We start from the raw sequence: 144,179 nt of genomic DNA on the forward strand, positions 1-144,179 counted from the left end.
TTATAGAAATTTGCCTTAGTATAATATAAGATTAAGTAACATGAGGTCATATGCCATGAATAGAAGCTATCAATCCTTTCAAGTTATAGCAACAGACATGTGGAAACTGTTGCAGTCACTGGTATATTTGGGAAGGGCAAAATCATTTGGCACATGGCATCTTTTCTTCTTATAAATTTATTCTTCTCTCATATGTTACATTCTGACCATAGTTTCCCTGCTCCCCTCTTCTCCCAGTCCCTCCCCCTACTTCCTCTATTTCCCAGATCCACTTGTCTTCCATTTCCCTTCAGAAAAGGGCAGATCTTCCAGGGATATCGACCAAACATGGAATATCAGGTTGCAATAAGACTAGGCACATCCCCTGATATTAAAGATGGATGAGGCAACTCAGTATGAGGAGTAGGGTACCAAAAGCAGGAAAAAAGTCAGAGACAGCCCCTGTTTCCACTGTTAGGAGTCCCACAAGAGGACCAAGCTACAGAACCATAACATATTTGTAGAGGGCCTAAGTTGGACCCACACTGACTCCCTGGTTGTTGGTTCAATCTCTGTGAGCCCCTAGGACCCCAGGTGAGTTTTCTTGTGGTGTCCTTGACCCCTCTGGTTCCTACAATCCTTTCTCTCTCTTTAGCATGATTCTCCAAGCTCCACCTAATGTTTGGCTGTGGGTCTCTGCATCTGTTTCCATTAGTACCTGTATGAAGCCTCTCTGATGAATATTGGGCTAGGCACCAATCTATTAGTATAGCAGAATGTCATTAGGAATCATTTCATTTTTTTATTTTTATTTTATTTTATTTTATTTATTTATTTTTTTGCCAGTGATGTTTGGTTCTATCCTAGGTCTCTGGGCTATCCAGCCCATGAGTTCTGTCCTCTCCAGGCAGTGTCAGGGGTGGGATTCTCTCAAGGCATGGGTCTCAGGATGGACCAGTCATTGGTTGGCCACTCCCACAATTTCTGGACTGCTTTTACTGCAGCCCATCTTGTAGGCAGGACAAATTGTATGTCGAAGGTTTTGTGCCTGGGTTGGTGTCTTACTCCCTCCACTGGAAGTCTTTTCTAGTTACAGGAGATGGCCATTTCAGGCTACTGCTAGGAGTCTTAGCTAGGGTCACCCTGTAGAGTCCTGGGAGTTTACATTGCACTAGGTTTCTGCTTCACCATGAAATGTTCCCCCTTTTCAGTTGCCTCTTCCAGTACTCTCCCTTTCCATTCCCTCCAGCTGATTACTCCTGTTCCCATCCCCGCTAATCACCAAGTCACCCAAAAATCTATTCCATTTCCCTTTCCCAGGGAGATCCAAGCATCTCTCCATTGAGCTCTCCTTGTTAGCTTCTCTGAGTCTGTGAACTGTAGCATGATTATTCTTTACTTTACAATTAATATCCACTTACAAGTGAGTACACACCATGTTTGTCTTTCTGGGTCTGGGTTACCTCACTCAACAGACAAGTGTATCAACGGAATCGAATCAAAGACTCAGACATAAATCCACATATCTATGGATACCTGATTTCTTTTGTTTATTTATTTTTTGTTTTTACATCCCAACCAAAATTTCCCCTTCCTCCCCTCCTCCCAATTCCTCATTACCACCTTCCCTCTACCCTCCCTTCTGTCCACTCCTCCTCCACAGTTTCTCTTCAGAAAGGGGTGGGCCCCCCATGGATATCAGTCAGCCAAGGTATATCAAGTTATAGTGAGACTAGGCTCCTCTTCTTCTATTAAGGCTGGATGAAGCAATACAGTGGAGGAATGGGTCCCAAAAGCAGTCATCAGAGTCAGAGACAGCCCCTGCTCTCACTGTTAGGAGTCTTACAAGAAGACCACATTACGCAACTGTAACATATACACAGAGGTCCTAGGTCAGTCCCATGCAGGCTCCTTGGTTGTCGGTTCAGTCTCTGAAGCCCGATTAGTTGGTTCTGTGGGTTTTCTTTTAGTGTCCTTGACCCCTCTGGCTGCTATTGCCCTTCTTTCCCCTTTTCAACAGGATTTCCCAAGCTCCACCTAATGTTTGGCTGTGGGTCTCTGTATCTGTTCCCATCAGTTTTGGGGTGAGGCCTCCCTTGAAGACAGTTGGGCTAGATACCAATTTATGAGAATCACAGAATATCATTAGGAATCATATCATTGACTTTTTAAATTTTTGTTTTATTATTTAAAAAAAATTTTATTTTATATTATTTTTTCCAGTCATGGCACACAGCATCTTAATACAAATTTATGAAAGATAGTAGACTGTATCATAACAAGCAAACACTACAGGTGTGGAGCACAACATAGAGCCTGTTACTTCTTAACTAGGCTCATGGAAAACTTTCATGAAATATGCATGAAACATACTGTTCTTTTAAAATTAGCATATATTAATTGTGCAAAATGATATTTTTGACATTCATATATGTGTATGATGTATTGTGTTGCATTTCCTGTGACCTGTAACATTCCCTCCTGGAGGGAGACTTGTTAAGACTCAGAAAGTAAATTAAATCTATGAGATTCACAAGTCCCAGTTCCAAAGCTATCTAAGCATTAACAACTGCTGGAGAAAGGAGCCCCTTCCACTGGTTAGGATGCTTGCAAGTTTTTTTTTTTAATTTTTTTATTTATTTTATTTTTTATTTTTTTTATTTTTATTTTGCAATACAATTCAGTTCTACATATCAGCCATGGATTCCCTTGTTCTCCCCCCTCCCGTCCCCCTCACCTTCTCCCCAGCCCCCCCCCCCCATTCCCATCTCCTCCAGGGCAAAGCCTTCCCCACAGACTGAGATCAACCTGGTAGACTCAGTCCAGGTAGGTCCAGTCCCCTCCTCCCAGGCCGAGCGAAGCAATCCTGCATAAGCCCCAGGTTTCAATCAGCCAACTCATGCAATGAGCACAGGACTCGGTCCCACTGCCTGGATGTCTCCCAAACAGATCAAGCCAATCAACTGTCTCACCCATTCAGAGGGCCTGATCCAGTGGGGACCCCTCAGCCATTGGTTCATAGTTCATGTGTTTCCATTCATTTGGCTATTTGTCCCTGTGCTTTATCCAACCTTGGTCTCAACAATTCTCACTCATATAAACCCTCCTCATTCTCGCTAATTGGACTCCCAGAGATCCACCCGGGGCCTAGTCATGGATCTCTGCATCCAGATCCCTCAGTAGTTGGATGAGGTTTCTAGCATGACAATTAGGGTGTTTGGCCATCCCATCACCAGAGTAGGTCAGTTCGGGCTGTCTCTCAACCATTGGCAGCAGTCTGTCGTGTGGGTATCTTTGTGGATTTCTGTGGGCCTCTCTAGCACTTTGCTTCTTCCTATTCTCATGTGGTCTTCATTTACCATGGTCTCCTATTCCTTGTTCTCCCTCTCTGTTGTTGATCCAGCTGGGATCTCCCGCTCCCCCAAGCTCTCTTTCCCTCGACCCTCGCCTTTCACTACCCCCACTCATGTCCAGGCTGTTCATGTAGATCTCATTCCATTTCTCTGTCATTGGGCGATCCCCATGTCTTTCTTGGGGTCCTGTTTTCCAGGTAGCCTCCCTGGTGATGTGAATGGATGCTTGCAAGTTTTACAGGCAGCTCCAGGGAAGCAGCTTTCATGAGTTCTAATCCATGCTAGCCTGGGCTCTTTGGTGATGCAGCTATCTGCCTTTGGGATGTCCACGTTCTGGTAAGTGATCTCCTACCTATACTCGTGTAACTTACCCTAATAAGTTTCCTGTTTTTTTGCATTAGACTTGGGCAGAATATTTTTTTGGTCTGTCGTCAGTGCCCTATCTTGGGTAAACAGAGATTTGTTCACATCTTTCTAGCAAAAGAAATTGTACAACATGTTTATTATAATGCATGTTCATGAAATCCTATCCAGTATGTCCCTTATAACCCAAGACTAAAATTATATATGTGATATTAACCTTGGAATGTACATTTTCAAGATACAGTTCAGTGGTTTTGTATGTAACAGTGATTTAAAATGAACTCATTTGAAATATATTAACTGTCTATGTGACACCCTCCTCCCATAGCTTGAGGTAACTTCATGCCATGATTTTGTATCATGACAGTCTAAAGATGATATACATGTATTATATAAAAATCACGAAGTGTTAGTTCACTTTATACTAGGTCTTTTATAGGCTTTAGCTCACTATTTTTTCCATACATAATTATACTTATACATCTTTATGTGTATATAATAGAAATAAATGATATCCACTTTCAGAGCATTTGTCTTCATAGTAAGAGAAGGCATGAGTGAAGAGATTTGCTTTTTGCACATTGGCTATATTAGTTTGCACATTTTATTATACCGTGAGAGAAGAAAGGCGTCATAATATGACAATATAATTTCTTTCATAAGTGATACAGCTATTTCAATATGTAACCAACCACACTATATGCTGCTTTTTGGAAACAACACCTGGATGAATGGCTATAGCAATTCTTAGGAAAGAGACAATTTCAATCGACTACATGTACCTATTGTAACTTAGTTCTACACACAAAAATCCTTTTGTTGAGACCTTGCCTTAGAGGAGGTGGGAATGGGGGGTGGATTGGGGGAAGGGAGTGGGGAGGATGGGGGAATCCGTGGCTGATATGTGAAATCAAGTTAATTATAAAATAAAAATATATATAAAAAAAGGTATCTAGGGTAGCTTGTAAGAGGAAATATTTAAGAGGCAGTGTCCCAAAGCTAAGTGTGCCTTTCTTGGTGTTAGGGATTGGGTTGAGGTTTGAACACACTCTTCTTCCTTTCCAAACTTTGAGGCATTGGAGAACATAAGTATCAAAAGGCAAAAGGCATCAGCATTATTAATGACAAGATGGAAGTCTGTTACCTTCCAAATGTAGAGTTCTCTGAAAGGGAGCAGGTACTTTTCGAGAGAGGTTCAGGATAGAGGCTCTTGCTTCTTTCTTCAAGAATTCATATTCTTGTATTTGCCTTTTGAATGAGAGGTTCCTAGAGGGCAGTCTTTTTATCCCTGCACTCACACTGCTTCTGAGCATACAGTCCTGCTTTACTCTCACAGTGGCTGGCTGAGAGGGAAGAAATGGGGGGTTGGGTTCCTCTCCTCTTAGAAGTCCTGTCCAGAAAGATCCATGTCTGGTTCCACCTTCACTATATACAGATATGGAGAGATCTCTTCTACAATGCTACTCGAACTTGTGGAGGGCAAAGACAACAGAATGTACTCACTAGATTCTGGTGTCTATACCAACACATGCCCATTGATTGAGAAAAGCATTCCCTAAATGCGTGGCATAGACTTTAACAAAACGAGCTTTCATTGCTTGTTGTTGGAAAGAGCCTCTGGAGACACAGGGAAATGGAAGGTGAAGATGAGTGGCTCCAGTTCATTCTTGTATGAAAACACCAGGAGGGTCTTGATGCTAGAGGGATGATGTAAGTATTCCTCTTCCACCTCAATTTAGATTTAGTAGCTCCAACAGGAAGGATGTCCATTGGATTTGTGGCCTTGGACATCTGCTTTTCATTACATATGACAGCAGAGGATATAAGTTAACATTCATCAGTGCCTGCTAGGGTCTAATAACTCTATATACTTATCTACTTTTACCTTTATAATTGAATGCTTACAGTGATTGCTTGCAGTTGCATCTCACACTGAGATCAAAATGTAAAGTTGGCTAGGAAGATGCTGTGGTCAAAGTTATTCCTGGAAATCCTGTAGGCAAAGTGCCACACTTGCAAAAGATTTACCTCCTCTTAGCAAGCCCAACACAGTTGTATTTTTCCCTAGCTTTGTAGCAAAATTCTGACTTTTGTAATTGAATGTGAGATAAAACAGTTGCATATTTAGGAGATATGTAACATATAAAATATCTGTCTTTAAAATTAGAGTTGTATTTAGCCTATTGAAATGATTACACTATGGGAAGCTGTGAAATTGGAGACCAAAGGAGAATAGAGGCACACCTTGATGTCTCTGGCCACACTCATTAGGGTTAATGCACTTACTGAGTAGAAAACAGAACAGGATAATACTTTCTTTCTGCATTGTTTTGCCAATAATATCAAAATCATAAAATGAATGCTATCAGTTGTGTGTTTGCTGTGACTACATTATAACGGTATGTTATTTACAGTAAGCAAGGATATGATGAAAAACAAATTAACTCTGAAGTCTCAGGGGCTTTACAACTTAATTGGCTTGTCTCAACAGAGGCCTATTTCTAATCCATATAAAATCTGAGAGAGAACAGAGCCTTCTCAAGTCTTTCATGTTGCAATTTAGCAGTTCAGACCATTTCACCTGTGCCTTTGTCATTTTAACATGTGGCCTCTGTCATCAATTCTCTAGAGGCTAAGAGAGCTGAAAGGACACACACTGAGTTTTAGATGCCATTCTCTAGAAGTAACATACATAACGTGTTCATGATTCATTGAACAGAATAGCTTCCAAGGGGCTGGAAAGGATGTGTCAAACATGTATAATCAAAGCAGTAAATGTCTCTGCCACACATTTTTACTTTATTTAATGAGGGGTGATAAGAGGGCATGCTACGTTTCAAGTATTTTATGTAAGTTATTATGCTTATCTATGATATGAGTAATGCTTTTTCTCTATTTTAAGGTGTAAAACTAAGGATTGAAACAGTTAGATAATTAGTCCAGAGTCAGCCAGTTGACAACTGCCACAGTGAGAATGTAAATCCACTTTTATTGACCTCCAGTGATATTAAGATATTTGCTACTGCGTCACATTTTAGCTCACTCATGAGATTTTATATGTGGTAGGCTCAGACTTTAGCACAAATAGTGACTATACTGATAGCCTATTAGACCATATCCATCCCTTGAACAAAATACTTGAGATAGGATACTTTATAAAGAAAAACACATTTTAAAAACTTTGATAATTTCATACATGTATATAATGCATTTTGTTCAAACCCACTCCCCCATTCTCTACTCCCCAATTTCTTTCCTATTTTCCACAATATTTTCCCCTCCCAAATTCATGTGTTCTTATTTTTAAAGCACAGAGTCCACTTAGTGTTTCCTGTATTTGGCTCTCTCACAAAGCTCTTGGTTCACAGAAGAAGGGGTAAAAGATTATAAGAAGCAGAGGTAATGGATATCTGTGTAAAACAGTATTTGCTGGACACGACAGTGCTGTTGCATACATGAATTTACAGTAGTTGTGATTTCATGCACAAGACCTGCAAGTCAAAATTCCAGCATACATGAGGGAGGGGCTCATGAGGCCGAGGAGATGAGTGCTAGTAACAAGGGGGAGGGGTTTGAATCATTTCTTCAGTTTACAGCAGGAGTGCCACCACTTGAGAAGGATTAGATGTGGCCTTTTTGGAGGAAGTGTGTCACTGGGGCTGGGATTCGGGGTTTAAAAAAGCTCAAGCCATGGCCGGGCGGTGGTGGCGCACGCCTTTAATCCCAGCACTCGGGAGGCAGAGCCAGGCGGATCTCTGTGAGTTCGAGGCCAGCCTGGTCTCCAAAGCGAGTACCAGGAAAGGCGCAAAGCTACACAGAGAAACCCTGTCTCGAAAAACCAAAAAAAAAAAAAAAAAAAAAAAAAAAAAGCTCAAGCCAGCCCCAGTGTCTAACTCCTGCTTCCTGCCTGTGGATCTGGATGTGGAACTCTCAGCTACTGCCCAGCACCATGTCTGCCTGTGTGCCATCATGCATCCCAGGGACTAAACCTCTGAAATAGTAAGGCAGCCCCAATTAAATGCTTTCTTTTATAAGAGTTTCCTTGGTCATGGTTTCTCTTCACAGCAATTGTCCTAGTTAGGGTTTCTATTGCTTTGAAGAAACATCATGGTCATAGCAGCTTTTATAAAGGAAAACATTTAATTGGAGCTGGCTTATAGTTTCAGAGGTTTAGTCCATTATCATCATGGTGGGACATGGTGGCATGTGGTACAGTTGTAGTCCTCTATTAAGAGTACTCACGGAGGCCCAATTACTTGGAACCTATAGGAATGTAAGCTTAGGATAATTATACATATTATAATTACACATAATATATACTATACTAATATTTTATACAAACAGTCTTGGCAGTGTTAGCTATAACATAAACAACTTCTCACATGTCAGTTACCATTATAAAGTGTCAGAGGGATGGCTTATTGACTAGAGTCTGCTCCACAGAATCAGTGAGGAAACCCAGATCTACCTTATCTACCATTTGCTAGGACCTGAGTCTGGAGTTCTATCTTCTGCATCTATTTGCATTTGTGCTGGAACACACACACACACACACACACACACACACACACACACACACACACAAAGAAAATGCACATATCACATCTACACAATCTATGGACCAGTACTAATGCATTTGGACACACCTGACAGTAAGGAAGCAGGGAAATGTAGCATAGCTACATGAAGAAGAAGAAATGGGTGTGTGAATATCTAGACCAATTTCTGCTACAACCAGTATAAAGAAAAGGATTGTGGCATCATAGAGAGCTCAGTGTGTATACTCCTAGTGGAGAAGAAAGAATAAAAACCAAATTGTGACTGAGAGGAAGAAGGAGACCTATATGCCTGCCTGGGGCAGTCTGCCCTGGATAGCAAGGAGAAAACACACACCGTCCCAGTGCCAAAAGGTGCCCGACAGTCAGGCACTATTATGGTGAGCAAATATATGATGGGGGATGGGGTATGGGAGAGAGAGAGAGAGATACAGGGTGGTTCATGTCCTGAGGAGAGTGGCAGATCTGAAGAGGTGAAGGAAATGAGGAGTGGGCTGAGGTGGGTGGCTTTCTTGCTACCCCGGGGCCATGGTGATGTCCGGGCCTGGGCTGCTGCCAAGGTCCTTGCCTGGTTCCGTGACCCTGCTGCAGGCACTTTCTGTGTTGATGCCCATGGCTTCTGTTACCACCAAAGGGCAAGAGGATAGGGCTAAAACAGAGTGGGCCCCACCTTCTCACTGGCTACAACACTAGGGAGAACTGGTCCTGCCGATAACAGCATTTCCGGAGAGTGGGTGGGTCCTACATCTCGCCTGGGCAGCACAATAGAACTGACCCTGTTTGTGGGGGCATGGGTGAGATGGCATGAGAATGGGAGAGCTGGTCCCATCCCCCTCATCTTCCATATGGTGGCATGGGTGAGGGAAAGCTGTCCCCCTTGCAGTAAGCAGGGGACTTGATCCAGTCCCTTCCCAGCTTGGAAGAATGGGCCCTGCACCTAGCCTGGGAAGCACAGTAGAGCTGACCATGTTGACAGGGATGAGGGTGAGCCAATCCCAAGATTGTGAGCTTGAGAAATCTGGTCTTGCCCCTCATCTGCCATATGGTGGTATGGGCGAGGGAGAGCTGTCCCCCGACCCCTGCCACCTGCGGCAAGTAGGAGAGCTGACCCTGAGGTCATGAGAGTGGAAGAGCCGATCTTGCCCCTCACTGGCACTCGAGAGAACAGGCTCCACACCTGGCCAGGGCAACAAAGTAGAGCTGACCCTGTTGGCAGGAGTGCAGGTGAGCAGCCCAGAGGGCATGAGCGTGGGAGAACTGGTCCCACTACTTGTCTGTCATGTGGTGGTGTGGGCGAAGGAGATGCCTCTTGCCTTGACCCTCGCCACCTGCGGCAGGTGGGAGAGCTGGCCACTGGGTCATGAAAGCAGAAGAGCTGGCCCTGCCCTCACCAGCTACAACAGTCGGAAAAGCAGGCCATGCCTGGCAGCACGGTAGAGATGGCCCTGGTAGAGCAGGTGTGGGTGAGCTGGCCATGAGGGAATGAGAGTAGAACTGGCCCTGTGCCTTGCTCCTTGCTGTATAGGGTGGACTAGCTGGGGCAATGCTGAAGAGCTCACCCGGGTGGTGAGGATGGGGGACAGCTGGCAACCTGACCAACCCTGCAACTGAACAGGCTCAGAACCAGGGTTATGAGTTGGCCCACCCTAACATACACCCCATCTGTGATCTGTTGTAACATGTCAAGGGGTTAGTCCTGCAGATCCAAAGCTGGAGGATTTCTACGACATAAGGCAACAACAGGAAGTCCAGAGAGAGTCCCGGGGGGCCCCAGTATTGATGGTGTGGCAGAGACCAGTGGCCTCAAACCAGACTGGTGAATCTTTGCAGTGAACACTTGTAAGTGGAGATATATGGACTAAAGAGTATACTGTGTGACCCACTGTGTCATACTACAGCTTTGAGAATGAGACTTTTCTTTCTTTTTTTTCTTTTTGCTTTTCTTTTAAATCTTATTTTGTTTTTTTCAGGGGGAGGTTGTAGGGGTGGAGGGTGGATGCAAGGGGATGGGGAGATAAATGGGATCAAGATACATGATGTGTAAGTCACAGAGAAGAAATAGAAAGTTAAATAAGAATAAAACCCACATGCACCAGGGGCAGAAGAGCCACAATTCTGCAGGCAGCCCTGTGCGGGTCATGGTTTTTAGAGCATGGAACACTGTACTCTTGACATACAGGGTCTGGATTCTGTACTCTAAACCAGAAGACTTGTGGGAAGAGGTGGCAAAAAAGGGGACGCTTAGGGTGTGTGGAGGTGGACAGGTGAGGGAATCTGGAGCTTTGAGCAGCTTCCTTGTGACTTCAACTGTGCTCACAGGGGAGAATTTTGAAGTTTCACCAGTACAACAAAGGATCTTCAGCTCTCAAAGATTCTCCAAGACGTTCAAAGAATCAGTTACATCTAGGATGATAATAATAGTTAACATTTATTAAGTACTTATAACACACCAAAACCTGTGCTAAATACTTGATTTGCTCCATTGTATGTTCACTTTTACAACAACCAGGAAACAATTGCCCACAGTTTTTTTTTTTTTTCTATTTCTTCATGTCCTATAGGCAGAGGCACAGAGTGGCTTTATTTCAGAATTTCAAGAGTACCTATATTGAAAATAATCCTTGAAACAGAAGTCAGCTTCTAGAACAGGGTAGATTTGTTACCTGGCCAGGATAATCAAGAGACTGCCTTCCTTTGCAACATAACATGGGAGAGTTTGTTTGCAGGCCCTTTAAAGATTGGAGTTTTTTGAGCATGAGGTTCCTTAACTGCGATACAATCTATTGCATAGACAAGGCTCACTGGAGCCCAGTTGTGCACTGCCCTCATGGGAATTGAAGAGACAAGTTTCATGCAAATAGGTAGCTCATGTTGCCTGCTATGCTGTGAGTAATAAAGTTCTCTGTCAGATCCAGGGGTCTTGTGTCTTCTTGCCACTGTGAAACTGGTATGTTAACGGGTTAGCTTGGTAGTAACTCCAAATCTTAGAACACACATGCTTGTTGCAACAAGCTCAAAATGTGAATGACTATTACCATCCCTATTTTACAGACAGAGAAACTGAGGCTCTTAAAGATGAAGGGCCTTGCCAAGATATATGTCATTATTAAATGCTAGAGACAATTTTGACTTTAGGGATGATGATTTATAGCCAGCACTTTTAGATCCGTAAATGAAATATTATTCAAGTTGAGAAAACACAGGTGACACAATTTTTGATGGATAATAATAACAATAATTTGGGGTCTATTTTCTTTGTTAATATAACTTGAATAAGTAGGTGAAATATTTTCCTTCATGTAGCCTCAGCAAAGAAGGGAATGTTTTGCAGCTGAACCTCTAGGAATGGATTTTTGTTTTGGTATCATTAAGCACATGTCCACTAAGACAAATAACCAAGACCAAATAAATAGTTGCTTAATTTGAAATCTGTTTACCTTGATGGGGTTGCAGGTTTACCCACAGAGAGGGAAAATTCAGAGTTTACAGTTCAGCATTCTGACTTTAAAAGCTAAGAGTATTCTGGTAGTTGGGACCAATGGAGTATTTTAGCAATGTAGCGGCCAGCATCATTTTTCTTAGTTGAAAATGGGATATAAAAGTCAACGCTCTGGGCAAAGACTTACCTCCCGGTGTGCTTCAAGGTTGTTGGGAGTTTTCTTTTGTGCTGTTCTCTCCCGTGTGGTTAGCATACCTTGCAATTTCTTTCTTCTGTGGATTTTCTAAAAGCTTTCATCTTTAGTCTCAAGGACACCGAGGATGGGGCAGGGAGGTCAAGTCTTCTCTGACTTTGTTCCATGCACCCTCCCCCCCACCGTCCTTTACTCATGAGAGACATGCTTAAGTCTATATGTGTATCATTCTGACTTTGAGAGAGAATTGGAACGTGGTGTTTCTAAATGCTTCAGTAATGTGTTCAATACCCTATTTCTTTAGATTATCTCCTTCCTTACTATTTCCACTCCCTTGAACTTAGATATAATGGCCGGAGCTTCTGTTGCTATCAAGAACCATGAGGCAATGTTTATAGAGGAAATCAGAACTGAAGTAGCCACTTTCATTAAGGCCACACTTAAATGAAAATGAGCCTATTGACATAAAGTTTGTCAGAATTAAAGTTTTACTGCACAAGATACACAAGACATCATCAGCAAATGTTATAAAGTTGGGCAGTGTTTATGAACACAGCTTCTTAACTCTGCTAAATTTTCATGATATAGGGCTTTCATTTGGTAGCAAAACCTTTTTGAGACAGGGTCTCATGTAGCCCAGGCCTTGAACTTGTCCTTGCTATGTAGCTAAGACTAATTGTGAGCTCTGAATCCTCTTACCTCAGCCTCCCAAATGCTGGGATTATAGACCTGTACCACCACATCCATCCATTTTAGTTTTAAACCCACATAATTCTGTATTGACTTTGGAATGCATTTATATTCATAATAATTTAAAATAAGAACACATAATAGATATATGTAGCATTCATGCCTCATCAAAGAAGCTTTTATTTATTTATTTATTTTTGTAGCAATGGGGGCCATTATAGAAAGCCACAACTTGTCAAAAAGGAGAGAACAAGTAACCATGGGGTACCCATCCCCAATTAATACATTTAGAACAACACAGTATCTATACCTAAGGTTCTGGTAACATTGTGGAAGAATGGATGGAAAGACTGTAGCAGCCAGAGGACCAGGATGCTTGTTGTAAAATAGTATCTTCTAAAGAAAAAAGAGGAAAGGAAGTTGAGAAGGGTAGGAAGGAGAAAGGGATGGATTTGGGAGGAATTGAGGGGGGAAGTGGGGAGTGAATATGAGCAAAATATATTGTATGTAATTCTCAAAGAATTAATAAAAATATATTATCAAAAATTTAGAATAAAAACAACATACACAGTCTCAGGTGATAACTGTTTTGAATAACCTGTGTAATTCTCAGCTCCAAAATGAATGAAATTGAAGGACCTTAGAGAGTTCACATACAGCCCAGAAAAATCCCTGCATTATAGAAAAATAATGTTGGGCAGTGAAACAAGCCCCTCAGAGAAGAGAAAGAAGAGTTAAGAAAAGAGACAATTAGCTAAATAAAAGTCTCCTTAATTCTAGCACAGCTAATCAAAAGAAAATGTGGTTTAAAGTGTAAGATTAAGGATTTAATTTAGACATAAAGGAGATATTTCGAATATTTCTGCTTGTTAGTAATTGGACTGGCTCATCCTAGGAAAGGTATAAAGTCTCATTTTCCAAGAGCTAGTATGGGAGAAAAAGGGTTTTTATTTGCACATTCCAGAAGTTGGATAGAATTTTTATCACTTCTGAATTTCTTGGACACGGTTATTCTAGGTGAAATATTCTGCCAAGGTATTCATTTTTGTTTTTTGATTATACCATTGCTAGAGAACTAAAGGTTGGGTAATAATAGATTGTACCATTGCTAGAGAAAAAAGGCTGTGTGTGTGTGTGTGTGTGTGTGTGTGTGTGTGTGTGTGTGTGTGTGTGTGCATGTGTTTAGAGGGAGTGAGAGAGGGCAGGTTAGCAGAGCATTATGCATTTGTAGACAGATAGGAGGGGCTGTAGCAGTATAAAACTGCTGTTTTACTAAGTAAGGTTAACAATATGCATTTTCAGCATTGATTGAATCTTGTTCTACAAATTAATGTTCACTTATTTTTTACATTACACGTTATTTATGTGTGTATGTGTGTTTGTGCATGTATTTGCACATGTGTTTGTGCAGTGTCAGAGGACAACTTGCAGGAATTGGTTCCCTGCCTCAGCCATGTGAGATCTGGATAGCTAACTCCAGTCTGCAGGTTTGGTGGCAGGCACCTTTAACAGCTGAGCCACCTCACCATTCCCTTTCATTTATTGTCACTACTATTTTGCCTCTTCTTTTCAGGTATCTAAGGGGAAGCACGTGACTTATTAAAATTATGCAAATTAACGTTTATCATCTCTTTATAATCTTGCCTGGAAGGATGGTCTAGTGTTTTTTTAACACAATAAATATATTACATTTTCTTGTAAATTAGGGAATAAAATGTAAATGAGGGAATGAAATCCATGCTTAATATCACAAAATCTTAGATAATGCTTACATTGAGGTTTTTTTTTTTTTTTGAGATTTCTCCATTTCTAGATTTAGTCTTCAACATTTCTAGCACAGGAGGGCAAATCTAAGACAGGGTAGATGAGCAAGCTGATCTTAACTATTCGTTGGCCTCTCCTCAGTCTATTTTCTTCTTCAAACAGCTGGGGAGACTCACTCTCTCCTGGGTGGGATAAAGTGGAGGGGGGATAGATTGAAAACATGAATTTCCAAGTTTTGAATGATATTTCAGTTCATATCCAGAAAGCTTACGTGTTAGATAAAGTTTAGGAGAAAAGTTTGCCCTTCAATAATTTTTATTTTATAAGCTTCTAGTTTTCATTTCTTACCTCTAGTCTGCTTAAAAGGTATATTCCTCAACAATTTATTGCCTTTTAAAGCTGCAAATTCAGAGGGCTGACAGTAAATCTGGACAAACTCTAATATGCCTTGTGCCAACTGTAATTTAGCTGGTTCTTTGAGAGCTCAACTTTTTTATTACCATAAATATTCTTCAGCTTCTAGGTGTCTCCCTGCTGACAACGTTGTCTAATTCTGAATCCCAACGTCTTCATTTCAAAAGCTGGAAAATGAAACTGCAAAGGTCAGCTTTCATTGTAATTGTGGGCTCTGGTGAAAAAGACTACATTTCTTAGCACTGAGCCACCATCCACACGGCTTGCTTCAGAGGGCACTCAGGCTTATGGAAAATGTCACCATGCAATTCAAGTGAATGATTGTACTTGGCACTTGGATCATCAGGAAACATTTCAGTGTCTGATTTTGTCACCACACAAAGAAGAAAAGACTTTAAAGAGGGCTCTTATTTAGCAAACACAATCACAACATGGTCCCTACTTCCAGAATATCCATTTCTCCTTTTTCCATGACAGATGGCTCTCAACTTCCAGATCTTATCTCAGGCAATGTGACTTTACCTGACTGAGTGTACAGTGGTTCTCAACCTTCCTAATGTTGTGACCCTTTAATACAGTTCCTCATGTTGTGTTGACCCTCAACTATAAAATTATTTTTGTTGCTACTTTGTAACTGTAACTTTTGCTAATGTTATGAATTTTAATGAATTTTTGCTGCTGTTAGGAATTATAATCTGTGTTTTCTGCTGGTCTTAGGTGACCCCTGCAAAAGGGTCATTTGATCCTTAAATGGGTCATGACCCACAGGTTGAGAACTGCTGACTTAGTACCATGTATTCACATGCAAAAGAGCTGTAGCAGTGATTTCTACCTCAATCATTGACAAGATGAACTGAGCTAATACAGGCTGCATACTAAAATAGAGTGCCTGGATCAAAGTAAATTCTTTACTATTGTTAGTTATTGTCACAACCTCCATCATCATAATGGCCAAGGCTCTGTAAGAGGCACTGGGCATGATTCACTTGTATTTTCTTCTTCTTCTTCTTCTTCTTCTTCTTCTTCTTCTTCTTCTTCTTCTTCTTCTTCTTCTTCTTCTTCTTCTTCTTTTAAAGATTAAAAGTTATTTTATGTGTATGAATGTTTTGCCTGCACATATGTCTTTACACCACATGCATGCCTGGTGCCCGTGGAGGTCATAGGAGGGCACCATATTCCCTTGAACTGGTGTTGTGGATGGATATGAAGCACCATGTTGGTGCTGAGAAACAAACCTGGGTCCTCTCTAAGAGCAACAAGTGCTTTGAACCTCTGAGCCATCTTTCCAGTCCCCACGTAATTTCTTATTGAATCCTCAGGGTAGTTTCACAAGGTTGACATCACTCCATTTTTATTTGGGAATGAAGGAAACTGGAGCTAGACTAGTAGTAATTTGCTCAAAATTACACAGTGAGTCAACATACATCCAAGCAAATAAGCTCCAGAGCTCATGTTTCTGAGCAAAGCCACAGGTAAACAAAGCTGTGTGGCAGATACTGTCATGGTTCTCTCCATATCCTGTCACGCTTACTAATTCAGGACACAGTAGCCAGATTTCTAACGTCCCAAACTTACACTTTGTTGCTTTAGAGTTCTCTCTGGCCTCGAAGTCCACTTTATTAATCCAGTGGAAGACAGAAAATTCCAGGGGATCAATGAGAGGCCTTCAACTAGTGATCGTTGTGAGGTAGTGGATGAACACCCAAGCCGCTCTACCCAGGTGGGATGACTGAGGCACATCCTACCTTGGCTTCTGGCTCCAGCTGTCCACCTCTGTGCTTACTTTTCATCCTTTATTATCTCTTCTTGCTCCTTGGTTAGCTTCTTCATTCTTTTATTTTCTCTCCTTCCCAGCTAACCACACTCAAACCTACTTTCAGAGTTGGTTTCTGGGAGACTCAAATAGATACAACTTCTTCCCATGCTAAGATTCCTTGATTTTAAAGATGTTAAAAGTGAAGAGGAACAGAGGTGTGGTTAGCCTCACAGAGAAAAGGGCACATCACCAGATTATTGGTCCTGTGACGACACAGTACATTTCCCCAATCTTGGCACTATTGAATTAGGAGCTAGATGACTTTTGTTTTTGTAAGTGCTGTCCTGTGCATTCTAAGAAGTTGGGGGAACATCTTTCACCTCTGTGCTGGCGAGATTTTTGTCAGCTTGATACAAATTGTAGTCATCTGAGAGGAGGAAATTTGATTGAGGAAAATGCCTCCCTAAGATCAGGCTGTGGGCCAGCCTATAGAGAATTTTAATTAGTGACTGGATGACCCAGTCCATTGTGAGTGCTGCCGTCCCTGGGCTGGTGGTCCTGGGTTCAATAAGAAAACAGACTGAGCAAGCCAGGAGGAGCAAGCCAATAAGTAGTACCTCTCCATGGCTTCTACATCAGCTTCTGACTCCAGATTCCTGCCCTGCTTGGCTTCCTGTCCTGACTTCCTTCAGTGACAGACTACAATGTGGAAGTGTAAGCCCAATAAACCCTTTCATCCCCAACTTGCTTTTGGTCATGGTGTTTCATCACAGCAATAGAAACCCTAGCTAAGACCACCTCTACATACCAGATGGTAGTGTTAACACCTCAACCTCTTGCAACAACTTAAAACATCTCCAAATGAGACATTTTAAAAATGCTATCTGGATGGGGGAGGGCATAGAATTGCTCCCAGTTGAAAAACACTGTTTGAATGAGATACCACTGAAGATTATAATAACACTGTTAGCGTTATTGGATTCCCATATGCCAGACATCATACCTGCTGCTGTACGTACTATGGCTTATTTGATTCTCATAGCATTTTATTACTTTTGTTTGACACACAAAGAAAATGAGGTTCATGGAGGTGCTATTTACTTGTGTTTACCATGTGGCCATGTTCTTAAAATGTTTCTCTTCTCTTCTGGAAGCTCATTCCCTCCTCTTGAATTCCCTAAGTCCCATCCATCCTCTAAGAATCAGTTCCAGTACTGCTTCTCTCAGAAGCTTTACTAAACACTGTTTTCTACCGATCTCTTTCTTTTTGTTGAAGACTGTCCCACTCTATATCCTTGCACTTCAATGTAGTGTTCATGTGTCTGCAAATTCCAACAAATCGGGAGATTCACACGGGTAAGAACTGTACCTTACTCGTCTCTGAAGAATCGTCGTTTTGCTCATATGAAATCGGAAACAGAAACAAAGACTGCCAATGGTGATGTTAGGAATCGTATTTAACAAGTGACTAAAGTGAGCCAGGAAGGAAGAGCCACGAGGGATGTGTAAAATGAGTACACTGCTGCTTCTGTCAATTGTCCCTACTGAGAATATTATTAAAATGTATGCACAAAGCACCTCATGATTGTTTCTATCAAAGAGACAGAAGGCTAGAACATTCACCTAGCAGCTTCCTTTCCTAATGTTCATTATATTGGGAAATTGTCACGTGCTTTAAGCTTGTTGAAGTCACACTCCGGGAGTCCAGAGGGCCCTCTGTCCCAAACTCCAGCATCTTTCTTTCAAGTGTTCTCTAAAATGCCCTCCAAGGCTCTTTGTCTGGGAATGGTCTGACCTCCCTCACGCTGTGACAGTGAAGGAAGAGAATAGCAAAACCACCTAAGAGTAAAAATGCTGTTTTCTTGAGGACAGTTAGAAGATAACCAATTTTCAACAGATGTTATTGTTGTTTGCTCCATGATATAAAGATGCCGGTAGTGGGAAGGGGAAGTCTAAAGTTCTGCTATGGGAAGCTCATCCCCAGAAAGAAAGTTCAATTGCAAGCTCCACCTAAGTGCTTCATCTGTTGGATGTTTGTAAGCCCCGAATCTGTTAATATTATCTTTCTGCTGCTACTTGCTTTTATTTGGAAGCCTCACCCAAGTGAACGCTCTGATCTGCCAAGGACTCTTGATCAGGAACTCTAGCTGGATGTCTCAACAGAGTTTCTCCAGTCAATTTCTGCTGGATGTTTGTAAGTCTCCAATCCGATGGTGCTACCTTTTGTTTGCATTCTTAACTGGGCTACTTAAGTCATCTTTGCTGGATGTCCTGAACTGGCAATTTGATAATATTTTGTTATCTGTCTGCTGCTTCTTTGTATCTGTACTCACAAGTCATTCTTCTACTTTCGATTCCTATGTACGTAATAAATTTATTCATTGGAAACCAAAAGCAGAGATATCGTAGATCATTCCCTTAATCACTCATAACAGTGTCTTATTCAGGGTGTGTGTTAATTACTTTTCCTGTTTCCATGTCTGAATACCTGATATAGAACAACATGAGAGAAAAGAGATTTATTTTCGTTTACAGGTTGAAGTTCACCATGGCAGGGAAGGCTGGATGTCAGAACCATGAAGCAACTGGTTACACTACATCTACAATCAGGAAGCAGAGAGTAAACTGGAAGTGGGATTGGCTTACACCCCTTAAGGTTTCTCCCAGCAACCCCTTCCTCCAGTGAAGCTAGCTCTACCTTCTGAAGATATCACAACGTTTCCAAAAGGCACTACCAGCGGGGGATGAAGTGTTCAAACACAGGATCCTATGAGGGACATTTCACATTGAAATCACAACATTCTACCCCTTTTCCTCATCAGCTCATAGCCATCTCATCATTCAAAATTCATTCAGTCTGGCCTCCAAAGTCTCCATAATCTTTAATGGTCTCAATATTATTCAAAAATCAAAAGTCTCTTTTGATACTCAGGGCAATTTCTTAACTGTGAGTACCTTTAAAAACAATAAAAACTACTGTATCTTTCTAATATATAAAGGCACAGCATAAACTTCCTATTCCAAGAGGAAGAAATAGGGACATAACACGGAAAGATGGGACCAAAGCAACATCAAAACCCAACAGGAAAAAGCGTGAAATCCTGTAGCTCTACATCTGGTATCTGGGGCTTGTAATAGGATCATCTGGGCTCCAACGTGCTTGGGAGGCCATACTCCTATGGCTTGGCAGCCTACAGCACACATGCAGCCTATCTCTTGGGCCAGCTCCACTCTGTGCTTACAGATTTCTTTGGTGGCAATTCCTCAGTCTTGCCATTGTTAATGTCCTAAGGTGCCCATTGCAACTTAGGCCTCATCTTTCCAGCTTCATGTCTTAGGATCTCCTTGCAAGGAATCTCACCATTCCTCACATTTACTGACCTCAGTGGCTTTCTGTAATGGCCCATTAAGTTCTGCTTACAGCATTCTAAGGGCTCTTTAGCCTATAGCTCCAAACTCTTCTACATTCCTCCAGCAAACAAATACTGAAAACCTATGAACAGCATGTCCAAGTTTATCATAGCAATGGTCCCAATCCTTTTTATCAATTTTCTGTGTTAGTTACTTTTATTATTGCTGTGTCCTGACAAGAAGTGATTTAAGGGAGAGAGGGTTAATTTTGGAGTACAGTTTGAGTTAATCTAGTCCATAATCGTGAGGATTGACTAGTGGTCTGGTGTGGTGGCAAGAATATGAAGTAACTGGTCACATTGCATTTGCCTTCAGGGAGCTGAGGATGAACTATAGGGCTGATCTATAAACCATCAAGGCCAGCCTCTAGCTCCATCTTCTGAAGTTTCTACAACCTTTCAAAACAGTGCAGGAACCTACAGGGGTGGGGGGGAGATATTTCACATTTAAACTGAGCAGAGATAAGACAATTTTGTTGTCTCTGGACAGAATTTTCAGGCAGAGAAATGGAAGCTGTAAGTGCTTCATGTGAGAGACGGCTGTGGAGAACTCAGAAGTGAGCCAAGCTTAGATGGTGTGTCAATAGCAGCTGTTTCAATACTCATGCTTGGCTTGGTGTCTGGCACAAAAGTTGTGGCTAAATATTTATTTATTCCTTCTAAATAAATTCAGGCAGGCTGAGCTAAGTTTGGGGGAGCTATTACAAAAACAAATTAAACTGCTTTTGTATATCATTTTGGTAGAAATTGTATTCTAAATTTCAGGAACTTTACATAAACCCTTAGAACACACATATCCAATCACTGGAAACTACCTGTACACATTTTAGAAAGTGCCCCTTTCTTGCTTAGTCCTTGGTCTTAAAAATAAAAACTTGGCCTTGTAAACAATTCACAGTTCTGATTTCAGTAAATGCAGTGATTTTTCTCTAGAGACTCATGAGAACATGAATTCTGATGTTTTCAGAACAACCTTCATTTCTGTTTTGACATCGACAATTAACAAGAAGACCTTAGCTGCTTATCAGATCATAGCTTCACTTAAATTTCTCGTGATTAGAAATTAGAAAGTTGTTTCCAAGGCAACTGACAACCAGCTATTGCCCTCCAGGGTATCTCAAGTTTGGAGTTTAAAATGTGATTGCTCCCCCCACCCCATCTCTCTTACTCCTCTCTCTCTCTCTCTCTCTCTCTCTCTCTCTCTCTCTCTCTCTCTCTCTCTCTTCTCTCCCTCTCAGTTGGTTATAATTTGTCTTTTTGCAAAATCTCAAAACTGCAACAAAAAATCTTGGCTACCTTAATGTTCTGATATTCCAATATGAGATATTAGATTAACAGTATAGATTATGAAGGCTAGGGTGCATGAGAGAGGAAGAGATCACATGACCAGATAGGAAACTATGAAGAGATTCAGGGTGCTTAAGCTTCCTCTTATAACAACTTGTTCTCAAGAGAACTCAACAAGGTCTCATGAGAAGTACTTTAATCCCTCCCAAGAGGAGCAATCTTAATGACCCTACTGACTGAAACATATCCAATTCACCTCCATTTTTATAAGGTTTTTCATCACTTCTCACACCATAACTCTGAAGATCAAGTCTCCAACTCATGAATATTTAAGGGACAGCTGACACTGAAACCACAGCAAGCACTGATCCGTTCACAAAAGCTCCAGTTCTATGGCCCAGACACCTCCTGCTGAATCCTGCTGGACTATGCTGCTACACTGAGAATGAACATTCCAACACATGAACTTTTGAAGGGCATACTCAAGCCATAGGAGATCCATACTTTCTATCAGTCTCCAGCAGTGAATGGCGAAAAAACATCAGTTGAAGAAATTTGAAAATATGAATACGAGGAAAAGACTAGAGATGGCCATGGTGGAGCGTATCTTGTGATGGGGAAGAATGCAGCACTCTGTAATGTTTTCTTTGTCTTGTGGGTGGAGAGAGCGAAAGGAAGAAAAGGTTGTCTTTACCTCTGTGGTCCATATAGAGCTTAGTAACAATGTTTGGGTTTATTTCCCTTGAGCCTTCTAGGTCCTGTAATGGAAAGCTGGAGAGAGAGAGAGAGAGAGAGAGAGAGAGAGAGAGAGAGAGAGAGAGAGAGAGAGAGGTGTAAGAAGGTAGAAATTAGACAAAGGATGAGGTCTGCAGTGTATATCTAGGGGTAGGGTTCTTATCTGGCACATTTAAGGCCTTGGATTTGATACCCAGCATTACAAAAAAGAAACAGGATAAAATATTTTGGGAGGGTACAATGACTCCCTGAGGTGGCCTTCAGTGCAGATCCCCAGACCTTGAACTGGATTCTCCTGGGTGGAGCAAATACAGAAAAATGAATATTTAAAATTTCTCAGATGAAAAAAATAAAATAAAATTCCTCAGATGGCTTAAGCGAATTTATTTTTTGAGAATTTAATATATGAATACTGTATTTATATCATTTCCCCTACCAATTCCTTCTGCATTCCCCTCACTCCCTCTGAAATTCATGACCTCTTATTCTTTATTGTCGTCACACACACACACACACACACACACACACACACACACACACACAGAGACAGAGAGAGACAAAGAGAGAGAGATACATGCACATATGTACAATGTGCTGAGTCCCTTTAGTGTTGCTTGTATGTATATGTGTTTAGGTATGACCACTCAGGTTTGTATAATACATCATGGGACCACACAAACAGGAGTGAATCCATGCTTGGTACCTACTATCCATGCTAGCCTACTACCTGTACTTGGTGAGTCCGTGAGTCCATAGACCCTGGAGGAGAACCTACAACTGCCAGTTTCCTAAACCAGTATAGTTTCTAAATACTTATCCTTAAACTCACAGAGTAGTGTAGCTCTCAACCCTCATCAAAGAAGCTTCTTCTTGCAGCAGAGGCTTTACAGAAAGTCACAGCTGGTCAAATGACTGTTGGAGTACTTAACCCCAGTTGATACATCTACAACACAACCCTAAAACCTAAAACCTAAAGCTCAGAGGACATGGAGGGAGGAGGAAGAGAAGAGATTGTAAGAGCTGGAGGACCAGGGCATCTGCTGTGAGATAGTGTCTCTCATATTTGACAGCGAAGTTGCACCATGAAATCTTAACAATGTGGTTACCTAAACAAGACCTGAAGAAGGACCACACCAATTGACATGTGGAGAAGTGAAATTTTGCAAGATCCCTAGGACGAAGAGCTACAGACAATTAATGGATGCTAAGAAAGGGAGAATCAATCTTCTCCACACACAGGCCCTCAAACGATTGATGGAGTTTTCCCTTACCCTATCGTGATAAACCCTGATCTGTTGTTTTCCAAACATTATGCTGGCTCAAAGAAAACAAATTAAATCTCTAGGTCATCACAAATCTAATTTTTCAGCTACTCATGGTTATGAAAGCCAGGCATCTCTCTTTTCTTATTAATCTTCCAACCAGGGTAATTTCCATGTACTACTTCCCTGGTGCCTTCTGGTTAAATGAGAACATCTCTTACCTACTTTCCTAATTGTTGGGAAGAGCTACTGTGCAGGGTTTTGCAACCTGGTCCCCAAACCCTGGGGTTGGGGGCACCACCTCAGTGGTGGACCCAGTAATTTCTCTTTTTTCTCTGCAGAGTAATGGAGTTTACAAAGTGCTTCCTAAGCTATTTGGACCTCATGTGTTGCATAAATTGATTATGTAAGAAGAATGGGAGCCACATTGAAGGCATCTGTATTATCTTTTCTGTCCCTCTGCCCCAACTCTGGGAAAAATTTGAGTGCATATCTGCTGGGAGAGCAGAAGTTATAAACAGGCACCACCTGCAGACTAGAGGGAAGAGTCGTGGGGTTAGATTTTATACATTATGCTTTGAATAGACAAATCTAGTCCATGAATGTATACTACTCCCACTCAGGGAACACCTGCTCTAGGCCAAGTGTTGAACCAGGCATCTGCTTATATATTGTTTCTTATTCCATTTTTATTACCACAGAGCAAGGATTTTGGTTTTAAATTCCCAGACTGTAGAATGTGAGAACTGAGGCTAGGGGAAAAAATGCAGCGTGTTTTCTTCTTGTCATACAATCAGAAAATAGACCTTTGTGAAATTCGAAACTAGGCTCTAGGCTGGTGTGGCACATGTCTATGATCCCAGCACTTGCAATCTGGGGACTGAGGGATCAGGAGCCTTCCACTGTAGCCTGGGGTACATGAGACACTAAGAAAAACAAAACCAACTAAACAAGCAAAAGTTTAAATAAACCATGCTCCAACCACTTTGCCACTGGACATCTCTGCATCTCTTGTCTAGGAGTGGAGATGAAGGGAAGGAGCAAGAGGAAGAGAGAGGAGATCTGAGACTGAAAGTAGGAGCAGCCCACATCGCATTCTGGCTTACTGGGAGCCAAGTTCGGGGATATTCTTGCTGTTCTCCAGGCACCACTTCTTAATGTTGGCTTGGGAGAAGTTTCTATCACTGCTTGTTTTGAAAATGTAGTTGAGGATAGTATTCTGAAAATCGTTAACTCACCATATTTGAAAGATCTCCCTCTAACTGTTGTCCTCTTTTTGCCTTCTTGTGAGTAATAAGGTTACAGCCAGGAAAAGAATGGGAAGAATTAAGACTTCGACACACAGAAGGAGGAAATAGGAGAGAAATGCTTTCACTTTCTGGGACAGGAAGTTTTTTGGGTTCCAGGAGATAGACATGAAGAAAGAGAAAGAGGTTCAGGATATTAATTACCAGTGTCCTTACTTCTTCCCATGACAGTGACTGAAGATACATTAGAAAAAGTTCCGTGGTGTTTAAGGTCTAAAATAAGTCTCATGTCCTATCACCTATTTGCTATCCCGTGAAGAAGCCTCCCAAACTGCTTTCACATATTTACAATGTTCATAGAATCTTTCAGAAGATTAATCCATCTTTTAATTAAATCAGTGTTTTTGAACTCTGCCATGGCATTTTGATGTAACTGCTTTAGTTAGCTTTTAATTTATCACTGTTATTACAGAGAATTCTTCTCATCAATTGCGTTTTGGAAACACATACATGGTTTCTTTTGTTTCTTTCTTCTTCTTTTTTGAAATACATATTCTTCTTCTCTCAGCATAACACCACGAATTAAATTTAATGAACGGTAAGAAAAATTTCTGCATCTCCTCTGGATGCAGAAACTTGTGACTCCTCATATGCCAAAGGGTAGAATTGGCTCCTCACTGCCTGCTCTCATTTCTGATGGTTCAGCATAGATAAGAGCCAATGCCATTATCGCTTCTTGTTCACCATAACTACACACAAATACAAGACGGACAGAGGTGGTAGTGCCTCCCACGGCTTTAGTGCTGTTTTGACTTGAAGTCATCTTACACTTAAGTGGGTGATCCCACTTTAAGGAAGCAGTGTGAAATATTATATTGTTGGGTGTAGTAAAGATAGACAATGCTCCAGGAATGCCTTAGGCTGCCTGTTTTACAGAGTGGTGATTATTTGAGTTTGGAGACTGATTGAAAGGATTGCTAATGATTCATGGTTCCTGGTATCCCTGCCTTTTAGCAGTACCCTTCCATATTAATTCTGGGCTTTACCCTGCTGTCGCATCCCATTTTGTGTTGCTATAACAAAAATCCTTTTATTTTCTATAACAAAATTCTTGATGCTGGATAATGGGTAAATAAATGTTTCTATAGATGTCTCTTTAGCTGACAGTTTTAGGGGTTTGAAGTTCAAAATTAGGTGGGCCCCATTTGTTGACCCTTGGTGAGGGCCTTCTGGATGCATCATAAGATGGATGGTGGTACCACATGATGGAACTGCAAGGCTATGCAAGAAGTCATGTGGTGAGTTAGAAAGCACAGAGAGTCCAGCCATACTTTTTTTTGGTAACAATCATCACTTGCAGTAATTGGCTACATTACTACTTCAAGAACTACAGTAGTTTTTTCTGAGGATGGTACCTTCATAGTCTAACCACCTCTTAAGGCTCCACACCACCTTAATACTACGGTGTTTAGAAGCTAGTTCATAGCACATGGAAACTTTGGAAAATATACTCGAATTGCATCCAAACCATAGTGACTTTCTTTGGCTATTGGGCAATAGCTTATTACACTGAATAGAGTTTTTCACATAATCAGAATTGTTTATAGTTGGGGTTTGACCTCATAGGGACGGGTGGATAAAACCATGTGAATGAAGGAGCAAGGCTCATAGGTAGAGAGGGTGATTACCAGTGCATTTTCTTTCTTAGGATTATTTTTACGAGAAGGAAAATTATACTGAAAAGGCAACTTACATAGTAAAAAAAATGAGCCTGGGGAAGGTGACATTTTGGTCTCAGTGCTATTTTGTTACATCCAGCATCCATCCAAGTCTGCTGAATAAAAAATTTTCAAGAGATTGTGTGTTTGTGTGTGTGTGTCTATGAGAGAGAGGGGGGGGAGGGAGAGGGAGAGGGAGAGGGAGAGGGAGAGGGAGAGGGAGAGGGGAGAGAGAGAGAGAGAGAGAGAGAGAGAGAGAGAGAGAGAGAGAGAGAGAGTGAGTCCTGGATCTGAAGTCACACATAAAGATTCTTTTTGTTTGAGTTCCCCTTTTGTAGAATTCTTGAGAACTTTATAAAATATGTCTTCTAAGGGTCAGACACAGCTTACTCTGCCTGCGCAGAGACCTTGTCACACCATAAAAATCAGTTTTAGGTTATGGTGCATCTCTGGCACTTTACATTTAAGTTTTTCACTCATGTATTTTAACATTTTTGTCTTTAAAAACGTTTTTTTAAGGAATGTATGGAGACTAGTCAAGGTGCTACTGCACAGTAGCTGCTGGCCATGCAGGTGGAGATAGATCATCCGCATTAATTAGATGCCAATGATAATTAATTATGAGTGAGACAAGGGTGTCAGATGGAGAAAAAGCAAATGGGCTGAAGATGGCTTATTGGACTGGATAAAGGCAGGGGGAGAGAAATCAAAATGGGTTTTAGTATGGAACAAATTTGTGGTACCATTTACCACAGGAGAAGGTGTCTTTGTGTTTGTTTCTTTTTCTGTGGAGAAAAAGAAGGGAAATTCAAAGCTATGGTTGTATTAGTATGACTTGACCACAGTCTGGCACCACTAAGCCCTTAGACATTGTCAGATTTCATTTTCATTGGACAATCACATAGCTAGTCTTTCTGGCTATGAAGTCTGTACTTGAAGCTAGTATATCTCATACTTTTTTCTGCTTAAAAGTCACCTGCGCATCTTGTTAAAGCGGCAAGTCTGACTCAGGCAGTGTAAAGCGAGGCTTTTGATTCTGTTTCTCATTGGGCCCATCTGAGCCTGAGCCCGTGAGTTCATGCTCATTCGTCCAGTAACAGGGAGCTAGAGCACTCAAACCAGCACGGGACTGTCACAAAGTCTTTAGTAACAGTAATCGTTTCACTTTGACATCAGAAATGGAAGAGGAAGAGGAGGAAGCTCCATCATAGACAGAGACTGGGACATATGAAACAGGTACTGAGCAGGCTCCTTTGACTTTCTGTATCTGGGGTCATCAATCTTAACCCTTTTGGTGAAATTCCAATCTTCCCTTTTTTTTTTTTTTGTTTTTTGAGACAGGGTTTCTCTGTGTAGTCTTGGCTGTCCTAGAACTCTCTCTGTAGACCAGGCTGGCCTTGAACTCACAGAGATCCACCTGTCTCTGCCTCCCGAGTGTTGGGATTAAAGGCATGTGCGACCACAGCCCAGCCAAAATTCCAATCTTTCTGTAAGCATTAGCTGCCACCTTGAAACGTTAGAATAGTTTTCTTTGGAACAAGACTGGAATTAGACTGCTTTGGGTGTTTGAGTCCCAAGGCAGCCTTGCATAGAATGCCCTTGAAGTGCAAGTATCGGTAGAGTGGTTGAAGTTTTGAATGCACAAAGACTCACCCCTCTTTATGAAGTTATCTCCAGTTTGACAGAATATAAAGAGCTGAAGAAGCTATCATAGGCTCTCCGAAAAAATATTCAACTACATGACTACAAGATCAATTCATTCGCTCAACAATTTAACTCAGGATGCTGTTGGCAGATTTTTTCTTTTTTTTTTCAAAGCAGCTCCATCAAATTGCATGCAACCTGACATCATTTTAAAGTCTTCAGCCCACGTTTTTGTCAAAGGCAAACATTTGAAGTTGATTTCTCTAGGGGATGTCAAGGTGTAAAATAGCTTTCATGGGCTGTCTGAAGAATCATGGAAAATTAACATCAGAAGTAATTTTGATCACCAAACTTTAGAACTGGAAAACACTGAGGAGCCACAAAAGTCACAGAATCTCTGAACTGATAGGAGTTGAACAAATCCTCTTAGAATGCAGTGGAGAAATATTTGATTCAAGAAGGAGAAGCATTACAGTAAGCCATACAACCAGTCAGTGACTATCCCTAATACAATGTTTGTTACTACTGATTGTGCAAAAATAATCACATTGTGAGAGTCTAAAGATTAGGGTTTTTTCAAGGACCACATCTCCCATGGAGAGGTTTATAAAAGCATTCAGAAATTGGGGGAAAAATGAATGCCCACAACCCACATAGAAGACTTTGACTATCTTCTGCCTTTGATAAAAATAAAAAAGAGAAGCATTTCACATTTGACAAATATAACACTTTTTACATTATCATCAGAGGCAGGAGTATTTAAACCAGATGGAGAAATTTCTTTTGCTTTGGAGGGTGATCTGAGTTGAACAAAAGATGCTTATGGGAAGGATGGGGTGATAAGGACGCCTACCTGGGAGTTTCTTAAGAATGACAAACAAGAGTTTTATATTTTAATTACATTGCAAAAGTTGCTTCTGCACCATTGATTTTTTCCAGTTTTAGTTCTGTTTTTTCTCCCTCTGTTGTATAGTAAAATTAATGTAGAAAAATATTGAGCCTTCTCTTAGATGACCTACGGGAAGAAGAATATTGATTCATATGTAGGCTCCAACAGCCAGGGCCTTCACTCGCAGGATTAAAGTGCAGCACCCAGCAAGGCACCCAAGGCAATTAATGATCTGGCTCCTGTCCTTCCAGTACTCACCCACTGTTCAGCCATGGGGAGCTACATTTCTTTTCAGAAAACATCTTCCTTTTCCTAACTCTGTCTTTGCACTAGCTTCAATCTGCCCGGAATACCCAAGATGCCCCTCCTTTTTAGCTAGTGAACATTTGCTCATCCAATTAGACCAGGCCAACGGCTCCTCTGCAAAGGCCTCTGTGAGCCCCTGGATAGAAGCAGAGGCTGCGTCTTTGCACTATTTATAGCCCTCTGTGCTTATGGTAACAACAGGGTCTTAAAATTACTCATTCACATGTATGTCTCTCTGCTGTGACTGCTCAATAGAATCACCAGTGGAGCTCCGGAAAGAGCCCCTGTCCTGATGTCACCTTAAGATTCTGATTCATATAGTCTAGGGTTGGATGATGACACTACTATTGAGGTTGAAGTACCCTCAAGCAGTTTTAGGGTGCAGACAGCACTGAGAAATATCATGATTAGAACACCACCAGTTCTTTGCAGAGAATGTTTGTTTCTTTGTTTGCTGTCCCTCTCAAAGTGCCTAGCACAGTGCCTTGCAATAAGATTTACATAGATCTAGGAAATGAAGTGGGTCGAAGCAGGCTCTCAGCATGTGCAACATTCACTTTGTTGAATGATCCGTTTTCTCAGGAATGGTCTGAGTCCAGTGGGGAAACGTAAGTACATAGCATCACAAAGAGGAAAATATGGGCAAGCTCATGTTTTTAATCACCTTGCTTGACACCGAGTATGATTATAAATAAAAAAAGCAACCTACAAGGAAGCTGCCTAGAGAATCATTTGTTTGGTACAAAGGAGGTCAGAAGTGGAAGGAAGTGGTATTTAGGACTTTTCATTAGCACACAAACAGTTCAGTTTCATATTGGTGTTTTTCAAACAGAGGTCACATTTGTCCACTGCCCCCACTTCCAGCAATCTCCTTGCCATTTTCACGCTACATTTGAACTTTTGACCTCTCCTCTCTTTACAACACCTAGCTCCCTTTCATGAACTCCTATTTAGCTGTTAAGCCTTTTACTTGGGGTGATGTCAGAATGGGTGACAAAAGGCTTTGGAAAGGGGAAGTTCAAAGCAGTATAAATGTCCCTTGAATCATACTGGCTGGGTCCATCTCTGCTACTTCCTAGCTCTGTGATCTTATTTGAGATGAGATTGGGTATGCTCAGGGTGGTCAGACTGTAGACTGTGATCTTTTTTTTTTTTATGTTTGCTGTATCATTTTATTTTCCCTCAAAATTGGTTCCTTTTCTTTTTTTATTGAAAATATTATTTTTTTCTCCAGCTAGTGGTGGCACACCCTTTAATCCCAGCACTTGGAAGGCAGAAGCAGGCAGATTTATGGGAGTTCAAGGTCAATCTGGTCTACAGAGTGACTTACAGGACAACCAGGGCTACAGAGAAACCCTGTCTCGAAAACAAGTAAACAAACAAAAAAACAAAAATATTATTTTTCATGCAGCATGTCCTAATCATGGTTTTTCGTCTCTCATCTCCTCCCAGATATTCCCTATTCCTCACCCTTCTAGCGCGATGCTTTTTCCTCTCTGTCTTTAGAAGACAAACAAACAAAAAACAGACTAAAACAAACCAAAAAAAGAGTTAGGAGAAACACACACACACACACACACACACACACACACACACACACACACACAATCAGAAACCATAATATATAAACAAAAGACTAATAAAGAAAGAAAAAAGCTCAAACAAAGCAATATAAGACCAAAAAAATCTTGTTTTGTGTTGGCCATCAACTGCTAGGCCTGGAGCCTGTCATTAAGTGTGGTTTCTATGCCCAGCAAGACTCCACTGGAGAAAACTAATGTTTCCTTTGCAAGCGGTTGTCTATTGGAGGCAGCTTCTCGGTTAGTGATTGGAGCGCATGTTTATTCCCCACCCCACCACCAGCACTGGGACCCCATCTGGCTTGGACCTGTGCAGGCCCTGTGCATGCTGCCACTAGACTCTGATGTGATTTTAGTTATGTCGCCTTTGTGTCTTCATTTTTTTTCTCAACTGCAGAGTTAGATGCTGATGTCAATACCAGTGACTGGTTTCCTAGGAGAATTACAATTAAATCAATAAGGTAATTTATACAGGGCACCCAGAGTAACTTCTAGTGCATTTGTGAACTTTCAATGCCTATAAGCTCATTTTGTCATTGCTATTATTTGGGGAGTTTTTTTTTTTTTTTTTTTTTTTTAGAAATGCAAGCAGATCACTGGTGGACTTAAACCCAAGCACCCAGAAATCTTCAGTCATCAATACTGGCTGTGCAGCAGCATCCCATAAGAACTAGATAAACACAGCTCTATTGTTGTCATCTGGTTCTGCCTCTTTGCCCAGTATCCTTGATCTAATGTGTTTGAAGGAACTACTGCCTTTAATCTTTGAAGTATAAGTGAAAAAGTGTCTGGGAGATGCCTTGGGGCCCCTTGTCCACTCAACTAAAGAATGACCCATCATGGCACTGAGCTTTTCAAAGGGAAGCCTCAAGTGCATCATTAAGCACAATTGGCTTGGGGCCTTTGGCTCAACCTATGGTTGCTTCCTTACGGTCCTACCAGGGGCAATTTCAGATTTAAAGATACACACACATATGCAGTTATACATGACTATCTAGGTACATCCACATATGTCCTGTCATATATTTTCTTAGGAAATCTGAAAGCACAACATGTAGCTTTGATAAAGTTGTTTCCTTCAAAAACAGTATTTGTTATCGATTTATAAAGTATATTCATGACAACTTTTCTGGAGTTTTTGCATGATTTTGTAGAGAAATGAATCCTGTTATCTGGTGTTTTTAATGAGGATGATACTAATCAACTACATACCAGACAGCAATTGTAGTCCTTCTGGGTTCTATTTCAATAGAAACAGAAATTACCAACTGCCACACCTGATTTTATTCACCAGGAAACAAAAGTATTTTAGGAGCCTAATATTTTGGCCTAGGAGTCAACAAACTCCAGGTTATGTTTTAACTTTCTGGGCCTTTTTAGTCCCAACCTATTTATAGTTCTTTTCCGTAGAAAGGAAAATTTTAAATGCAAGTAAAATTCTGGACTACTGCCTGGGGTTTTAGGTGGAAAAACCCTAAGATTCATGGACTGACATGGTCTTTCAACCGAGAGCCTAGTGGCGAGTCCCACCAATCCTGTTTTCTGGTCCCTCTTTGTTTTCTGTGCTGATTTAAGGTTCCAGATTCTCTCCAGCATTTTTTGAGATGCCTCTGATGGCTTCCTGGAAAGCTTTCCAGTGGTTCTCATCCCCTAGCCACCTTCTGTAGTACTTTCCACATTACTCACACACAGGTTCCAGCCTACAGCCTCCTAGTACGTCTTTACCCATGGCTAGGTCTCAGCGTGGAATTTGAAGTTCCTCTAGATTGAGCCTCAGTTCTCTTCAGTCTCACCTGTGGATGCTTCATAACACCCTCCCCCATATCCTAACCTCTGTTTTTATAAACACTGTCATCCTCATTCCTGATTATCTCATTTGGACACTTAGCTTTCGGATCCATTTCAAATAGTGATCAAGCATGAATTAGACTCCCCTTCCTTCCTTCTTTCTTTCCTTCCTTCCTTCCTTCCTTCCTTCCTTCCTTCCTTCCTTCCTTCCTTCCTTCCTTCCTTTCTTTCTTCCTCCCTCCCTCCCCCTCCTTTTCCCTCTCCCTCTCTCTTTCATTGTTGGTCTCTGTCTCTAATAATATTCTTTTGAGAGTATCCTAAGAGGGGTTTGTCTTTTTATCAGGTGTACAATGTTTTCTCCTCGAATCCCATGTATTTGCATAATTTAAATATGATGGTTAATCTGGCTTGGCAACTTGATTGGAGCTGGAATTAACTAAAATATACACTTCTGGGTAAATCTGTGAGGGTATTTCTTCAAAGGATCAGTTGAAGGTAGAATATTTTTCTTGTGACAGAGGCCCAGATGTGAAGAAGTCCAAGGAAAAAGCAGGAACACTTGCTTGTCTTGCTTACCTTTGCTTACTGTCCTCCTCTGACATCAAATTCCAACATGTTCAACTTTCCAACCTGGACTAAAGAGAAATGACTCTCCAGGAATCCTCCAGTTTTTCCATGCCAAAGGCTGATAAGGATCCTAGCCTCATAGACAGAGCAGTTACTGATTTCTCAGTCACTCCAGCATACATAGCATGCTCTATGTAGTCCAGTCCATAGTATGTAGTCCAGCATCCATTGTTGAAATACACAGCCCTATAATGTAAACCAATCTAATAAATTCCCTTTATAATATATATTTATCCTATTGTTTCTGTTCTTCTAGGGAACCCTGACAAATAAAGTGAGCATTCTAGAAATAAGAACAATAATAATTATTATCTAATTGAAAAATATATTCTTTCTGGCTCAAAATAGTTGCTTTTATTCTTAAACAATTTTCAATTGCCCAGTGGATTTCATTTGAAAATTTGAAGAAAGGAATAGCAAAGAAATCAGTACTATTTGAAGGCTAGATTAAAATAAGTATGAATATGCATGGCTCAATGCTAACAGATTAACCTGCTGCAATGTTTTGAGTGAAAATGGCCCCTAAAGGCCCACAGGGAGTGACACTATTAGGTGGTGTGTCCTTGTTGGAGGAAGATGTCACTGTGGGAAAAGGCTTTGAGGTCTTATATGTTCAAGCTATGCCCACTGTGGCACACAGTCTCCTTCTGCTCCCTAAGGATCAAGATGTAGATAGAACTCTCAGCTCCTTCTCTAGTACCATGTCTGTCTGCATACCATCATGCTTCCCACCATAATGACAATGGACTAAACTGCTGAACTGTAAACCAGCTCCAATCAAATGTTTTCCTTTATAAGAGTTGCTATGGTCATGTTGTCTCTTCACAGTAAGAGAAGCCCTAAGTAAGACACCTGGTGCGGAATATCAAATAGTGGGTTTCATTTTCTTCTGTTGGAAGGTGATGACAAAAGTCATTATGTACTCCTAGACCTAAGTGAGCATTATGTGGCTTCTGTAGAATTTGCTCTTACAGTCTTATATGGAAATTCTATAGAATTCGTTCTTACAAATTTATATGGAAGGTGTGGAGGTGCTCAATGGCTTCTCAATTTTGCCATCGTATCCTGAGATCTTTCAGAGGAGAATGGAAAAGCCTGTGAGTTCATGCCACTCAAGGCAGGTTTTGGATGTTTTACCAATCTTGAGAATCTCTGTTCTACCATCTACCTGCCACGGTGAGGAACATAGACTCAAATTGCTATTTCCTAAAAAAGAGGAAAAGCCAATCAAAAGTCTCTGACAATCAGGATGGGTGTGTGACTACCACATTCATGCAACAGACTACCTTGACAAAAATGAGAGAAGCATGCCTAGATATGTAGTTTGCTGGAGTTTCCTAGGTAATTACTTGGTTATGACTCCAGCAACCTCAACCCCAGCTTTACAGAAGCTCTCTTTTGTTTATTTGTTTTTTGTTTCTTTGTTTTTTGTTTTGTTTTGTTTTTTTTGAGACAGGGGTTTCTCTGTGTAACCACTGTGGCTGTTCTGGAATTTGCTCATGTAGACCAGGCTACCCTCAAACTCACAGAGATCTGTCTGCCTCTGTCTCCTGAGAGCTTGGATTAAAGGCATGTGGCACCACTGCCCTGTAAAAACTCTTTAAATATGGCCCTTAGTTTCAGCTTCTGTTACAGATTAATAACTCTCAGCTAGCCAGGAATGACTGAGGTATATTATGTACCCTCAATTTGAAGTTCAAGCAGACTAAATGGCATCAGCAACCATAACTAAGAAAGGGAGAAAAAAGCAACTTGCTTATATGTTCTATGAAAGAAAGTTAAGATGTGATATCACCCACTTTCCTTCTCCAATTATTAAAAATACTTCAAATTTACTTCATTTTTTTATAATCTCTCTGTGTGTGTTTGTGTGTGCACATGCATGATGCATACATGTCATGGTATATGTGTGTAGATACCAGAGGACAACTTTGTGGCGTTGGTTCTCACTTTTCACCCTTATGTGAGTGGCAGGGATTGAACTTAGGTTGTCAGGCTTGTGTAATAATAAGTACCTTTATCTGTTGAGCTATCTTTTTTACTCTAAATTTTTTACTGGCATATATTCAGTACTCACTGTACATTGTGCTGGGTTACGTAAGGACATTTTTTGTATAAGTATATAGTGTGCTTTGACCATACTTATCCTATACCCCCATCTATTAGTCTCCTTCAATTTCCTACACAATTTCACTTTCACTTTCATGTCATCTCTATATACATTACTTTATGTACATATATATTATATAATATCTAGGATTCACAAATGAGAGGAAATTTGATATTAGTCATTTTGAGACTGACTTAACTGCTTAATATGGTAATTCTAAGCTGCATCAATTTTCCTGAAAAATGACATAATTTAATTCTTCTTTATAGCTGAAAATATTTCATTGTGTACATATCACACATCAGCTCCAGCCCTCTGTTTTTCTGAATGTGACTGTATTGTGCATAACCCTTTTTAAAAAGGTGACTGATTTTTTTAGAGAGTCACTAGGATGTGTCTTGATCTGTTGTGACCGATTTTTTTATTTAATTTTAAAATGTCTTTATTTTACATCCCGACCACAGTTTCCCCTCCCTCCTCTCCTTTGTGACTGATGTTTGTAAAAAAGAGAGGCATGGAAACTAAGGAGATATGCAGACTACATAGAAGGCTGGATGACCAGGTGAAGAGGAACCAGGGTAACTGCCACCCACAATCAAGAAATGAGGCCTCAGAGCAAACTGTCTACTGGTACCTTTATCTAACCTCCAGAACTGTAAGAAAATAAATTGCCATCATTTAATCCACCCATTTCATGTATTTTGTTGTGGCAGCTATAGAGAACTAGTTAATTTCCCTCCTAGTTCTGATCTGCTTTTTCTCCTTTGGCATGGATGTGGCTGGCTGTGGTTATGATGGTGATAACTCTTTTATTAGTGCCCGGGTGGCCCAGCTTCAGGCATAGAAAGCATGCTTCACACAGACAGGGCCCAATCCCACAATTTAGATCCAGTAAACTCCCAGTCTATGGGAGCAGAGTTGTTATATAATGTAGTCCTTCTTCTAACACAGTGCCTTTACTCCATCCTTTTGAGTAGAGCAGGATCTCTGCCATGCTACTAAACCTGAACTGAGATCTGATATTTCATTGGTTCACTTTGTGTAAAATCCACTTGGGAGAGATCTAGGTCTGTAATTATTGCTGTTTAACTGCTTTATTTTGCCTAAGAAGACAAATTCAAGCAATGCTGGAAAGCAAATCATTTTCATGCCCACATTATGCTGACTAATGCAACATAATCACAAATTAATTTATGCAAAAGGGTACATTCCCAGCTTACGAATATTGAGCATGTTTGCAGTTTCCCCATGTGATAGTATGATACATATATTTTGGTTTCTGTTATTCAAGGCAGTCCATAAAAACAAAAATTTCTTCCCCAAAAGTGGGTCATAGAAACTTTAACTCTCCTCCACTTGTTGCTGTCCATTGGCCATGGCAGCTTATTCCTGTAATCCTAGCTCATAGGTTGAGACAGGAGGACTGCCATGAATTTGAAATCAGCCTGGGCTGCACAGTGAGTTCCAGGTCAGCTTGCAATACAGTGTGAGATTCTCTCAAACAAGCAAACAAACAAACAAACAAGCAAACAACCATCAAGATAAAAGCAAAAGAAATCCCCTGACTTCCCTTTGCCTAATGGAAGTCCCAGAAATGTTCTACCTCACACTGGGGTGAAAGGAATGCTCAATAATCTGAATGGATTCGCTTTGGTTGGGTCTCTCTCCACTCAACTGCTAGCAAACTTGTCTGTGTGTGATGGTCAATCTTGATTGTCAACTTGGTGGGATTTAGAGTTACCATGGAGACATGACTCTTAGTGCACCTACAAGGACATTTTCAGAAAAGTTTTATTAACCGAGTATGGAAGAGCTACCTTAAATGTGGGCAGAACTATTTCATGTGTTGTGCTCCTATACTGTATCAAAAAGAGAAAGTGAGCTGAGCACTGACATACATCTCTCTCTCTCTGCTTCTTGAGTACAATCACTTCATGCTGCTGCTGCCATGATTTCTCTACCATGACGGACTGTGTCCCTTCTTAAATTATAACTGAAATAAGCCCTTCTTTCTTGAAGTTGTTTCTTGTCAGATATTTGATCACAGTATTGAGAAGAGTAACGGATATAGAATACAATGAAGTCCCATGAAGACGCCAATGGATCAGGATCAGGAGTTTCTGGATAGTAGACCATGTACGACTTTTTGGAGGATAGAGTGCCTAAAGAGGGCAAGGAGCTCTATGTAAATTCTCCCAAGCCTTGACCTATGCATCTTTTCATCATTAACCTTTGCAATATCCTTTATCATAAAAGTGTTTGTTTGTGTTATGTGAATCGTTTGAGCAAATTTATCAAAGCCAAGGAGGATATTGTGGGAACCCTAATTTGCAGCCAGTTGGTTAACATCATTGGAAGGACAGCCTAGGGTTTGGGACTGGAATCAATATTGGCAGTCCAGTATTAGGACTGAGCCTCAACTGTGAGATCTGATGCTATCTAAATAGCATCAAAATCGAATTTAATTAGAGGGCATAGAGCTGATGCTTGTTGCTGGAATAACTGCTACTTTCTGGCAGGGAAAAATCCTCCTAATGTCTTTGGCTGTAGAAAACTTCTGTGTTGGTGTTGAAGTTAGAAAGAGGTAAAATAGACTTTATCCCTCTAATGTAGCTGGTGTTTTCTCCAGTCCTGCCAGGCCCACAGTCAGGATAAATCTCTCACCCGCTAGTCTTGCAGCTGCTTAGACCCAACCAAGTAAACACACAGAGACTTATATTGCTTACAAACTGTATGGCCGTGGCAGGCTTCTTGCTAACTATTCTTATATCTTAAATCAACCCATTTCTATTCATCTATAAGTTGCCACGTGGCTTGTGGCTTACCGGTATCTTAACATCTTCTCATGGTGGCGGCTGGCAGCATCTCTCTGCCTCAGCCTTCCAATTCTCAGAATTCTCCTCTCTCCTTGTCCCATGTATACTTCCTGCCTGGCTACTGGTCAATCAATGTTTTATTTATTAACCAATCAGAGCAACACATTTAACATACAGAACATCCCACAGCACTTCCCCTTTTCTTTTTTTCAAAAAGGAAGGTTTTAACTTTCACATAGTAAAATTACAGATAACAAAACAATTATCAAGCAAGAATTACAGTTACAATATCTAGTCTATTTATAATAACTAGTCTATTTGTATTTGGCAAAATTAAAGAAGATATCCTATCTATCTTATATTTGTGAGTCTAAGTTTTCATATCTAACTTATCTTTTATCATGACTAAAGAAAATTGTAACTATCTAGTCTTCAACTACATCAAAGACCTCAGAAGGATATAATATTACCTGAGAAATGGGAGAAGGACACAACAACTTTCGGGAGTCTTGCAAGAGTAGACAGAGACAGCTGGCAGCCTGGACAGTCACCTAATGTTCCTTTGTAAAGTTGGGGCATCTGTCTTCAGCCCACAGGCCTAGAGTCTCTCAGTCACTTCTCTCTGTGTCCTGCAGAATGTTTAACAGTTCTCGAGGCAGGAACCTGAAGGACCATTTTGCCAAGCAAAGTTCAGTGGTCACCTTCCTATGGGTCCTGCATGTCCAGTTGATCAAGCAGTCCAGGCAAGAACAGTTTCTTGTCCAAATGGCTATTTTTGCCAAGGTGAAGATAAACTCTATAAAGAGTGTCTTCGATGCCCATCCTCCTCTCTGAAGTAAATCTGGTGCTGCTAGGAACAGACATGCTTCACTGTCCAGAATGTCTAAATTTTAAAAAATATTTTAAATGCCACATTCTGTAGGTCTTTGAAGTGTTTGAAGATTAACTATCTATCTGAAATATATCTATGTATATCTAGAAAACTTAACCAACACAGCTACAAGTATGATTATCATAGAAGACTAATTATTAATCTGTGGAGAAACCTCAGGTGACTGTTCATGCAGTTGGCTGTTTCTGTCAACTCACATTTTTTTGGAAGCTGCTTGCGTGCACTTCCTGTTTTTATTTTTGTTAGATAATATTATTTCCTTCTTGGGTCTCTGAGGGAGTTGAAGATTAGATAGTTATAGTTAGCTAAAGTTTACATAGTTATAGTTTTCCTTGTTAAGAATCTCAGAAAAGAAACTCCCTAAAGAGGTGTAAGTGTATAAAATTTGAAAGAAGTTATAAGATAGTTCTGTTAGTAATATAAGTTAGGACAGAAAGTGAATCAGGTACATTTTGGACTTACCAAAATAGGATAGATAATGGAATTATTTTCTCTGAATTTGTCAAATGCAAATGGACTATACATTGTTTAGGTATTTATTGCTTGTATATATTGCAAATGGTTATTGTACTTTTTGTATGTAGTTTTTCTTATATTAGTTATAACGTTTTTCCTTTTTTCTTTTTATTAAAATAGAAAGGGGGAAATATGGTGATATTTTATTTGTGCTGAAATGTGATTTTATTTGTATGTTAATAAATAAAGTTGCCTGGGGGTCAGAACTAATAGCTAGCCATAGCAGAAGCCGGGCGGTGGTGGCGCACACCTTTAATCCTGAGCACATGACAGGCACATCTCTGTGTGTTCAAGGATACAGCCAGTTTGGAGACACACACCTTTAATCTCAATACCAACCATAGAGACCTAGAGGTCTGTATAGACAGGCAATGATGAGGAGGTCATGTGGTTGGGTTTACAACCAATAAGAAGGCAGAACAGAAAGTCAATAAAAAGACAGACACACAGGAAGTAGACCTCTATCTCAGGGGAAGGATGGCAGCGGCAGCAAAGGGTAAGAAAGGGTTTTTAGTATCAGCTCTTAGCTACTTCTCTGACCTCTTGGACTTTTAACTCTGCATTTGGCTCTGTGTTTCTTATTTAAGAAGACCGTTACATCTACACTCTAACTGTGATGGCTGGTGTGAATTGTCAGCTTCATAAAATCTAGAATCATTGAGAGACAGGCCTCTGGGCATGCCTGTGGTGGATTGTCTTGACAACATTAATTGTGGTGAGAAGACCCAACCATTGCAGATGGTACCATTCTTTAGGCAGGGAATCCTGGACTGCATAGATGCAGAGAAGTTGAGCAAAACATTAGTATGTATTTATGCTTACATATGTATTTATTGCTTTCTGTTCCATATTAGGAATGTGAGATGCCCAGCTTCCCCTAACTCCTACCACTGTGACTTTTAATGATAAACTATAACTTGGAAGAATCTAAAGAAACTCTTTCTTCCTTACATTGATTTTTTTTTCAGGATTTTTTTTTTGTCACAATGACAGAAAAGAAACCAAGGCACTAACAAATTCTATTTCTGATATGAGATAATCCAAATATCAACTATCACTTTCTATAGTCCCTGGAACTAAATATGTAACCTATTCTTGGGAGGATTCCCTATATATTAATTGACATCTATGCTGTTTTCACCAACACCTTGGAGAAATAATTGAAAAAAATTAATTAAATAACGTTTAGGGTATACACTATTAAACACTTCCATGGGTGGGGCATTGTGAGAAGCAATTCTGTATCATCTCATTAATTAATCTGAAATATTATTTTATGAACTAGTTGTTATTAATATCTCCATTTTCAGGTGACAAAGTGAAAATACAGAGTGATTATCAAAACTGTCTCATTATAGTACTTCATGGATTAAAAGATTAACATTATATGGCATTTCATCTCTTGTCCATGTTACCATCACTTTTGAATATAATTTGCATAAAATGCTTTTTAAAAATCTTCTCAAAGCTGTGGAATATTACAAAGCAAACAAACAGACAAAAAAGAGCCAAAGAAAAAGCACAAGAAACACATACAGATGCAGGTACATATATGTTTACACACATAGAAATCCTTTAAAAACACAAAACTGGAAGCCGTATTATAACTCCAAGTACCTGTAAGATGAAAAAAAAAAGCCCTGACTCAGCATCATGAGGCAAAGAACCTCCAAAGATGAATTTCTTTTCTGTTGGCCCTATACTACTGGGCATTAAGAGTAGTTTGTTTCTCCAGTGAGACTCCTTTGAAGAAAACTAATTTTTCATTTTAAGTAGCTATTAATTAGAGGTAGTTCTTGTTTTAGGGATGGGGGTATGTGTTTACTTCTTGAGAGTATGCTTTTTAAAATTGCTGTATATTCATTGTACAAAATAATGGGTTTCATTTTGATATTGCATTTCCATATCTGCATATAGCATACTTTGATCATGTTCACCCCACTCACTCCTTTCCTTGTCTCCTTTTCCCTCCCGTGATCCTCTTCATCTCTGCAAATACTTCCCTTTCTCCACTTTTGCCCACTTTCCTGCAAATGATACAATTTAGTTCCTTTTATGGCAGAATAAAGTCTCATATATAAACACGTCATATTTCCTTACCCATTTATCCATTGATGGGCATGTAGGCTAGTTATCTCTCATATACACACTAAAAATAATAAAAAATTAAAAAATAAAGTATAGCTCTGCTCCTGGCTGACTATATTACCTTCAAAAATTTACTGAACTTATCCAAGTACCAGTTGTTTCTGCCATAAATGGGATGTTGCCTTTTTCCCTGTAAGCAATCATGTAGATAACTTTTCACTTCTTTTGAATAAATACTTAGGAACAGAATTTCTGGGTCACATTGCAATGTTACATTTAACTTTTTAAGTTATTGATAACCTGTTTTCTAGAAGATCATTATCATCATTTTATACCTACATCACAATCTATAAGAGTTCTGTTTCTTTACACTTACATTTGTCTTTTGATAATAGCCATTCTATTGTGTATGAAGTTGTATGCCATTGTGGTTTCAATTTGTCTTTCCCAATGATTAATGATGTTAAGCATCTCATGGTACTTAATATGCATTTGTATATCTTTGGTGAAATGTCTATTGAAATATTTTGCACATATTTCAATTGAGTTGTTTTATGGCATTATAAGAATCTTCTGCTTATTCTGTTAGAGTTCTTTGACATGAACTGCGAATTCACCAATAACAAGTCAATTATATTACACAATATACTTAATGTTTGACAAGAATGTTCTGAATGATGCTATTCAATTCAATTCATTTCATTGACTTTTTATTGGTTACCAATTGTATGCTATACATATTATATGTGCTGGAGATTCAGTAAGACAAAAATCCTTGCTTTTAGAGAAATAAGTAGTTATTATCAATGATAATGGTTAGTGGGTAGAAATAACTGAGTTTTGGGCCAGGCCTTTTCTTTGAAGCCCAAGATCTCAGCTACTCCTCTACATGGCTCAGGCATGATTGCAGTCTAATGAATAGTCAATCTACTGCTCAACATGCCCCAAGATCTTTATGATCACTATATATAGTACTAGGGAAATATGAAATGTCAGAACTGGTTTATATTTAAGAGTGAAAACTTAGAGAATGATTTTTCATTTATTTGGATCAATAGTTTATTTTCATATATGCCAGATATATGTAACCTCTATATTGTCCCTCAAAGGCATAACCACTATGCAAACTTCCTAATTGGGTCATAGTTCAGCTTTCACTTTCTTTCTGACATTATTTTCTCCTTTGCACATTATTATTTTAAGCAACCTCTACCCCAAAGCCTTGAAGAATCTTATTAAATGGATAGGTAGAAAATTTTATTGTTTTGTTTTATTTTGTTTATTTTTGAGACAGGGTTTCTATGTAGCTCAGGCAGCTCTTGAATTCATTATATAATTGAGGATGACCTTGCACTCCTGATATTCCTGCTTCCACCTCCTGAGTGCTGGGATTATAGACAAGTGATACCACATCTGGCTGGAGTATTTTATTGTGTCTTTAGAAAGTGGGCTACTGAAAGATCAATGGAGTTAGTTCTTTGCCTTGGTGTTAGGATGTTTCCTCTTGAGATGACAGTGAGGCAGGGGCATTTGATTTCCTACTCCTCCCTAGCCTAATTACCCTTGATTAGCAGCAGCCTCAACAGTAGTCATCTTTGAATGAAGTGTGAGTCCACAAAACTCTATTTAATACTTTATTAAGAGGTGCAGTGGAAATACAGATTCACTGATACAGAAAAAGGAAGATGCCAGCGCTGATCCCGCTGGTCCAGCTGCCACTGTCCTGTCCAAGGAAGATGGGGACCAACTGCAAGCTGCTCCATGCTGCTTGATCTGGTCCTGGCCATCGAAGAGAGCGCACAACCCCTATTCCTCTGCTCTTAAGCAGTCACATATGCAGGCAAGGCCATGCCCTAGGGCTTTCTACTTTGAAGCCATTGGCTGAATGGGACAAATTCCCACAACACCTAAATATGGTGTTTTCCTGAATCTCTGGTAACAGCAGCATTCAGGAACATATCCTCTCGATGGTGGCAGCCTGGAACTGCTCTGTCAGCTGTCCCCTTGAGTTCTGGAAATTAAACCCTATCTGGAAACTAAACATCTACACAGAATGTTCCTGGCTGAGGTTGCTGGTCTGTCAAATGTGCTTTCAATAGAGGTCCTTTCAGGAAGGAGAGCTGGCGATACCATCCCAGGTTGTCACAGTTGGAGCTAGTCAGCTCTTCCCTTTGACTCCAGGTAACTTCTAATACTTTGCAGCACTAGATAACAGCAGGAGAGCATCCTCAAGCATTCAGTGTCAGGCAGACCTGTCATCCAAGGTGGGCCCTGCCTCTTTCTAATTGTATCGAGGACAAGTAACTTCATCTTTGTGGTCTTCAGATCCCTCATTTGTAAACTATAGTAATATGTTTTTCCACCTTCTTGAGTTACTTTGAGGATTAATAATCTATGAAAAATGTAGTGTCTGATAAACCAAAAACACTCAATATATTAGCTACTATAGAATTACTAGATACAGAAAAAAATGTTTAAACCATTAAACTATGAAAGAGACTTGTAAATGGTGCTGAATTCTTCCCACTGGACTTCACGGCATTCTGGAAATTGGCAAAAGAAATAGCTGCCTGTTCTTGCTACTAAAATACTATGATTTTGCTCCTGCCTTTCTCATGTGGGTGTTTTGAATGCTCTTATTACTTCACTAAGTGGACCACTCAGCTTTCAGTTTTAGCTGATATCACATAGAAATACACCATCAGCTTTCTTTATGTATATGACTCTAATATTGCTGTTCCTATATTGCATTGTAGCAATTGTTAGTTGGACTTCATTACCAGATTCATAATACTTAAAAGACAGATTTTTTGAATTATTCATCAAAGCATTTAATTTCAACATGTATTCAACGTAAATTATTATTTATGAGATGTTTGTATTCCTTTGTGTGTATTTAACATTTTAAAATACATTTCAATTTGTATTATGCATATCGAAATGTTTAGTAATTTTCATGTATAGCTAGTAGATGTGGGATTAGATGGTACAATGCTAAATGCCTCATTTATATTCTCACATCATTTTGATCTCAATTATAGAAATTTAAATAGAGTATATTACAAATGATTTATTCATATATCTGTTTCCTGCCTATGAGCATTTCTAGTGTGAAGAGTTATCTTTGCATCCTATTCCATAACGCAGTGCTTACCCTATAATAAATGGTCAATAAATCACAGTGTATTAGTAAATTTTCTGTTGCTGGGATAGAATACCCTGACAAAAAGAAACTCAAGGAAGAAAGGGTTTATTATGGCTCATGCTTTCAGAGGGATAGATTCCACCATGACAGGGAAGGTATGGAGGCTGCCAGGGAAAGCATGTTTATGGGAGCAGGAAGCTGGCTGGTAACATTTTCATTTATACACTGGAAGCAGAGGGAGAAAGAACAGGAAGCGGGATGAGGCTACAAACCCCAAAGCCTGCCATTTCTCCCTCTTCCTTTAGCAAGGCTGTACTTTCTAAAGATTCCATAACCTCCCCAAACAGTTCCACTAACTGGAGACCAAGTGCTTAATTACTTGAGCCTAAGGGAGACATTTGTCATTTGAACCACCACAAATAGTATGTCTATAGTTATTTAACAACTATTAAGTACCTGGGGATTTATACACATTTCATTTAATAATATTTATTCACTTGGGTAGTTTATAGATAAATAATACAATCAAGTCTCAGAAAGTAAGTAACTGGAGTGAAGTTATAAATTAAGAAACATGGCATTGAAGCCCTTGTCCATGATATTAGGACTTGAATCGAGTCAATGTATGAGCCCATCTTAGCTTTATTTAAAATTGGTGATATTTAGCATATCCTTGAACCCCTTGAGACTTAGTATCTGACATGTGAAATGAATGAACCCTGTTAGGTAATATCTAGAATGTCTTCCAACTTCAGATACTACTATTAATAATTTCTTATAATTCTAGAAATGTTTCTCTATTCATAAATTGTTTTCTAGAGTACAAAATATCTCCCAAATTAGGCCAACTTATGCCACTTGGTTAGTTTCAAAGAGTGACTCATTTCCACACAAATTATTACCAGGCATGTGAATAATGTTTGTGGTAGTGGGCATTGGCCCTAGGATGCCGTGCATTGTAGGTAGGTGCTCTACCAATGAGCTAAACCTCTAGCCCCCAAATTAAATGTTTATCAGTACTCTATTTCTTTTCTAATTTATAAGGAAAATTAGGGGTATCTTATTAATATACTTACTTGGTTCTGGTGCTTAATATTGGTGTTCTTATTTAATTAACTTGAAGATTGTTGGGAGGATACACCTAATTTCAATAGACAAAGCATTAATTTGTCCTGGAAATTTTCCCCCAATCTGCTAATGTAGCATGAATCTTAAAAGGTCTTATTAATAAAAACAAACCCAGTGCCAGTTATTGGGGTGAATGCTGGAAGATCAGAGAAGCAGAACACAAACCACAGCCACCTCACCTTGCCAATTCCTCAGCTGTTCCTGTTTCCTCAGACTGGAAGCCTCTGAGTCCTCATCCAGAATGGATCTCAGCTGAACTGCTGCTCAAAAGCCTAAAAGCTTAACCAGGCCTAAAAAGCTTCTAGTTTCTGGTCCTTAAGCCGTATATACCTTTCTGCTTCTTGCCATCACTTCCTGGGATTAAAGGTATGTGTCACCATGCTTGGTTGTTTCCAGTGTGGCTTTGAACTCACAGAGATGCAGACAGATCTCTGCCTTCGGAATGCTAAGATTAAAGGTGTGTGTGCCACAAATTTCTGGCCTCTATATCTAGTGGCTGTTCTGTTCTCTGACCCCAGATAAGTTTATTAGGATGCACAATATTTTGGGGAACACAATATCACCACATTCTCCCTTTTTTGTCTAAAATTTAAAAAAGCTTATAACTAATACAAGAAAAATTATATCCCCTAAGTATATACAATATATACAGTCAAGAATTACATTAACAATATCCAGTCCATTATCATTTGACAAATTCAGATAAAAATTTTCATGACTTATCCTATTTTAAACAAGTAGTTCTTTTTTAAAAGTAGATTCAATAATTGACCTTTTTATTTTTATCATATCCATACTAATATTTATAAACAAGACAGTAAAAGAAACTTTTTTTCTAAACAAAATAGAGACTGCCTTTTTAAATGAAAAATGAACTGTTTTCATACAACATATTCTGATCATAATTTCCCCTTCCTCATCTCCTCCTAGATCCTTCCCATCTCCCCATGCGTCAAACTCCATGCCTTCTTTCTCTCCATTTTTAGAAAACAAACAGGCAATGAAAGAGATATTTTGATAGAGGGAGCCATTATGAGGTTAGGGAGAAACCTGATGCTAGGGAAATTCCCAGGAATCTACAAGGACAACCCCAGATTAGACTAATAGCAATAGTGGTGAGGGTGCCTTAACTGGCCTGCCCTGGTAAGCAGATTGGTGAATACCTTAACTGTCATCATAGAACTTTCATCCAGTAATTGATGGAAGCAGATGCAGAGATCCACAGCCAAGCGTGAAGCCAAGCTCTGGGAGCCCAGTTGAAGAGAGGGAAGAGGGATTATATGAGCAAGGAGGGGTCAAGATTGTGATGGGGAAATCTACAGAGACAACTGAACCAAGTTTGTGGGAACTCACAAACTCTAAACCAACAGCCGTGCAACCTGCATGGGACCAGACTTGCCCTCTGAATGTGGGAGACAGTTGTGTAGCTTGGTCTGTTTGAGGGGTCCCTGGCAGTAGGATCAGGATCTATTACTGGTACATGAGCTGACTTTCTGGAGCCCATTCCCTATGGTGGGATGCCTTGCTCACCCTTGATACAAGGGGAAGGGGCTTGGTCCTGCCTCAACTTGATATGCCATGCTTTGTTGACTCCCATGGGAGGTCTGCTCCTTTGTGAGGAGTGGATGAGGGGGTAATAACGGAGGTGGGGGAGGAAATAGGAGGAGAGGAGGGAGGGGAAACTGTGGTTGGTTTGTAAAATAAATTTTTAAAAAATTAATTAAAAAAGTTTCCAGATGAGTACCAGCTTGATTTCTCCATGTTCTATGACTCCAGCATTGGGGTCTTACCATCAAGTTCTGAAAAATAACCAAGAACAATGGAAACATCCTGTCATGTTTATGAGGGGACCTATAAGACACTACTGACCGACAATTCCAAGAGAGACAATCCATACCTGGTACTGAACTTCTTATTTGATAGCTTACAGAACCTGGGAAAGGCATTTCACCCCTGCTGTAGGGTGATTCCATTTAAATTCCTTTCATATACGTACATGTATATTTTAGGAAGCGTCTATAATAGTAGGTTTCCTTGAGGCATTTTCCATTTTCAAAGGTCTTTAATGTTAGTTATCACTCCCCATAACACTCTTTCCTCTACCCTTTACTCATATCATTTAACTTCTTTTCTATTATTCCCTTTTCCTCCTCATACCACCTCCATTCTATCCCTAGAAATCCCCCCACATTACTCCTTACTAGTTTTCTGATTCCTATGGGTATGCCAATTAAACACACATATTTAAAGATGCAAAGCTAGCATCTGCATATGAGAGAACATGAAGCATTTGTCTTTCTGGGTATGGGTTATCTCACTCAAAATGATTACTTCCAGCTCCATCTATTTATCTGCAAATTTCAAATTTTCTTTATCTTTACAGCTAAATAATATTCCACTGTGTATATTTAGTACACTTTCATTAGCCATTCATCAGTTGATGGACATCTAGGCTGTTGCCATTCCTCACTATTATGAATAAAGCAACAACAAATATAGATGAACAAGTATCTCTGCAGCAGGACATAGAAACCTTGAGAATATGCCCAGGAATGGTGTAGCTGAATTATATGGTAGATAAAAACAGATGCATTGCTCAGTGGAAGAGAAATGAAAACTTAGATAAAGACCACCTGCATTTTGGCAGGGGCTAAAAAACACACACTGGAGAAGAGACAGCATCTTCAACAAATGGTGCTAATCAAACTGAGTAGCTATATATAAAACAATGAAACTAGATAATCATCTCTCATCTTGCACAAAACTCTACTCCAAATGGATCAATAACCTCAATGTAAGACTTAATACCCTGATTCTGATAGAGGGGAAAGTAGGGAATAGATTTTAGTTTATGGGAACAGGAAAAGTCTTTCTGAACTGGCCCCCAGTAGCACAGGCATTAAGGCCAATAACTAGCAAACAGAACTTCTTGAAATTAAAAGGCTTCTATACAGCAAAAGACACCATCATTTGATTGAAGAGTCAGCATACAGAATGGGAAAAGTCTTTACCAGCTATACAGCTAACAGAGGCTTAGTATCCAAAATACATAAAGAAATCAGAGGGTTGGTTTCTAGAATATACACAGAACTCAAATAGCTAAGCATCAAAAACCAAAAAAAGCCCCCAAATAAAGACACTAAACAACCCAATTCACTGTTGGTAGGAGTAGCAAACTGGTGCGGTTACAGTGGAAATCTGTATGGGTGTTCCTCAAAAGCTGATCAAGTTTGGGATTTTTTTTTAGCCAGCTGCATATGTCCTTATGAATGGCCAAATTAAATATTGAGTCATATTTTACTTAACTATTTGTCTTTTTATTATTTTCTAAGTTGTGAGAGTACTTTATAAATACTGTTACTACTTCTTTATTGATTTTGTAAATTGTTATTGATTTTGTAAATTGTCCTCCCAGTCTAAGACTTGACTACTTATTTTTCTAGCATTATCTTTTGAGAACCATCTTTTTGTAACTTGGATTGGGGGGTGGGGAAATGGCTCAGTGGGTAAAGTGTCTGCCATGCAAGCATGAGGACCTGAGTTCAGATCCTCAACATATACATGATAATCCAGGCATGGCATTGCTGTACCTGTAATCCCAGTACTAGGGGTCAGACGTGAAGATCCCCGAGGCTTGCTGGCCAGCCATCCTAGATGAAACATCAAGCTTGAGGTTCAATGAGAGACCCTGTCCCAAAAAGTAAGGTAGATAGTGACTGAGGAAGATACCCAACATTGACCCCTGCCCTCCACATGCACTTGCACATGCAAGCACACACACACACACACACACACACACACACACACACACACACACACACACACACACACACGCACACACACACATATATACACACACCGGTTTGACTTAGGGAAAATTGCATTATTTTACCGTGGTGGTTATTATGTGCTTTGTCCTGTCTGAAAAATCTTTGCCTATCCAGATATCAGAAAATTATTTGTCTATCATTTTCTAATACAAATTCTACTTTTATCTTTGGTCTATCTTGAGTTACCTTTGTGTGTGTGTGTGTGTGTGTGTGTGTGTGTGTGTGTGTGTGTGTGTATGTATAACATGATGCAAGATCTTCAAGCAAGATAAGCAGAAAATACACCAGCCAAATTTCATTCAAATTTTCCCTTTTCCATTATTTCTTTAGTTTATTTATTCATTTGTTTACAGACAAGGCCTCACTATGAAGTTCTGGATGGCCTGAAACTCAAATGTAGACCAGGAAATAAATCTTGTTTATTTTCATCTGGATAACCATTTTGATCTATGTTGAAAAGGTTCTCCAGACAAATAGCATTTTGTCAAGTCATTTAAACATGTAGATCTGTTTGTGAACTTACTCTATTTAAATGCATTGATTTATCTAATTTCGTGCCAATATCACACTTGCTTGATTAATTTCTCTAGCCTCATAGTAGTTCTTAAAATCAAGGATTATGAATCCTCCAAATTTGTCCATCTGTTTAAAGATTACTATTACTGTTCTAGATCCTCTTCATTAGTTTAGGAAGAGTCAAGTTTTCATTTGTAACTAACTCCTTTTAAAATATAAAAAAATTTATAGTATAGGTCGTTATTAGGAAATCTCTTAGCTTTTGTTTATTTCAAATGTTATTGTTTGCCTTTCTTTTCTGAAATGAAAAGATTTCTCACGCCAGGTATGGTGGACCATGCCTTTAATCCAAGCAAGCAGTAGGGAAGCAAAGGCAGGCACATCTCTGTGAGTTCAAGTTCAGCTTGGTCCACACAGTGAGTTACAGAACAGGCAAGGCTACATAGTAAGACCCTATTGTAACAAAGTAACAGGAACAACAAAAGCTCTCTATACTGAATTTTTGTTTGGGGGTTTTTACTTTTGTTTTTGTTTTGTTGTAAGGTGTTTTAGTTAGGGTTTCTGTTGCTGTAATGAAACACCATGATCAAAGCAACTTGGGAAGGACAGGATTTATTTGGCTTACACTTCCATATCATTGTTCATCATTGAAGGAAGTCAGGGCAGCAATTAAACAGGGCAGGAACCTGGAGGCAGGAGCTGATGCAGAGGCTATGGAGGAGTGCTGCTTACTGACTTGCGCTTCGTGGCTTGCTCAGCCTGCTTTCTTACAGAACCCAGGACCACAAGTCCAGGAATAGCACCACCCACAATGAACTAGGCCCTCCTCATCAATAACTAAAAAAATGCCCTACAGGCTTGCTTAGAGTCCAATCCTATGGAGGCATTTTTTAAATTGAGGTTCCCTTTTCTTAGATGACTTTAGCAAGTGTCAAGTTGACATGAAACTATCTAGCACAGGGGGTTTGGACACTTTATAACACCATCCCTTAGTATGTGGATGCCATTATTTCTGATAAAAATTACCAGTCATTGCTTTTATAATAGCTATTATGTATATAATACACTGGCTAATTTCTTTTATGTTATATATATATAACATAAAAGAAATTATATATATATATATATATATATATATATATATATATATATATATATATATATATATATATAGAAAGTCATGCCTATAATCCCAATGCTTGTGGCTGAGATAAGAGATACACAATTTGAAGCCAAGCTTTCCTGCATAGTAAATTCCAGGCAAGTGTGGGGTTACCTAATAAGATTCTGTATTGGGGGTGGGGGGGGGTGTGAGAGTAGGCAAGTGTGATGGTGTGGGTCTTCAATCCCAGTATATGCGATACAGGGCAAGTGGATCTCTGTGAGTTTGAGGCCAACTTGGTCTACATAGAAAGTTCCAGGATAGCCAGGGTTACATATTGAAACTTGTTCTACAAATAAATAATAAATAGAAAGGAAAGAAAAGAAATTTGAATGAAATTTGCCTGGTCTGTTTTTCTTTGTTTCTCTTACTTGAAGAGTTCTTTTAGGTTGTTTGATCTGTTCATCCTTTTCAATAATTTTGAAAATTGGGAGGAATTTTTCCTCCACACATTTGTTCATTCCTGATCATTATTTTTCTCATGAAAAATCTATAACTATTACTTGATATTATCCTTACCTGGCAACAAATAGTTTACTTTTGAGGGCATGGGATTTTTCCCCTGATGTTTCAGATTGGATAGTGCCTATTAACCTGTTTTAAAGTACAGTAAATACCTTTTCAGTATAGAGTCTTCTAATAAATCTTCCATTTAAGATATTCACTATATGCAAATAGTATGAAGGGAAAATGGCAAAAACAGGGGGTACTTTAATTGGGGAAGAGGAAGGGAGGTCAATACAGAAGGAGAAAGGAAAGGAGAGAAAAATAGCAGGAAGGAGCTTTGAAAAGGCCATAAGGAATCATGTTTTTTATTTATTCAAAATTATACATATATGTGTATGAAAATATATACATATCTTTAAAAAAGTTGTGCTACTTGAGCTGATGATGCCACCCCAAGTTATAGAATATTTAATAAAAATCCCAGTACCAGACATAAGAAATTCTCTTTCAAGATGTTGATCAGGATAGTTCAAGAGACTCTCAAAACAATGCAGGATATTATCATCACACTTGGTTGCTTCCCAAGGCTGAAGGTAAGTATCTATAGTTGAAGACATCATGAACTTTAGACATAAGATTCAGAAGATAAAAGCTGGATCTGGCCTGAAAGCCTCCTCCCTGAAGACTGATTTTCACAGTACCAGATTGTACTAGTCAAACTGCCAAGGGAGGGGAGCAACCGATATTCCTAACCAGCTATAAAGCCTATAATGACCAGCATATCAAAATATCTCTAACAGTACAGAGTGCTACTCATACCTTGGTGATAACCAACAGCTGCCTAATTACATGTAAGTTCTACTCATCAGGAAAGAAATCATGCCTGGTACTAGAAATCTAGCCAACTACCCAGGGATAGTGTGTCTTGGATCTTAGAAGTGAACTTACGGGAGTTGGGGATTTAGCTCAGTGGTAGAGTGCTCACCTAGCAAGAACAAGGCCCTGGGTTCGGTCCTCAGCTCCAAAAAAGTGAAGTTACTATGAGGATTTTACTGAATCAGTGTAATACCTATCCTACCCACAGATAAGTGTAGCTCTCAGTCCTCAACAAAGAAGTTTCTCTTTACAATGGACAGAGCATTACAGAAACCCACAACTGGTCAAAATGCAGAGAACAACTAATCATGGGGTGCCCAACTCAAGTATATGCATCTACAAAACAGCTTTTGTACCTAAGGCTCAGGGAACATCACGGAAAAGAGGACAGAAAGCCAGAGGACCAAAATTCTGTGTGAGATTGTGTCTCCTAGAAACGACAGGGAAGCTACATCAATAAAGTCTCATCAACACGGCTGCCTAAATAAGACATGACTAAGGACAACACTCATAAACATGCTACCGTGAAAGGGGGAAATCTCGTGGAGCCCCAACTGTAAACAAAGAACTATAAGGCAGCTAATGACTTCTCAGAGAGGGAGAATCAAACATTTCCAGGGAAGAGCCCCCTAATTGGTTATCCAAAGACCTAGGCATCATGGCATTGTCCTTTAATTCTAGCACTTGGGAGGCCAAAGCTGGTAGATCTCTGTCTGTGTGTTCAAGGCCATCCTGGTCTACATGGTGAGTTCTGGAACTACTAGAGCTACATAGTGAGACCCTGTCTCAAATAAATAAATTCATAATACAAATATAATAATAACAACAATAATAATAAAATAAAATAGCAAGTAAAGAAAAGGAGGCCAGGAATTTGAGATGAAGCATGGGAAAAGTTGGAGATAGAGGAAGGAAAAGGAATGGAGGAAAATGATGTGATTTTATTTTATTATATTTTAATTTTTAAAAATATGTTATATATTTTAATCCTAGAATTCTTCTTTAGTGGTTTTTGTAAACTTAGGTTTTCATGCATGTTAAGTGCTCTATAGCTGACCTACATGGCCAGCCTGTTTCTTTGTTCTAGTTCTAACATTTTCTGCTGCTATTTACTGTATGTTCTGTCAGTTCCCATTTATTCTAAGTATTTATAATAGTTGTTTTAGAACCCTATTGCAATGTCTGTGTGATCATTGGCTTTTCCTTCTGATCCTATTTGACATTTTTCTGCTTATTCTCACATTATAACATTTAAATGTACAGTTAACATCATGAGCAATGCTTCTCCAACTCTTGATCTGACTGTCTTCTTATAATGAACATTAGATTACAATGAACATTATTCTGACTAGCATTTCATTGCTGATGCGCCAGCTTGAACATGTTGAAACTTGATTTCAGACTTGTCTGGGGTCTACAGTAGACCTTCCTCTAGGACTACACTAACCCTTTTTCAAGGCATGGTCTTTTTAGTATCTCAGCTAAATCATCAGGGTATTGAACAACTCCTCATTTGAGTTGGCTAGGCTTCCTATCGATTTTATCTCCACATCACCATCAGACACTTTCTGTTAGAACTCACTGAGTTTTGTCCTGTTTGTGTTTAACTTAGCCACAACAAAGATTTAAGATGTCACATGTGCAGATTTTTTTAAAACCTCATTCTAGTAGATTCTAGCCAATTTTCCAACTCAAAAATCTGATCCAGTTCCTTAGCACAGAATTGATGTTCTTTGGATTGTTTCTTTGCACAATCGTTGAAAAGTCCACCCAAACCAAAAGCAGATACAGAACTTACCTCATGTGTTCCTATACCTCAAAGATTAAAACCCTGTATTGCTTATTGTCTTAAAGATTGTCCATTGTCTTAAAAATTGTCTGTTGCTTCATTTTAACACTGTATCTAGTTTAATAGTTACTTATAGTGTAAATGCAACTCTCATGGCAATAATTCTGCTACTATCAGACCAAAATAATTTTTATAACATTTCCCTTCTTATTAAAAATAGATTCTTTTCTCATACAATATATCTTGATTATAGTTTTCCCTTCATTTATTCCCCACAGTTCCTCCCAATTTCCTCTTCCATCCAGATCCACTCCCTTTCTGTCTCTCATTAGAAAAGGACAAGCTTCTAAGAGATAACAATCAAACATGACAAAATAAAATATAGTAAGATAAAACAAAAGCTATCACATCAAAGTTGGACAAGGCAACCCAACAGAAGGAAAAAATATGGTTTAATAATGCCAAAGCTTTGCTTCAAGATGAAACGAAAACTTTGCTAATCAACTTTGGTGCCTTTAAATGTGATTGCTATGCCCTTTGTGTTTTGGGTCATAGGCACCTTTGAGAATCCAATAGAAGATTAAGAATCTTTCTTTGTAATGATGTGTGTGGTTCAATTTTATAGGCAATCTGAAGTATTCCTTCAGTCCCCTGAAGCTCAGCTGTGAGTCATTGCCAAGAGAACTGAGAATTAAGAAACTGTTCAATATCCTTTCTACAGTTATAAATATGTGGTTGCTTTCTGTTTGTTTCCCAAAAATAAAACAAGCTAATAATAAACAACAGAGAACATTTTGATAGATTTTATAGAAGGTAAATGAGTTTGAGTACATCAGAGGACTGTATTTTAAGAAATACTTCAATAGGTTTATGATTCTACTTTATGAATTTAGGAAAAGGTTTAAAATCCTCAAATATTTTCTTAAATAAACCTTTACAAAATGTGGGTGCTTTTTCTTCATTTTTGATGTTATTTTCAGGTGATATTTATTTATTTATTAGCATACTCTTTTTTCTTTTTATTGAAAATAGATTCCTTTCTTATACAATATATCCTGATTACTGTTTCCCCCCTCTACTCATGTCATTTCCTCCTCACCTCCTCTCCCAATGAGATCCATCCCCTTTCTGTCTCTTATTAGAAAACAAACAGTTTTCTAGGGGATAATAATAAAATGAAATTAAATATAATAACATAAAACAAAATTTAACATATTGGAATAGGACAATACAAATACACAGAAGGAAAAGAGCCCAAGAAAAGGCACAAGAAACAAACAGCTGTAGAGACCCACTCTTTCACACATGCAGGAATCCCATTAAAACACTAAATTGAAATCCATAATACATACTCAAAGAACAAGTAGGGTAAAAAGAGAATATATACAATTATGATTAATATAATAGAATGAGAATAAAAATATAAAATAAAAATGAATACAATTAAAAAAATTTCAAGCCCTGACATGTCATTATGAAACCAGGAACCTCTAAAGATGCTATTCAGTTCATTTTTTTTAGGTGAATATGATATGATAATTTAATTCTTTTTTTTAATTTTGCAATACAATTCAGTTCTACATATCAGCCACAGATTCCCTTGTCCTCCCCCCTTCTGCCCCCCTCACCTTCCCCCCAGCTCACCCCCCATTCCCACCTCCTCCAGAGCAAAGAGGAGGGGACTGGTCCTGCCTGGACTGAGTCTACCAGGTTGATCTCAGTTCATTTTTTGTTGGCCATCTACTGATGGGCATGCAGTCTACCCTTAAGAGTAGTTTGTTTCCCAGTGAGACTCCCTTGGATAAAACTAAATATTTATTTTCAAGTGGTTATCAATTGGAGACTGCTTCTGGGTTAGGGATGGGGGCATTTACCCACTTCTCCTTCCAGCTCTAGGACACCATCTATTGCAGACCTGTGCAAGTTCTGTTCATGCTGCTCCAGTATCTCTGAGTTCATATGTGACTCCTTCTTGTTGGTTTAGAGGGCCTTGTTTTCTTGGTGTGCACTACCCCCTCTAGCTCTTATACTGCTTCCTCTTCCTCTTCTGTTCTGCAGAGTTTCCTAAGCCCTGAGGGGAGAGATTTAAAGGAGATATCTCTTTTTGGCTGAGTGTTCCAAAGTCTCTCACTCTCTTCGAGTTGTCTAGCTGTTAGTCTCTGTATTTGTTCCCATTTACTCCAGGAGGATGCTTCCCTGATGTTGGCTAAGCAAGGCATTGCTCTATGAGTATAGCACAATATCATTAAGAGTCATTTCATTGCTACATTCTTTTAGTAAAACAGTAGTATTTGGTGTTAACTTAGGTCCCTGGGCTAACTTAGCCTCAGATTCTTGGTCACCCAAGCAGTGTCAGGTATGGGTTCCATCTTGTGGAGTGGGTATTAAGTCAAATCAGAGATTGATTGGTTATTCCTACAAGGTTTGTGCCACCATTGCACTAGCATATCTTACAGGCAGAACAGTATTGAAGATCTAAGTGTTTGCAGCTGGGTTAATGGTTACATTTCTCCTTTGGTAGCATGTAGAGTACCTTCCTGTAGCAGAGATGCTAGAACATAGAGATGAAGGTTCTATGTAGGTACCAGCTCGATTTCTCCATGTTTAATGAGTTGTATAGGTGTTGTCATCAGCAATTGGGTCTTCATGTCAATTTGTAGAGAGCAACTTACAGTCTTGCAACAGCATGGCTTGTTTAAAGGTTCCCATGGGACCCTGCTGGCCAACAATTCGATTAATTGTAACACAATCCCAGTATTGGAAGCTTCATTTGGTGACAAAAAGTGTCCAGTTGGAGCTTTGTCTCCCCTATTATTTGAAATTTTCATTTAGATTGCTTTTATATATGTTTTTATTTTAGAAAGCTTCTACTGTATTGTTTCTATACCATCCCTTAAATGTCCCTTAATTTAGCTGTCTCTTCCAGTATTCTCTCCTCATACTCCTTTTCTCTCCCCTTCCCCACTTGATACTCCTGTTCCAGTCCCCTCCAATCCATAACTATTATTTTATTTCCCTTTCCTAGGGTGATCTATCTGACACCAGTCTCTTACTCTATACATAACCTCTGTGGTTCTATGAACTGTCACTTGGTTATCATTGCCGTATCAGCTAATATCCACATATAGTGAATACATACCATATTCATCTTTCTGGATCAGAGATACCTCACTCAGGATGATTTTTTTTTAGTTCCATCCATTTGCCTGCAAATTTCATGAGGTCATTGTTTTTTTAACCACTGAGTAATACTTTGTTGTATAAATGTACCACATTTTCTTTATCCACGTTTCAGTTGAGGGGCATCTAGGTTGTTTCCAGGTTTTGGCTATTACAAATAATGCTGCTATGAACATAGTTGAGCAAGTGTTCTTGTGGTATAATCCTTTGGGTATATGCCCAAGAGTGGTATCGCTGGGTCTTGAGGTAGATTGAGTCCCAATTTTCTGAGAAACTGCCATACTGACTTCCAAAGTGGTTACACAAATTTGCACTCCCACCAGCAGTGGAGGAGTGTTCCCCTTACTCCATATCCTCTCCAACATCGGCTGTCATTAGCGTTGTTTTTTATCTTAGCCATTCTGACAGTTGTAAGATGGTATCTCAGAGTTGTTTTGATTTGCATTTCCCTGATGACTAAGGATGTTGAGTAATTCTTTAAATGTCTTTTTGCCATTTGAGATTCTTCTGTTGAGAATTCTCTGTTTAGATCTGTAGCCCATTTTTTAATTGGATTATTTGGTATTTTGATGTCTAGTTTCTTGAGTTCTTTATGTATTTTGGAGATCAGCCCTCTGTCAGATATGGAGTTGGTGAAGATCTTTTCCCATTCTGCAGGCTGCCATTTTGTCTTATTTACCATGTCATTTTCCTTACAGAAGCTTTTCCATTTCAGGAGGTCCCATTTATTAATTGTTGCTCTCAGTGTCTGTGCTACTGATGTTATATTCAAGAAGTAGTCTCCTGTGCCAATACGTTCAAGGCTACTTCCCACTTTTTCTTCTATCAGGTTCAGTGTGACTGAATTTATGTTGAGGTTTTTGATCCATTTGGACTTAAATTTTGTGCAGAGAGACAGATACAGATCTATTTGCATTCTTTTACATGCTGACATCCAGCTAGACCAGCACCAGTTGTTGAAGATGCTTTCTTCTTATATTTTTGGCTTCTTTGTCAAAAATCAGTGTTCATAAGTGTGGGGATTTCTGTCAGGGTCTTCGATTCATGTCAACACCAAACTTTTTATTACTATAGATCTGTAATAGAGATTGAAGTCAGGAATGGTGATGCCTCCAGAAGTTCCTTTATTGTACAGGATTATTTTAGCTATCCTGGGTTTTTTGCTTTTCTATATGATGTTGAGTAGATGGTTCTGCACCCATGTGGATGCATGGCAGCACTAAGTTGACTCAGTGGGTTTAAAGAAAGACCACATGATGCTGGGAAGGAGAAGCATTTGGGAGAAGATAGTGGAGGAATTGGAGGGGAGAGAGTGAGGGTGGAGTTAAATAAAATACATAATATTGTGTGAATGAAATTTTCAGATAATGAAAATCTTGATCAACATCTTTAAGTTATTAGAAAAAGTACAAATCACATTCACATTGAGATACCATCACACACTCACTAAATTTTGAAAGCATATGTATATTGGAATTTGCATGCAGATTTGTGTAAAGTGATATGATTACTTTACAAATTGTTTGACAGTTTCTTTTAAAGTAAAATATGTACCTGTTCTATGATACAGCAATCTTATCTTAGGTTTATATGTTAAAAAATTAGCACATGTTCACAAAGTGACTTATTCAAGAATGATCGTTGCACCTTTATTCATTATAGTCTTAAACTTGGAAATAATCAAAACCTCATTCATGATAATGGAGAAGAATTCTGTTATATTTATGTAGTAGATTCACAATCAATTAAAAAAGAAATGGGCTACCAATACACATAACCATGTGGATTAATATTAAAAGCATGGCATCACAAGCCAGAAGCAAAAGAGAACATACACTTATATCACAAAGTTCTAGAATAGGCCTACAGTAGAAATTGCTTTTTGGAGCCTGTGTTGACTGACTGGAAGGCAAATAAGAGAACATCTGGGGTCTGTTAATATTCCATACCCTGGTGTTTGGGTTACACAGCTGCATGCATTTCTCAAAACTCATCAAATGATAGTCTTAAAATATGTGCATTTCACTGTATGTTAATTTTCTCTTAATTAAGAAAAGGGGAAATTAAAGCTAAGCAGATTTCTTATTTAATTGCATACTTGCCCTGCAGGCATTTTTTTTTAAAACAATGGAATGAATGGAGAACACCTTGTCTCTACTTGTGCTAAGATCAGTGTGCTAAATGCAGGTTGACTATGAAGATGAATGATGCACAGTCTTTGTCCACAAATTACTAGTATGCTTCTAACCTGGAAAGGGGAGAGTTGAGCAGAGATTACAGAAGTAAAGGCAAAACAATACAACAATATTTCCCTGACAGCTGTGAGCCCCGGCACTGGCCACAGAAAGTAGTAATTAGATTTTACTTTTCACCAGCTTAGCTCTGAAAGGGCCATGGTGATTAACGGGACTAATTAGGCCAGCCCCAAGGGCAATATCAGCATGTAAATATAATAGGATTATTCTTTATGCCTCTCTAGCATGTCACCTTATATTACTATTATGAAATGTTTGAGGCATTTAACCTAATCACTTGTCTAGACTTGTCTTCAGGATAGACAGGCTTTTCAGATTTTATTGTCGTTTTTACCAAAAGCAGAAGAATTTGATTCAGTCCAGGTAGAGGCAAAATTTCCCCACAATCTGGTCTCAAAACAACCCAAGAAAAAATGTCACTTGTCCCACTCTTCTGAATGCATAGCCTGTCATGAAAGTTCACAAAGTAATGCCTTTCAGTTCCCACTATTCTGAAACCTTCTGCCATTGTTTTCCAAATCTCTATTAAACCAAGCCCCTGTGTTTCCACAGTGAAAATGGTTTCTAATAAATTTTAGATTCCGTAAGTAAAAATGGCCAAAATTCGATGTACTATAATAATCTATAATCCTGCCCTAAGGTCTTGATTCCTTTATTGTGGTGAAGTTGGAAAACATTTTCTGCTCTATGTAGAAGTTCCTAGTGATACAGCTCTAGATATGGGGGTGAATAGAGGTAGGAAAGAAGGAGGAACATGTGCTAAAATTGATGCCAATGAGATATTTTATACTGTGAAATAAAGCCATATATGAAAAAGACACAAAACAAACAAGTATCTTAGTGCATGATAAAAAGCAAACACATCCTACTCCTTAGCCAGGTCAGGAAATATAACTTGACCAGTCATCTCTTGAATTACCTCTTCAGGTCCCTCCCTTTAAAACAAACCACTCTCCTAACATTTTATAATGATCAGTTCCTTGAATACCTCCATATTTACATTATTCAACTCAACCTGTCTAGCTTAGGATGATCCATTTGAAATCTTATTCTTATTCTTTCCATTTTTTGTATGTGTGCATGTATGTGTGTAGGGATGGGTGTGTATAGTGTGTATAGAGGCCGACCTCAAGTGTCCTTCTGTAGGTACTGTGTACTTTGTATTTGGAGATAGGGACTGTCATTGGCCTGAAACTCATCTGCTAGTAGGCTAGGCTGTTGATCTCCACTTTCTGATTGCTCACTATGTCTTGCTTTTCAAAAAATAGGTTCTGGGGAATGAATTTAACTCATTATGCTTGCAAAGACGTGTACTTTACAGAATGAACTATCTCTCCCATCCCAAAATTGGCTTCTTTTAAGTCTTTTTTTTATTATGCGGGCCTCATCTAGATTTTGTTTTCTACTGTTTACCTTTTTAAATGTATACAATTTCATTTATTCTGCATTTTGCTGATGGCACACACATATAGGGCAATGTATTTCTCCACTATATTTCCTACTGATGGGCAGTTGAACCCAGAGGTTTGATAGAATTCAGATCGAATCTCTTGGTTCAAACCAGAGGGAATGATGTACTCTGTTTTTCAGGGGGCACATTATTTTCTGCACTTTGTGATATAGAGCTGTTGTTTCAAAAGCCAGGTGGTGCATGGCCCATGTCCTTAATTCAGCACAAAGACAGGTGGATCTCTCTGAGTTCAGGGCCAGCCTGGTCTACAGGGAGAGTTCCAGGGCAACCAGGGCTACACAGAGAAATCCTGTCTTGAAAAAATCAAAGCAAACAAACAGAAAACAAAACAAAACAAAAAGAAATGAAAGAGCTGTTTCTCAGTGGCTAGACACAGCATCACTAATTCAGATGTAAATGGATGCTGCTCTGATTCATTTTGATTAATTAATTTGAATGACTTTAGAAAGGGATGCTTCTTATCACGTATTTTGGTTACTCAGACTTAGTTAAAACAGGAATGGTAGAAGAGGTGCTTACCACTCATCCTTCAGCAGAGAAGCTTCTTCTTGGTTGTAGATGGTAATTAGCTTGGAGACAGACAACTGTACAACTTGCAGGAAGTGAGAGACTTCAGAGTGCTCATCCCTGAATAGATTGTATTTATTGAACTCTACTCTCAAAACTTGGAGTTCTAACTGGAAAAGGGGGTGGAAAAATTTTAAGAGTCAGAGGTGGTGGAAGATTTTAAGGAAACAGAATTTTCTAGATGCAACGGGGTTGATGTACATAGGAACTCACAGTGACTGACAGCATGCACAAGACCTGTGCAAGCTCAAGCCAGACAAAATCTCAGCAAAATGGAGCGAAGTGGGCACAAAGTCCCATTCTTATCCAAGAATCTATTCACAAATGATAGCTGCTGGGAGGAGGAAGTCAGTTTTTTTTTTCAATGGAGTGATACTGAGTTTATCAATAACATTTCAGGGAAAGCCCTATGCTCTGGAGCAATTGGTCAACACAAATTGGACTCTATACTTTTTAGTAGCCCCTTCTTCCCTTCCCTTCTCTCCCCTCCCCTTCCCTCTCCCCTTCCCTTCCCTTTTCTCCTCCTCCCCTCTCCTTCCACCTCCCCTCCCCTTCTTCCTTCCCTTCACTTCCCCCTCCCCTCCCCTCCCCTCCCCTCCCCTCCTCTCCCCTTCCCTTCCCTTCCTTCCCCTCCCCTCCCCTCCTCTTCCCTTCTCTTCTCTTCTCTTCTTATTTTTTTCTTTTTAAGAGAGAGAAATAACATGAAGGTATATAGAGAGGGAGGGGAGAGGATATGGGACATATTTGGGGATGGGAAAGTAAAAAATACTAGATGAAACTCTTAAAGAAAACACATGCTTGCTTATTTCCATCCATTTAAATGATTTCAAGACAACGAATTAGCTCACCTTTTCTCTATCATTGAATAGTGACAGATCATAACTTACAAATGTATGATCACTGATAAGAAGATAGTTGATATAGGTCAATTAATTGCTATTGTCATCCATTAGAAACTCAGATTGGTCTTTTTGTCTGTTTTACTTTCCTCTGGAAGAGCAGTCAGTGCTCTCAACCACTGAGCCATCTCTTCAGCCTTATTCCTTTTAAAATTTTATCATATCATTTCCTCTCCCTCAAGTCCTCACAGATTGTCTACTTACTGAACTTCATTCTCTCTCTCTCTCTCTCTCTCTCTCTCTCTCTTACATGTACACACACACACACACACACACACACACACACACACACACACACACAAGAAACCAAAGAAAAACACCACCCAAAACCCAAATCCACCAAATCATAACAAAAGAAAGCACATACAGTATAATATGGGGGTCTGTTTTGTGTTGGTCAACTACTGGTGAGCATGAGGCCTGTGGTTGATAACCCAGTGTCATTCCATTGTCGAGTTGCAGATCTGGAGAGTGCTTTGACATCAGAGTTTGGAGTTTGCCCAGCTGGTTTTCAGTCTTGCTTTGTTCCAGTATTTCCATACTATGCTCTGTAGATGAATTTCTAAATGGTCTTAATAAATAAAAAACACAGAGCCAAATATAGGGGTGAAAGCCTTAGAGAGATCAGCGAAATAGGGAAAGCCAACAGCCAACCTTACCTCACCAACTCTGCAGCTCCCAAAGAGAGTGACTTCATGTCTACCCAGGCTTATATGCCTTGCTGTTCTGCCATCTGATTTGCTCTCTGTCTAGCTACATCACTTCCTCTTCCTGGCCAGCTCTGTTACTTCCTGTCTGTACAGGCCTCCAGAACTCTATGGCTGGTACTGGGATTAAAGGCGGGTGTCACCACGCTTGGCTCTGTTCCCTAGTGTGTCCTTGAACATACCGAGATCCTACCTGCTAAGTGATAGGATTAAGGGTGTGTGCTACTGCTACCTGACTTCTTTGTTTACTTAAAACGGCTTGCTATTTCCTCTGATCTCCAGGCAAACTTTATTTATGAAAGCACAAATAAAATATGACCACATTTCAGCACAAATAAAATATCACCACAATGTTCCTTTTCCTACATTTTAGAATGGTAATATATATCTTGTGTCACTATATGTTGGAAGTATGTGTTCTGTGTTTTGATTTTGATTTTATAGGGGATTACAGTTAAGAGATTGCATGAATCTCAGAAAAGACTTTGAACTTTGGACTTCAAAACATTGTTGAGACTGTGATAGACTATAGGAACTTTTGAAGTTGAACTAAATGCATTTTGCATTATGATACTGTTACAATTGTATGGGGGCCAGGGAGTGGAATGTGGTAGTTTGATTGTAATTGAGCCTCATAAATGTGGTATTGTATTCCCCCAAATATTGTGCATGCTAATAAACTTATCTGGGGTCAGAGACAGAGCAGCCACAATATTAAACATAAAGGATAGGCAGTGGTAGCACACGCCTTTAATCCTAGCATTCCAGAGGCAGAAATCCATGTGTTCAAGGATACAGACAGGCATGGTGACTCATCACGCCTTTAATTCCAGAAAGCAAGCCTTTAATCCTGGAGAGTGGTGGTAGAAAGCAGAAAGGCGTGAGGACCAGAAACTAGAAGCATTTGGCCTGGTTAAGCTTTCAGGCTTTGGAGCAACACAGTTCAGCTGAGATTCATTCTGGATGAGGACTCAGAGGCTTCCATTCTGAGGAAACAGGACCAGCTGAGGAATTGGCAAGGAATTAGCTGTGGCTTTTTCTGTCTCTCTGATCTACCAGAATTGACCCCAATAACTGGCCTCAGGTTTGATTTTATTAATAAGAACTTTTAAGACTCATGCTACACATAAACTCATAGGGAGTGGCACTAACATGGGCTGTGGCCTTGTTGGAGTAGGTGTAGTCTTGTTAGAGGAAGTGTGTCACTATGGGGGGTGGGCTTTGAAGTCTCCTATGTACAAGATACAATTACTTTGGTTCACTTCTTATTGTTTGTGGATCAAGATATAAGACTCTCAGCTCCTTCTCCATCACCATGTCTGCCTGCATGCTGCAATGTCTCGCCATGATGATAATGAACTAAACCTCTGAACCATAAGCCACCCCAATTAAATATTTTTCTTCATAAGAGTTGCCATGGTCATGGTGTCTCTTCACAGCAATAGAAGCCCTAAGTAAAATACTTTTCAAATAACGCCACTCCCTTGCGACCAAGCACTCAAATCTATGAGTCTATGGGGGACATTCTTATTCAAACCACTGTAGCTTCCTTTCTATTTTTATTCAGTCCAGAAACCCATCTCATGGAATGGTTCCATCAACAGTTGACATAGGTCTTCCCACCTCACTTAACCTATTCTAGATGATCCCTCACAGGCATGACCCTCTGGTTATTGTCTCCTAGGTTATTCTAGATTCTGTCAGGTAAATATTAACTACTATAGTCTCTGATAGCTGCCCCAAGAGTTTGATATAAGGAAAATATTCCTAGACAATGCATAACCCTCCTTTATATATCCACTGGCCCTGGGTTCTTCTGGTGGGAAGTGGCATTTTAGAACCACAACTGTGGGATGTCATTCATGGGTCATTGCTTTTAAGTTTCTTATAGGACAGAGCTAAAAAAATTCATGTGTTTATGCAGTTTGTTTTAAAAAATGTGATGCCTTACTAGGTTTTACTGACTTCCATTTTAGATTCAGAAAGATAAGTTTTTAAAATTTAATCCATTTCATATTATCTCTTGTCTCTTACACATAGAAATTGGGTCTTTGAAAACATGGGATGTTATAAAATAGAATGAATTATAATATTTTCTTTACTTTCGTTTCACATGCAAAGTCTTTTTTTTCCCCTTTGGGTTTTTGAGACAGGGTTTCTCTGTATAGTATTTTGCCTTTCCTGGAACTCACTCTGTAGCCCAGGCTGTCCTTGAACTCACAGAGATCTGCCTGGCTCTGCCTCCCAACTCACATGCAAAGTCTTAATAACAATACTGATACTCAAACACCAATATACTTTCAAAAAGACAAACATTTTTGCCTGTGTTGTTTCCTTTGACCCCACCCTCCCCATTTTTAGTAATTGAATTCAATGCCCATTATCTGAATGAACAAGTTTTACACAAAATATCCCTTCCCTACTAACCATCATTTAATCTTCATTCTAAAAGTACTTACAAAGTTAACTCTTACCAGCAATCCATGTACCAATGTCTTTCAATTTTTTGGGAGGGGGTGTTTCAAGTTTATTGTCTAGTGGATTTCTCAGTCAAGCTCATGGGATTACTATTTTTTATTCTTTCATGTTGATAACAGTGTCTGCCCTTTATGTATAAAAGTCAGATTTGCTCGACATAAAATTTTTGTCTTCTATGTCTGTCTTTCTCTTAAGAATCTTGAATACTTTGGACTATTTTATTTTGGCTTAAAACACCAATGCTGAAAATATGATAAGCTAATTTATTCATTGCAATTCACGAACTATTTTTATTATATACCCATCTTTTTCTTTGTTTTAAAGTCTAGTAATGGTTTTAAAAATATGTCCTGGTCTTGGTCATTCTGGGTCAGTATATTCAAGTAGGTTGTATACTCTTCCAGTGTGTGGTTTCAAATTATCAAAAAATTAACATTGAAATGAAGTCTCTTAAAATAATAGTTTGCTGTATTTGTTCTTTATTTATTTAGGTTTTTCTCCAGGAGTTCCTATTATTGATATGTTGATTTTTTTTCAATTTGACTCTTTTTTTTAATTTTTATTTTTATTTTGCAATACAATTCAGTTCTACATATCAGCCATGGATTCCCTTGTTCTCCCCACTCCCGTCCCCCTCACCTTCCCCCAGCCCAGCCCCCCATTCCCACCTCCTCCAGGGCAAAGCCTCCCCCGAGGACTGAGATCAACCTGGTAGACTCAGTCCAGGTAGGTCCAGTCCCCTCCTCCCAGGCTGAGCCAAGCGATCCTGCATAGGCCCCAGGTTTCAAACAGTCAACTCATGCAATGAGCACAGGACCTGGTCTCACTGCCTGGAAGCCTCCCAAACAGATCAAGCCAATCAACTGTCTCACCCATTCAGAGGGCCTGATCCAGTTGGTGACCCCTCAGCCATTGGTTCATAGTTCATGTGTTTCCATTCGTTTGGCTATTTGTCCCTGTGCTTTATCCAACCTTGGTCTCAACAATTCTCGCTCATATAAACCCTCCTCATTCTTGCTAACTGGACTCCCAGAGATCCACCCGGGGCCTAGTCATGGATCTCTGCATCCAGATACCTCAGTAGTTGGATGGGGTTTATAGCATGACAATTAGGGTGTTTGGCCATCCCATCACCAGAGTAGGTCAGTTTGGGCTATCTCTTGACCATTTCCAGCAGTCTATTGTGGGGGTATCTTTGTGGATTTCTGTGGGCCTCTCTAGCACTTTGCTTCTTCCTATTCTCATGTGGTCTTCATTTACCATGGTCTCCTATTCCTTGTTCTCCCTCTCTGTTGTTGATCCATCTGGGATCTCCCGCTCCCCCAAGCTCTCTTTCCCTCGACCCTCGCCCTTCATTACTCCCACTCATGTCCAGATTGTTCATGTAGATCTCATCCATTTCTCCATCATTGAGTGATCCCTGTGTCTTTCTTGGGTTCCTGTTTTCCAGGTAGCCTCCCTGGTGTTGTGAGTAGCAGTCCAGTCATCCTTGTTCCACATCTAGTATCCTCCTATGAGTGAGTACATACCATGTTTGTCTTTCTGAGGCTGGGTTACCTCACTCAGGATGATTTTTTCTAGATCCATCGATTTGTCTGCAAACCTCATGATGTCATTGTTTTTCTCGGCTGAGTAGTATTCCATTGTGTATATGTACCACATTTTGTTTATCCATTCTTCAGTTGAAGGGCATCTAGGTTGTTTCCATGTTCTGGCTATTACAAACAATGCTGATATGAACATAGCTGAACAAGTGCTCTTGTGGTATGGTTGAGCATTCCTTTGGTATATGCCCAAGAATGGTATAGCTGGATCTTGGGGGAGATGGATTCCCAATTTTCTAAGAAAGCGCCATATTGATTTCCAAAGTGGTTGTATAAGCTTGCATTCCCACCAGCAGTGGAGGAGAGTTCGCCTAGTTCTACATCCTCTCCAGTGTTTTTGATCTTAGCCATTCTGACAGGCGTAAGGTGGTATCTCAGAGTTGTTTTGATTTGCATTTCCCTGATGATTAGGGATGTTGAGCAATTCCTTAAATGTCTTTCAGCCATTTGAGATTCCTGTGTTGAGAATTCTCTTTTTACCTACCAACCACAGATTCCCCTGTCCTCCTTCCTCCCGCCCCCCAGCCTTCCCCCTAACTCGCCCCCTCCCCATTCCCACCTCCTCCAAGGCAACATCTCCTATGGGGAGTCAGCAGAGCCTGGTACATTCAGTTGAGGCAGGTCCAAGCCCCTCCTCCCTGCACCAAGGCTGCACAAAATATCTCACCATAGGCACTAGGCTCCAAAAAGTCAGCTCATGCACTAGGGACGGGTTCCAATCCCACTGGCTGGGGGCCCCCTAAACAGATCAAGCTAAACAACTGTCTTGCCTATCCAGAGGGCCTAGTCCAGTACCATGGGGGCTCCTCAGCTATTGGTCCACAGTTCATGCATTTCCACTAGTTTGGCTAGTTGTCTTTGTACATGGTCTTGATGTCCCTTGCTCATAGAATCCCTCCTCTCTCTCATTGATTGAACTCCTGGAGCTCGGCCTGGCACCTGGCCATGGATCTCTGCATCTGCTTCCATCAGTCACTGGATGAGGGATCTATGATGACAATTAGTGTATTCTGCCATCTGATTACCAGAGTAGGCCAGTTCAGGCACCCTCTCGACTATTGCCAGTGGTCTAAGGTGGGGGTCATCCTTGTGGATTCCTGGGAACTTCCCTAGTATTCTGTTTCTCCCTATTCCCATGATGTCTTCATTTATCATGGTATCTCTTTCCTTGCTCTCCCACTCTGTCCCTGTTTCAGCTCGAACCTCCTATTCCCCTCTGTTCTCATACCTCATCCCTTGTTCTCCATTACGCCCCTCATCCCCAGTTTGCTCATGTAGATCTCATCTATTTCTCCTTTTCTGGGTGATCCATGCATCCTTCCTAGGGTCCTCCATGCTAGATAGCCTCCCTGGAGCTGTGGGTTGCAGTCTGGTTATCCTTTGCTTTACATCTAGTATTCACTTATGAGTGAGTACATACCATGTTGTCCTTCTGAGTCTGGGTTACCTCACTCAGGATGATATTTTCTAGTTCCATCCTTTTGCCTGCAAATTTCATGATGTCTGTAGCACGAATCTTAAAAGTTCTTATTAATAAAAAACAAACCTGGAGCCAGGTATTGGGGTTAATGCTGGAAGATCAGAGAAGCAGAACAAGCCACAGCTTCCTCACCTCACCAATTCCTCAGGTGATTCTGTTTCCTCAGACTGGATGTTTCTCAGCTGAACTGTGCTGCTCAAAAGCCTAAAAGCTTGACCAGGCCAAATTCCTAGTCCTCACACCTTATATACCTTTCTGCTTCCTGCCATCACTTCCTGGGATTAAAGGTGTGAGTTATCATGCCTGGCTGTTTCCAGTGTGGCCTTTGGAATGCTAAGATTAAAGGTGTGTGTGCCACAAATTTCTGGCCTCTATATCTAGTGGCTGTTCTGTTCTCTGACCCCAGATAAGTTTATTAGGATGCACAATATATTGGGGAACACAATATCACCACATTTCCCCTTTTTTGTCTAAAATTTAAAAAAGCTTATAACTAATACAAGAAAAACTATATCCAATAAGTATATACAATATATACAGTCAAGAATTACATTAACAATGTCTAGTCCATTAACATTTGATAGATTCAGACAAAAACTCCATTATAAACATCAGCAATGTCCAGTCCAGTAACATTTGATAAACTCAGACAAAAAATGTTTCATTACTTATCCTATTTAAAACAAGTAGTTTCTTTTAAAAAGTAGATTCAATAATTGACCTTTTTATCTTATCATATCCATATTCTCTCTTTTTTCTTTTCATAATAGATTCAATAATCTACCTTTTGTCATTTTTATATCTTCCCCTTTTTCTTTTTTGAATAGATTCAATGATCAACCCATTTATCCTATTATTTCTTTTTCTTTTTTCTCAGAGTAGATTTAATGATCTACCTCAGATGTCATTTTTTTCTCTGCTGAGTAGTACTCCATTGTGTATATGTACCACATTTTCTTTATCCATTCTTCAGTTAAGGGGCATCTAGGTTGCTGCAAATCAAATGACTCTGAGATACCATCTTACACCTGTCAGAATGGCTAAGATCAAAAACACTGTCATCATGGCCCTAGATGGCATCATAGGTTACCCAGAGCAGCATGGCCCCAGTGGCAGCCTGACCCTTGAATACCAACATGTCTTGTCTGTAGATGGCAGCCCAGGCCCTGGGTTGTGGTAGTTCTGTGGACCCAGACATGACCCTTGGCCACAGTTTGGTTCCAGATATTACCATGGCCCTGGATGGCAGCACAGGCCACCTGGATCTGTATAGCCCTAGCAACAGCTTGACCCTCAAAGAACAACATGGTATCAGGTGTGGGTCCAGACTATGGGCCTATTCACAGTCCTCAGTGGCAACAGGAGCCACGGACAACAACTCAGAGCCCAGCTGTAGCAGGGCCATGGACCCAGACATGGTCCTCAGCAGCAGTCCAGGCCCAGATGTCACCATGATCCTGGTGCCTGTGAGTTCAGCATGGCCCCTGTGAGGGCACATCCCTCAGACACCAACATGGTCACAGGTGGTGGCTAAGACTACTGGCATCTTCAGGGTCCTCAGTGGCAACAGGAGCTTGTTACCACCAAAGTCAGTGAAGATAAGGCTGCACAAATTTGGCCCCACCCCTCACTGGCTGCAACACGAGGGAGAACAGGCCCTGCCCCTTACCAACTGCACCTCACCTGGGCAGCACAGTAGAGCTGACCCCAATGGCAGGGCATGCAGGTGTGCCAGCTCTTGAAGGGAGAGCTAGACTCACTATCTGTCTGTCACTTGGTGGCATGGGAGAGGGCAAGATTCCCCCCTTGCTCCTCACCCCTCACCACCTATTGTAGATGGGAAGGCTGGTCCCAGGGTCACAAGAGTGGGAGAGCCGACTCTGACTCTGACCCACTGGGTACTTGGGAGAGAAGGACTTGCATCTTGCCCAGGCAGCACAGTAGAGCTGACCCTGTTGATGGGGGCAGAGGTGGTCCGTCCCTGCGAACATGTGTGATAGATCTTGCCCCACCTCTCATCAGCCATAGAGTGAGCAAGGGAGAGATGCATTCTCTCTTCCCCCTCCACCTGTGGCAGATGGGAGAGCTGGCCCTGAGGTCATGAGAGTGGGAGAGCTGGTCCTGACCCTCAGCAGCTGTAGCAGGCCCTGCATCTATTGGTGGTAAATCAGCCCTGAAGGCATGAGAGCAGGAGAGCTGATCTCCCCTGCCCCATGTTGGTGAGGGTATGGGTGAGCTGGACCCAAGGGCTTGAGATTAGGAGAATTGGTCCTGTTCCTTGCTGCCTGCTGCACTGGGTGGGCAGCTAGCTTGAGCAGTGCTGGAGCACTTGCCGGGGTGGTGACCATGAGGGAAAGCTGGTTGCCTGACCAACCCAGTGACCACCCAGGCCCAGAACCAGGGCTATGAGTTAGTACACCCCAACACCCACCTCATCTAGCAACTGCTGGAGCATGTGAAGGGGCTGGACCTGTATATCCAAAGCTGCAGGATCTCCATAACACAAAGCAACAATAGGGTATTCAAGAGGAGTCCCAGTGAGGGCCCAGAATTGAAAATGTAGCAGAAGCCACAGGCCTCAAAACCAGACCAATGACTCATTGCAATGAGCACTTACAAGTAAAGATGTATGGACTAAAGGGTAAACTGTGTGACTCAACAGGCCACACTACAGCTTCTATGCTGAGATTTTTTTGCTTTTGTTTTTATTTTTTGTTTGTTTTTGTTTTTTTTTCTTTTAAATTTTCTTTTATTTTGGGTGGGAGGTTGCAAGGGCAGAGGCTGGATACAAAGTGGGGGAAATGAATGGGATCAAAATACATGATGTGAAATCCATGAAGAATCAATGCAAAGTTAAAAATATCTTACCATAGAATTCTGGTGCCCAATCAAGAGCACTAGCAAGAACTTGTGTTGTTTTAGAGGTCATTATGATTGTTAGAATTCTGCCGTTACTCCAGCTGTGTGACTGCACATGTGCAGTTCAGGAGTTAAGCAAAAGGTCTTGTGTCTTATGTCATTAGTGTGTACTGGTGACTACGTGCAAAGCTCCATGAGCCCACTTCACTGGGAGCCCTTAAAAAGCCGGACGCAGACCCCACCCTCTCTCTGCTTTCTCTGCTCTCTCTCTCCCCCCATCTTTCTGCCCTCCGCATGTGCTCCTTCCCAGGACTGGTTCTCTTGTACCCCACCCACCTCTTCCTCCTAATAAAGCTCTCTGTAACTAGGTAGTCCTGGTTGTGGCTCATGACTTTTTCACGCAGTAACCAGCACCACAAACAGTGCCATTTATCATCCTTTCATTGGTGCTGTGGACTCAGATAGGATATTCCACCTGCTCTGCGTCTGGGGCTGAGCGTTGTTGGAAACCTATACTGAGGACCTGCGACTGCCCAATTTGCCTTTTTTATTTTTATTTGTCCAGCAGCTGGACCTGCATACCACACCCACCAACCAGATTTGTGAGTTTTTACCCTTTCTGACCCCCACTATTTCCCACAACTGTAATCTGAGATATATTCCTCACACTGGATCCCCAAGGGGTCCTCAGGCTGCACTGGCACTGACTCATTCTCTCTCTTGATGAAGAGGTCAATGCTGTTGGACCTCCAGGGGGTTCTCGTGCTGTGTATGCTCCCAGCCCTTACTCCTCTCTTGATGAAGGGGATAGTAGTCTGCACTGATTCATAGATCCTTCTCCAACCTCAGGGACGCCTGGGACTGGAGTCTGATGATACCTGTTCCTTTATTTTAATTTTTTATTTTTCTCTCTCAACACTGCAGCCATGGGACATAGGGGCAGATACCAGTAAATTTGGCCTTTTAATCCCAATATTTCATGGGAATTATCTAACTTCTACCAGCAATAGGGCAAATGAAAAGAGTTACCTTATCCCCAAGCTTTCTACCGAAGTTCTGAACCCTTTTCCTTCTCTATTTCTGATTCTTTCTCTGCCATGTGCAACCACTTTTGCCTATCTGACTTCCGCTCTGCTCTTGACTCTCCAGTATCGGGCTCTCACCTTAACTCCTCCCACTCATTCTCAAGCTGCCCTGAGAAGCACAGAAGGTCTGAAAGCAGGCTAGGTTCCATGCAAATAAGCTTACGATCAGGGCCCACACGGGGATCACAGTAGTCAGGATGACTCTTTGGCTAGAGATCAGTTCACTCCCTGCCTCCTGGCAGGTCTTCCTAAAGCTGTCCTTAAGCCAGCAGGCATCAAAAAAAAATTCAAGACAGAGTAAAATCTGTGTCTTGTCCCCCAGACCTCCCCAACATAAGGGCTAAAATTTAAGCATCTGTAGAGCAAGGCTCCTGACCCCACAGGCAGAAGTTTCAGCTGTGGCATTTAAGGTGTACCAGGGAACAGATAAAAATGCCTGAGAACAAAATTGAAGGTCATGACTGGGGACTGAGGTGGAAGGGACAGCATTAGACTGAAAACAGGACAGTGTATATGAGAGAGAAACGTGATTGGGATGAAGGTGTTTCCCTTTAAAACCTGGAGAGGACCTTTAAGTGTGAGAGTAATTGACTTCCCTCTCTCCCCAAGTAAAACCTACCTTCTCATTTTTCTCTTCATATCACCTGTATACAGATGGAAGAGGGAGGAAAAACAAACTGAGGATGTTTGAAAAAGCCATAAGGAATCATATTATTTTATATTTACCTAAAATTGCATGTGATTTTTACATGATCAACTGGTTGAGGAGAAGGATCTCATCAACCTGCCTAAAGGAGGAAGGTTTGTGTGAGTGAAGTCCTGAGTGAATGTTTACTGTTGGCATAGGTATGGCCATGTTGAGGGCACTAATGCTTCAGCCCTATGGGAGTGACAAAACCTTATGAGTAAAGCTCAAGAGGGATGACAAAGCTTTCCTTTGGAGTCTCAGTGCTAATGAGTGATAAGATGTGTGTGTGTGTGTGTGTGTGTGTGTGTGTGTGTGTGTGTGTGTGTGTGTGTGTAAATGGAGTTAGGTCACTTAGTACCAGGCATAGAAACCTTTCAAGTGTAGACCAGGGTAGTCTAAGAGAACCCCCAAACAACATAGGTTGTTGTTATTTCCCTTAGTTGCCTCCTAGAGGTTGAAGATAAGTTCACATTGCTGAAGGCTCCAAGCACAGAAAAAACAACAACAATAAAACAAACAAAAAACAAACAAAAATCTCAGATTAGAGCTGGATCTGACCTGAAAGCTTCCTCCCTGGGGGTTAGCTTTCATTGTACCAGAAGATTCTAGGCAAGCTGTCAAGGGAAAGAATCAATCAGTAGTCCTATCTAGATTTATAGTGTTATTCAGTTGTGACACCTATGAGCCACAACAATGACCAGCATGGTGAGATATTACTAAAGGTACAATAGTGGCACTCACATCTTGGCAGTAACTCAGAGCTGTCTAATTGGACTTAAGCCCTGCTCAATGAGAGGGATATTGTGCCTGATACTGGAAACCTAGCTAACTACCTAGGGCTCAAGAAGTCATAAATCTTAGAGGAAAACCTACATCCACCACTTTATTGACAAGCATAATTCTTAACTACACTGAAACTCATCCTTATACCCACAGGCAAATGTAGATCTCCCCACTTGCCAAAGAAAGCTTCCCTTTGAACCAGACAGACCATTACAGAAACCCACAATTGATTAAAATGTAGAGAACAAGTGATCACAGTGTTCCCAGCACCAGTGGATATGTCTACAACACAGCTCCTGCATCAAAAGCTCTGGGGACATTGTAGAAGAAGGGGTAAAACATGGTAAGAGCCAGAGGACCAGTAATGTCTTTCATCAATATGTCTAAACAATACCTGAACAAATACAACACTAATAGACATGCTATCATGGAAGGGGGAAATCTCATGGAGCACCAACCATAGACAAAGGCAAATAATGACTTCTGAGAGAGGGAACACCAATCTTTTATAGGGAGGAGCCCTCTAATACCAAATGGTCAGACAGAAATCATATATATGCAAGCAACACCAAGAAGACTCAACAGGTTATATTTATATATTTATGTGTTTATATATATGTATGTGTGTGTATGTGTGTATACATATATAACAATAATAATCAAAGAAAAAGGGGCCATCAATTTGAGAGGAAGTGAGGGCCATGGGAAGGGGTGGAAAGAAGAATCATGGTAAGAATTGGAGAGAAGAAAAGGAGGAAGGGAAATGATGTATTCATATTTTAATTTTTTAAAAGAGTGTGAATGAGGAGAGAGAGTGAGCAAGAGAGACAAAGAGAGAGAAGGAGAGAGTGTGTGTGTGTGTGAGAGAGAGGGAGACAGGGACAGACAGAGAGACAGAGAGGGAGAGAACATGAGGCAGATGACAGGACAAAGCCAGAGGAGCGAGCCCCTTCAGAGAAAATCCCCAGAGATATCCCTCAAACAATGCCTAAAACAAAGGAACTATCAGACTTCTATAAGCTTTTAGGGTTAACAGGACACTTTGCATCATGTGATTTAGTTCAATATAATGTATGTGACAAAGAGAATGGTAGAGCTAGGAATCATAGATTAAGAATGGTTGATTCACAGTACAGACTGTATCTTATGGTCTAAAGAGAGTGCTTTAAGGGGGCATGGTTGATTTCTCCAGGCTGTGGGATCTAGCTCCATAACTGTGACCACTATTTTAAAGGGGCAGGCACATGTTCTAACAATTTTTAAAACTTTTCTTTTGAAGAATGTACATGTTTTGTGTCTGTTTTTAGAAAACCCTTTTAACATTATTTTGGTAATAAGATACAGTTTCTTTTAGGCTAATATATATGTCTACAGGTAATTAGCTATAAAGTAAAATTTCTATCATAATATTCATATTATTACCACCAATGAAGAAGTATACCAATCACTGGCATACTGCGTCTATAGTTATAGAAAGATGTGAGTGATACCTTTAAATGGAATCTTTAGAGTTATAATTAATGAGAAAGGATGATGATTGGAAGGGTTTTGGGGTATGGCATATGGCTTTAGGGCATATTCTCCTGCTGTTAATGCTTAAATGTTATATAGGAGTCTAAATGAAATTATATGTTGGACATGGTAGCTTATACTTGTAATCACAGCATTTGGGAAGTGGAGGCAGGAGTATCAGGAGTTTAAAGTCATTCTCAGGTACACAGGCATTTGGGCTACATTGCATCTTGTGTCAAACAAACAAACAAACAAACAAACAAAAACAAAACAAACACTTCCCCCACCCTCAAAACCAACTGTGGATGAAAATTCACCAAGGGCTTGAAAATGGGGTTTATACATCATTGGACCAGTTAAGAGGGTAGTTCTCAGAGTTGTAAAAGCCATTTCTTAGACAATATTCTCTCTCTAGGCGGGGAGAAATATCACTAGATTTACAGAAAAAACATCTCTTCAGATTCCCCTATGTGTGCTGTGAAGTTTACTATGCTGGTTTTGCCTGTGGGTCTGTGTTATTGCACTAATGTATTGTATTTCTCTCTGCTGCTTTTAAAATTTAAATGAGACATGATTTTATTCATTTATTTAGGACATCATGCAGGGAAGCATTAAAAGGTAACTCATTTCCTCTAGATTCCTAGTTGATTTTGAGGGCACATTAAAAAGACCTCAGTTACTTGAAGCTTGCCAAATGGTTGAATAAAATTATAAAATCCCAATGCAGAATGATTTTATACTATAAAACACTGAACATGCAGAATTTCATATTTTAACCTTGCATTAATGATTCCCATCAGAAGACAAAACCAAAAAGCTGACAATGACCTTAGTAAGTCATTTGATGTCTTTGGGCTCATTATCCATTGGCAGTTGATAAGACAGATTTAGATTTACTGTTCTTTTTTTTCCCCCATTTCTAACCAGCGATGATCTTAATGTCTAGTAAAAATAAGCTGGAATAATGCCATCACATTTCACACTGAAGAGTTTAGACCTGATACAATTTTAAAGTACTCAACAAGTACCCAAGATTTAGGTATATATGGAGTTGCAGAGATAAAAACTCAGACTCAAAATACTTGAACTAAATATAGATATTATTTCTATTTATATATTTCTTAGACTATCTTTTGAAAGACTTGGCTCAACTGTCATCTCCTCAAGTTTCTTCATGGTGTACTTTGTTAAACAAACAAATTTAATTTTAATTACTCAGATTAATATATTTTTTATGTTTGTCATTATTGGTTTAGAAGCTCTTCTCAACTATATCACAAATATATTCACTCATAATATTTTCTTTTTATTTGTCTTTTTTGAGATAGCATCTCACATAGCCTTAAGCTTGTCTTAGATTTGTGAAGTAGTTGAGGATGCATCTACCTTTGAGTGCTAGGATTACATGCACGCCTCCACCTCTGGCTTATGTGGTGCTAGGGATTGAACTCAGGGCTTCATTCAAGCTAGGCAAGTACCCTATGCTCTGAACTACATTCTTGGACCCTTTCTTCTATTATTTTTTTGCATTAAGTTTTATACTTGGCTTTATTAAGCTCAAGATTTCATTGGCAGATGATGTGTTATGGAATAAACTTTTTGTACACTGTGAAGACGTGTCTTTGTCAAGGTGCCTTCTGATTGGTTTAATAAAACAGTTGACTGGCCAGTAGCTGGGAAGGAGGTATAGGTGGTACAGCAGGACAGAGAGGAGGCTGGGAAGAAGAAGGGCGGTCTCTTGAGTTGTGAGCAGAAGCAGAGAGAAGCAAGATGAGCATGCTGTGTTGAAAGAAGGTACCAGAACATGGCAGATGGAAGATAAGAAATAGGGGTTAATTTAAAATGTAAGAGTTAGCTAGTAACAAGCCTGAGCTATAGGCCAAATATTTATAATTAATAATAAGTCTCTGTGGTTATGTGGGGAACAGCAGACTGGACAGAACTGATTGGCAGTTTAGACAGAAAACTCCACCTACAATGATGCACAATAAAAAATTCAGCACTTAATTTCTTTGTACAAGAAGCCACTCTTTCCTGTGGACCATAGAAAGAACACTTCTGCTTTCTCCATTACTGTGAGGTACTGCTTTACATGTTAACTTTCATACATTCATGGATATATCTGTAGGGTTTCTATTTGTTTCCAGTGGTCTGTCTGTTGCAATTTTTGGCCCTTGTCTCATTGTATTTATTGGATAATTGAATTTACAGATAGCTTAAACCGTCATCAGGCTCTCTTCTTCTTCTGCTCCTCAGTTTTGAATTTAGTAGCTCTCCTTTCATGGTTTTCCTTCCATATGTGTTTAGGATAATTTTATCAAGTTCCTTAAAATTCAGTTATGATTTTTGTAGAAATTACATTGAAGTTATTAATTATATTTATAAGAACTTCTTACTCCACAGTATTAAATGGATGTAGTTAAGAGCATAAAATTCTTCTATAAAATCAAAACGTTGTTTCTTTTCCTTGCTGTACAGCATTGATCATAATTCCTGGCATTCATGGTAAACTTTTCCATTTTTAAGAAAAGGTGTCACTGTGTACTTCAGGCTAGCCTGAATCACTGTGTAACTCAAAGTAGTCTTGAACTCAGTGCCTTAAAGTGCCTTGAAGCCACTCCTCAGCCTCCTTAGTGTTGGGACTATAGGCAATGAGGCACCAAGCTCATCTTCATAGTCGGTATTCTTATCTTGCTTCTGATCTTTAAGGTGGTTTGCCTGTTTCCAATGAAACATTCTATTTTTTTGTATATTAAAATAATGAACCAGTGATGGGAGAAATGGCTTAGTGGGTAAAATGCTTGTTGTGCGTCCTAGTTACTCTTCTTCTTCTTCTTCTTCTTCTTCTTCTTCTTCTTCTTCTTCTTCTTCTTCTTCTTCTTCTTCTTCTTCTTCTTCTTCTTGTTTTTTGAGACAGGGTTTCTCTGTATAGTTTTGGTGCCTGTTCTGGATCTTGCTGTGTAGATCACACTGGCCTCAAATTCACAGAGATGTGCCTGGCTCTGCCTCCTGAGTGCTGGGATTAAAGGCATGTGCTCGGCCCTAATTACTTTTCTATTGCTGTGAAGAGACACCCCAACAAAAGCAACTTCTAAAAGAAATAATTTAAATGGGATTTTGCTTACAGTTTCACAGGCTGAGTCCATTAAGGAGCAAGAGGGAGAGGCAGAGAGAGAGAGAGAGAGAGAGAGAGAGAGAGAGAGAGAGAGAGAGAGAGAGAGAGAGAGAGAGACTAGGGATGGTACAGGCTCTTATAACCTCAAGAGTTCACTCTGCACTGACAAGTCTCTTCCCACAAGGCCACACTTCCTAATCCTTCTCAAACAGTTAAACTCACTGGGGAACAACCATTCTAATATTATGAGCCTCTGTGTGTGTGTGTGTGTGTGTGTGTGTGTGTGTGTGTGTGTGTGTGTGTGTGTGTGTGCATTGTCATTAAAACCATCACACTGTGCAAACACATGTACCTGGGTCTCTATCCTTAGCACCCATATAAAATGCTGACAATGACAGTATACACCTGTTATCTCAGCACTGGGTGTGCTAAATCAGCTATTTCCAGGTTCAGGGAGAGACCCTCTCTCAAAAAATAAGATGGAAAATGATAGAGAGAGATGTCTGTTATTATCCATTGGCATCTACACATGATCACATGAGTGTGTGCACCTTCCAATGGACATAAACTCACACACACATACACACACACAAAACCAAAACATATAACTACCAGTTTGTTGTATTTAGAAAGTTAAAGAAATTTTATCTTATTTTAGCTTAATAAAGTTTAATAGTTCACAAATGGATGTTGAAAGTTTGCATTTTTCTTCCTGAAAAATATTTCTTGAGACTATTAATTTAGTAAATTTCATGAATAAAGCAAATTTCTTGATATTGAACATTTTTCATATATTGGATTATAAAGAACTACTTGATGTGATGTATTTTGTAACAATATTGGATTTTGTTAGCTAATCTTTGAAATGATTTTTGGATCATATTCACATGTATTAAAGTATATGACATATGCTTTATCAGATCTATATCCTATATATTTTAGTATTTAATTTATAAAATATATCATAGGCATATATGTAAATACATAAATGTGTAGACATTATCTACCACCAGTTTGGGAATCTAGATAGCATTAGCATAAGGAATTATTAGCTTTCACTTCTTATGAATGTACCAGAATAACTTGCAGAGGTAATGTATTATACATTAATGATGATTTTTAGAACTCACCTGCCAAGCAATCTTGATAGGTGATAGGTTTTTGTGTATCAAGGAAGATCTTTGTCTGTCATTTAAATTTATTTAACACCTGTTTGTCTATGAATGTTTACCTTTTTTTCTTTCAGAAACATTAAGTTTTCAAATTTCTCAATATGTAGTTATTTATGTTTTAATATTTTAAAAGCCACCATTTTATATTGTAGTTTTTTAAAAACATTTATTTTTAAAATACTTTGATTATATTTTGAGATAAGGTTTCTTTCACATACTTTAAGCTAGCCTTGAAGTCACTATGTAGCCAAGGGTAATGTTGAGCTGCCAATTCTCCTTCTTCACCTTCTAAGTGCTAGGATTATAGGTGTGCAGCACCACTCCTGCTTTATGTAGTGCTGGGGATCAAACCCAGGGCTTCAGGAGTGCTAGGCAAGCATTCTACAAACTGAACTATATGCTCAGCCTTCTGTGTTTTATTTCTAATTTCTTTATCCATCTTACCAAGAAACTGTTTATCTTAATATTTTCAAAGGCATGGGTTTTAGTTTTCTTCTTGTTCTCTAATTCAGCCCTTACTACTTGCTTTTTTCTTGTTTATTGTATTTGCTTCAGAGGTATCTTTTTGTGTTGAAGTTCGTTTGTCTTAAATATTTCTGATATCCTAACAATAACATCTAAAGTCAAATGTCCTAGATGTGGCGTTAGATGCATCCTACAAATGTTGATATTTGGGAGTGTTCATTCAATGCAAATTAATATTTCTCCCAGTATGTGTGCTATCTATGATTGATGAGGTTTTAACAGTAAGAACATGTATGTTAGTGCTGAATATGTCTTCCTACCTTATCTATAGTTTTCTTATTATTTTGTTTATGTGTAGATCATATTCAACTTTATTTCTTTGGTCATTTCCTATTTTAAATGTTTTGTTTTGTTCTTTTTGTTTTTGTTTTATTGTTGTTTTTATATAATAAGATTCTCATCTCAATTACTTTTTTTTTTGAAATTGAGTCTTACTATGAGCCATTAGCTGCCTTCAAACATGTGATAGTCCTCTTGCCTCATCCTCCCAAGTATTGGTGAGTGCTGATACATCTGGCTCCACTTCTTCTTTGCTTTATATTTACTTGTTGTATCATTTATTGTCTTAGTTTTACTTTTTCATCCTTTTTTGTTTTAATTGTGCCTCTTGGAATCATTGTGTTGGAATGATACTTGTATGTTCTATTGAGAGCCATTCTCATTTTAGTGTGTTTAATCTATACACATATAAACTGTATCAGTAGTCTTTAGAATTTTAATTCTTAACTGCATATATATTTCCTTCTTTTTCATTTCTTTTCCCAAGCTCTCATTATTTGATGGCTCTTCCTTTTTCATATCATTTGGGGCATCTGTCTAGAGATTTTTTTTTGTCAGTATGAAGGCTTGATCACAGAACCTTGTGCATGCTAAGCAAATGCTGCACTGCTGAGCATCACTTTCAAACCTTTATATTTCTTAATATCTAAAACTTTATATTCAAGTGCGTTTGTCTTCAACATGAAAAAGTATGTTATCTTCTTGCTCCTAGTGTGGTTATTGAGCAGTTTGAAGGAAATGTAATTAATGATCATTTGATACTGAACAATTAACTTTCTCTGGAAGACCTTGAATTTTTGTATTTGTTTTTAAGATCCAAATTTTTTATTTAAGATTCAAAATTTTATCTTTTCTTTCAAGGACTCTAATTCTGTTTACTTTTAGACCACTTAAAAATCAATCGTATTTTTAAAGTTACACTATATATATTAAAAATATAAGATTGAGCCGGGCGGTGGTGGCGCACGCCTTTAATCCCAGCACTCGGGAGGCAGAGCCAGGCGGATCTCTGTGAGTTCGAGGCCAGCCTGGACTACCAAGTGAGTTCCAGGAAAGGCGCAAAGCTACACAGAGAAACCCTGTCTCGAAAAACAAACAAAAAAATATATATATATAAGATTGAATATTAATCTATAGAAAAATACAGTGAACATGCAATATCATGTGAATATAAAATGCATAAAATTTTCAATTAGCAATTAAAACATTTAAAAATTAAGCCTGTCATTATTTTAGCCTCAGTAATTTCTTCAGATTCATCTTTCAGTAACTCATTTTTATCTTCTCTGTAACATGCTATTAGCCATCCATTTAATTTTAAAATTTGGTTATTTGTGTGTGCACATGTGTGTTCAAGTGTATGTGTGCACATGCAAGTGGTTATCAACCTTGAATCTTGCATATTGCTCCTTCAGCACTGTCCACCTTGTGGTTTTGGTTTTGGTTTTATTTTGGCTACAGGATCTCTCAGTGGCCTGCAGCTTAGAAAGTAGGCTAGGCTGGCTGGCCAGTGAGAGTACCAGGGATCTGCGATCTGCTTGTCTCCATCTCCATAATTAGGAATATATGTGTATGTATGTATGTATATATATATATATATATATATATGTAATTAGAATTAGAGTCTCCATATAATTAGGATTACAAACATGAGCCTCCATGCTCATCTTTTAACATGTGCTTTCTGGAATCAAACTCAGGTTCTCATACTTTTGAGGTAAGCACCTGAATGACTAAGCCATTGCCTTAGCCTTTGAATACTGTATATTTTGGTCCTAGAATTTAACTTAATGATTTTTCAAGTTCTTGCTGAAATTTCAATATTATCATTCAAGACATTGAAATATTAACTATGGCTATTTAGTGTTTGATAACTCCACAATCTATCTCTCTCTTGTGTGTATTCATAGTGTTTATTAACTCTTTGTTGTCATTCTTATAAACCCAGCTGTTTTAAATCAAAGATCAATTATTTCATATACAAATTGAAAAAAATGATTTATGGCTCTAGATAATGCTGTCTTCCTTCAGGGGGCCTTTAAATCTTCTCTGGCTGGCTTCTGGGGCTAGGGTTGACATGATTCACACTGGGCTTCTATGTTTATCATAGCTGATTTAGTTCTTGTTTACCTTTTCTCACAGAGTGTAGCAATCTCTTGTCACCTGAAAACGTGTACTGTTTATCAGAATCCCTACTTTTTTGGCAGGGCTTAAACTCCAATTTTTGTCTGCCTAATACCTGAGGGTATTTTAAAATTTTGACTTAGTTTTGCACTCTTTTAGGCACAATTTTTTTAAATTGGAGGTGAGCCTGACAAAATATCAGAATATATTCTATGAATTTTTTTTCAAAAAAGTGTGATTTGTGAAATTGTTTGAAACAATGACATACTAGATTGTCTAGAGCACATTCTCCCAACTTCTCCCAAGTCATTCTCACTTCCCCACCCCCTCAACTCCATGCCTTCTTTCCACACCCTCTCTCTTTAGAAAACAAACAACAATAAAAAATGAACACAAACCAGAACTTAAAAAAAACACAAGAAAAAATATAACATATATTCTACCCCACATAACCTCTCGCTCCACACACACACCATAAAAACACAAAATGGGTAACCATAATATATAAGCAAAAAATAAATAAGACAAAAATGCTCAAGCAAAGAAATATGAAACAAAAAAATATTTACAAAAGTATCGAGTTCATTTTGTGTTGGCCATCTACTGTTGGGTACAAGGCCTACGTTTAAGTGTGGTTAATGCACCCAGTGAGACTCCATTGGATAAAACTAATTTTTCCTTTGCAAGCAGATGCCAATTGGAGATAGCTTCTTGGTTAGGGATGGGAGCCAGTGTCCACTCCCCACTCTCAGCACTGGCACTCCACCCGCCTTGAACCTTGTGTGGGACCTGTGCTTGCTGCCACAGTCTCTGTGAGTTCATATGTACATCAGTCCTGTTGTGTCTGGAGGACACTATTTCCTTGGAGTCACCAATCCCTGGAACTAACACAGAAACCTCCAACTGGACAATGCATAGAGAGTGAAAGATTTTGGAATATTCTGTCCTAAATGGGATGTCTTCAGCAAATCCCTCCCCTCAGGGAGCTATGTGGTGGAAAGATTTAAGATACAAATTACTTTTGAGAAACCCTGTGTGTTCCTACTTCAATGTTTAGTACTTTTTCCTGAATATTGTTTTGTTTGGTTGGTTGCTTTTTGGTTTTTTTAAGACAGGGTTTCTCTGTGTAGCTTTGGAGTCTGTCCTGGAACTCGTTCTCTAGAGGGTGGCCTCGAACTCAGAGAGATCCGCCTGCCTCTGCCTCATTTCCCAAGTGCTGGCATTAAAGGCATGTGCCACCACTGCCCCTTCCTGGATATTGAACAGCGATCTCCTAAAAAGAAAGAAGACATACTCAGCTGTGATGCAGGAGGGAGGGGCTTGGTCCTGCCCCAACTTGGTATGCAAGCCTGTGTTGACTACCTAAGGGAGGCCTTACCCTCTATGAGGAGGGGATGGGGGTGGGATGGGAAGGAGGTGGGAGAAGGGGAGGGAGGGAGAACAGGGGTTGGTATGTAAATAAAAAAGGAAAGAAGACAGGAATGATGTCATTTCCTTCAATCTTGCAGGGTCTGTAGGGCATAATGGAGTGACTTTCATACATAGTAGAGTCACTTATACTTGCTCTACTTTTATAAAGAGTCTTGTTATTTGAAATAATGTTAGAATTACAGAGAATTATTAAAGATGGCACTAAAGGATTCCATCAGCCCTTCACCTTTGCACAACTTCCACTAGAGGCATCGCCTTATGTAACTATGGTGTATTTGTCAAATCTAAGAAGTTAAGGTTGCTGTAATACTATCTGTGAACCTATACCCTTCCAATATAGTGTCTATCCCCATTTTATCCACCAATGTGTTTTTCCTCCCTACTATTCATTACAGGATGTAGCACTACATTCATTTTTCATATTCCCATATTGTTGAGAGTTTCTGGAATTTCCTTATTTCTCACAACTTTGATACTTTTGAAGAGTGCTGGTCTGGTCTTTACCATAATGTTGTATATCTTGTATTTGGCCACCATTTTCACATAGTTCAAATGGGCTTTGATTTTTAGGGAAAGAATCCAAAGATACATTTTTTACTTTGCCACATAAGGGCTATAACTTCATGATTTAGTCCTGGGGATGCTAGCCTTGATTTCTGGCTAAGGAAGGTATATGTGCTGTAGAGTTATAGATTTCCTCTTTTGATACTGCCCTACTTCTCTTGGCTATTTACTACAGAAGGACATCTTTGTTTTCACCCACATAGATCAATAGTAGCTTTGATTTCTTCATTTGTGGGATGGGCAATGGCACTAGAGCTTCAAGGGAATGTGAGGCAGACTATGACTAGTTATCTCCTAGTCTTCTTTCCATTGCTGCAGCTGCTGCCGCCATCCCAGGAAGCTGCCTCTTCATTTCCCTACTAACTTTTCACAGACATGTCATCATCCCCTCAGGGTATGTTAAGGTTTTCATAATTTTATTTTCCAGCTCATGATTTCCTTTTACTTTTCAGGAGGTGGTTTATCAACTTGTCAAAACCCAGAAGCCACCCTTCTGTAATTCTCACAGCCGTGTGAGATTCCATAATATCAATGCTTCAAATTCATAGTCAAAGGAACTGAGTTTTAGACAGCCTAAGGAATCCACTCATGTCCCAGAACCACTTATTATGGAGTGGGAATTTCGTACCTAGAGCCTCATTGTGTTATATGCCACCTGACAGTCAGACACTAGCTTGAGCAGCACAAACTGAAAACTGCATTCTTCTTTCATGAACCCCTTCTTCCTGTGAGTGAAACTTGTTTACCGAGGGTGAATTTTTTTGTAGGCGACATTGTCCTCTTATACAAGGAACTTTGGGTAGGCACCTCATAGTCTTGCTGACACCTGTACCTTCTCTAATTTGCTGGACTTTCACTAAAGTGATCTAGAACTAAATCCCTTGAGACATTTGTTTGAACAGATATTTCATGATTCTCTTGAGCAGTGTGCCAAAAGCCTCTTCAAACAAGTAGTTCCAGACAGTCCAAGATAAAATTTATTCCATAAATACTCATTGAATGCTTATTGGTGAAGAACCATGTTAGGTGCTGCCTGGAGGGGAGAAACAATTATGACAGCTGCCAATGTCATGGAGTCTAAATGGCTGACATTATAGCAAAAAGCATATGTGTCTTCATCTCCCCTTCCTCATCTTTTCCTCTCCCCCGACAGATGATTGCCAGTTTCTCCATTACTTTTCAAATCAGAAAAATGTTTTGCATCTGGGCATAGGAACAAGGACAAAGAAGTACACACTGTGGCCAAAACACAAATCTTGCTAGCCTTAGAAAAATTTTCTAAGCTTCAGAAGCAGTAGAGTTTTATTTAAAAAAAATTTTGTTTCTACCTATATACTTGGTACAGATTTTGTTTCACTGTCTTTGTGTCTTTGATGATTACAATTTCAAATTGGAGACATGTTTAATGATTTTCTTCCTTTATCATACTGCATCCCAAGACACACCAACACAAGGTTATGTTGGTTCATTTGCATATCAGATGGGAGGTAATTATGGTCAGAGCATAAAGGAAGTTCCTTTAGGTCTCTTCAATGGGAAAATATAGTTTCCTCCAAAATTTCACTTAAATGGGCACATATCTCCTGTTAATTGTCTTTGCAGTGTATTTACCAGTTTCAGACATTTTAGGTTGTTTACCATCTACTGAAAAATAACCATTTTCTCCTTGTGCTTAGTTAGAACCAGTGCTAGGGGCAATTTAGAGATCAGCAATGACTTTGTGACTTTTACTGGCACTTTATGTCCACAATGACAGCTCTGCCACACTAGATTCTAATGAGAGGAAATACTGCTGGAGAAATGTTTTATCCTTTAATTTTCTTACCAAATCATTTGCCTCCTACTCCACCAGAATATTGCTATTTGTAAAAGTTGAAGTCCAAAATTTTATGGTTCGAAAAGTCCTCCAAAACTGGTGAACTGAAGTTCTATTTTTAATAGTTGCTGTGCTTTCATCCCAAGAAACTGGCAGGACTGGTAACGTGTTATATGGAACTTCCTGTGAAATCTTCAAAGACACATGGTTTTAAAAATACTTCTCAAGTTAGAAGGTAGGTGGATGTGTTGGGGGAGATTTGGGAGTATTTGGAGTGGTGACGGGAGTGGATATAATCATATTTCACTGTATACACGCATGAACTCTCAAAGTTTATAATGTTACTTCTTATGCTAATTAGGATTTTACAGAGACAAAAGTATATCATTGGGCAGGGCAAATGGTTGTTGAAAGCTGACAGACTGCTGTTGCTAGAATGCAGACTCTGTGGATGTTTATGTATCCATTGTGTGTGTGTAATGTATTTATATATTCATATATTATATTCATATATATTATACACATATTACACACAGAGAGAGACAGAGACAAAGAGAGACAGAGAGAGGCAGAGAGAGACAGAGAAAGAGAAAATTTAGTATCAAAAGTTAGGAATTTCAAAAAAGTAGATCTAAAAATATGTTCATCACACTTCTGCCAAACTATCTATAAAAGTGAAAATTGAACTCTAGAATTTATTCTATATAGTAAACTATGCTCTAGACTCAGAACTGCTATGATTCATTCCTGATACCCAAAGCATCTATATATTTTCATAATTACAGTAAACTTTTATATTAGACCGTGTTAATGTAATTGAGAGCAAATTATTATTTTAAAGCTAAAAGAGTGCTTTAGAATACATACATACTACTAATGGATGGACCCTTTTTCCTAGACAAACCAAAGCAATCTAACAACCTGTTAGTTGAATGGACTAGCTACATGGAGGCATCCATTTTTTAAATAATTTCATCTCTTTTTGGTGCATAAACATGCAAGATAATGATTGTATGATAAAGTGAAAACTATACATGATACAAAAAAACAAGAATCAAAAAAACCAGGAGATCTTGCTCCTAACCCTGAGGGTTTCCCCATCGAGAATGAAAGAAGGTCTATTTTCACTACCATAAAAATACTTTCCCATATATTGTAACATTAGCTATCAGAAGTTGACATCTTCATTATCACTTCCTCTCTACTGAAACTTAAGAAACTAAGTTAATTGCCCAAGGTAATTTAGTACCTACAGAATCCAAGTGTCTTGGATTTAAATTTTTCATTAAAAAAAAAACCTAGATGCTCTCTCTCTAAGGCTCTTCAGTTGGAAAGATCTTCAAAGAACTTATTTTTTTTTTCTGAATGGAAACATTATATTAAACCAAATGTGTGGGATACAGCCATAAAGCACATAGATCTTTTTCTTGTACTTCAAGTGCAGTATTTACTGTTTTTATGTATCAACTAAAAGCAAAAAGGGAGACAGGAAGTGTTCTACTTGTTACTAAATTATAACATATAGACAGTCCAGAAAAAAACCTTTTACCTGTATATGGCTAACTTAATTATCAAACTGAATGAATAAAATGTTCTATATTCTGTTGATCAAGAAAGTTATATCATAGCTTTGTTCGTGAATAAAACTGTTCTTTTAAAGTTTCTTTTGTTATCAAGTGAAGGGAAGGACAAAGGCAAGACATTTTATTAAATTTGATGTGATGACTGAGAGCCAAAAAATAATAGTATACACACACACACACACACACACACACACACACACACACACACACACACAAACACACAGTCTCATAAAAATTAACTATGCTTCCTTGTATTAAGTTTTGTGGAGTTATGAAGGAGCCCACAGGAAATAGAGTTTTCAAATTTCTACATAGAATTTATATTTGTTATTATGTTGCCTCTGTAGCTAAGTGAAGTTATATGTGGCCCCAAATGTTATAAAATGAAGTGTATCAAGGAAACTACCCACATTGACTGTACATGGTGATATTCACTGAACAATATTTGATGTTTGAACTATTTATCAACAGCTCAGTTTTCCAGGAATATGTGATTTTTCTAAGGCAAAATTGAAGTAACATATAATTTGGAGTGTGGGATGGACAACTTGTTTTTTTAAAAGACCATCATCTCTCTCCTTATTTATGGTTTCCTGCTACAGATTTTTTGTTTCCTCACTACTTATTGGCAGGTGAGAGGGAGAGAATATATAAAATGAAAACTACCAAATAAGGTACAATCAAACATTATCATTGTAGATATGATCAAAATCTGTAATATATCATGTCCATGTAGAACATTTAGTGCAACTCAGATAAGACTGGTTGAGGAAATCCTAAACAGGGAAGGATAAACTGAGGTGTATATTATACAAATATTTGCTATAATATGAAAGCAATTTGAAATGTAGTATGTTTGAGACTTTGGTCTCACAGGTGATAAAATAGCATGAAGTAGAAAACTTACAAGTCACATCCAACTTCTCTGCCCATCTAGGTCCTGCACACCTTGCTCCAGTGTCGAGATATGTGATTCTGCCTGATCCTCCTCTCAGGGTACCCCCCCCCACCACACACCACAAATCTAACCAGGGTCTCACATCCAGTTCTCTGGCCTAGTCTGACCACCCCTGCCTACACTGCCTTCAACCTCCAGGTTTTGGTCATGACCCCTACCACTCACCTATAACTTATAGCCCCCTCCTGTAACAGATCAAACCTCTCTGCATAGCCTGATCCTGAAATCTTGTGCCAGGGTCTAGCTCAGTGAGTCCACCTGACCATCCCATCCCCACACCCTCCCCAATCCTCAGTTCTACCTTCAAACTCTAGGCTTGAATGAGGATGCACATCCTATGTGCTAGATCAGCCATTTGAATCCACCTGAATTCATTCCACCTAAGCTGTATCCAACCTTCAAGCCCAATCCAACCCATATACCCCATGCTCTGCCCTTAACTGTTCTGTCCATATCAGATAGAGAACTACCAAAAGAAGTGCACATATATATGCCCATATCTCATTGCAAAAACACAAACAATGTGGAAGACAAGGCTAGTACCTCCTCAATAAAATCTATTAGTCCTGTAGAAATGTTTGCCAATGAGCATTACTTGGATGAACCCCAGGAAATAAAATTTGAAATAATGAGCATACACTTCACCAAAGAATTCCAGGACTTGAAAGAAGGCACAAAGAAACACAGCTCAGTAAAATTAAGGAGAAATAGCTTAAGGAGAATAAAACCCTGGGTGATACGTAAGAAAACACATACATAAGGTTAATGGAAATGACAAAGACAATCCAGGACTTGAGGACTAAATTCAATAAAGAGAAACACTGAGGAAATCTCAAGCTGAAATAATGGAATTGAAAAACAAACATACAAATAATAATCAGACTGGGAAACTTAAGGGAAAGCCTTACAAGTAGAATGAATCAAGTAAAATATAGAATACCATGATTTGAAGAGAAATTAGAGAAATTAAATCAAACAAAGAATATGAAAAACAAATTAAAAATGCAGGAAATGTGGGACACCTTGAAAAGACCAAACTTTTGAAACATAAGCATAGACAAGTGAGAAGAATCCCAAGCGAGTGGCATAGTCTAGATCTTCAACAGATCATAGAAGAAAACTTCCCTAAGCTAAGGCAAGACATACCTATACAGATACAAGAAGCACACAGAATACCAAATAGACAAGACAAGAAAGAATGACAAGAATAATAACAAAGAAAAAAAGGGCATAAATTTGAGCGAATATAAGGGGAGGGTACCTGGGATAGGTTGGAGGAAGGAAATGGAAGGGGAATATGATGTAATTATATTTTAATTTCAAAAATTAAAAATATGAAGTACAAGAGACTCGATATTTGTGAAGGTTTTATCCAGAGGTCCTCATATATCTCAAGTACATGATCGCCTTGCTCATGGAGTTTGTATTTGGTTATGTTCCAGATTTTGTACTACATTATTATGGTGGATATTGATGAAAAAGTAACTTTCTTGCATTCACAAACATAGAATTTAGTGGATAAGAAAATGTAACTACATTGCCCATTAAAGCAAGAGGCAATCAGTACATGACAGGTTAAAGGCAACAAAGATTTGGGTAAAACACATCCACATGTGGTTTTTGTTTTGTATTTTGTCTTTTTTTATTGAAGTATAACCTATATACAATAGCATATACACAATCAGTTGGCCAGCACTCAAGAACCTACCCCTCAAGAGAAGATATCAAATAAAATATTTCTAGTACCCCAGAAGCTTCACTCTTCTCCTTTTTGAATATTGTTCTTTCTCTCCCAAATAACTATTTTTATTTTATCAAAAATGTGAGCTGGGTGGTTGTGCACAAGCCGGGCAGTGGTGGTGCACGCCTTTAATCCCAGCACTCAGGAGGCAGAGCCAGGCAGATCTCTGTGAGTTCGAGGCCAGCCTGGACTACAGAGCAAAATCCAGGACAGGTACCAAAACTACACAGAGAAACCCTGTCTCAAAACAAAACAAAACAAAACAAACCCAAAAATGTGTGTGTGTGTGTGTGTGTGTGTGTGTGTGTGTGTGTGTGTGTGTGTGTGTGTGTGTGTGTACATCCCATGGAGTATAAGGGAAGATCAGTAGACAATTTTTCAAGAGTTGGTTCTCTCCTATCTCAGTTTTGAGGCTGTGTCTATCTCATTTCTGTATTGCCCTGTGTTCATGAGTTTTGGGTCAATTCTCCTGTCTCCACTTGCCATATCCCCACAGGAGTCCTGGGATTACAGACATAACATAGCACATCTGGCTCTTTCCTGTGTATATTGAACTCAGGTCATTAGAATTGCATGGCAAGTGCTTTTCCTGCTGTGCCATCTTGTCTGTCTATAACTGTTTTTAAAATTTATATGACTAGTTAGTTTTAGCTATCGTAGAAGTTGAAGTAAGTAATATCACACATACAGATGTATCATTGCTCTTTGTTATTTACTTGTGCTGTGGATGGATGCTTACTGTTTGTCAATTCTTTGTAGTATTTTATTTTTAGATGTTTTAATTTAATTTAGTTCTCTAGCATGAGAATTCTTGAACATATATTTTGGAAGACATAAGACTTATGTATACAGCCAAGATTAAAATTGCTGTGTCATAAGCATAGGTATATGCATAGCACGTACTGCTAGATTTCCAAAGACATTAAGCTACTTCATGTTCCTGCAGCTGTATGGGATAGTAGCAGTTGTCCAGCATCTTCTCTAATCCTTTGCAATATGTACAGTCATCTTATATGTTATAGACATTCTTATAAGGATAATGTGATAACCCATCGTGGTTGAAATTTCCCTGATGGCTGGTCATATTGAGTATGCTTATATATACGTATCGATCTTTTGATCATCTACTTTTTTTTAGTAAGGATGTCTTTATATATCTTGTCCAATAAAAAAAATAAGACTCTGTCTTTTTTTATTTATAATAGTTATTTCTGTATTTTGAACACAACTACTTTCTCAGATGTACGTGTTTTCTTCCAGGTTGTGATTTGTTTTTCCCTCTGTTGTTTTTCATGACCAGAAAGTCAGTCAAATTTATCAATCTTCTCTTTTTTATAGTTAATGCTTTTGGTGTTCAACTTAAGAAATCTTTGCCTTAAGGTTGTGCAGATATTGTATTATATTTTTTTCCAGAGAATTTGTTGGTTTCTTTTTTCCATTTAAATCCTTGGTATGTTTTAAAGTAAATGTGTATGATGTGAGGTTAAATGTAACTTCTTTTTATCTCTACCATATCTTTATCTTTCTCTTATTTGGGGAGTATTTCTAACTTGCCACAAAACTTATCTTTATCTACATTAGTTTTAAGACAGGCAGTATCAGTGCCAAACAGCAAGCACTTGAGACACATCTGTTCATTTCAGCAGCCAAATCCAGCTACAGGTATATTTAGGTAATTCACCTTTAAAAGTCCACATTGTTGTCTGCATTTTTTTTAGCCCACTCAGCACTCAGAGCAGGTAAGGTAAGTTAGTCTAAGACTATGAAGATGGATAAGTCCGCTACAGGAGTTTCAGTTCTAAGCTTGTGAATAGTTTCTGCTGCGCAGGGCTTTTTAGTATCCCCTGTGGTATGCAAGGGGCTATATAAATGCAAATTTCATTTCATTTAGAAAGGAAATGAGCCACACTAAATGGACATGTGTACAACTTTGGAATTAAAAGAAGGGTGGATTTCTCCCGTCAGCAGGGCCAAAACAATACTCCTTATTCAAATCCATCCTTTTAGACATTTAACAGTTAAGAGGAACATGAGAGTTTGGATGGGAACAGAAACAAGATGGACTCTGTTCCAGTTCATTGTTTTATTGCTCAGTGGTGGTAAGCTCACTGTATGGGCTTTCTCTAGTGATTTCTGATTCTGGATAGCCACTGGGCTCAAGAGAGAGCATTTTTTACATAATTCTAATAATTATTTCTAGTAACGAGCAACAAATTGATGTATCCAGGTTGGACTGAAGCTTTCTATTACTCTGTATACAATGAACAACTTAGGAGCAAGGTTTCCAGGATTAAAAAAAAAGAGAGAGATCAGGCAAGTTATGTACATTTGGCAGCATAGGGCATGTGTCAGACAGCTTTTCATTACTGTAACAAACATCTATGATAACATAACTTATAAAGAGAAAAGGTTTATTTTAGCTCAAATTTCTGGAGGTTTCAGTCTGTGCCAATCAATTGGTCCCCTTCCTTTTGGCCTGGGTTGGCACAGTATGACAGGAATACTTCATTTCCAATAAATCTTCCAAATGACTGAAGCTCGGCTGATAAGCAAGCACATGGGATCAAAGATTCTCATGCTGTGCTTTATCAACCTACTGACTCATGAGAGGTAATAAATGGTTGCTTTGGCTTTAGTGCATAGGTTTTTATTTTATTCTATTTTTACGTGTTTATTTGAGCCTTTAAAAAAGAAATGAGCTATTTTAGGGGTTTTATCCAAGTGTTTATTGTAATGTTGAGTGTATTCTCTTTATTCTCTCTTTTCTTGCTCCCCCTTCCAATTAGTGTCACCTCTACTTTCTTGTCATTATACATATACCATTTTACCTATCAGTATAAAATGGAGGAGCCACACATGAGAAGAAACATAAATTCACTTAATATGACTGTCGTCTCCAGTTGCATCCATTGTCCTAAAAATTCATTCATCCTTGTAGTAGCCTATAAGTTGTTACATAGCAACTAAAAAACCAAAACTTGGCCTGAGATATTAGTGGCCACGTAGTAGCAGAATTTAGGCTTTGCATTCACCTGGGACATTAAAGTGCTGCTCTTTGGGATGAGGAGACAGCCTGGCAGGTAAAAATAAAATAAAACTAGCAAACAAACAAAATCCTAGTTGGTCAAGACTGGTCACTTGAATTTGATCCCTGAGACCCACTGTAAAAAACCCGATGTGGTGGAGCAGATCCACAATGTCAGCATTCCTTCTGTGATATGGGAGGCAGAAATACCCAGGGCATGCAGCAGAAACAGTAGGCAAGATTCCTGTTTCAACAAGGTGGAAAATGTCCTCTGATCTCAACATGCAGATAGCACTTCATACACTTAAGTGTACATGCTCCACCAATAATAAAAAATGAAAACTAATATGTAAAAGAGGAACTTAATAATGCCCTGACCACAATTTCAGATATGTGCAAGGAATCTTTCCTTTTGTTTTCATTACAGAGCTAGATAACAGAAACATTCTTGTGTGAAGACTGATGCCTCAGGCCAACATTATACTTGGGTATAGGGTTTAAGTTTCCCTTTTCTGCAGGATTTCTCCAAGTTGTGAAATCAACACAAAAACTGATCAAAGGTAAATGAATCCTCTTGAGTGCTGTGCAGTAACAAGTTAAAACTATTTTACTATAATACTTTCACATGTTAAGTAAGTTATGACCCTTACCAGAGTGGGAGATTCCCACTGAAGATTCACTCAAACACTGAAAACCACGCTAAAGAATAACTCAAAGACACAAAACAGAAGAATTCGCTGCCCTTGAACTTAGAATATATCAAACTGAATAGTTCTGTGGGAAAAAGGAAGAAAAACAAAAATCAAATGAATAATCAAGATGTATATGTGTTTTAAAGGAATATACCTTAAAAAAGAATCAAATGGAATATTAAAAAATGAAAAATCTTTAAAGTAGATTATAAAGGTGTTATGGAATATTTAACTATGTAAAGATGTGTTACATTTGTTTATGCCACAGAATATTACTTTAACTGTGTAAAGGTGTGTTACATCTGTTTTTGCTGCCTTTTTTAATGATGTAAAGATGTATTACATTTGTTTAATTATGCAAAGATGTGTTGTATTTGTTTCAACTTCCCTGCCTAAGGCACCTGATTAGTCTAACAAAAAGCTGAATGGCCAATAGCTAGGCAGGAGAGGGATAGATAGAGCTGGCAGGCAGAGAGAATAAATAGTAGGAGAAATCTAAGAGGAGAAGAAGGAGAAGAGAATGAGGGACAAAGAGAGAGAAACATCTTGGGCCAGCTAGCCAGGCAGCTGCCAGCCAGTCAGACATGGGGAAAGCAGGAAAAGTAGGACATACACAAAGAAAGAAAGTTAAAAAATCCCCAAGGCAAAACGTAGATGAAGAGAAATAGGTTAAGTTATAAGAGCTAGCAACAAATGAGCCTAAGCTAAAGCTGAGCATCCATAACTAATAAATCTCAATGTCATGATTTGGGAGCTGATTGGTGGGCAAAAAGAGAAAGCCTGCTACACAAAGGTCATTGGGTTGTAGCTCAATGACGTAATGCTTGCTTACCATGTCCAAAGCCGTAAATGGATTCCTAGTGTTAAAAAAAAAATTGAAAGTTTTTGTGCTGATTAGTTTTATGTCAGCTTGACACAAACTAGAGTCATTTGGTACTCTCAGTTTAAGAAATGACTGCATAAGATTGACCTACAAGCAAGTCTCTTGGGAATTTTTTTTTGATTAATTATTGATGTTGGGGGGCCCAGCCCACTATGCGAGTGCCAACTTTGGGTCCTGAGCTGCATAATAAGGCACACTGAGCAAGTCATAAGGAGCAAGCCAGTAAGCCACATTCCTCCAGGGCCTCTGCATTAGTTCCTGTTTCAAGGTTCCTGCCTTTAGTTCCTTCCCTGAATTCCTTCAATGATGGACAGTGATGTGGAGTTGTAAGCCACACTACCCCTTTCTTCCCTTACTTGCTTTTTGTCATGATATTTCACCACAGTAAAGGGAATCTTAGCTAAGATGAGTTTAAAACAGCACATTTGACTTAGAATATGGTGAAGGAAACTGTGTTTGGGATGTATTTTATGAGAAAAGAATCTCTTTTCAATTAAAAAAAGATATATAGGATAAAAACTAGATAAAATTATCACAGAATGATAATATGTTAAAAATTTTAAAAGATTGGGTCCCCATGAGATTCCCTTTATCCATGTTAGCATGTCTATTGGTGTCATCCTTGTTCAGGTCTTGTTTAGGCAGCCATGTTGATGAGACTTCATGGTATCACTTCTCTGACATTTCTAGGAAAGTACTCTTATAGCAAAATTTCTATTCTTCTGTCTCTTATAATATTTCTTCCCCTTGTCCTTTGATCCCTGAGCCTTAGGTTCAGGAGTTATGGTGTAGATGTTTCAGTTGGTCCTAGGTATTACAGGATCCCTTGTTTTCTGCATCTTGAAAGGTTCTGGTCATGCAAAAAAGGAATGCTAAGAAGAAGAGATATAGTCTTCCCCAGGCAATCCTCCCATGTCAATAGGTTACCTAACACCAAGTGGTTAACCATGAAGTACACATAAGTGACCTTATATGGATCCAACAGGTTGTATCTATGTACATAGATATAACAACAATGAAGGAATAAGAGGCCATGAATTTGAGATAAAGTGTATATGAGAGGGGTTAGGGGGAGGAAAGGGAAGAGGAAAATGATGTAATTATATTTTAATGTCAAATAATAAAAACATATAAAATTTGAAAGAGATTATGACATGCAAAGGTTAACAGGCAGCATATGTCTAATAGAATATCAGAAAGTAATATAAAAGATAATTGCAGAGAAAGAATAATTGAAAGGATAATAGATTATCTTATTAAGGGTGTGTTAATAACATTTACATTTAAAATTCTCATTGCAAATTAATGATTCAGTGTTTTCTCATTTTTAGTTGAGAAAAATGACTTTGTATAGCTATATAACCTGGCATTTATTTCTTTCCTCGTCTGTAATGTCTGTGCAAATTCCTGTCTTCCAGGCGAATGCCACTGCTTTTCAGCCAATACCACCCCTGACTTCTGTGTTTCCCATTGTCCCCTTACCAGCACATTTAGCAGCAGAATGAACATTCCAGTTTCTCTAGCTTCTATCTCCATCTGTTTTTTTCTATTCTCCCTTCCCCTGTATCACTGGTTCTCAAAGTTTAATGGACACAAGAATCACTGGAGGAGCAAGCTAAATATACAGATTTCAAAATCTTTCAGTGACTTAAGCCATTTCAGTGGAGGTAGAAATGTGTTACTGCTAGTATTTCTCCTTTTTATTTGTTGTTCCATTTATGCGCATTGTTTCCAAATGCCTTCCAAGTAGACATGGGTGCTGTGTCTTAAGCTGGTCCTATGTTTTCTTTGAACAGTCCCTTTTGTATATATATATATGCCTTTGTGTAGCTGGAGTTTTCCTGCCTGGCCCACAGTCAGGATAAATCTCTCTCACCTGCCAGTCCCACAGCCGCTCAGACCCGACCAAGTAAACACAGAGACTTATATTGGTTACAAACTGTATGGCCGTGGCAGACTTCTTGCTAACTGTTCTTACAGCTTAAATTAATCCATTTCCATTAATCTATACCTTGCCACATGGCTCATGGCTTACCGGCATCTTCACATGCTGTTTCTCATCATGGCGGCTGGCAGTGTCTCTCTGACTCAGCCTTCCACTTTCCAGCCTTATTCTCCTCCTTGTCCCGCCTACTCTTCCTGCCTAGCCAATGGCCAATCAGTGTTTTATGTATTGACCAATCAGCAACACATTTGCCATACAGAACATTCCACAGCACTTCCCCCCCTTTTTTATAAACATATAATATAAATACACTTTTTCATGCATTGTTTTGAGCAGTCTTCCCTGTTGAGAAATATGACATTAAAAGTTCTGAATTTGTTGAAACATCTATTATTCAGAAAGTATGTCTCACCTTTACCTCTCACAGTAGATAATTCTGCCCTATTGACAAACATCTAAATCAGGACTGGGATCAGTTTAAAGTAATCTATTTTAACTCATCTGTTGAATTTATCAGTTCTCCATCTCTTTTTAGAGCTTGAATATCATAACTGGTTTATGCTTGAAATTACCTTCCTCCACCAATTATTTTCACTCGATTTCACCAACTAATTCTAAGGGGAAAGAAATTCTTTTCCATAAATATATTTACCTTCTTCCTTGTTAAAATGATAGCTGTGTCTTAAAGTCCAATCCAAACACAACCTTTTACATGAAAAATGACTGGAAGAAAACGCACCATTTTGAGCTGCTATAGTACTCCATAATATGTGGCAAACAAGAATTATAGTTTGGATGTTAAGTGTCCTGAGAACCCATATAAAGCTAAATGCTCTAGTGTGTGTCTGTATTTCCAGCATTCCCAGGGCAAGATAGGAAGTGGAAAAGATAATCCCTGAAAGCTCACAGGCCAGCTAGATTGGTAGACTCAGTGGTGAACTGAAAAGATATCCTTCCCTGAACAAGGTAGAATGTGAGGATCAACAGCTGAGTTTTTCCTCTAGCATCTTCATGCATGCTCTGGCATGTGCATAACTACACACACACATGAATACATATATACTATATACTATACACATCTATACATCTGTACAATAGCTACACAATACTTTCCAATGAATGTGGCTGTTTCTATAGAAGCTGATAAACAGGCATTGGACTGGATTTGGCTTTGGGATGCTATTTGCCAACCCCTGTGCTATGTTAGAGCTATGATAAACATGAATACTATAATCTTGTTAATAGTGCCACAAAGCAGAAAAAAGGTCACAGAAATTGAAATCTGTCTAGGCATACACAAGCATCATTTATTAACAGAACAGTTTCTCTTGCAGACTCACCCATCCTCTTTGCTAACTATTCTGCCTATATGCCGGGAAATGGATTTTGGATTCCCTTACTTTTCAGAATGGATAGAATGCTTTTAGCCAGCGTGTTTAAATCAAGATTTCATATTTTAAAGAAAGTGACATTTCCTACATGTGATTGGAAGCTGAGTATTATAAATATAATGAGCATTTAGGAATATCTTACTTCTGAATCATTTTTAATTTATCAAAACTGTCAGAGAAGACTCTAGTAAAGGTAAGCAAAATAAATGGCCGACTAGGTACAATTTGATTCCTTTCTATTTTCCAAGATAAGGACGAAAGCATGAGAAAGTGAGTTACAGAGAACAACTGAAGCATAAAAATGAGAGCCATTCAGCACTCATGAGAATGCCCTGATCCTCAATACTGACCTCAGCAACCCTCACAGCATACCTCCTGAGGGGGCTGGGGTCTACTGAAAGCTTACTATATTTTATAATAACTAAGAGTCTGGTCTTCAGGAGACTGATTTCTTATTGTTCTGGATGGGACAACTATCATTTGGAGATGATCAAGACTATTCCCTCCCAATTCTTTGGCTGCTGGGTCATATAGTCTTGCCTCCATACTGTACATGAAAGTGGCAGAACCTTCAGGGTATCTATTTCCCATATTTTATTTTGTTTTATTTCCACACATACTCTGGTTATTGCTAAGGGAATAAATCTCATAAACCTTATTCAAAGACAGGAAGGTCCTACCCCTGGTTTTATTTCATTAATTGTGTGTGTGTGTGTGTGTGTGTGTGTGTGTGTGGAGAGAGAGAGATAGCAAGAGAGTGAGAGTGAGAGAGAGAGAGAGAGAGAGAGAGAGAGAGAGAGAGAGAGCAAGAGAGAACAAGGAACAAGAGCACCTGTGAGAGAGCCTGCATGTCACAGTGCACATGTACATGTCAAGGTCAGAGGACAACTTTGGAGAGTTCTGTTCTCTCTTAACTGTGGTTGATATATTGTGCACTCTAATAAACTTATCTGGGGGTCAGAAAACAGAACAGCCACTAGACTAGACATAGAGGCCAGATAGTGGTGGCACACATGCCTTTAATCCTATCACTCGGGAGCAGAGATTCATCCAAACCTCTGTGAGTTCAAAGCCACGGTGGGAACAGAGCCAGGTGTGGTGGCACCCACCTTTAATCCCAGCACTTGAGATCTCATGTCTTTGCTTGGGAAGGACACACGCCTTTAATCCCAGGAAGCAGAAAGGTATACAAGGTACGAGGACCAGGAACTAGAGGCCTTTAGGCAGTTCAACTGAGACCCGCAGGGGTGAGGACTCAGAGGCTTTCAATCTGAGGAAACAAGATCAACTGAGGAGTCGGCGACATGAGGTTGACTGTGGCTTGTTCTGTTTCTCTGATCTTTCAGCGTTCACCCCAATACCTGGCTCTGGGTTTTCTATTAATAAGACCTTTTAAAATTTGTGCTACACTTAACTCCTTGTTTCTGCTGTTGTACTGTATGCACCAGGCTAGCTGGCCCATGAGCTTCTGGAGGACTTAGCTGTCTCCCGTCTCACTGTAGGAGTGCTGGGATATAGATGCGCACACTGCATCCAGCTTTTTACATGGGTTCTTGGGATTCTAGCTCAGGTCTTTGAAATGTACAGCAAGCTCTTTTGCCTGTTAGGCATTTCCCTGACCACATCCTGATTCTTTCTTTCTTTCTTTTTTTTTTGAGAAACTGTTTACTGTGCTGAATTTCTAGTTCTCTCCCTTTCCTGTAAGCTGTCTTGGCTCCACAATCTCTCTTTTGTTCTACCACTTTTTTCCTTCAGATTTCCTGTGTTTATTAGAGATACCACTGGCTTTTTACCAAAGTAGATGTTTGTTCTTCAGCTGTATGACTTTTCTAGATCTACTTTCTGTTTCATTTTGGTACTTTCCAAGGGTCTTTCCTCACTAACTGATTCAGTTCCTAACTTTGGAAAGAGTGACAAAGCCAGCGTTTTTATTGAAAATATTTTAAAATCATGAGCTGCCTGTTTCTGGTTGAGATCACTTGTTTACACAATGTTCTAGCCACTTTTCCTGGGAGACATAAATAAACATTTCTATTCACCCAAGACAGGGCACTGTGATGTTGTCAACTTGACTAAATTCAGAAGTAAGTCAAAACCAAGCAGCTGGGTGCACCAGTGAGGTATTTTTCTTTGTTGGATTATATGAGGTGGGAGACCTCATAAATTCAGATCATTTGAGGCCAGAAGACCCACCCTAAATCTGAGCCACACCTTCAGGTGGCAGCCCACATAAAAGGACATGGAAGAAGGAAGCTTGTGCTTTCTGTCAACTTATTCTCATTCTCACTGGCAAGTTCATCTATCCTGAGCCATTCCTTCACTGTTGTAAGAACGTACTTCTTCAGGATTCCAATGTGGTCTGAAAACTGACAGTTCTGTAGGTCCTCCGTGGGACTCCAGCACCAGATTGAGACTACTGAGACATCCAGTCCAATGGACTGAACAACTACTGAATCTTTGGCCTTTCCATTAGGAGGCAGCTATTGCTAGACTACTCAGATCACAGTCTATAAACCACCCTAATAAATTCCATATATATATATATATATATATATATATATATATATATATGTATATGTGTGTGTGTGTGTGTGTGTGTGTGTGTGTGTACATGAATATATCTTCATTCTATCAATTCTGTTCCTTAGAGAACCCTGACTAATACAGGCACCAATGTAATAATTCCACCCAAATCTAGCTTGGTGATTCAGTGAATTTTGTTGGGCTTGCTTACATAACACAAATGAGGGATTATTTACAGAAGTATGAGTGACCTCAACAGAGCAGCACCATCAAAAGTCTCAGCTAACTATGCACAATGACCTCCAGTTATGTAAATGGAGTTTCACTTTCTACCTCCTGCATACTCTAGCATCTCTAGATACTCTGGTACCTTCCAGAACCATGTGCACTATAGTTAGAATTACATACAGCTGGAAAAGGCTTGTTTCATTAAAACATGAAAGTTGAAGAGGCAACAGATGAGAGTCAAGGAAGCAGACAGAAGTCACAGTGTGTTATAACTTAATCATTAATATAACATCTCATCAACTTCACTGAATTTTATTTGTTAGAAGCAAGTCATCCTATCCAGGAGGCATTTGAGACGAGATTATACAAGTGTATGAATACCAGCAGGCAGGACCAATGAGACTTGAGTCAAATGGAACTTGAGCACAATCTGTTAAATCTATTACTATCTAATGTGTTCTGTGCATTGTTTAAGTGGAAACTGGTTGAAGTAGCATCAAGAGAAGCAACTATATTAGTGTTTTGGTGTCTCTTTCAGTGTGTGCTACCTCAAAGAGTCAAAGGCTAGTCAGTAAGAATAGAATCTAGCCCGGCGGTGGTGGCGCACGCCTTTAATCCCAGCACTCGGGAGGCAGAGCCAGGCGGATCTCTGTGAGTTCGAGGCCAGCCTGGTCTCCAAAGCGAGTTCCAGGAAAGGCGCAAAGCTACACAGAGAAACCCTGTCTCGAAAAAAACCAAAAAAAAAAAAAAAAAAAAAAAGGAATAGAATCTAAACAACCAATTGATGTGCTCTTCCCTGGGGAAGATTATTTCTCACACTCTCAGCATTCCTTAGTTGCTTTGTATAACATTGAGGCCTTGTGGGTTTTCCCCCATCCACTTTACCATGTCTACTGTTATTGTCCTTGTTTACTTCATGTTGAGGCAGTGATGCTGATGAGATTTTATGGGTGCAGCATCTGACAATTCCTAGGAGACACAACCTTACTCTCTGATCCTCTGGCTCTTAAAATTGTTCCACCCCTTGAGACTTAGGTGCAGGAGTTGTTTTGAAGATGTATCCATTGGGTATTGGCTCTCCAATTAGCGTTTTGATTGGTTATGGTTTTCTTTAATGGTCATCTGTTGCATAGAGAAGGTTCCTTGATGAGGGCTACACTCATTATGGGTATAAGGACAAATATTTACAGTGTAGTTATGGATTGTGCTGGTTTAGTAAACTGACTGTTATAGGCTCTCTTCCAAGATCCATGACTTCAGTAGTCCTGGGTAGTTGGCTAAGTTTCCAGTACTAGGCACATCTGACTGTTACCGTGCGAATTCAAAACTGAAGGCATTGTTTTCCTGTGTCCCTCTCTAGGTTCTACATGGACTCATTCATAGCCTCTAATTCGGAGTGGCACACTAAAATGTGTGTATCTCCCATCTCCCCTTAAAAACCAGCCAATAAATATGAGATGAGGTTTGAGATTGAATCCAGGTGTCATGATTTTGAACTGTTTGTTCTTTACCCTACACTAAACAGTTGATCAAGCATTGGAGAAGGGCTCCTGTGCAGTGACCTGAATACAGGCATTCAGAAGGAGGAGGATCAAAGGCTAGCAGCAGTGGGCCAGAAGAAGGAGAGAGAACTCTTGAAGTGGAACATGTGTCTGCTTTTTTTTCTATAGCACATCTAATGCTCAGAATTATATTTTTACATTTAATTTTTTCAACACCCAAATTGCAACATATTATGCTATTAATATTCCTATCTTATGGATAAGAAACTCAGACCCAGATTAAAAAGTCTTGGGCAGGATTCAAATCTGGTAAATGATACAGGTGGGATTTTAATTTGGGGTATCTCTTAATATTTTTATTACTTTTTAACCCCTTTGCATGTATGGTGTGTGTGTGTGTGTGTGTGTGTGTGTGTGTGTGTGTGTGTGTGTGTGTGTGTGAGTATACATGTGGGCATGCGTGTGTATGTGTGCGTGCCCATTCGTGTGTCAGTATTGAATCTGGTTTCACATAGAGATCTTTACATAGAATCTGGGGATTCTAACTCAGACAGATACTCACCATTTTGTGATAAGTTCATTACTTACTGAGCTATCTCCCCCATTCCTCAAAGTTAAATATCTTTGTCTTAAGAAAAAATATACATACATATACACATACATACTGCTTTTAATCTTGAATTACCTCTGGAACATCCTCTCTCATTAGAATCTAACTTACAAAATATACTTGGAAATCTAGGTCACCCACCTTACAAGTAAGTCTTGTCACTGACTTCTTTGAAGATAGTGAAATGAATGTTATGAGTATCCAGATGGTATTTGTATCTTAGACGATAAAATACCGAGCCAAAATCTTCTACCTTACAAGTTATATACTTGAGAAATGTTGAGGCAAATAATATCTGAAGAAGAAGGCTTAGCTAAAAGATTTATTAAACTAGATTTTTCATGGTCCAGTGGAAGCTTTGTTACTTGGCAACTGGTTTTTGAGATGGTGCAATCTGATCCAATTGACAATACCCAAACATAAATAAACACACACACACACACACACACACACACACACACACACACACACACACATATGTATATATGTTAAAATCAGCTTGTTTGTCACATAAAGTTTTGTTCTCTAAGAGCTGAACAAATATTCCTGAATATTTGTCTTCCTGCACTTCTATATCTAGAAACTAAAGTTACTTATCCCCTAGATAATAGTTATATCTATGGTTTGTAACAAAATATGTGGTTATTTTTTTCTTTCACAAAACTTGTAATCTTTTCCAAATACCTGGATAAGTGTTGTTTCTCATTGGAAAATATAAATTTTAACCTCTCTACCCCAAGAAGCACAGAAGGGAGTTTGTAGATGATGGATCGATACCCAGATTCTGCGTAACCTTCTACCTACCTCCAAGTTGAATTGGATACAGTTGAATATAGTTTCAATTGCTTTTCCTGGGAGCTGATACATTTAGAAACACTAAGGACAACCCTCCCCTAACTTTTTGAGTTAAGTTCTCACTCGCCTTGAACTCAGAGCAATCCCCCTGCCACTGCTTCTTGAATGTTGGTATTACAGGTGTCAGTCAACATGCCTACTTTCTCTTCCTTTCTTCTCATGCACCTGTTAGATACACTTTCCAAGTGCAGTGGGGGAAGTCTAGGCATTCTACTAAACAAGACAGTATATGAATGTGTTAATGAAGTTCAGGGGCAACAGATCTGGGATATAGCAAGTCGGGGGTGAGTGTTACCTCCTTCTAAGGATCCCTTTGTCTTTCGTATTTTCTACTACTGAAGATTTAAAAGCTTCTAAGTAGCAGAGCCAAGACCCGATCCAGTTTTATGAACTCAGAATCAAAATCTTTCCACATTACAGCAATAGATCCTCCTCTTACTCAGCTGACAATGGATCTATTGTTATTTTGATAACTAGCTATATACTCTGGAATCACCTTTGTTGTTCTGTGGGAAATCACTACACAATGTCCAAGTAACTTCTGCTTTGCAAAACTAAAGGAAGAAGACCATTCATTGATGACTTGTAGATCTGAATAATTTACAGATATGCTTTGTATAATTATGAAACTAAAAACATGATTATTTTTCTCATTATAAATCAGAAGCATTATCATGAATATGGATTTAATTCCATATACATTTAAATGATGCCTCATAAAAATCTAAAAAATATATTCACATGAGTGATCATTACTGAATCAATTTAGTAGTTAAATATCAGAGAAATCCAAATTCCCATCAATGGAAAACCAATTAAATAAATCACCACAAGTTCACACATTTAAGTACCTTGAAGATATGTAAAGGAAAGAGGATAAACTTTGTGTACTGAAATGAAAACTATTTCCAGGCTATATTTTTAAGCAAAGAGATCAAGAGATGAAAGAGTATTTTAGTATTCTAAGCTTTGTGTGATATTTATATTACCACCTTGGTACCTACAGAAAGGCAGGGTAAGAACTGAGGTAAAGGAAGAGTCTCAAGAATTTTCTTTGTTAATTATATATATTAAGGTTCATATAATTAAAAATTCAATTAAAACTACTCAAAAATAAACAAACGTATCCCTTAATCAAAATTACATCATAATCATTCAGGAAAACAACATTAAGTGGCTTTAAATTCTGATGGTCATGTTAAACAAAATAAACAACACTCAGAAAAACAAAAATCAAGTTTTCTCATATATAGATTCTAGAAAAAAATTACATGAAATTAGAAGAGAGATTATTAGAGAGAAAGGAGGGGGTACTTGTAAGAAATATTAGAGAGGAGAGTGGGAGATGAATATGAGGAAAACTTGTAATGTGTGTATATGAAAATATTACAATCAATTTTATTATTTTTATATAATGAATATGTGCTAAAATCAATATACAGACCACATATCTCTAGTGGGATACATTCTAAATGACAAAGATCTGCAAATAAATCTTAAAACTTACTTAGGTAGATAATTATGGATACTAAAATGAGCATTGATGTTTTGTAGTTATGTAGGTATTTTTGAAATAAAGCAAATTTTGTTTCTGTCATTAGAAATCAAGGTTTTCAGTATTGAAGCAACAAACATCAAATCAAAGAATTAAAAAAAGCTTATAATCTTAAGTGTGGACAGGAAAATACAACCTGAACATTTTTTTCCATAAAATGTGGTCAAATTTGCCCACTGACATCATCCTGAATCAAAGACAACTCTGAAGCACTGAGCCCTTCGAGAGCCAAACTGGATTACAAAATATTATACCTTGATACAAAGAACCTTGGAGGCTCCTTGGAGAAATGACAGATTCCATGTCTCAAGCACAAGCTGGACAAGAAACATGAAACTATTTTTTTTTTTTTGGTATTAGAAGGCAAGGAGTGCTAGGAAAACTACTCTTATCAAAGTAGTAATTGAAATACGTAAGTTCATAATGGTAATTAAAAATATTATTGTTTCTGGAGCTTCCATCAAAATTGTAGGCTGAATATTCATAGACAGAGTGGTGACTCAATTTTGTTTTTACTTTCCTGAATAAGTTGTATGTGTAGGTAGGTAGTAGTTCCTCAAGGAATATTTCATTTTGTACAAAAAACGTTAATGGAGGCATAATGGAATTAGAATATCTCTGTTTTGGAAGTGCTACAAAAATAATCAATGCAAATAACCACCATAAATAAACACTAACTAATTACGAGAAAGGTCAATAAGTTCACAATATAAAGATTGGGCTGCTAGCCTATGAACCAAAACGGTTATTCTCACATCTGGCATTGGTGAATCATCTTAGATAAAATTGAACTTAACTTGATCCAAGTCTCAAGCTCTATCAGGCAATTTGTAGAAAATATGTGACTTATAAGAAGATAGGACAAATTTAAATAAGGATATGGATTCTTAGTACCATCAGGAAAAGCTTAAACAATTTCTTTTAAAATTTAGGATGAGATGTAGTATCCACTCTCACCACTGATACTCAAAATAGTGTTTAGATTCTTTTTAAATATATTATTTTATATGTATGGGTATTATGATTCCATGTATGTCTATGTACCATGTGAATGTCTGGTGATTGCTGAGGCCAGAAGAGGGTGCCAGATTCCCTGGACTGGAGTTTGGAATGGTTGTGAGCCACCATGTGGGTGCTCAAACTGAGCCTGAGTTCTCTAGAAGAGCAGCAGGTGTTCTTAATCACAGAGTCCTTTCACCAGCCTCAGTATTTGGATTCTTATTTAGAGCAACAGGCAAGGTAAAATATGGGAAGATACAAACAGGAAAGGAAAATCCAAATAATTTTTATTTACAGATGATATGATTCTATACTTAAAAGACCATAACAATCCTAATGTATAAGATCTGGAAGATCCCACAACAAAGCGCATAGATTACTAAATATTTTAAGCAAAGTAACCAAGTACAAAATCAACACAGGAAAATCAGCAGCTTTTCTCCATACCAATAGCAATCTTGGAGAGAAAGAAATCCTGGAAAAATCCTCTTCACAAATTCAAAGGAGGAAAAATAGGAAGAAAACTACAAAGAGATGAAATATTTCTACACTGAAAACTTTTTGAGCAATATTTATTTAAGAATTTCATATGATGTTTTTTGATCACAATCACCCTCTCTCCCAAAAGATCCATCCTACATCCCTCCCTACCCGCCAAACTTCATGCTTTCTCTGTCTATCTCTGTCTCTCTGTCTCTATCTCTCTCCATTTAGTACATTTTGTGTTGGCAAACTCTTCTTAGGTATGGCACCAACTTTTAAAATATAAAAGAAAGAAATTGAATAAGACACTAGAAAGTGCAAAGACTTCCCATGCTCATGTACTGACAATATTATAAAAATAATTATATTACCAAAGTTAGTCCACAGATTCAATGGAATCCTCATCAAAATTCCAATGACATACTTCATAGAAACAGAACAAAAACAATAAAGCAATCCTAAAATTCATATGGAAGCATTAAAAGAGCAATGGTAGAAGCCTCCTGACACCTGATTTCAAATTATGTGACAGTAATTTAAGTCATAGAGGTACTAGTATGAAAACATGTGTAGACAGATGGGATTGAATAGAGGATACACAGATAAAACCACACCACTACAGTTACCTTATTTTCAACAAAATGTCAAAAAAAAAAAAGCCCCAAATATATGCTGGAGAAAAGACAGCCTCTTTAAAGTGTAGTGTCAGGGAAACTAAATATTCATATGTAAAGACTGAAACTAGATTTGTATGTTTAATTCTGTACAGAACTCAATTAAAATGAATAAAAAACTACAATAGAAGATATGGAACTTTGAAACAACCAGAAGAAAACAAAAGGCAGGGGATCGGGATCCATCCCTGGTGCATGGGCAGGCTTTTGGGAATCGGGTGCCTGTGGTGTGACGCTTTTCGCAGCCTTGGTGCAGTGGGAAGGGGCTTGGACCTGCCTAGGCTCAGTGTGCTGGGCTCTGCTAACTCCCCATGGGAGACCTTGATTTTGGGGATGTGGGGATGTGGGGTGCCTTCGGAGAGAGGGCTGGGGGGTGGGAGGAGGGAGGAGGTGGGATCTGTGGGTGGTATGTAGAGTGAGGAGAAAATTTCTTAATAAAGAAAAATGAAAAAAAAAGAAAGAAATCAAAAGGAAATATTTCAAGATATACACAGAAGCAAAGATTTTCTGTACAGGATTTTAACAGTTAAGGAAATAATAACAATAACTGACAAATGGGATTGCACCCAAATAGAAAGCTTCTGTGTAGCAAAGGAGAATCTACTACCACCACTGTGCTAGATCAGAATAATGTCTAATTACACTCTAAATCTGATCCTTATGCTCACACATAAGTGTATCTCTCACACCTCATTAAAGAAGCCTCTCTGTAGGGTAAATGGAAATCATTACAGAAAACCACAACTGGACACAATGCAAAGGTCAAAGGATTGTGGGGACACCAGTCCTAGAGGGTATATCTGCACCACGGCTCCTGCATCTATGGGTCAGGGGAGATCTTGGAAGAGAGATGGAAAGACCATAAAAGTTAGAATATTAGGAAGTCTTGTGTGAGACTATTTGGTCTACCCTAGAGATGGTAGCACAAACAAGATTTGAACAATAACAATATCAACCTGCTAATGCAAAAGGAGGAAAATCTCACGGACTCCCACTTTTATTCAAAGAACTAGAGGCAACTAATGACTGATCAGAGGGAGAGAATTAACCTCTCTGAGGGATAAGCCCCCTCCCCAATTGGTTACTCAATACAAAGTGATCAATCCTGAAACAATATATACACAAACAACAGAAATAGACTTGCTGGGTTGTATTTGTGTATATAAACATAACAATAATAATCAAAGAAAAAGAGGCTATCAGTTTGAGAGTGGGGGGAATGAAAGGGGTTTGGGAAGGAGGCATGGGAAGGGCTGGAGGGAGGAAAGGAAAAGGGGGAGTTATATAATCATATTTTAATTAAAATGTATTTAAATACTGATATCTAAAATAAAAATTGGCCCAAGCACATATGAATTATTTTCATCATTTTAGATGATAAAAATTTTATATTGGTAAAGGTATTGTGATTCCATAATGACATAAAAATTCATGTTTATATTTACATATAATATAGAGGCATTATCTCTGAAACATGAGCTAATTTGAAGTTGTCACTGTTTATTTTCTGTGATAAACGTCCTAAGCTTACTATTGCTTTGATTCTGTTACATAAAATGGCTGGATTGACAGCTTTTGATTCTATTTTCTCCAATTAAAAAGGAAAAATATAAACAAAGATACCCTTTTAATGCTCAACAGCATTTGACCTCCTTCCATTTCAATAAGCAGAATCTGAATGCCTGTCAGTTTGATGTTTTATTAAAGGTCAGATTGCAGTTTGTAATAAAAAAATCTTAGAAAGTTAGAAGTAATAAGGCTTGCATTTTAGAGCATGCACAGTTGTTAAAAGTAATAGCAGAGGAATTAATATGTTTCTTTGGTATTGGCATTAATTCATTATTTGTGTATTTTACTTTAAACATTTTGATTCAATTTTGTATATGCTATTCACTATGGGCTCTCTCTTTTTCCTGAGTAACTCTGTTCATATCTTGAGACTCAGTTGCAATATCACCTTCCATGGACAAATTATTTTTATTTTTTTCTCTTTCTGTCTCCCTCTCTGTCTGTCCCTCTCTGTCTGTCACAGTGTGCCTATGACAATCAAATGACAAGCTGTAGGATTCATTTCTCTCCTACCATGTGTGCTTTGGAGCTGTCTTGCCAGCCCTTCCACTGATTTCTTAACAATGATGCTGTTCACTTAGTACTCATTGACAAAGCCCCATGTGTTTTTTAATAGCTTTACACTGAAAAACACCAGTGTTAAGAAAGGTGTCATTTTGCACCTATTTGCAACCTGAAGACCAGAGAGATATCAAATCTGACAGGAAATGGAAGAAGGTGTGAAGTCAATTTATGAAAGGGGTATCTGTGACAGTGACCACTGCTCTACCCTTCCCAGGACTGATGACTCCCCCAAGAATCTTCACTCTTGGTTCTAAACCCAGGACAGTCACAGACAGATTGAGATATGGCCCCAAGTAGATGTTGCCCTGCAGCAAAGCCAGCATATTTTCACCACCAAATGGTATTTCTTTCCACCTGGACCTGGAAGAAATATGCAGAATGAAACCAGACATTGCCTTTAGCTGTCTGAGTTCCCAAGAACTGGGGAGACTGTTACCATATGGTGCTTGCTTTATGTACAGGCAGTCTGTCTGATAAATGGTGAATAAATTGCATGCTTGGAGAGTCAATCTTATTTTAAACATAAGTCGGGTCTTTTTAAAAAAGGGGGGGGGGAGGTCCTTGATTGCACACTTGCATAAATGTCAAGTTTGCTTCACTGTCCTCTGTTGACCTACCCACATTTCCCTCCATTACAAAAGGGCAGCAGCAAAGTAGTTCACAATAATAGGCTATTTTATTTTGTATTCTACATCTTTACAACAATTGCATAGCCTATTTCAGAATGTAATGATATGATAATTCAGCTTTTCAATAAACCGTACAATGTGGTAAAATCACTCCAGTAGCCAAAGGCCCCTTTATTTCTTTAAACTAAAGTGTAATTAAACTGTGCAAGAAATTTGTATCTGACATCATTTAACATATCCTTCTGAACGGATGTCATTAATTGCTTATATTATTTCCTTTGTCTCATTCCTACTTATTGTAGGATGTCCTCAGTGAACCTCAGAGATGGCTTTCCTGAAATATTATGAAAAATTTAAATTCTTCAGTGGTCAATGCTTGATGAACTGTTCTATGATTTGGCCATGTGGGGTGGCTCATGTCTGCATCTTGATCTCAGGAGACAGTTTGAATGTCAGAACATCCAGATAGTGCACTCAGTTGCATATGCCTGTGGGTTGCTGTTTTGAGGATGAAGCCAACTTTATGAAGGGTTGTTATTGTGATGATGAAGTTGAGACCACGTTGTCATATGATCTGATGTCAGAAAGTCATCTGTGCCTTGTCTATCATTTCTCATCCACTATTTCTAACATTAAAATACTTATTTTTATTAGACATCTACATTTATATGGACATGGTAAGCTTCTTGATATTCACAATTATTGCCATATTTTACCTTGAAGGGATGTAAATTTCATCAGAAATAATATATATCTCATTATAGTTCAAAAACTAGAAATAAGACAATCTAAAGATTGTATGTCATAACTTGCTTTAAAATATTCTTAATATAGTGAGTGCTTCTTTCTATGCTCTTAGTATTTCTCCATGGAGTATTAAAAATTGCTTATATAGAATTTTGTTATATTGATACAACAATGTAGTATTTTTGGAAATTATCATCCTTAACCTTTAAGTAGAACTAGATGAAATCATTCAGATAAATAATTGCACATATATCCATAATTTTATATTGAGAAATATTCTTAGAAGTACAATTTTCATATGTAAAGACATATATATGTTTAGTCCAAACAAGTCTGTTAGTCTGGATTGATTTTTGTTTCCAAGTAGTCTACAAATACTTAAATATTAGGTCTCATTGTTTTTTGAAAGTCTTAATCTATGTATCCCCAGACTTCAATTCCCCAAGATGAGTTCTATATTTGGCTTAGTGAGTCATAACAGGGATGGCTTAAATTTTCATGTTCTAAATGTGTTTTCAGTCTTTTTGCTTTGCATGCTGGTTTAAATAAATATTTTAATTGTATGTTTATGGGTATTTTACTTGCATGTATGTCTGTACAACTTGTGTGCCTGGTAAGCACAAAGGCAAAAAGAGGGCATCAGATCCCCTGGAAATGTAGTTAGAGATGGTCTTGACCTGCCATGTGGGTGCTGGGAACAGAACCCAGGTCCTCTGCAAGAGCAGAATTGCTCTTAACTTCTGAGCCATTTCTTTATCCCTTTACATACTTGTGTCATGAGAAAAATATCTATTTATTATGGTAGGATAGTCCCAGCTTATGCCTATTTTTAGCAAAGATAATCAGAGCACCCCTCTTCATTCCCTAATTTGTTCAATTTCATCTGATATGACTATCAGAGAAATATATTTGGATCTTTATAAATGAATATGAAAATTATTTAGCTCCTGATAGGTGGAAGGTGAGTAAGGAGCAACAGAATCATTGTTATCTTCAGAAGACATCACCAAACCAAGTTTCAAATGAAGAATTTGAAGTGGGTAAATCAACAATGTTGTGAACCACAGTGGTAATAGAAATTAGATTTACCAAGGACCAAGAACTCGTGGACTTGGAGACACTTAAGGTCTCTTGTGGATGGAATTTAATAGAATATTCCTAGCAGGAAGATGATATTGAGTAGCCCAGTCATAGTTTATCAAGGAAGGTAGTCTCACAGAAACTTTGTTCATCCTGGTGAGCTAGTTTGAGAATGAGGAATCCGAGAGAAGTAGTTCTTGAAAAATTTTTAAATGGACTTTTAGGTTAGCTCCTTATGTCTACTGCATATTGTAGGTTCCTGTGCACCGGGAGCCCTCTCCTATGCCACTTCCAACATGCTCTCTGCTTCCATAGCCTTCCCTGTGTGTCATGGGCCCTGTGTACCTGTGAACCCTACCCTGGGTTAAGCCATGCCTATTCCATATATCTGCAGTCTTCTTAGCGTGTTCTAAGCACTAAGCTCTTAATATTGTTTCTTTGCTTTGTATTTTGAACATCTGAACATCTTGGCATTCTAAATGTCTCTTGTATTTGATGGGTATTTTTTTCTCCAGATTTGTCAAAATCTCTGCTGTAATTTTCTTGAATCTATGTCATCAGTGTTTACTTAAGCTCCTTCTTCAATCCTGTGGATTTTTCCTTTTGTTTGCTTGGTAGTCTACAGAGTTTTTGGACATTGTGGTCATGCTTACTTTTCTTTTTTCCTTTCTTGATGTCTGAATGAAGCATCTTATTGGTGCTTTCTTCCATCTCTGATACTCTTTCAAAAGTGTACTTGTTTGAGTCCATTAGTGAGACCTTCTACTTGGTTTTTTTTTATTTGACTCATTGAGTTATTCATTTCCAACTTCTATATTTTTTTTCAAAATCTCAATTTACTTGCAGATTTTTTCTTACAATTTGCTGATTTTTTCCATTGGTATTGCTGGTTTTTCATTCACATCCTGACTTTCTCCTCTATGCTGTTGACTTTCCTTTCTAGGGCCTGGATTGAATTAGCCCACTTGTTCATATCCCCTTTCAGCTCTGATCATATTTACCAGTATACTTCTCAAATCTTCACTTTGTATTTTACCTATCATTGAGTTAGTTGAGGAGTTTTGATCCACAAAAGCAGTCCTGCTGGCTTGATTTTTCATGTTTCTTGCATTCTGTGTTGTTATTTGCACATCTATTGGTTCGAATATCTCTTCTGCATTTTTGGGAGGGTTTATGTGTGGAGTGATCTTTCTGTTGATCAGGATCAATCCCAGCACCACTTGATGAGGATGGAACAAGCTGCTTTAGGAAGAGACACCTGTGTCCTTTCTTCTGGACAGTGAACTGCATGGCTGGAACTGTGTTCTTACTTCTCTGGGTTGTAGTGTCCCCTCCTGCCCTCCCATATCCTTTCACCCCCTTTCCTCACAGATTTCCAGTTTTTCTTCCATTCCTCTTTCTGGAACCTAGTCCCTTTCTCTTATCCCGATTCTTTTCCTTCACTTGTCCTCAAAGGGTGAGCCTCTGGTTCACCACTCGTCCTGGAACTGTAAAGTTGTCTAATTGTAAAGTACTTCCTAACTTCATTTCTCTTCAGGTTCTACCCTCACAAGCCAGAGAGAGTTGACCTACAGCAGCAGAATGAGTGCCTGGTGAGACTAAGGATCAGGGCTTCTCTAACTTGTTGGTGGTCCTTGATCTCCTGTCTATTATCGATTTTACTAATGTCTAGCACTGTTATTTACTTAATATATGGAAGTTTGTTTCTTGAGTAAGACATATTCCCTTCTTTTGGATTTCCCAGTTTATGATTCTGACACCTGATAACTACTTATTAAATATTCAGTTCACAATAAAGGGGATAGAGAATACATAAGGCATAAAATTTGACATTCAAATTTTCAGTATAGGCTTAATTGACTCTTTTTCAAATCAAATTATTATCACATCTGTTTTTTCTCCTTTATGAAGTATTAAGCAGAGCTTGAAGGACTAGCTCCTGAACTGCAAACACTACTAGAAAGGCTCCATTGCTCCCATAGTGCTTTGCAGTTCCACATATGCCTTTTATTTGGAAGGGTATAATTTAATGAAGAAACAGACAATAAGTACAATTCCCCAGCCTTACTAATGAGAGACATTTCTAAATTGTTATGAGATACCAATTTCGTAAACTTAGATTTGATCATTTTGTAAACAAAGACTTCACTTTGGCAGTATTCGAATAGCAAGGTAACTCAATCATCAACGTAGCATTTTTGGTTAGCAATGCATTGAAATAATATTTGTAGTACAGTTCCATTAGTGAAGGGCCACTGATAGAAATGGATGAAAAGCCAATTTCAATATTTGCACTCCAAAATTTTCAGCTTTGAATTATACTTCCCCATATCTGCTTCTTTTGGAAATATGAACTTAAAATTTTCTTTTGTTTAAACATTTTTTAGGATAATAATGGGCTGTCACAATTTTAAGAAACACTTCCTGTACAAAACATTCATCCTTCTTTGCACATATATGGTTTGCATGTCCATGAGTGAGTCTATCCCACCTTCCCCAAATTGACATTCCAATGATATATCCTAGGTCTACTTTTAAAAGCTTTTATTGATTCTTTGTGGATTTCACATCATGCACTCCAATCCCACTTACCTCTCCATCTACTGTATTCACCCTCTGCCCTTGCAACCTCCACCTCCCAAATCAAAACCAAATTTAAAAGAGAAATAAAAAAACCCAAACCAAACAAAAACAAACCACTACCACCACTAACAACAAAAGTAGGAGAGTCTTGTAGTGGAAGCTATGGTGTGGCCTATTGAGTCACACAATTTACCCTTTAGTCCATTCATCTTTACTTATAAATGTTCATTGCCATGAGTCATTGGTCTGGCTTGAGGCCTCTGGTTTCTGCTACACCACTGATAATGGGCTCTCACTGGGGCTCCTCTTGGCTGTCCTGTTGTTGTCTTGTGTCATGGAGATCTTGCTGGTTTTGATCCGCAGGTTCACCCCCTTCACAAGTCCCAACAATTCATAGATTCAATGGATGTTGGGTTGGCCCAATTCATAGCTCTGGGCCTGGGTGGTAGCTGGGTTTGTCAGCCCATCAGCTTTCCCTTATGGTCATTGCCCAGGTGAGCTCTCTAGAACTGCCTCAGCTAGCTCACCCAATGTAGCCAGCAGCAAGGAGCAGGGCCAGTTTCCCTGCTCTCAGGTTCTCAGATCTGGGTCACCCACACTCACACCACCAGGGCCGGCTCTACTGTTCTGTCCAGGCAAGATACAGGGTCCTCTCTCCCAATTGCTGTAGGGGACATACTAGTGGGGGTGGGGTCAGCTCCCCAGCTCTCACTCCCTCAGAGCTGACTCACCTTCTCACCTGACAACAGAGTCAGCTCTAGTGTGCTTCCCGGGTGGGGTGCAGGGCCTACTCTCCTGTGTGCTGCAGCTGGTGAGGGGCAGGGCTAGTTTTCTTACTGGGACCAACTCTCTGGCCTGCCACAGGTAGCAAGGGGTGAAGAGGAGCGGGCATCTTTCCCTCATCCCTGCCTGCACATGGAAGAAAAGGGGGGGGAGGTAAGGTCTGCTCTGTTGCTCTCATGCCCTCAGGGCTGGCTGACTTGCATCCCTGATGTCAGGGTCAGTTCTAGTGGTCAGGCCCTCAGAGTCAGCACACCTTTGTCCTCAACTACAGAATTAGCTCTAGTGTGCTGCCCAGGTGAGGGGTGGAACCATCTTTCCCAAGTATCCGGACAAGTTCTCCCCTGAGGGGGCAGGGCCAGTTCTATACTGCATTATCCAGTGAGAGGTGGGGCCAGCTATCTCAGGGCCAGTGAAGGGCGTCGCTGGCTCAGTACAGCATTGCTCCAATGAGTTCTTATGCTAACACAGGCAATGGACATCATCACATACCCCAGCTACAGCAGGACCACGGACCCAGATATAGCCTTTGGCAGCTTCTGAGGCCTGGACATCACCACTGCTTGGTGGCAGCACAGGCCACCCAGATCTGTATAGCTCTGGTGGCAACATGGCTCTTTGGCACCAACCTGGTCTCAGGTGCCTGACTAGCCCCTGGGCATCTGTAGAACCCTCAGTGGTAAAAGGAGCCATGGACATCATCCCAGACCCTGGCTGCTGCAGGGTCACAGACTCAAACATGGCCCTAGGCAGTGACCTGTGCCCAGACATCTCCATGGCCCCAGGTGGCAGCACTGGCCATCTAGATTACCATGGCCCCAGCAGCAGCATGGTCCTTGGACACTGACATGGTCTCAGGTGGCTGACCAGACCCAGGTCATCTGCACTGCTTTCAGTGTTAACAGGAACATCAACTCAGACCCTGGATGCTACAGGGCCATGGAGTCAGCCTTTGAATGGACAACAACATGGCCCCGGGTGATAGTGCAGGCCTCTCAAATCAGCATGTCCCTGGTATCCACATTGCCCTCAGATACCCTTATGGCCACAGATTGCAACCCAGACCCCTGGCATCTATGTGGTCTTTAGTGGCAACATGGGCTGTGGACATCAATACAGACCCTAGCTGTAGTAGGACCACAGATCTAGACATGGTCCTATACAGAAGCCCAGACGTGGATGTCAGCATGGTCCCAGGGGGCAGTGCAGGCCACTTGGACCAGCATGGCCCCTGGGGCAGCATGGCCCTCTGCCATCTACATGGCCCCAGGTGGTAGCTCAGACCTCCAAATCAGCTTGGTCTTCAGTAGTCTCAGGAGTGACAGACATCAACATAGACACTGACTGCAGCAAGGCTGCAGCCCTGGTCTGGACAAAACCATGGTCCCAATTGACAGGTCTCCCAAATTGCCCTGACCACAGTGGCAGCACAGCCTTTGGACACCAACCTGTCTAAGTCATAGGCCACTATCTAAACCCTGGGCATCCAAATGGACCCTGGAGGCAACATGGGCCAAGGACATCAACATAGAACCTGGTCATGGCTGCACCATGGACCCAAACATGATCCTGGCAGCATCCTGGGTCAGGATGTCACCATAGTCCCAGGTGACTGGGCAGGCTACCTAGATTGGCATGCCCCCAATGGATACTAGCAGGGCCTCATGTGGCAGTCCAGACCACAGGTTCCTGCAAGGCCCCCATCAGTGATAGGAGCCACAGGCATCAACACATGTCTCCTTGGCTGCTCCAAGGCCCAAGACTAAGACCTGGCCCTTGGCCATACCCCAGGCCTGGATATCACCCTGAACTCAGGTGGCCAGTAGATCATTCAGGACAGCCTGTTCCTCACTACCCTCACCTCTCCAGATCAGCCTCTTTCTCCAGCCCATGAACCATTCTACTTCTCCCTCTCTTCCACCTCTCCACCCTGTACTCTCTCACCACAATGGTGCCTGATCACCTAGCTCCAGGGCTCTTGGTAGGGTCACAGGTGGTGCTTGGTTGAGTAGTGACCACCCAAGCCTCAAGGCATGGTGTAGAGCTGATGCCATTCCTCTCTTCCATGCTCAGGCCTGGAAACCTGGGTGACCCTTAGTATGATGGTACGGGTTCCTGGTTGATTGTGCCAGCCCCAGACCAAGAAGTATGGGCGGAGCAATCTGTGTCCTCTCCCTAGATCTATTTTTTAAATTACTTGTAGCTTTAAGTTAGTATAATTTTCTCAAAACATTGCACACAAGCCTTAAAATTTGAACAGTATTCATATTATTAAATGTTTGGAGAACAGATTATAAAAACTTAATAGATTTTTTTCATTGAACTCAATTAGACATGAAGCCAAAGCAACTTTATTTGTCCCATCAATTACTCAGGGATAAGTTTTTTTTTTTTCCTGGAAGAAGATTCCAAAGCCCCATAATGTTTCCAGTTGCTCTCATATAATATAGGCATCCAATTATCAGAATGGTCTCATTTTAGTATTGATGTTGCTAGTCAAAAGTCTCCTCCTCCCAACTTTGACCTACCTCTCATTTAAAAGCTAAGGAATGAGCTGGTAAGGGAGGGTACAGGGATATGGCTTGAAGAGACTCTGGCTTCCTTTTTCTTGAATAGCTCTATATCCTCTTCTCTACTCAGTGAGCTGGCCTTAGTTTTCAGACCCTCCTGCATAAAAGATGGAGCCACTGTTAGGGCGATCTTAAATCACTGATACTATAGTATAATTCCATTTATGCTCTACAGACATGGCTTGGAGTGAGCTGGGCAATATTCCCTTCCAGTCCCCAAGTGTGAGAGGAAGTACAGAAAGCACCATATTCTCCGAAGAGACATTTCTCTGCTTTATTAATTCCCACTTTTTAGACCATTCTTGATATGCTAAAATTTTCTCACCTCCCACATTGGAGTTTCCCTTTGGCACTTTTAATGGGGAATGGAGACAAGCAAATTGTAGTATATTTGTATGTTGAACTGCTTTTTAGCAAACAAAATAAAAACCACACATACAAAACAAAGCCATACAAATCCTGTATGACTGACTCACACAACATTTAGATGAATCTTAAGATAACTACCCTGAATAACTGAAGGCAGGCAGAAAGTGTACAAATTATATTGTTTGACATATGTGAGGTTCTGGTCAGGTCAAATCAATCAGAATGTGGTTGTCTCTGGCTGGGGAAGAAGACTGACTAGGATGATGCCTAATTGGGGATTGGAATATGCTATCCCATGTTTGATGTAGTATGCCTAGATATATACCATTACCAGCATTCCAGTTTGGTGGTGATTATATTATGTGTAAATTATACCTCTATAAGTAATTTAAGAGTATTTAGAACTTAGATTTTTTTTTTTATTGACTCATTCACTCAACACAGGTGAGCTCCCTTTAATGGTGTCCTGTTGAGGGGAGGGTTGTGACCAGGCTTGGAAATGTCCCTAAGCCTCCTCCCCAGTCTGGTATAGGAGCCCCTGCTGCTGTAGGACTGGAAGCCACATGGGCACAGAGAGAGGTAAACTGGGGTGCTGGCCTGTGGCAGCTGGAGGCAGTGGGCGTGGTGGCGGGGCGCCCTGCCCTGTCTTGTCTCAGCTCTTGGAGTAGCGCCTCTGCAGTGATTCCCGGTAGAAGCGGAAGATGTGGTGTGAGGCGGCCTGGGCAGCAGCCAGGCACTGCTGGAGCTCGGCATCAGAATAGAGGCCCTTGGTGGTGGACATCAGCAGCTTCTGCTCCACACTGTCCAGAGCAAAGGTCAGGATGGCCCGGGCCTCCTTGCAGAAAAGAAGCAGACCCATCCGGCCGGGACAGCAGGTTCTGTTCACAAGCAAAATGCCGGAGGCTGCAGACTGGATTTCGAGGGTTGGACTCTGTTCCGGTGTCAGTACTTGCCTCGGCGTCTGCTCGCTTAGTTACCTCCATAGCCGCCGACCACGCGCGCAGAGCTAGAACTTAGATTTTTAACACATGTATTTGTCTCATTTTTAAGTAGTTCTTTGAGAATTTCTCACTACATATTTTGACCATATTCACCTCTCCTCGAGCTGTTCCCACACCAGTACTTCCTTCCTTTCCCACCCAACTTTGTGTTGTCTGTTTTTAAACCCATCAAGGCAAATTTGAACTGGTAATATACTCTTGGATAAGTAGCCTTCCAATGGAGCCTGGACCTACCAATACCTTTAAAGAAAACTCCATCTCCCTCTTTCAGTAGCTATTGATTGCCAATTAGTTCTTAGCTAGGGGTGGACTTCATGTCCACCTCCTCTCTCCATGCAGGAGTTTTGTCTGGTTTGAGCTTGCACAGGTCTTGGACACACTGCCACAACTTTTGTGAGTAAATGTGAAACCAACTTGCTATGTCCAGAATGGCCATAACCACCTGGAACATGCCCAAACTTATCTGATCTCAGAAGCTAAGCAGGGTTGAGCCTGTTTAGTAATTATATGGGAAACTTTAGGTGTTTTTGGAACAGGTTTTGCAGAATGATGGTATGGGAGACACTGAAGACAAAAACATACCATAAGTTCTCCTTCACTTACAAAATTATCTTGTGTTTTTGTTGAACATTTTATTATATAAGAGTGGGTTAGATATTACATTTTCTTCTTCCTTTTTTGTTATTTGCTAACATTATCTTGACTTTGCTACTTTTATTCAATTATCGATATAAATGTTGAAAATCTGCCTTCTACCTCCTTTCAAGCTGCCATCAGTCATACATACATTTGTGCTCCTTAATATGTTCTACTTAAGTATATTAGTCCTCAGTGAATAGACCCCAAATCATCTACATGACACAAATATCACAACTAGTTTATCAAATATAATGTTGACCTGAAAATGCACCACTCTGATTCCTTTGCTTTCTTGAATTATCAATATTTTAAAAGATATATATTCTTATTAAACTAAAATATGTGAACTTGAGACATCTCTCTCAAAAGCATTGTTGATATTTTGAATGTCATAGACTTCTTTTATGCCCCTTATCTTTTTTATAATATTTTAGTTTTTATTTACAAGTATATACTGTACAGAACACTTATCAGATTATAACCCTTTGCCCTTTATAGATAAAGTAGAAAGGTCTTCAACTTCCAAAAATATGATAGACAGAGCTGACAAGGAACAGAAAATTCTACATTTAAAAATAGACAGAGATGCTAGAAGAAAGTGTAGTAACCATTTTATACAGCTGAGCTTTAAAGAAACAGTGGAAATGCCCTGATAAGAGAATTGAAGAGAAAAGAAGACCAGAGTACTAAGCAGAAGCTGATGTAGTGGGTTCTTATTGGATTATAGGGTTCTGGAGGATGCATTCTTATTGGATTATAGGGTTCTGGAGGCTGCGTGGAGTTCTCTGATGCCATCACAGAGGCAGGAGATGTGGACCTGAGTCTGAAACATTTTAGTAAGCTAGGATCAACCACCATGAGAAAACTACTGGGACTAGAGATGTAACTCAGTGGTAAAGAATTTGCCTCTGCAGCTTTTATCTGGGCCTCTGGGTTCCTTCCTTAGGGCTATAAAACAAAATCCCAACAAAACAAAACAAAAACTTATTCTCACCTCTGGCTTTACAAATTGTTAAACACACAGTGCTATTGGATGTGAGCTCACATGATGAAACTCACAGGATAATAGTCTATCATAATTGAGGACCATCAAGGATGATCAGAACAGCAGCCCTAATTGGGACATCTATATTCCATCACTTCCAAGACTTGGAACATCAAGGAAGAAGTGGTGGAAAGAACTTAAGAGACAGAGAATAGGTGTGGGGCAGTATTGTGAAACCCTGTCCTCTGGACATGACATGGCTAGTGTACTCATAAATTCACAGTAACTGTGATTACCTGCACAAGACCCATACAAGATCAAGTCAGACAAAATTTTGGCCTAGAGAGGGTAGAAGATCTTTAGGCCCCACCTCTTCCTGAGGAATTGATAGTTTCTGGCGGGAGAACGATTTCCTCTTCTTTGAGGATATGGCCACTGGTTGATTTCCCATGTTGTTCCAGTGGACAGAGCAATACCCTTGCACATATTGACAGTTGGATTCCCATGTTGTTCCAGTAGATACAGCAATACCCTTGCATGTATTGACAGTAATAAGTAGATTTACTGGGTTATAAAAAAGACATGAAATTAGGTGGATGACCTGTTGAGGGGAAGATGAGAATCTGAAGTGGAGGAGGGAGTATATATGATCATATTTCATTGTATGCATGTATGCTATTCTCAGAATAAAGAAAACAATTTCAAAAGAATAATCAGAGCATGCTCATAACCTCAAGAACTTTGGGAAATAAATCCATTTGATTATGATGATAAAATAAGTATGTTTGAAACAATTCAAGATATGAAGTAGGAATCAAAGGCAATTGTAAAAAATCATAGGTAGATTTTATCATGTATAACCTTCAGACTTATGTAAGTAGAAAAGTTTAAATCTATTATAGAAATAAATTAGCAGACAGTTTTTCTATATCAACAGGATTTTCCAGACTTGATTCTAAATAAATTCACCAACAGTCACTTTCGATTCAGTGAAGTATGTTTTCAGAGTGTCCTTTATAATGTATACAAACTGTCCTATTTCAAGAGAAATAAACTTTTTTAAAAAATGTGCTCTAAATATTTATGAAATGGATATATTTTATTTTATCAAGTTGGGATACAAAATAATTCTCATATCTTTTTTAAAATTTTTACTCATTCTCAGCTTTGATACGTAATATTTAAAAAAATATCTTGTACCTGACTTGCCCATCAATAATAATTCTAAGAATGGTTGTTTGGTCTAAGTGCTCTAGTTCTGATTATTGTTACATTGAGAAAAGAACATTAGACATATTTCGTTATTGCTGTTTTAGTCCTAAAGCTTTAAGCTTTTCTGCTGCTCCACTTTTTGTATTTTGGTATTGTAGCTAGATAAATCATTTGGCGGAGTCCTTCTTTGTTGTGAAGACAACAGCAAGCACATACTCTAGGATTGGGTATGGGTGGGGCAAATGGAAGCCTCTACTCCCTGGCTCCTCCAGATATGTCTTGATTCAAAGATGTTCCAGCATCAGTATCAGTCATGCACTAGGTAAGGAATCTGTTTTCTCCAAGTCTCAGAGAATGACTGAGCTTATCTCTATTCAAGAAATGTTTCATTCCGAAAAAGAAATGCTACTTTCTGCTTCCTCTCCTATCCCCAACATACTAAAAGGGGGAAGAGGAGAGAAAAGAAATGCTGGAATAGTGTTCCCTATGTCTCCCCTCTGTGAGGCTGTGGGAGTTAATACATAACACCATAAGTCCATCGTCTTCAGTTCTTTTGATCCTCAATTATTTGTTCCTAAACTTAACCATAACCTATTCCAATTGTCATGGTCACAAACCTTTTTCATTCCTTCTTGTCTAAGAATTTTGATATATACCATCTCAACAATAGGCAATTCTAGCTTGAAATATTTCCTAAAATATAGATTTTTCTCATTCAGAATAACTTTGTTACACCCTGTAATAGAGAACTTAAAAATCCCTAAAATAAATTCTAGAACTTTCTTTAATAACCTAGTTTTATTATTTTTCAACATAAATTTAATGGACAGTTCTAAGAACTCATCAAATATTACAAGAGATGAATTTCTTGTGTTGATATACCAATTACAAGGGCTTGCAAATCATGTTGTATACTTCTTACTCTCTCCAACTTCCTGGTACAGTTTTGGTCTTGGCAAAGAAGAGGTCAAATATGAAGATCACATTGTAAAATGATAAGGCAGCCATTAAAAACAAAAGGGTAGAAGATGAGAAATGTTAACTAGGAATACTAGATTTGAATGAAGGTCACCAGTGCTAGGGAGGGTAATTTGCTTTACTTTATTCACTCTGTCAATTCAAATATTAAAAAACACTGGCACCATAAGAGGAGAACATGAACTTGGGAGGAAAATGTGATGGAGGTTTGGGGGTGAAGTTAAGGATGAATATGATACAAGATATGATCAAGATACATTGCATACATGTATAAAAATTCAAAAAAGCAATAAAATTTAAAAATATTATGAAACACTCTCACTTGTAATGAGCATCCCATTGCCTAGTTAAGTTATATAGAATTAACTACCACCACAGACTTGTCATGGGAAAGGTAGATAGTAAGCTATGCCTTTGTGGGGCTCACTAGATATCTGGGCTCAGTTCTACTATATAAGACTGTTGATGGTATAGGCATCTTTGTTTAATTCTTACCTTTTTATAATCAGAACAATTGGGTGATGTCCAAGTCATGAGTGGCTTAGGAGTAGGAATAAAACTAGGTGTGTAGGTGGTACTCAACAGTGGATAAAATGAAAAGATATGACAAGTACTAGGACAGGAAGTGCCTGAGAAAAATGTATTATCAGGTGGTTAGTTGCAAGGACAGTCAAAATAATAAATTGTGTTGGAAAACTAATTGAGAGGTGAAGTGTTTTCCTGGCCTTCCTCATTATAGTTAAAGAATAAAATTTTCTGCCAAGGAGACTCACATGCTATATGCTTTTGGCTTTGCCTTGATCTTTCTACAAGGATATCACTCGAGCTCATGGTTTAAAACAAGTATATAAGATTAGAAAGCTTCTTTATTATATAACCTGAATTATAAAGGTTTTCTTTTGTTAATGAGTAAATACGTCCATAAAAACAGTCTCTATTATGAACAAAAACATCATTAAAAGATGATTTTAAAGTGTTTAGATTTTGACCATTTTATACATTTTCTATTTCTATTTTTGCTTTATGTTTTCCAAGATTTTCCCAGATAGGTTTCATTAGTTTTAGACGCTTAGATGTGTAGAAAATTCTTCATTAACAGGTGGAGGATACTTGGACAGATGAAACAAAATTCTGAAGATAATTAAGCAGAAAGCATGGTCACTCTAACAAAATCAGTCAAGTAAACAAAGGCAATGCCACTATTTTATTCTCATTTACCTCATATTTTTCTTCATTTTTGATGACTTTGGTAATTATCTTAGGGTTTCTATTGCAGTTAAGAGACACCATGACCAGGGCAACTCTTTTAAAAGAAAACATTTAGTTGGATCTGGTTTATAGTTTCAGAGGCTTAGTCCATTATCACTGTGATAGGAAGCATAGCAGCATGTAGGCAGATATAGTGCTGGAGAGGTAGCCAAGAGTTCTACACCTTGATCTGTGGGTAGTAGGAAAAGACTTACACCCTGGGCCTGGCTTGAGCATATATGAGACCTCAAAGCCTACCTGCAAAGACACACTTCCTCCAAAAAGGCCACACCTTCTAATAGTGCCACTCCCTATGGGCCTGTGGGGGGATTTTATTCAAACTACCACAGTAGTCATCTTGTTCCTTGCGTAACTGAAGTAAATTCTATTTACTTAATATTAATTATGTCACTGTACCTGGCAACACAGCTTCAGAGCTTAGTGATGCACAAGCCTGGGGTGGCCTCATTTGGCTCCTAGCAATTAAGTATGACTCGCTAGTATGGAATGGGGTGGTGACTATGGTAACTTTAAAAAATAGCTACGACTTGTCTTCCTTCCTCTTTTCCACATTGTAGCCTATATGAGGAGTTGTAGTGTATTTCCCATTTCTTTTCTGTTTAGGAAGGACTCCAGCCGTACTATAGCCTTCTCCTGAGTATGGTGTTTCCTTTTTTATAATCTATCCATTTGTCCTGGAAACGGGGCATGGAGGAAACAACAGACTTTCTAATAAGACAAACTAAATATACTACCAGTTAAACACCTATCAAATGTCATACACTAAGCTACGCAGTTTAACATGAAATACAAACTTTTTCACAGATAACTCTGTTTATCAAAGGATGGGAAGTGTGGGTGTGCAGATATGTTTGACTGTTGCCAAGTAAAGAAATGCAGGCAGACTTGGCTTAATATAATACTAAGAAAATTATTTACATAATAGTGTTTGAATAGAAAACAGGAGGGGATTTTTTTAGGGAGATAGAGAAAACTGGGTGAGCAGAGGATTCTGAGAAGATGACTTAGTTAAAAGCACCAGGAATCTGTCTCCTAGCCATATCAAATTACACTTGCAGAATCGCTCTGATTACTGTTTTGAAACTCTTGAAGTTTTATAACATATAGGGAAAAGTTTCAGGATTTGTTTCAGTCAATTTCAGCTCTTAGCAGAGAATCAGATACTATCCTATGATCTCCTGCACATGGTGACTGCTTCTGAACACAGAGGTACAGATAAAGAGGCTGTAGTCATCATGAGAGACCTCTCTAGTACGGCAAGTCTCTTCCCTTGGGATGAAACAGCTTCTGGGGAATTTAAAGAGTAAGCACCTCCTCTCCAACTCTTTCTGTTTTCCCCTCTTGAAATCTGGACATTGAAGACTAGAGCTTACAAAAGCATCTGAACATACAAGGAAAATTAGAAAGTCATTATAGCTGTCTCAGGAGAGGGATAGCTTAGAAAACATGCAAGATCTTTAATTTATAATTTATGCTGATTTTCGGTGCAGAGAGGTTACTGCAAAATAAAGAAACATAGCAATCATTATTCAAATTATCAAACCTTGGGCAAAGAAGGGATGATGAGAATTCAGAGCAGCCACATTAGTAGATTCAATATTGTTTTCAACAAAAAATGATAAGGCAAACAAAGCATCAGGAATGTGTGTCCTACTACACAGGAAAAAGTCCCTAACTGAATCTGTTCCTAAGAAAGACCTAATGGAAAGCTTGCTCGACAAAAAATTCAAGACAATTGTCTTAAAGATGGTCAAAGAACTAAAAAAAGACACAAGAAAAATCAAGAAAACAATGTATGAATAAAATAGAAACATCAATCCAGTGATAGAAAACCTAAAAGAGACACTGGAAAGAAATTCTAAGCCAGGCAGTGGTGGCACATGCCTTTAATCCGAGCACTTGGGAGTCAGAGGCAGGTGGATCTCTGAGTTTGAAGTCTGCTTGGTCTACAGAGCAAGTTCCTGGACAGAAAAGGCTACACAGAGAAATTCTGTCTTGAAAACAAAAACAAAAACAAAATTAAAAAAATTCCAGCAGCTGAAAAAAACAGCAATTGAAATGAAAAGGTCACTAGTGAAATTCAAAATTCAAAATATGAGCAGGTACAAGAAAGATTCAGTGAAATTGAAGATGGGACAATGAGCTTCAGGAACAGAAAAGAAGAAAGAGTGGTAAATGTAAACAACCCAAGGGATCTATGAGACATACACAAACAGACCAAATAAATGCACTTCGTTGGAGTTTTAGAACCACAAAACGACATCATTGGTCATGACAGAAGGCCAAGTGTATCTTTTTAACTGATATTCCATTTGCTTTTTGTAGCCAATTTAGCCTCTTTCAAGGTTTCTGAGACTCTCTATAATCATGTCCAACTACTATATTCAAATCTGCCCCTCACTACTTGCTGGCCTTCAATTTTCTTACTTGGTAGGCTGGCTCTCAGGTCTGAAATCGCATAACCTGCTCATAGCTGCCTTGTGTTACTTCTCCCATTTTTTCACCCATGAAAATTCTATTCCCTGCTTTAAACAGTCAATGTTAACTAGATAACCCCAGTCCTCACTGCTATCGTTATCACCTTACAGTGAACTCTTTTGAGTACTTAAGTTCTCATTAGAGCATTTTACATGCCTTTGCATTGAGATTTATTTGTTCCATGTGAAACTGTTTCATGCACTCAATTGCAGTATTAGAGGGTGGTTCTATCCAGTTGGCAGTCCTGGTTATATTTCTGAATTACTTGGAATAGTTAAAATGTATTGCAACCTAGGTATCACAAAAAACAGCTATACCATATTGTCTGGAAGTTAAGCCTTCCCTGTCACTTTCTAAGAGTCCTAAGTTATGCAAATATATCATAAATCAACAGTCTTGTTTCAGATAGAATAGAATAGAATCACCATTGTAAAAAAAATCAGCTCTAGAAAACATATAATTTATACAATGTGACAATGGGAGCCCTCAACATCAGTCAGAGAAACCTGTTAGGATATAATGTCACTTCTTGTCACAGGATTCCCTACTTAGGATGATTAAGTTGTTTTCCCGTTAATGTAATGCCATGGTCATATAAACCCTTGAGGAAAGCAGTGTTTTGAGTTACTTGAACACCTTATTGTAGCTAAATAAAACAACAACAGACAGGGAGGACACAAATTCAGATCTCTATGGTCTGTACTTATGTCTCCTTTTTGCTGATAGCAATTTGGGGTCACATTACAGATACCATTTCTAGCAGGTTCCTCAAGAGGAAGCTCTCTAGGTATTTTGAGCAGAAGTAAATTGAGTACAGAAAAATAATTGTTTGTAAAATTATTGGAAGAGTTAGAGGGATCAAATTCAGGAGACCTTCATGTAGGTGGAGTTTAAAGTCGCATATCAATGTGACTGCAGTGTAAGACTCAAGAAATGAAACATCATACCTACTATGCTGTTCATTTTTATGACCTCAACAATATAAATTTTGAGCTTCATCTTTGGCCTACAGTTCCTTGGAGGGTTTGCCTTATGTCAACCATTCCATAACTTTTATAAGTTAGATGTCCTTCTGTTAGTTGTGATTGTACTGTCTCACCATTTAACTTCCCTGAGAATGCAAAGTCAACGTTCGAGAAGTTGGCATCTGTATGATAAGCACGCCTTTAATCCCAGCACTCGGGAGGCAGAGGCAGGCAGATTTCTTTGAGTTCAAGGCCAGCCTGGTCTACAGAGTGAGTTCCAGGACAGGCTCCAAAGCTACACAGAGAAACCCTGTCTCAAAACAAAACAAAACTACCACTTTGCCATTTCAGCCCCAAGACCTTTAAGCATTTGCTTTAACAGATAAAACTTTAGGAATTTTTTTTCATTGCTGTGAGAGCTCTAGCTATCCTGAGGGAAACTTTGGAGGGAAACAGATACTAGATAATTTGATTATGCTTTTGCCCCTATACCCAGGTTGGAGGACTGATTTGCACATCAGGACCTCTACCAGAATTTCCTCTGGCTTTGCCTTGCCCAGGCATAGTTCACCATCTAACCAATGACAGGTCCAACTTAAGGCCCATGCCAAGAGAGGGAGCCCATGCTCTATACTGCCTGGATGGCCAGGAACCAGATGCAGGACAGCCCAGTGACCCAGGATGGAGACAAACATAACTGGTGTGTGCGTGTGTGTGTGTGCGCGCGCACACACACACACACACACACACACACACACACACTATTAATGAAATGATTCCTAATGATATTCTGCTGTACTTATAGATCAGTGCCTAACCCAGTTGTCATCAGAGACATCATCCAGTCACTGATGGGAGCAGATACAGAGACCAATAGCCAAACACTAGGCGGAGCCAGGAGAATCCCACAGAAAGAGGGAGAGGAAGTAGTGGAGGAGCCAGAGGAGTCGGGACACCATGAGAATGTGATCTACAGGATCAACTTAGTAGGGCTCAACAGAGACTGAAGCAACAAATATGGACCCTGTCTGTATGGGTCTGTGCTAGGTCCCCTGCATGTACTTATGGTTGTGTAGCTTGGTGTTCTTATGGGACTCCTAACAGTAGGACTTGGGGGACGGGCATCTCTTACTCTTTTGCTTGATCTTGGGACCCGTTTCCTCCTACTGATTGCCTCATCCAGCCTTAATATGAGAGTTTGTGCCTAGTCTTATTGTATCTTGTTAGGCCATATTCGGCGGATATCCATGAGGGATCTGCTCTTTTTTGTTTGAAGGGAAACAGAGGAGGAGTAAATCTGGGGAAGAGTAGATGTTGGGGGAGGGACTATAAGAAGTGGAGGGAGGGGAAACTGAGGTCAGAATATAATGTATGAGAGAAGAAGAAAATACTGCTTCCCTAAAGGCAAGTCAATATTTAGGATAAACCTTAAACCCTAAAATGGTTCTATATAAGAAACTTTGAAGTTTTCAGTTTTTAGTATGTGTGTTGCACAGAGTTTGAAAAGCTTTTAAAAATTGTTTTAGACAGATACTGGAATAAGATGACAGTTTGAAACATCAGCACTAATATATAATAATACTCGCTGAGAAGTTAAGGTTAGCCCTCATTTTCTTGTCTTAAATTTATTTCTGCTTAAACTGAGATTTAAACATCAGTAGCAAATTTCTAATTACGGAAACTGTAACATTTTGGGTGAATTAGTAACTTCTGTGAGAAAGCCATAGCCTCTACAAATGTAGAAGGCATCACACACTGGTTAAGATTAAATAAAGAAATGCCTTTCAAATTTCTCCATTAGTATTCAACTAATGTCAGTGAGTACAAGGGGTGCTATAGAAAACTCAAACCTTTCAAGTTTCTTATTTCATCATAAAATGTCAAGTGAATTCTATACATAAATTCATATTACACTCACTACAATTTTATTATGGAAATATCTTAAATGGGTTTCTATGAAGTGAAATGGACATTTTAGGAATATGGACCATTTTTACCCTATGGTTCAGAGATGATTCTTCCATGCTCTCTTGAGAAAGACATAGCTGAAAGTGTTCAGCCAGGATTCACATATAGGACACCCTTAATAACTCTTATTGAATTCTGAGGCTTTTGAATAGAAGGCATTTCAAACATAAACAAAAGAGCAGGGAGCAATTTCAAACTTTTGAGGGTTTTTATCTTGCTTTTACAACTTTGCAGGAACATTTCATTCCTTAAGGCACACTGAATTGTGCCTAAACCTATTTTCTTTCTTCTATTGAGTTACAGATCTGAACAGTTTTATCCAGTGAGGTCAAGTCTCAACACTTGGTCCATTCAAACCAGACCGGACTTTGTGCCTTTATATTAGAAGGCCTATCCCTACCAACCAGTGGTGGATAGGGCCTAGAAGTCCTACCTGCAGAGTGTAGTTCAAGTACAGCATAGGAATACAAACCATTTCTCCTTCACATGCCAATCAACATTAGGACTATACTTCTTCTCTCTGTAGGGTAGAAGAACTTTCCTGATGTATATGTTACTGCAGTTGGGTGCATTCTGGGGACACAAAACAAAATTTAATTTACCTTGCAAATATGCTGGCCTTGCTCTGACATTTTATACTGAAATATATTGACATTTATGAAGGAATAAGAATATTTTATTATAATTTAAAGTAATTTATCTTGCAAGGCCAAATATAATATAATTTATATTGCAAATACACAGTGCTGACTAGACAGATATCAGGAGTCTGAATAGCCATCAATCCCCAAGAAACACCTACTTGAGTTTCTGTTTTTGTCTCATATAATTCCACATCTTCCTGACTTGCTTGTAAAGTTCTTTCGTCTTGCAGAAATTCATTCTTTCTGTGTGCCTGGCAAACTCCTGCTTTTCACTTCAGTCCAAGATCAAATGGTAACAATGTCTCAGGCATTCCTTTTTGTTGTAGAATATTATTTTAAGGTGTGTTACTTTTGTTTATGCTGCATTTGTTTAACTCTGTGAAGCTGTGTTACTGTGCCTGTCTAAAACACCTGATGGTCTAATAAAGAGCTGAATGGCCAATAGCAAGGCAGGAGAGAGAAGAGGTGGGGCTGGTGGGCAGAAAGAATTAATAGAAGGAGAAATTTGGGCGAAGGAGAAGGAAAAGGAGCAAAAGAACAAGAAGAGGAGGATGCTAGGGGCCAGCCACTCAGCAACACTGCCCATGGAGTAAGAGTGAAAGTAAAATATACAGGAGAAAAAGAAAGCCCAGAGGCAAAAGGTAGACAGGATAATTTAAGTTAAGAAAACTGTTAAGAAACAAGCCAAGCTAAGGCAAGGCATTCATAACTAAGAATAAGCCTCCATGAGTCATTTATTTAGGAGCTGGATGGCTGGCCCCCCAAAGAGCCAAAAGAGTAAAAGAGCCAAAACAACCAACTTCACTTCTTCTTGGTATCTTCTGCTTCATTTATTAACCCCTTTCCTTCCAATCAAAATGCTCTAAGTTCTGATAGAAGGTCACATAGCAAACATTGATTTAAGGAATGAAAGATTGTGTGGGATGAAATACTACCATCTGAACAGAGAAATGCATCAATACCTTTGAATGCTTCCCCTGTGTGTGTGGGGGAACATATGAACTGGGAGAAGTCCTTGTAGGAAGGAATTTCATTTGCAAGTGAATCAGATATTAGGCATTGGCATACTGTCTTATATCTGCTTCACTAGGAGAATTATTTCCAAATTAGTTACAATAGAGAGATGACCACACTGCCACATATTCACTTCCATTGTCAATTGTACAGAAAGTAGAGTTTGTATAACCTGATAGAAAGTAATAATGTAGCTTGAATTTGTGAACTGCTATTGTATGTATGCTGTCATTTAACCTTGTATCAGATTAGCCATTAACAATTAGACGTAAATTCTGCACAAGTCTTTTTTCTGATATTAAATTTAGTATTTAATAACTACTCTGCAGATTATTCATATAAGTAAGAGGAAATCTTAGGGAACTTCCTCTCATGGGAAAATGTAAAACACTTACATTTTTAATTTGGCACTGAGACACTGTTTCTTTGTCATAGTAATTATGGACTTTCTTGCCAGAGCCCCATTTTTTTGCTTCTACTTTAAATCATGGCCATGGTGGAATAGCTTTCATCAGACACTAATTAGTCTTGAATCTATAACTCATTTAGGCTAGGCCTCTAGTGTTTGTGCTTTCTCCTTTCAAATAGGGAGGGGAAATGTTAGAAAAGATTGAGTAAATGATCTAAGTGCCTGATGAATAGTAGAGAGATATTTCTGTAACCTACTCAATCAACTGGTTATCTTAAAAATATTAAACTCATTTTTAGCAGCTTATATTCACTTAAGCCTCACTCCAGATGGTGGCTGTCAAAATGTTTCTCATAATTAGCATTGGTAAACTAGTTTCTGTAAAAGTATATGGATCAACAGAATCAATTCTATAGTGTGCTGTCTTAAAGGCTATTAAATGGTAAATATGATTATATCTAGATGTACAAATTGATTTGATTATTCATGAAGTTGTCTGTCAAAAGCAAGAAACCAGTCAATACAAACTATTCATCTAGTTAAGCTCACAAATGTTCTGCTCATATCACCATGGTCCATAAAATTATCATTTTAGGTGACATTATATTTCATTGAACTGTAGGCTTCTGTTGTTGAATTAGTCAGGTCTCTTGGTTCCAAATGAAGAATCCCTCTTTGAGTGAGTCTGTGAAAAGGAAACAGAGTGCAAAGAATAATTTCAAATGTTGCCACTCCAAAGTGACAGGTATTTAAGGTGACATATAATGGTAATTATTTTGATTTAATCATTCCCCATTTTATTATAAATTAAACATCATTTTGTGTGTTATAAAGATACACAGTCATAACTTGTCAAATTGTGAATAAAAATAAAAGTGAAACAAAAAGAAATGGCACAGGGCATTTTAATAATCACATTCTGGCAGAAGAGCTCAGAGATAACTTAGAGAAGTGACTCACTTGAATGCTGTCCAATTTTGTGTTTTAGACAAACCAATAAAAGAGAGTGGGAAGCAGGGCAAGAAAGAGCTTATACTCAAGCTCCATAGTCAACCTGATCCTGCAGAGGAATTTTACAGTGTCAATTGGAACTCGGAGTTTATTCACTGTAAGTAAATAAAAAAAAAAGTTTGATTTTCACATACCTGTACCAGACAGTCATTCACTAACCACAGCCTAGAGAAACATACCTCCAGGCACTTTGGGCTCCAAATATCAGTCAAAAACGCTCTAGCTTCTTTTAGGATGACACCCTAACAGAGTCAAGGACATTAGACATAGACTGTTACGATGAAAGAATAGACAGGAACCTGGGAGGCGTTATGCAGAAGTGGTTAAAGAGGCTACCAGAGGGCTCTGGGTGGGATGCTGACATGTCCATTACAAAAATTATTTACATTATTATTGTCTTTGCTACTTTCCTGTTGGCTTTACCATTTCCCTAACATACCACTTTCCTCTACAAGTCAGCAATCATGGCTGCAAATTTATTTTAATTACCATATCTTGTAACTTTCAACATAAAATTGGGACATCTGCTTGTAGTGCTATTTAGAAAAATCATGAAAGAGAACTTATATTGTCCTGGCTTAGATCCAGTGCCTACTTCTAGAAAAGCTATAATTGTGGGGATAGGGTAATGTAAAGACATCATGGGTCTCTAAGAGCTGTATTTTAAGTAAAGGAAGCTGGTTTTTTTTTTTATTAGTAAGCCAATATGCTTCTGAGACAAAGAACACTTAGTTGGAGGATGGTGTATGATCAGAGTTATTTGCTATGTGCCAATAGGATTTTTCATTGTTGTATGTTAATTCTATTTATGACTGCATTTTTGAAAATTTAATTTTGTGTATGTGTGTGTGTCTGAATGTATGCATGTGCACCACTTGTGTGCAGGAGCCGTGGAGACCAGAAGAGGGGTCTGATTCCCTGGACTGGAGTTACAGAACTGTGAACCACCATATATATATGGGTGCTAGGAACCAAGCCCAGGTCCTCTGCAGGACCACTATGTGCTCATGACCACTGAGCTATCTCTTCAACCCTAAATCTGTATTCTTGCTTTGATTCAAGAATACTGGTACCAGTTACCATGAAAATAATATAGAAAGAGATTAGAGATCGATTTGGAGAAGAAATACCTAAACCCCCTGTCTGGTAGATACGATAAAACTTCAGTATTCATTAAATTATTCTGTCAGATTCTTTAAAAGTTTTTTATTGTATTTTTTTAAAGGATGTTATTGCCTTGTTGAAAAAAAAGTGATTTCAAATGTAAGAAACATGCAGGTTGGTGCTGGAGAGCTGGTTAAACAGTTAAGAAAACAAACACACTATTGTTACAGAGGACCCGAGTTCAGTTCCTAGCACCCACATTGGGTGGCTCACAATTACCTGTAACTCCAGTTGTAGGGGGTCTCAATGTCTCTAGCCTCCACTAGTAGCTGAACTCTCTCTCTCTCTCTCTCTCTCTCTCTCTCTCTCTCTCTCTCTCTCTCTCTCTCTCTCTCTCTCTCTCTCACACACACACACACACACTTAACAATAAAATAAATCTTTAAAGCAATATACAACTGGAGGGGAATTGAGCCGCTCAGACCTTCTGAATTCATTTCTTAGCCTGATTTTTCTTTGTCAGACTCTAGATGTTTCATAACTGTCTAATCCACCTAGATCGCTACCATGAGTATATCAGAGGTGAGGTGCCTATTTGTATTTTTTTCAGTTTTAGAAGATGTCATTTTTGCTCCTTTAACCTCCTCTTCAACCCATATCTCTACATCTATTGATGCTGATCACAAATGACTATCTTAATCCTCATCAATGTAATGTTTATTCATTATCCTGGTTCACCATGGTTATTCTAATACTCATCAACATACTACTTATCCTTCTCACAATGGTTGACTGTGGTTACCTTTAATGCCAATCAGTGTAATTCTTATTTTCATTCTTAGTTTACTGTACTCTGAAATTAACATAACATTGCATGAATATTTCAATATGCAGATGAATAGTGTTGTTGTCAAGCATCAGCATCAGTTTATTGGTTATAAATGCATTTTGTTCCCATTGAGAGCAATTTCCTGCTCTTCACTCTATTATCTAGGTAGAGATGGAGGATGCATCCTTAAAGTCGTCCTCAGTTGTCAGGCATTGAAAGGTGGGATTGTAGAAAGAGACACACATGGGGAGTAGGAGGAGGGATGTGGGTGAGTGAAACAAAGAAACACACATGCACAGGCACAGGGAAGAGGTACAAAGACAGAGTACGGGGGAGAGAGAAATGGGGGAGAGGGGGAAGAAAAGGAAGTGGGAGAGGGAGAGGGAAAGAACACATAAAAGAGGCAGAATCTGAAAATATTGTGAATCTACCACAATGCATTTCCAGGGGTTTTCTGCACTATGTGTAAGAAAGTATTGTCTAATCAGGCAAGGTGGTGAATCACTAGTATTTACGACGAATAATAGGTTTTTGAGATTGTATCTTATGGTAACCTGAGACTTCTGTTGTTAACAGCAGAAGCTTAGTTTGATGTTGACCGAAGTATCATTTTGTTTAGTTCTTGTTAAATGGAGGGAATTGTGTAGAGACAGTTAATCTACCTTCTTGAATACATAGTGTGCAGGGCAAAGAAACTTAACTTGTTGAGGCATTAATTTGAAGGAATGGGGGAATAACTTAAAGTCTGATTGCTAGGACTTACTCTATTACCTTGGGCCTCATTTTTAGGAATTGTGCTATTTCAGGTTCATTCAGTAAAGGTTTGAATGCATGCCACATGTCATACTGTATGCCAGACACTGGGGATTCTGAGGTAAGCCATAGTTGCTGCCCTCAGCAAAGAAAATAGACAATATAAAAGTCATTTTGGTGCATACTGCAGTGGAATTGAACTTGTGATAGTATGGGAATATGAGAATTTCCTCTCACCTTTTGGATAATAAGCATAGCCAGGACCATTTGTGAAATATAGCAAAGATGGAAATATTGACTGAATAGGATGGAATGCATAGATACCACAAATCCAAATCTGTCTTCTTTGAACTGAAGAATAGTCCCAGTGTGGTTGAGTTGCAATCCTTTTTTGTTTTTTTTTTTTTTTTCGAAATAGGGTTTCTCTGTGTAGCTTTGCGCCTTTCCTCACAGAGATCCGCCTGGCTCTGCTTCCTGAGTGCTGGGATTAAAGGCGTGTGCCACCACCGCCGGCAATCCTTTTTTTTTTTATAGTTTTTTTTTTTGTATGTTTGGGAAGACTTTAATTAGCATATATTAATAATGCATATTGGGTTTCATTATATTTTCATATGTATATATTTTGATCTTATTCATTCCTTTGTCTTCTCATCTCACTCCCACTGAACCACGCTGTCTTCCCATCTAATCACCTTTCTATTCTCATGTTTTGTTTTTGTGTTAGCTTTGGTGAACCATTGCATTTTATTAGCATTTCTTAGAGGAATTTTGGTGGGGGATTATTTGCATGAACATGGAATCCCTACCAGATTTACGCCACTGAAGAAAATGTTTCTTCCTTCCTTAGGTGCCATTAATTGTCTAGACTCTGAGAGGGGTGAGTCTTGTGAGCACTGCTACCCCACCCCCTTCGCCCCCACCCCAACTACCACTATCTGCCCCTTAGTTCTCAGGGAGGAGCAAGGCCATATGAGTCCTTCTTGTGCTGGCTGGTATTACAAGTGCTGTGAGATCAAGAATGCAATGGTGATGTCATGTAGTGTTTGCCCTCACTCTGTCCTTTCCTCTGGCCATCACCTCCTTTCCACACCCTCTTCTGTGCTGTGCCCCCAGCCTTCAAGGGGGTTGATATAGATTGTCCATTTACAGCTGAACATTCCTCATTCTCAGAGCTTTGAGATCCACAGGAATCCCTCACCACCAACCCATGGTTCTCTAGCACCTTCACATTTCTGTATCAAGTGATTAGGCCAGTTTTCAAGGTAACCAGGAGTCACATGGCTCTTCTAGTCAGTGGAAGTTTAAAATGGCACAAAACACAAAACACAGTTATGATTGCTTGCAGATGTGGGACTCTGTAGCAGAGTTAAGCTTTTCTTCATAATGCTTCTCTTCATTGCTTGGAATTCAGATGTAATTCCAGCAGGTGATCACAGACAGGTCTAATGATTTTCACATATTTGTTGTCACTAGAGACCAAAATTATCCAGCACCCCAGGAGCTGTACCATTTTTACAACCCTTAGGCTATAGTTCATTTGTTTATGCTGTATGTTTTCATAGGTACATTTTCCCTCTAAAATGTGAGCTGGAGGGAGGGGCAGAGACTCCTCTTACTGTTTTGTCTTCCCAGCACCATGAAGTTTTCCTGAAGATCAGGCAAAACAAAGTGAAGAAGGTGCTAGAATGGTTCCATGTTTGTCCATCTGAGTCTGGGTTACCTCAATCAGGATGATATTTTCTAGTTCTATTCATTTACCTGCAAATTTCATGGTATCATTGCCTTTTTCTGCTGAGTAGTATTCCATTGTGTATATGTGCCACTTTTTCTTTATCCATTCGTCAGTTGAGGGGCATCTAGGTTGTTTCCAGGTTCTGGCTATTATGAATAGTTCTGCTATGAACATAGTTGAGCATGTCTCCTTGTGGTATGATTGAGTATTCCTTGGGTATATGCCCAAGAGTGGTATAGCTGGGTCTTGAGGTAGATTGATTCCCAATTTTCTGAGAAACTGACATACTGATTTCCAAAGTAGCTGTACAAGTTTGCATTCCCACCAACAGTGGAGGATTGTTCCCCTTTTTCCACATCCTCTCCAACATAAGCTGTCATCAGTGTTTTTGATTTTAGCATTCTGACAGATGTAAGATGGCATCTCAGAGTCATTTTGATTAGCATTTCCCTGATGACTATGGATGTTGAGCAATTCCTTAAATGTCTTTCAGCCATTTGAGATTCTTCTGTTGAGAATTCTGTTTAGCTCTGTAGCCCATTTTTTAATTTGCCTGAATTTAATTTTTTAAGCCCATAGTTTAATTGTTCAGTATTTTGATGTCTAGTTTCTTGAATTCTTTATATATTTTAGAGATCAGCCCTCGGTCAGATGTGGGGTTGGTGAAGATCTTTTCCCATTCTCTAGGCTGTCATTTTGTCTTATTGACCATGTCCTTTGCCCTACAAAAGCTTCTCACTTTTAGGAGTTCCCATTTATTAATTGTTGCTCTCAGTGTTTGTGCTACTTTTACTGGTGTTACATTTAGAAAGTGGTCTTCTGTGTCAATGCATTCAAGACTACTTCCTACTTTCTCTTCTATCAAGTTCAGTGTAACTGGATTTATGTTGAGGTCTTTGATCCTTTTGGACTTGAGTTTTGTGCATGGTGACAGATATGGATCTATTTGAAATCTTCTACATGTTGACATCCAGCTATGCCAGCACCATTTGTTGAAGATGCTTCCTTTATTCCATTGTACAGTTTTGGCTTCTTTGTCAAAAATCAGGTACTCATAGGTGTGCAGATTAATATCAGGATCTTCAATTCTATTCCATTGGTCCACATGTCAGTTTTCATGCCAGTACCAAGCTGTTTTTATTACTATAGCTCTATAGTAGAGCTTGAGGTAGGGAATCGTGATGTCTCCAGAGGTTGCTCTATTCTTTTAGCTATCCTGGGTTTTTTTTTTCCATATGAAATTGAGTATTGTTCTTTCCAAGTCTGTGAAGAATTGTGTTGGGATGTTGATGGGGATTGCATTGAATCTGTAGATTGCTTTTGGTAAGATTGCCATTTTGACTATGTTAATACTACCTGTTCATGAGTATGGGAGATATTTCCATTTTCTGATATCTTTTTCAATTTCTTTCCTCAAAGACTTAAAGTTCTTTGGTCCTTCACTTGCTTAGAGTTACCCCAAGGTATTTTATATTATTTGTGTCTATTGTAAAGGGTGAGGTTTCTCTGATTTTTTCTCAGCCCATTTATCATTTGTATATAGGAGGACTACTGATTTTTTTGAGTTAATCTTGTATCCTGTCGCATTACTGAAGGAGTTTATCAGCTCTAGGAGTTCCCTGGTAGACTTTTTGGTGTCACTTATGTATACTATCATATGCAAATAGTGAAAGTTTGACTTATTCCTTTCCAACTTCTATCCCTTTGATCTCCTTTTGTTGTCTTATTGGTGAGAGTGGGGTGTTGAAGTCTCCCACTATCAGTGTGTGGCATTTGATGTGTGATTTAAGCTTTAATAATGTTTCTTTTACAAATGTGGGTGCCCTTGTCTTTGGGGCATAAATGTTCAGAATTGAGACTTCATCTTGATGGATTTTTCCTGTGATGAATATGTTTGAAGTCTATTTTGTTAGATATTAGGATAGCTACACCAGCTTGCTTCTTTTTTTTTTTTTGTTTTTTTTTTTTGTTTTTTTTTGTTTTTCGAGACAGGGTTTCTCTGTGTAGCTTTGCGCCTCTCCTGAAACTCACTTGGTAGCCCAGGCTGGCCTCGAACTCACAGAGATCCGCCTGGCTCTGCCTCCCAAGTGCTGGGATTAAAGGCATGCGCCACCACTGCCCGGCCCAGCTTGCTTCTTAAGTCCATTTGACTGGAAAGATTTTCTCAACCCTTTGCACTGAGGTAGTGTCTGCTTTTGAAGTTGAGGTGTATTTCTTGTATGCAGCAGAAGGATGGATCCTGTTTTTGTATCCATTCTGTTAGCCTGTGTCTTTTTTATAGGCAAATTGAGACCATTGATATTAAGGGATATTAATGACCAGTGATTGTTAATTCCTGGTTTTTTTTTTTTTTTTTTTTTTTTGGTGGTAGTGTTGTATGTTTCCCTTCTTTGGTATTTGTTGGTGTGGAATTATCTGTTGCCTGTGTTTTAATGGGTGTATCTAACTTCCTTAGGTTTGATTTTTCCTTCTAGTGCTTTCTGTAGGGCTGGATTTGTGGATAGGTATTGTTTAAATCTGGTTTTATCATGGAATATTTTGTTTACTCCATCTATGGCTATTTAGAGTTTTGCTGGGTATAATAGTCTGGGTTGGCATCCATGGTCTCTTAGTGTCTGTATAATGTTTGACCAGGACCTTCTTGCTTTCAGAGTCTCCATTGAGAATTCAGGTGTTATTCTGATGGGTCTGCCTTTATATGTTACTTGGCCTTTTTCCTTTGTAGCTCTTAATAATTTTCTTTATTATATACGTTTAGTGGTTTGATTATTATGTGGTGAGGGGACTTTTTTTGGATTCAGTCTATTTGGTGTTCTGTAAGCTTCTTGTATCTTCATAGGTATTTCCTTCTTTAAGTTGGGAAAGTTTTCTTTTATGATTTTGTTAAATATATTGTGTGTGCCTTTGATTTGGTATTCTTCTCCTTCTTCTATCCCTATTATTCTTACGTTTGATCTTTTCCTGCTGTCCCAAATTTTCTGGATATTTTATTGTATGACTTTGTTGGCTTTAGTGTTTTCTTTGGCTGATGAATCTATTTTCTTATCTTCAAAGCCAGAGGTTATCTCTTCTATCTCTTGCATTCTGTTGGTTATGCTTGCATTTGTGGTTCCTGTTCATTTCTTCACATTTTCTATTTTCAGCATTCCCTCAGTTTGTGTCTTTTTTATTGCCTGTATTTCATTTTTCAAATCTTGAACTGTTTTCTTCACCTGTTTAATTGCTTTTTCTTGGCTTTCTTTAAATGATTTATTGATTTCTTCCAAATTTTTGTTTATCTTTTCCTCAATTTCTTTAAGGGAATTTTTCATTTCCTCTTTAAATGCCTCTATCATCTTCTTAAAGTCATTTTTAAGGTTGATTTCTTCTGCATTGAGATGTTTAGGTCTTGCTGACATAGAACTACTATGCTCTGATGGTGCCATGTTGGTATTTATGTTGTTGACTGTATTTTTGTACTGGCGTCTACCCATCTCTTCCTCCACTTGGCGCAAGTGGTATCTGTGTCTGAGAGAGTCTCTCTTAGTCCAATCTCCACTTTTGGTCTAATTGGGGCTCTTGGTCCAATCACTGCTGATGGACTCTGTGCCTCAGGGAGCAGCTTTTAGTCCAATTGGCGCTAGTGGGCTCTTGTCAACTTCTCAGCCAATCCTGTTTCCTCAAACTGGAAGCCTCTGAGTCCTCATCCAAATTTATCTCAGCTGAACTGCTGCTAAAAGCCTAAAAGCTTAAAAGCCTGAGTTGTAATCCTTAATGTTAGTCACAAATGACCATCTTAATTCTGAAAGTCAAGGTAATGCTTATCCTTAATACTGATTGGCAATGGCGATAGTTATTATAGTGTTGGCCAAAACAGTGGTCAACAGTGGTTACTTTTAGTGTTGATTAGTGTAATTCTTATCCCTACGCTTAGTCGTAATGCTTAAAAATGGCTGTCCTTAATGGTAGTGAACAATGATTATCATCAATACTATTCAACAGTGCCTATTTTAAATGGTTATCTTCAATGCTGACCAATGTGGCTATTTTTAGTAATTTGGGGACTTTAAGAGACATATGTCACTTTTATATCCAAACATTTTATACCCAAATATTCCCTATTGTGTAAGCATCAGGACACTCTTTTCATCTTGAGTAGTGACTGGAAACATCTGTAGTGATAGGTTCTTCCTCAGCATAAGTGTTATGAACAGATCATCTCTATGTCTCTTTTCTGGATATATATTATGAGACAGACACAAATGCATTTGAATATAGAGCTCTGAAAATTGAGAATTGCTTTTTTCCTCCCAGTAGCAGAAGTCAGTCTAACTTGACTAATCTGGGTGCAGTGGGTCTCAGCTCCCGCTGAACACTGGACTCACCAAAGGACCCCTGAAAAGATGCCATTGTCCATGCTTCACTGCAACTCAGCTGGATTAGAATCCAGATGTCTTAGTTTTGAATATCATTTTATTTTAAATCAAGTCAGCTGAGTGACTAATATGTAAGCCTTACATAGGTAAGTAACACTGTCTTGGTTACTGCTCTGCACCTGTATAGAAAATACTGATGGAATATTTAGCAAATTAATAAATATAATTCTTGCCTAGTTTATTTATATTTCTTGCATCAGCATTTGCATCCTGTCCCTTATGTCATTTCCTCACACCATACTCACTACCGCTTCAAAAAGAATGACTTGGCAATAGTTGCTTGGTCTACTGTCTACCACCTGGACTGCTATCTTTGTGTCATCCCACCTCTGTTCAGAACTCATGTTTGCTGCAACTCCTGGATAACAGTTTAAGATATTCAGATATTTCCACAATGGCCATGAACTATATCTTTATCCCTGTAACCTATATTATTCCTAGTTCTGGCTTTTTGTTCTTCCCATAGAAGCAGGCTGTACAATCCCTCTGTACTGATACATAAGCATTTTCAGGATTATAGTGTAGTGTTTAATAATAATCACTTTGTAATAGTAATTTATGGGTAATGTGTATATTATATATTCATGCGTGTATATATGTACATGTACGTATGCATATGTATGTAGAGGCCAATGGTTGACATTGGGTATCTTCATTAATCAATCTCCACCCCATTTTTTGAGACACAGTTTCTAACTGAATCCAGTGCTAATCAATTTAGCTGGGCTGGTTGGCCAGTGAGAACCACCTGCTTCCTCCTGTGTCCATCCCTTGCCAGTGCTAGGCTTACAGATGCATGTTGCCATGCCTCATTTTTACAGATATGTTGGAGATCTGAAGTCATGTTCTCATGCTTGCACAGTAGGCACATACTGGCTTAGCCAACAACTTAGCCTCAATACTTTAATAATATTATTATTTTTATTAAGGAATTTTTCCATTCATTTTACACACCAATCAAAGATCCCCCTCTTCCCTCTTCTCACCCCCCAGCCTCCCCCCAACCCCCCACACCACCCACACACCCCCAAAGAAGGCAAGGCCTCCCATGGGGAGGCACATCCAGTAGAGGCAAGTCCAAGTCCTTCCCCCAGGCAGAGCTCCAGGAGTCCAGTAGGAGAGAGAGAGAGCCTCAATACTTTGACTTTTTAAAGTATTTAGTTATTTTATTTCACTACTCACATCTCATTTGAAGCATTTGAAAAGCTATTATCCTCTTTGTAAACACATATTGTAAGTTGCAAATTCACAGTAGGCTTGAAATTCCCTTGCTACTGAATGTCGGAATCATTTCTTTGCAATCTATAAGGAAATCATAATGAACTT

Source organism: Peromyscus californicus, unplaced genomic scaffold (assembly GCF_007827085.1).
Source record: "Peromyscus californicus insignis strain IS unplaced genomic scaffold, ASM782708v3 Scaffold_10__1_contigs__length_136768540, whole genome shotgun sequence".
Lineage (NCBI taxonomy): Eukaryota > Metazoa > Chordata > Mammalia > Rodentia > Cricetidae > Peromyscus > Peromyscus californicus.